General features: G+C 44.1%; 1 long non-coding RNA gene across 1 annotated transcript; it reads right to left on the bottom strand.

Annotated features, from left to right (window-relative positions):
- Positions 1 to 67,201: 67,201 nt before the first annotated feature.
- Positions 67,202 to 120,428, bottom strand: LOC138803834 (uncharacterized). Its single transcript, XR_011365073.1, has 3 exons — positions 120,134 to 120,428; positions 67,625 to 67,709; positions 67,202 to 67,313 (listed from the first exon to the last, which is right to left on the bottom strand). It is a non-coding gene; the product is annotated as an uncharacterized lncRNA (long non-coding RNA).
- Between the last annotated feature and the right edge of the window lie 3,754 nt (positions 120,429 to 124,182).

The raw sequence follows: 124,182 nt of genomic DNA on the forward strand, positions 1-124,182 counted from the left end.
GCCAGGAGGTCTGGGTTCCACCCGGGAGGTGACTGACCCTCCTCAGCCCTAAACAAGTAGAAGAACGCCAACCCAATGAACACCGAGTGAGACTGGAGGAATAGGAACAGTGAGCAAAGATGACCTACTATATGTTGGATTTCAACCATTATAGGCAGGGATGCCAAAGCCGACACTCTGCACCAGTCGAGAGACCTACCCATGAAAATACTGACTGCCTCATCAACCGAGAACAACCCACGGGGAAGATCTCAAGCACCAAAAGTCTTCAAAGGGGTAAACCCAGCATGGAAACAAGAAAGGTGAGATATCAAGGCAATACAACAGTACTGGAACCATGGATAATGATCAGAAAGATAATGATCTAAAGAAACGTCCTGGGCTGAATGACCTACTGATAACAGTGATCAATGAGAAGACAGGAAACCTCTACAAGACATTTCATGAAGGTGGCCAGAATAACCCAAGAAAAACTATCACATACCTCTCAGGTCTAACACTCAATATCATTGGGCTCAGTTCTCTAATCAAATGACATAAAGTGGCTGTTTGGATCAAAAACCAAGACCCATCCATCTGCTACCTATAAGAGATATTACCTATAAAAGACACTGACAAAGAATAACAGAATAATACATGGAGAACACAAATAAAAAGTTAAATGAATCCTAAAAGATGGCAAAGGAGTCACTCAAAAGAGCTGGAAAAAAGGCAGAGATAAAGAAATCGATGAAGAAATCAATACAAGCTCTTAAAGACTTCAATAAAGAGGTAGAAACCCTAAAATGACCCAACAGAAGATAGAGACATACAAAACAATGTAGAAAGCCTCTCCAGCAGAATAGGTGACATAGAAAACTGGAAGAGTCTTGAGGCTTGAAGATGGATATTATAGAGAAAAGGTAATCATACAAAAAATACAAGTAACAGGAAACAGAAACTTCATGACTCAATCAAAAGACCTAATTTGTGGCTGATAGGTATCAAGGAAGAAGCAGAATAGACGACTAAGTATGGGAAATATATTTTTTTAAGAATTATAGCAGAAAACTTTCCCAACATTCAAAACAAAAGTCCATTCAGATCCAAGAGGCCTTCAGAACATCCAACAGAACAGACCAGAAAAGAATCTCCCACTACCACAACATGATCCAAGCTGGTTCAGTAGAGAACAAGAGAAGAAGACAGTCAAAGCTTCAGAAAGACAGACTGATTACCTATAAAAAGAAAAGTGATCAAATAAAGGAGGAGGCTACAATGCTTGATAAGAAATGTACTCATTATCTTGCCCATGTAATTGTAACCTCTCTGTACAGTATTTTCACAATAAAAAAAAGAAAAGTGATCAGAATAACCACAGATTTCTTAGCTGACACCCTAAAAGCAACGAGGGCTTGGCATGATGTATACCAAGCACTGAACTCAAACAACTACCAACTGAGAATACTGTATCCACCTAAACTGTTATTCAAAACTGAATGGCAATAAAAATATTCTATGATGCCGGGCGCTGGTGGCTCACGCCTGTAATCCTAGCTACTCAGGAGGCTGAGATCTGAGGATCGCGGTTCAAAGCCAGCCCGGGCAGGAGAGACCATGAGACTCCTATCTCCAATAAAACCACCAGAAAACCGGAAGTGGCACTGTAGCTCAAGTGGTAGAGTGCTCACCTTGAGCTGAAGAGCTGAGGGACAGCGCCCAAGCCCAGAGTTCAAGCCCCACAACCGACCCCCCCCCAAAAAATATTCTATGATAAAAACTAACACAATTTATCACACTATTAACACAATTTATCAGCATTACACATGATACTCAAAGATGTCCTACATACAGAAAATCAACAAGAACACTTAATAGGCAGAGAAAACAGGCCCTACCAGATTGAGCAGGTAGATATAGTAAGAATAGAAAAGACATAACCCCTAAAAGAGAGATAACATGACAGGAGCTATCACATACCTCTCAGTTCTAACATTGAACACCAATACGCTCAATTCTCCAATCAAATATTATACATAATATACATTATATATATATATACTTATACTTACATATATATAAGTATATATATATATATATATATATATATATATATATATATACTTACACATAACATAGATGCAAGAAAATAGCATAATGGAACTCACAAAAAAAGAAGGGGGGAAGGGGGAGTTGGGAAAAAGTAATAGACAAAGTGAATTTGATCCAAATACATTATATATATGTAAAAATGACAGTAAAACCACTTTTTACAATTAATTTGTGCTAGTAAAAATGAGGCTGATTAAAAATGAATTTACACTAAAAAAATGAAATGAATCCTGTAATTCCATCTATCCCAAGGAACCCAGAGCTGCTTGCTTGCCGATGGTTGGAACCCCAGTATTATAGAATCTGAGTCCAAATCCCAGGCCTAGTGAAACCTGCATGCCACATGCTGAGAGAGAGTGGGTGGAGCTGATCTAGGTCCAGTGGCTTCTGGGTGCCCAGCACCCCCAGGAGCCCCACTACAGTGATTCCTCATAATTGGGTTACAGAGAGATTGCTATTCTTTTAGGAAACCTGATTTCTCCTGAAAGCAAATTGCTCTCATGTGGGGGTAGGAAAGAAAATTACATTAAAGTCTGATGGAAAACTTTAGTTGAAGCAAGGTGCGCGCACGCATGCGCGCATGCACACACAAAAACACAAAATTGTTTCTTATAGGTGGTATGTTTTTCAGTTGTCACTTTAAAATCACGGTTCTCTTTCTCCTAGTTATAACAAACATGGTGTGGGTATGCTCACTCTTTAATTTAATGTGTCTGTTGTGCTAAATTAGATTTTTTGTTTGTTTCTCAAAAACCTTCACTGGGGTTGTACATGGCTATTGCTGACTCTACAATGGAAGAATTAAGGGCTAAATTGAATCTGTTGAGTGTCTGGCTCTCAGATTATCAAAAGGGCATTGGGATTCATTTTGGAAAATCCTGGAGATTACACACGAGCTTTGTCCAGGGAGACATTAAAGAATTTAAGAGACCCCCAAGCAAGGATCTTAGTACACTAGAAAAAAAGAGTCTTACATGACTTGGCTACTTGAACTTTTTTACCACTTCACATGGTAACAGTGTTGCCCAAAGTGAATTCAAAGCTGACTGGGAAGTGTCTTAGCCCCAGAGTGCTTCTGTCTTCCTAGGATGGCTCCTGTGTGTGTGTGTGTGTGTGTGTGTGTGTGTGTGTGTGTGTGTGTGTGTGTGTGTGCATGTGTGTGCATGTGTGTGCATGCATGCATGTGTGTGTCGGTGTGTGTGTGTGTTCATGTGCACATGCATGTGTGTACATGAGTGTGTGTGTCGGTATGTGTGTTGGTCCTGGGGCTTGAACTTGGGAACTAGGTGCCGTCTCTGAGCTTTTTTGCTCAAGGCTGGAGCCCTATACTTGAGCCACAGCCCCTGGGCTGGCCTTTGAACTGCAGTTCTCAGACTGTGGCCTCCTGAGTAACTGGGATTAAAGCTGTGAGCCCCCAGTACTCAGCCCATCCTGCCTCTTGCTTTCTGGTTCCCTCATGATTACAAAAGAGAGGAGGAAGTAGACATCCCACAGATAAATCTCAGGATCTTGTGGTGAATATCTTTGTTAAACTTACCTAGATGAAGAGGTGCCCAGGATCAGAGGCTCCAGAGCTCACCTCTCATTCCCTCTTCCCTTCCTGAGGACACACAGGGCCTCCTACCTCTGTCCAGAGGAGCCTTGACTTGTGAATAGTCCATTCCAGATCTTGAGAGCCTCCTCACTGAGAGCTAAGGCAGGCAACCCTACCATGGCATGAGTAGCCCATCCATGGCTTTCTAGGCCCTCAAAGGCTGTCCGGTGATGTTTCCTCCTGTCTCCAGAGTCCCCTACCCCCATCCATTCCTTCTCCTCATTTCAAAAGCCAAAGTTATAAGCCAATTGATCGGATTCATTAAGCCACATATCTAAATATGCAGAAGCCAAGCAGTGCTAACATTCCTGAACTGTGACTCGTGGTTGTGTTTATTTATTTTCATTTCCTCCTTGGGGGGGGGGCCATGTCCACATACCCTAAGATGTGAAGACAAGTCATCAGGTAATATATTGTTTCTTGCAGACTCATATGCTGACTGGTGCTGAGGGCCAGGAAACTGCTTTGCTCTGTAGGTGAATATAAAAAAATCACCCTGGACATCACCATACTTTCTTATTAAATGAAGCTGCACAAGAGCCTATCCAAAAGCCATAACTCTTGCATTGTTGATTCAGCGATACAAACAGAGCATGACATTGAGCAAAAGCACACATCCAGATAAACACATCGCTCAGGAGCACACAAAGCAGAGACAGGGCACGGGGAGGGGTGGGGAGTTGAGTGGGACTTTGGGCAGAACATGCTGTTGGAGAATACAAAACACAGCTAGCTAGAGGCTAACCCTAGAGAGTCCAGTTGATAAGATTCATGCACAAGGCAACGGGAAGAAATAAATGTCTATGGCAACATAGAAAAATACTTTTAGAACAGCCTCTTTAAAATGTTCAAGCATTGAAGACTCTGAAGAAATATGGTATGTGTCAGATGCTGGTGGCTCACGCCTGTAAGCCTAGCTACTCAGGAGGCTAAGATCTGAGGATGATGGTTTGAAGCCAGTCTGGGTAGGAAAGTCTGTTAGACTCTTATCTCCAATTAACCACCCCAAACAAAAACCCAGAAGCAGAGCTGTGGTTCAAGTGGTAGAGCACTAGCCTTGAGCAAAACAGCTAAGGGACAGCAGCACTTAGGTCCTGAGTTCAAGCCCCAATACCTGTGTGCGTGCGCACACACACGCACACACACACACACACACACACACACACACACACACACACACACACACAAGAAATGTGATATGTATCTGTGAGAATAATTTTGCAACCCAAGGAAAAGCCATACTGCAGTCTGTGACCTAACTCTTGGTTGGAAACAAGTGGGAAACTCTCACATTGGCCAAACCATATATCTACATACATTTTGCCAGTGACATCTGACATTGAGATGACAGGAAATATTCCTATAGACACTCAGATTGGGCAGTCTTCATTCATTTATTTATTACATAAATAAATTTATTACATAAATAAATGCATTAATTAATTAAATGTCTTTAAATAATTTTCTTAATTATTTAAATAATTAAAGGTACTGGAGTTTGAACTCAGGGCCTGACCCTTGCTAAGCTAACATTCTACCCCTTGTGCCCTACCCCCAGTCATTTTTTGCATTTGTCAGTTTTCACATGGGACCTCGCCCTCTTTCCTGGGACCTGCCTAGGACTACAGTTCTTCTTGCTTATGTCTCTCACTTAGCTGGAATGTACCACTACATCCCAGTTTGTTTGTGGAGAAGCAGGTCTTACTGATTTTCTACCTAGGTTGGCCTCAATCTAAGACAGTCCTTCTGATCTCTGCATCCTGAGTAGCTGGGATTATAGGCATGTGCCATTCCAACTTGCCATCATGCAGTGATTTAGAAGCACAAGCACCATCAGCCCATCCACATACAAGGGAGGCCCGGATGTCGGAATCAAGTCAAGTGTTTGACATTATTCTGTGCAGGTTTCTTTTTTTCTGGCAATTCTAGCTCAGTGTTTTGAAATGCATTCATTCATGAGACTCAGGGGAAGACTGAATTGAAGATTATTAAGTTGACCGTGGACGTGTTGCTCTGAACTTCATCTGTGCTGGGGATTTGTCAACTTGATTTGCAGCTTGAGGTCTTGGACCAGCATTGCATTTCCAGCACTGGGTGTTTTATTTTGGGGGAACAGACCTGTCTTGAAAGCCAATGACTATTTTACTCGATTTAAAAGGGGGGAAAATAGTCTCGAATAGGGAAAAAAAAACCATAGGCGGCACATATGATTTGAATTACAGTCAGATAATCACCCTCATGACCAGTCCAGGCTGGGAAAATGCTTGAATTTCTCCTCAGAGATGTTTCTCGGCTTAACTTTTAACAAGGGCTAAAATTGAGTGTGGCCTTTCAGTGAAAAGTAAAGGGGTCAGCCTTTTTAAGCCCTTTACTGACTTCTCTAGTCTGCTGTGAAATTAGTCCTTTTGGAAGAAGATCATTTATGAGATTCATTGGAAGCAGTAAAAATGGCCCTTCTGAAAACATACTAAAGAAAGATTTTTTTTTTCAAACAAATGTTCAAAAATGAAGCGCTACTCCTCAGCTCCTCTTTCTGTTTAGGGAACTTATACCTAAATGAAAACATTTGTTCTTGGAAGGTTTTCTTACCCATAGATTCCAGGGGGGCAGCAGCTCATTCTGATCTGTGAACATTTGGCAGTGATTTTGACATTAAGAGTTATGAAGTAAGCCAGGTGTCGGTGGCTCATGCCTGTAATCATAGCTACACAAGAGGTGGAGATCTAAGGATCACAGTTTGAAGCCAGCCCAGGCAGGAAAATCCATGAGACTCTTATCTCCAATTAACCACCAAAAAGTCAGAAGCAGAGCTGTGGCTCAAGCGGTAGAGACAAAAGCTAAGGGACAGCATCCCTGAGTTCAAGCCCCAGTACCAGCACACACAGACACACAGACACACAGACACAGACATAGACACATAGACACATAGACACATAGACACATAGACACATAGACACAGACACACACACACACACACAGACACACACACACAGACACACACACAGACACACACACACACAGACACACACACACACAGACACACACACACACACACACACACACACACACACACACACACACACATACACACACACACACACACACACACACACACACACACACACCCTCAATGGCATATGTGCTTCCTTCTACTATGCCTTCTCTTTAGAAGCTCCTTCTGCAATGAGAAAGACAGAACCCATTTCCACCAGACAGCATTGATCAAGATGTGAGCACTCTGTATCATGGCTCAGGTTAGAGCCATGGCCTCCAGGCCTGGTTGAATTGGATGAATGGCTACAATGCTCAGGCTGTATCCAGCCCATCACCACTCAGAATCTCAGGGGATTCCATGCCTCTGGGCTCTGGCTCAGAAAAGTCTGATTCACATCTCATGCTTGCTGTTTGCTGGTTTGGGGACAAGTTACTTTACCACCAGAGCCATGTGCCCTCTTATTAAAAACCAGTACCTAAAGATATTCGCTTTGCAATGTGGTAGAAACAGGGAACAACAGTATCTGTAAACACAGTACTGGGCACACAAGTGATTTATCAATGTGTGATAGCTTCATGTTTTGAACTATATGATGATGTGTTTCCTACACCCTCTCTCCCCATTCTCAAAATTCAAAAGTGTAGCATAGGGGCCTCAAATCTGTAACCTTCGTTACTCAGGAAGCTAAGATCTAGGGGACTGCAGTTCATGGACAGCCCAGACACAAAAGTCTTTGAGACTTCATCTTTAATTATCCAGCAAAAAGCCAGGCTGGAAATATAACTCAAGTGACAGAATACTACCAATGAACAGGAAAGCCAAGTGAGTGCCAGGCTCTAAGTTCAAGCCCTGGTACTAGCCAAAACAAAATGCAGACAATTAGAAAAAGGTTAACGATGCTGGAGGAGTCTATACACATGGCCATCCATTTCCATGGGTTTCACAGTATGATAGATTTAACCAATCATGAGTCAAAAATGCTGGGGGAAAATAACATCTATTTTGAACATTCCATTACCCCCTAAACAACATAGTGCAACAACTATTTTCACTGTTTAAAGTATTCTAAGTAATTTAGAGATGATTTAAATTATGAGCTGCTATGTAAATATTATGTCATTTCATATAGAAATTTGAACCTCCAGATTTTTGTACTTCTAGGGATCCTGAGAACCACTCCCCTGTGGATTCTAAAAGATGACTTTACAACTCCCTCAAGAATAGAAAATTGGAGCCAAGAACCATTGGTTCATGACTATAATTCAAGCTACTTGAGTGTCTAAAAATGAGTGGACTATGGTTCAAAGCCAGCCTAGGTAGAACAGTTCACAAAACCCCTCTGAATCCAATAGTTAGGTAGAGTGGCAGATGCCTCCATCCTAAGCTACACAAGAGGCTGAGATTGAGAGGATCACAGTTCCAGGCCAGCTAGATAGAAAAGTCTAAGAGATTCCATATCAATGGAAAGAAGTTGGACACAGTGACATGTAACTTTTCTCCCAACAATTACAGAAAATATAAAATAGGTAGAACCAGACACATGCCTGGGCAGGAAGTAAGACTCTGTCTTTAAACATAACTAGTGTCAGAGGCTCACACCTGTAATCCTAGCAATCTCAGGAGACTGAGATCTGAGGATCCTTATGTCAGAGGTTCACACCTGTAATCCTAGTAATCTCAGGACACTGAGATCTGAGGATCACAGTTTGAAGCCAACCTGGGAAAGTCCAGGGAAAGGCCATGAGACTCTTATCTCCAATTAATCACAGAAAAATGGAAAGTGGAGCTGTGACTCAAGTGGTAGAGTGCTAGCCTTGAGAAGAAGAGCTCAGGGACAGCACTCAGGCCCAGAGTTCAAGCCCCAGGACCAGCAAGAAAAAAATTAGCAAAAAAATTGGTTGGAAGTATAGAGCATGGTGCCTATCTCCCAAATTTGAAGGTTGGAGGCTTCCAGAAGGCCAATAACATCTGGCAAAAGGGTTAGAAACAGCAGAACTCATCATCAAGAGAAAGACCTTGACTATCACCACAGTCAAGTCCACAGAAGGAACCCATCCCCTCTTCAATGCAAGAACAGAGGACACCTGTGTCCCATTGACTAGAGATGGCCACAGAAGGAAAGAAACACAGCTTAAAATTTCTAGGAAGGTCAGGACTTAGCCTCACCAACATTCTTTCAAAGGCATAGAATGGCTCCCATGCAACAAGAAAGCAACCAAGGCAACCATGGAGCCCAGCAGAGGGAATGAATACTGGTGGTGGAGCAAGGGCTATAGTGGTGACTGAGAAGCAACACAAGCAAGGAAGGACTCAGCAAGACGAATGCAGGTGCTGTCTACATGAAGGACTGGGCATGCCTATTGTATAGGCTCAACTCTGTATCAACACCTCCCACCTTCTGAGACAAAACCCAGAGTTAATGAGATGAACCCAACCTGAAAAAGAAAAATCACAAAGCAGTCTCTCCCCAGATGCTGTGATCTGTGCATCAGACCTGTTGTTGATGTTACTGGGTTGGCTCGTTGTTTACTCAACGAGATTTTGAGGAACACCACCAATCCAGGGAGAGAATCTCATAATCTTTTGTAAGAGCTGAGGAGAACTAAATAGGGAAGACAAAATATTACTGTGGCATGAGGATTGGTGGAGTCTTGATAGCAGCACCTGAACTTCTTGTGGCCTCAAGTGGAACTGAGATCCAACATAATCCATGCTAAACCCAACTCCCGACAAACCAATCCAGCAAGACAAGGAACAGACATCTTGTCAACCAAGAAGGTAGTTCTAATTACATGGCACCAGCAAGCCTCTGTGATTGGCCTGGCTTCCAATACCAGAAAGTTACATACTAAAGTTAACAACTTCTGAAATACATCTATAACAATTATGTGATTCTATGTTATCCTGGATTAACATGTGGCTGTAATGCTTCAATATTACAAAACTCAATTGTGTCGTGAGATCTAACGGGTTTCATTGAATAGAAAAGAGTTATTTGGTAACGTTACATACCAGATCATTGTTCAAAACATTTATTGGGTTTTAACACTATGAAGTAGATAACCAAGTGTTCCCCAGCTGCTAAATCTCACTTCATATATTTGAAACAATCCACTGTGCTGGCAATCTCTGAAATGTGCAAAGACGTCATGTCCAATGCACATTTTCAAATGTTACTTTTTGAAGCTCCATCTGCTTCACATCGCTTCTTCAAAGAGTTTCATTTTCCTCCAGGGTTACTTAATGATCACATTAGAATGGACAGAAGTCAAGGGCTGTATTTATTTTCTAAAATGTAGACCTTAATATTGCACACTTAAATAATTTGAGAAAAGAGAGAGACAGAGAAAGAGAGAGAAGTCCAATCCAGTGGAAAATGCGTTAACCCAGCAATGAAACTGCAAGGATTAACCAAGATGAATTTATAAAGTGCAATCAGGTTCTCACATGAAACAAGGAGGTGCAGAGGAATTTTTAAAGCTATATTATTACTCTTAAGTGACTGGGTCACCCACTGAACTCTGTGCAATTTTTCAAGCTGTTCTGAAATGACTAATAATGGCATGGAGTATATAATACACTGAAATGTGTTGAAACTTTGAGGAACATTCCTGGCTTGATATTTAAAACATTTGGTCCGCTAGAACACATTACAGAGCCATTTCCCCTCTCTGTATATCGTTATGCTTTTGCAGTCTCCCAGCTCTTTTTACTCTGTGCATTTGGAAATCAAGTCTCCCTGCCCTCCTTTTCAAATAGGCCCCAATATATTTTATTTTATTCTTGCCAGCATATATAACAAGCAAGAAAATTAAAGCAAACCATTGATAAGCACATAGTTCTGTAAGACAAAGAAAATGGTGTTGTGTTTGACATCTTTACCGCTTGCCTAGAACTGGTTCTGTGTTTTGGTTAGCTGAATCCACTTGGCGCCCCAGCTATCTGGCAGCATGGCTACTATTATAGGAAAGAAAAAAAAATCTGCTTGTATTTGTGGTTCTTTGTGAGGAAAAGAAGGAGGGGGGATGGATTGTGTAAGCAGATTCTAGAGATAGCTCTTATGCATTTGCAATGTATAACACAGAAGTCCCTCTTTGGGGGTGATACAATGAAGGTCTTGGGTTACTTTGTTGGAAAAGAAAGGGCCATCTGCCAAAATATCTGCTAATTTGAACAATGTAAATAATGTGCTGTATAACTAGCACTCTAAAAATAGCTCAGAATAACTGCAGACTCTGGTCAACCACCCAAATGTTATGGAATGCAAACACCATTTCTGTGAGCCTGAATGTTAAATATTGCAGCTTAAAAAAGGATTTGAGACCCTTCAAGCAACAGTTAGCTTTTCATTTGAGTATGACATGAAACTGTTCTTCTAATGCAATGGGTACTATTAACTAAGAGGCAAAATGTTTTCAATTAAAGAATAGTAAGAGATAGCAACTAAGCAGGAACTTGCCTGCCTAAGAAAGAGGTTTTAATAAGTAGTAATTGGAAAAATAAATTTTTTTCAAAAATGTAAATTCTTCAGACTCAGTTAATGAGGCTCAGGGGAAAATTGGCTCCAAATGTTTCACTTAGAACTTTATCATGCAAGGTTATGGCACCCACATTCACCTAGTTTTGTTCCTAACAATTTCTCTCAGGTCCCCCCAAATCCAGTGCACCATCTGAGAACTGCACTCTACTCCAATATGGATGTTGTTATGCCATAGATTCTAAGGAAAGGAAAAGGGAATGGTTACTCCTTTGCAGTGAGTGAGGCCCTGCTAAAGGTTATGATTTTTGAGGCAGTCAAAACCCTTCGGTGGCTCCTTAGAATCACATCTAGTTGACCAATGAGTATTGGTCTCATGAGATGGGCATTCCTTTATGAGGGGAAATTTTCCCCTTCTTTTTCTTGAACATTGATACTACTGTGAACACAGTACAGAATGTTTTCCCAGAGCAAACACACAGCCCACTTTTTGGCCATCCCAATTACCCATGGTTGTATGCTTCTTCCTGCCATAGTCACTATGCTGTATCATACAAGACAGGAGAACTGGCTAAAATGGCTGGGTATTATAGTGAGCGTCACAATACGTGGGAGTGTATATTCAACTACACATTTAAAAAATTGGTACACATTTATAATAACCATTTAAAAAATGGTATATGTGCTTAAAAAAAACAAGCGATGCAAAAATTTTGGAAGGAAACAGGCAATACCATAAAGAAAATTAGTTACTAGACATTTTGAGAGCAGCATTCGTTTTTAGAATTAAGCCTTTCATGGATCCCTAGTTTCTGACACACTCAGAATTGGAACTGCTCTGCCTAAATTTGGGTTGAGGTAAAGGCAGCCATCCTTCCTTCAAATAATTGTCTTAAACCAGTTTATTACACCCAGGTTTGCTTTAATAGTAAATAAGATCACCACCCCTGATATTGCTTTCTAGTTGATCTGGTGATATCTACTTAGCCTTGGTAATAATACTTGAAAGTATTCCATATGATGAAATACTGAAGCACTTGAATCCTTAAATAGCACTTTTAATTTCCCCTCAGAGAAGATAGACTCACCATGTTAGTTCCCGTACATCAAAAAAAAAAAAAATTACAGTAATCTCCAAGCAGTGAGGATTTTTTTTTAAAAAAAAGACAATTAAAACCCAAGTCAGGACATTCCATCTGGAAATCTAACTTCTAGCTCTGCAGATGATGAAATTTCTATAGTAGAGACAAGCTTTTTATTTGCTCTCAGTCGAACCCGCAGATCTCTGGTGCCATGTAATTTGTTTGGTGTCAATGAAGGCAAGCTTCCAGATTTCCAGAGAAATTGCATTAACCTAACACTTCCTTCAGGAATAGCATTTAGAACTTTTGCTAGGGAAACAGTCAAAGTTCTAACTAGTTGGTTTGGGGGAGTGAGAAGGGTGGAGAAATAATCACTGTGATGATTAAGAAGTGCTACTCATTGAGAAGTGGGGTAGGAATCTTGGGTCTAAAGACCCCTCTAGGGACCCTCAAAACCCAGAATCCCTCTGGCTAACTAACAGATGACTATCGATGCAACTCTGAGATCTCCAAGAAGGAACCAGAAACATTATTCTTGGAAGGTGTTCTAGGCCACATTGGAAGTGATTTCTGTCTTCTAATACTGTAATACCATAAATACCTGTGGCAACTTGGGACAAGAAAGTATGCTGAATCACTCACGTCCACTCCAGCATAACTATGGAAATGTCAACAAATGCTCAAGGAAAGGCAGCCAGGAATCAGGATGGCCTGTGCTTTGTGGCTATGCAGGCCTCCTTTTGCCTATGACCCACCTCCTAGGGAGGCTGTACCTGGCATGCTTCTTTCCTGCCACAGCCAAAGGGAGGAAGCTGGTTGGTATTGCAGCAGGTTTTCACATTGGGCTGCTTTCAAAATGGCAGAAGGAAAATACAAAAAGAACAGTTGCAAACCTGACCGCAAAATTCCATCTAGTTCAGTGCAACCAGGGAATTCATTCTTCCCTTCAGCAACAGTTTCTTTTGCAGATCTAGAGGGGCTTGATGGTGTCTTTCAAAAAAATATAGAACTAATCATGGAGTGATGGTTCCACAGTCAGGCAACATATCTACTAGAGGTAAAACTCCAGCAAATGACCCATTTAGCTTCATCTCCTTTGCCCCGTGAGATATGGGCTGGGTGGGTGCCAAGAGCCCATCCACATCTTCTGACCAAGTCCATTTTACCCAACAACATGGCAAGAAAGGCCACACACATGGTGGCCTCATGAGGAGCCTATTTCAGTCCCATAAGCCATCAGTCATAGGCATGAGCCTGGGACTGCTTCACACATTCATGAAGCCATTGGGCCTTCTACTGTAGTCACAGGCATCCCAAGGGATGGAATAGGAATCTTGGCTGGAGAACATGAAAGGACGAGAGATGCCTGCTTGCAGGGCCCATAGATGGACTGCACAGATCGACTGCAATTGCAGGGTGTCTGTGTTCTTCAATGGCCCGTTTAAGCCTCAGAGAAGAGCAGGCATCTCAGTACTGAGCATCATTGTTGGCACACATGTTGCAATGAGATAAATGTTTATGTAAAAAAAAAAAAAAGGAATGATTTTTGTCTAACTTGAAAGACTGGACAACATAACACATCTAGGATCCTCAGGAGCCATCAAGTTCCATAATGGAAGGCTGAGAAAATGGGGTCAATCTTATTTTTAATTGTGTTTCTCAAAGGCAAAGCCAGATAAATAAAAACAGATTACATTGAGCTCTATCATAGAACTGGGTCACCTAGATTCTACCTGGCTCTCTAGTTGACTGCCTGGCTAAGTCAAGACTTGAAGGAGACCTTCAGACTCCATTGTTTTCCTGTACAGCAGTGGGTTCTTCATCACAGGGTGTTTCAAATCTGAGCCCAGACTTTAGAAGTCATGAGATCACCCAGATCCATACCTCTCCACGCCTGAAACCCCTCCAGGCATACCTTTGTCATTCCTTTGCTAAGGATTCATCTAGACTACAGGGTCTGAACAGGCGGGTATTGACATCACTCCTGCTCTGGGCAGTTTCTGGGGAAGGGTCTCCAGTTCAGCTCCTCCAGGGCTGCAGAAAGGCCTTGTTGTCAATGCCTTGCCTGCCCGAGGCTCTGCCTTCTCTCGGCTTGACCTTGGCTCATGAGGACCAGAGCTCTCATATTCATGCATCTCAGCAGTGATTTGGGGACTGCGAGGGATTGCTTGTTTGGTTGTTGCTTCTTAGCATGTAGAGAAAGACAAGGCTTTGCATTATGCTTTTCACCATTCTGGAAGCTACTAATGCTATCCCACAAAAAATAAACAAAGAAACAAACAAAAAACCATGAGCCTGGAGTTGAGAGATACATATTTGGTCTACAACAACAGGAAAGGGTCCAGCCACAATCTCTACCCAAGCACTTAGCATGGATGCCTGCTTGGACCTACGACTCCGCTACCTGTAAGGGGCCTCAGGGACACCCACGCAGGCCTGCCTACTAAATTGCAGAGGAAGCTGAAGAGGGTTGACTATTGACAGACACAAGACTACCCTGTGGATAAGGCCTGGCCCAGTGTGGCCTTCGGTAAGGGATGATCTTGGAAAGGACTGTTCAAGTCCAAGTCACTGGAAGTGAAGCCCTTAGGAGTAGCAGGCCCAGAGAGGCCTGTGCTCCCTGCATGAACCAAGATCCAGCAGAGTAGCAGAGTGGAGGCCAGCCTCCATGATTCATAGTGCAACAGCTCAGGGCTGGGGCTTCTCATACAAGTAGCAATCAAACAAACTTGTATTTGAAATGCATGGGATCAGCCTCAATAGTATTGTCCCCCCGGGCTTCCTTCAGCCTCCCCAGGATCAATACCTCCGCGAAATCCAGCTGGATCCATTTAAACATATCAACAGTAGCTTCCTGGAGCCAGGCTCCCGGGTCAAAAGTGATTTTCAAGATGTTTAAGGTTGTCACTGGAATATGGTTTTCCAAGTCCAAATTACTAGCTACCAAAGCCTATGGAAAACTGTTCTCCTTTAAATAAACTTCCTTTCTTCCTTTAGGACCTCAGGGAAAAATAACAATTCAAAAGATTTTTTTTCCTCTCCTAAGTTCTTTCTATACTGAAGAGGGTTTTTAAAAAAAATTTTCCCCCCTTTTTTCCATTCACTGCCAAAACCCACTTTCTGTGTGCACAGCCTTTCAAAAGGTGCCCGGGCACCTTATCTCAAGACTATCTGGCAGGCCGGTGGCTTCAGGATGAAAGACGGTTTTCCATTTCACTGGGAGTTTGCCCAGCCTGTGCTGCAGGAGATAAAGCAGAGGTGGGGGCAATGAGACTCTCCCTACTTCAGGGGAGTGAAGATAAGGAAGGAGTGTCTCAGAGCTTACACAGCTTGTCCCGTGAAATGCTCAAAGCCCAGCCATTTGACACCTCATGTCCAAAATTCCTGTTACATATTCTGAAACTACTGTTTGGGTTGAATTTTTCATTACACATTGCTTCCAAGCTGATTTTCACCTGAGGACCTCACCCATTGCCACCCCAAACACACACGCGCGTGCGCGCGCACACACACACACACACACACACACACACACGCACACACACCCCAATACCTCCACCATTTACCTAGAATCTCTCTTGTTTCCTCTACCCACCCAAGCTTCCCCCATCCTTTTGGTTCCCCCAACACTTTTTGAAACCAAGTTCTCTGCCTAGAATCCAGCCCTGGCATTGACTGGAAATGTGTATCTGCATGGCTCACCTATAAAATGGGCCCCTGATGCTTGTCATAATCCTAGCTACTCAGGAGGCTGACATCTGAAGATCACAGCTCAAAGCCAGCCCAGGCAGACAAATCCAAGAGACTCTTAAAATCAATAAACTAGCAAAAAGCCAAAAGTGGAGATGAGGCTCAAGTGGTAGTACCTTAGCCTTAATGAAAATGCTAAGCAAAAAAGTAAAGTCCCAGTACTGACACACACAAAAAACAAAACAGGCCTACCAACTCGGGCTTTGTGGGGGATGAGGAGGTCGGTGTTCAAGAGAATGTCACAAGGCTCTGAAGATTCTGGCATGACACAAATGCAAACAATCTGCTCTTCTCCTCCCAACCCAGAGCACGAACGTCTGAAGCATCATTTAACATTAGCCCAGCCACAGTACTTGTTTACATTCCTGCTGGGGGAAAAACAGTTGGAATTTTCTTTCTGTCAGGAGGATATATGGGTAAGTAACAGTCATCTGAACACCAAAAGATTCACCAGCAAGCTGACCAAAAGGACTATTTGTGTAATCAGGAAAAAAAAAATCACAGCACTATCCTTTATATAAAATGGCATCCTTAGATTAAATTAGAATGGTTCAAACCAGACTAGTGTCACTGCTAAGTAACACTAGGCCCTGTAACAATAAAGGACCTAGTAACAATAAAGAAAAGAGTCTGGTACTGGTGGCTCATGTCTGTAATACTAACTACTTAGGAGGTTGAGATATGAGACAAATCCAAGAGAATCTTATCTCCAATTAACAAGCACAAAGCTGAAAGTGGCAGCCTGGCTCCAATGGGAGAATATCAACCTTGAGTAAAAAAGCCAACAAGAGTCAGAAGTCCTGAGTTTAAGCCTCAGTGGTGTCTCATGGGCACACAAAAAGAACTCTGAACAATGAAGAAAAGAAAATTACTTACAGAGTCACATGCTAGACGTTAATTAGAGATATGGACATAGAGGAGAAGACAAAATAAAAGTAGAAAAAATAAAAATGGTCCCAGGAAGACAGGAAACGAGCTCAGATATTTTATCCAACAATGTCCTAGAAAATACCATGTTTCAAATAGTCCAACACTTGCATTAGAGTAAGCCATCACCTTTGTTCGGCTCATTGAAAAATAAACCTGCTCTTATGGTTTTGAAAATTGGTGCCCAGGATATTATAGTGATATTTTTGGTCTCAGCCCCAAAGATGAGAATCTGCACTACCTGTCTCTTCATTGGCATGGGGTACCCACTAAGAAAGAGGGGGCATCCACTCTGATTTGGCTACCGCAAATCCCTATGATCGTCCCCCATGAGAATTTAACAGTTGAGATTTGCCGATAATTCTTTTAAACCAGGCATGGTGGTACCTAGGTGTAATCTCGGCACTTATAACGTGGACACAGGAGGATCTCGAGTTAATAAAAATAAAATGATGTATCAGCATTTCTTTTCTTTGGTACGGGTTGTTCTTTGTTACAAGCGGAAAACACAGATTCTAGTAGGCAGATAATTATGATGACAGACATTTGGCACAGGTAGAGCGTCTCAGTGGAATGGGTGCCTCATGAGCTTGGTGGTTGACCCTGGAAATTTCCCAGTTGAGTCTGAAAAGTCTCCCCTGAATGTCTGGAGCACACAATGACATGCTTATAGAACAACACCAGCCCCAATCCTCAGGACCCACACAGTGACGAGAAGCTAGTATTGGCAGACACACACATACACACACACACACACACACACACACACACACACACACACACACACATGTAAATCTGAGAAGACTAATTCCCTAAGGCAGGTGCAATGTCCTATGGGACTAGACCTGCCCATGAGACTCCAAACATGTCTGTCTAGGAGAAGCAGTGAAGAGAATGGTGGTGATCTCCACACTGGATGTTTGCAGTAGGTATCAAGCTCCTCCAGTCAATCCTCTACCAGAGCTGCAGGTTGATTGGCATGGGGAAGAACTCTGTGCTGTCAGAGCTGCCCCTGGGTGCTCCTGGCCCCTCCCTCCACCTCCCCGATCTCATCAGGGTGCTGCAATGGCTCATCTATCTTCCTCTGCATGTGTAATAGAGAGCATCCTGACCTATGCAGAAAGTCTGGGCAGGACAGCATTATCCAGCCATGTCTAGCACTCCATACCTCACTGCTGTCTTTGCTTCAACCCCCGCCCCCCCGTGGTATGGGTGGACAGGGAGAGTGGCAATCCATGACAGTTCCCCCCTCCCCCCAACCCATGCCATCAAAGCAGGCTGGCTGCCTGGATTGCCATACATTCCCATTTGTTCCTCCTGCCTGCCCTTTCCTTTCAAGTGAAAACCATATTTGTTTCCAGGTCTCCCAGAACTGATGATTTCAGAGTAAAAGACTGGCAAGAATGGAGTCCGGAAATGCTTTAATTAAGAAACAATTCATTGCCTTGTCACAGTTTTGCCTTTTCTGCCAGCTGTCACTGTGTTTACTCTAAAAAGCATATAAATTTGAGTTTGAGCTAGGGACATAAACGTTTAAAAGAAAAGCAAGCACACCAGGCATTAAAAAAAAAAATCTTGGTCATTGAATCGATTAGATCAACTCCTACACAGTCAATGCTGGAAGGGAGAAAGATGATTGAATTCAATTGATTTCCATGAGGACTCAGACTTTGAGAGATGGGGCATCATCTGCCCAAGCTTATCTACAAATCTGTCTTTCAGACAAAAAAGTGACACACTAGTCATTGATTCTCATTCAACGGATTGCCAACAACATGGCTGACAAAGATGAAAAGGGCAAATGTCAGAGAAAGACACCTGTCAGGCCAGATGGAGTGAGGAGTCATCTTCCCAGAATATTTGGGGGTGATTCTGGGTTGGGGGACACACTGGTACTTAGGGGAAGTGTTGCTGAGCAGGGGTTCCTAGTGAGGGCGCAGCTGCAGGATGACGTAGAGCTGACCCAAGCACGTGGCTCATCTTTGGAGGCAATGGAGTCCTTCAATAGCCTGGCCTAGAGGAAGCTAGTATGAATCTTAGGATCAAAAGCAATATTCTGCCTAAATCCTCATGCTGACTCCTGGCCCCAGCCTGGCAGTCCTGACCTTAATCTCCTGGCACAGATCTTACCTGTCCATGGGTTGCTGTCCCCCCTGCCCCACCGTGTGTCTGAGACAACCCGCTCTCTACAAAGTTCTTTCAACTCTATCTACCTCCCCAGTGTACTCCCGTCCACTCTGAGCCCCCTCGTCTCCATCTTTGTCTCAGGACGTTTCAGTGGCCAAGACAGTGAACTTCAAACTCCTCAGCCTACGTTCAGGGTCCCTCCCCTGTCTGCCATTGTCTCATCTCATCATTCTAGCTCTGGCCTGTTCCCTGGCTTCATAAAGTCTACCCCATCTTCAGGTTCCTATGCCTTCTTCTCTCTGGGTTGGCTTTGTCCTCTATGGGCAGAGTCACCACATGGCACACAAACTCCATGGTGAATCCGACCCCAAACACACACTCCTACAGTTGGGCAGTATACAACATGCACGGCCTTGCACGGTAGCCCTGCTGCCTAGTAATGCATTGCCTTTGTATCTTTTCCCTGCACCGGGAATGTCTTCTGTTTTTCTCCGTCCCTTATCTAAGACCCTCCCCGCATCTCCTCCAGGTAAATTATTTTCTCCCTGTCCCAGATTTCAAATGATCTTTGTACTGGTCTGACCCACCCACTAGTCTGGGAGCAGAGATGTGGGCTATTCATCTGTCTGTTGGCAATCTCATATGCCCAGCACAATAGCTGACATGCAAACATCATTCATGAACTGTCTGTGGAATAAATGAGCCATTTATCTAAGCAGAGTTTAAAACAAGCCTGAGCAAATGCTCCCTCCTCCTCTTATGCAGAGAACAAACACTTCCAATTAAGTATTTTTTAAATAAATGGTCTTAAAGGTAGACTCTATCATATACAAAGTGTGGAAAGTTCTAGAAATTGCTCATATGGATGTATTTCCTGGGCATCTCCCATACCAGAGGCACCATGCTAGGGCTAGAGACAGAGAACTCAGTGAAACTCGGCCTGGCTGAGCTCAGGTTCTAGAAAAGGGGATGGGAGAATGAGCCAACAGGAAATCTTAGGCCAGACAGAGGTACCAGAGAAATGGCAAGATGGCAGTGGGGAGAATGTAGAAGTTTTCCATTTTATATGAGATAGGCAGGGCAGGCTCCAGAGAGCAACACACCCAGGAAGCACCAGAAGATGAAATTCACTCATCAAAAAATGTTTTTAACACTGTACCTGTACCTCCCATGGCCAAGTAATTTCTCTGCTAGCACCAAATAGCTTTGTTTTCCCCCATCTTCTCACATCCTTAAATGTTAGATAGCCATGGTTGGGACTCCGAAGAGCTCTGAGGAGGGCACTTGCAGAAAGCACAACTGCAGCTCTGGTTTCCCATGGGAAGAAAGAGAATGGAACACCAGGGTTTACTGGCCTCATGTTGTTTTATGCTTTAAAACATGTTGCTGGGGCTATGGGAACAGCTGTGGAACAGCACAGGATGCAGCTTGAGGTGTAAAATGGAAAGTTTTAATACTAGTCTTGCCTCTCAAAGGGCCCAGCTATCATTGCGGTTCCTTACACGTCATGTGTGGAAGTTTCTGGTCCCCTCCAGGCCTTCGAACTTCTTAGTCAGGGCCCTTCACATTACACATCAATGACACTGTCTCTTCTACTGCCCCATTTAGTCTGGACCCCACCTGAAGGAGGCAAGCCTATGTGAGAGGTAAGGACACTGAGGCCTAGATAGTTTCATCAGCCAGTCAAGGGCCAAGCACAAGTTCAGTGCTTATTCTTCTTTTCCTCCATAACTGTATTTACAGCTGAAATCACCTTATTCCATGCAAACACAAAAACATGAGGTAACACGGGGCACAGAGTTTGAATCCATAAAGTCAATCTCTTAAACTCCTGCTTTCCTTCACTACTGCTCCTTTCATCAGTGAGCTTGTTTCAGTACTGCAATACTGGGTGGGGTTGGAGGTGAAATCTAGGCTTAATTTAACAGTTTACTTAAAGGTCATTTAAACGCTTAAAGAACTGCCTCATACAAAGCTAAATGTGAGTGAGTTCAAAAAAGAAGAAAGAAAGACAGGAGGAAAAAAAAACCCTAAGAATTATCTCCAGAATTCCAACTTTTGTGAATCTGATAAAACTCTAATTGAAGCAGTAATTTGGGCAGATAGATGGCTGGCTTCTTCCCCTAAGTGGTTCTGGCACTATGCACCAGAGAATGATGCAAATGTAGCGAGTGGCTAATAATTAAAGGATTTAATTAAGCATCTTGTCTGGGAACGTGTCTAGTAGCTCAGTGTGTGTGTTGGCATCTCCTAGCAATCGGGGTAGTTATGGGGGAGAGGCAAGCATTGTTGGAGCAGAGAAACTAGTTATTTGATGAAGACATCCAAGTCCAAGAGTAAAAAGAGACACATGTTAACTATCGATTACACACATTTGGAGGGGAAAGATGGCGGGGAGGTAACTGTTTAACACACAGCTATTTTACATTATAATGCCAGTGTATACCACCTGTGCTGGGAAATAGAAGACTGTCCTCCATTCACATCTACTTCTAGATCTTGTCACACGTGGTAGGTGCTCAGTGAACACTCAGGAAAGGGAAAGTAAATGAATACACACTAGAAAGCATCTCAAAATGCAACACAATTACCATGTCATATTGAACTAAAAAAGAAAAGCAAAAACAAAAACTTGCATGTGATACAAAATCTGAACTTAGTGTGCTCTAACTAGATAAACAATACATGGAGAAAGAACTTGAAGGAAAATGCTAGCAGTGGTTGTTTCCCGCAGGCAAGATCACAAGTATTTATTGTTTTGCTGAGTTTTTTTTAAAGTATTGCTCCAAAATAATCTTAAAAGCCATAAAAATAAATTGATATTATTCAGGCTCCCCAGTGGCTCATGCCTGTAATCATAGCTAGGCAGGAGGCTGAATATCAGAATTTGAATCCAACCTGAAAGACTACATCTCCATTAACCAGCAAAAACACTGGATTGGAGGTGCGACTCAAGTGGTAGAGCACCATCCATCAAGCACAAAAACCAAGCAAGAACACAAAGCCCTGGTACTGACAAAATAGAGATGATAGGTAGAGATGTAGGTAGATACATACATACATATGTACATACATATATACATAGAAAGATAAATACATATTCAAAGAGAACAAAATTCTGCTATTTTGCACTACCTCAGTTAACTCTTGTGACCACCTTTGTGGTAGAAGTACATCACTATCCTAATTTACAAATGACTTCATTCAAGATACATATCCATTAGGTAGAAGCCCAACCAAGGCAAATAATCCCAGAGCTGGAGTTCCTCACTGCTCTGCTTGCTGGGCCTCCAGGACTGGGGCAAGTCTGCCCTCCCTTCCCTTTTGCTCACTGGCTTGGATATCCCTTCAGAACCAGCAGAATGAGGGGGCTGGTTGCCCTCTGTGTGACCACATGTCCTCCTCCAGCTGTCCATGTTACAGGCTAAACACTCCTGGTCCCCCGCTCTCCTTGGGGTTCTCTATAGCTTGATGTCTTACCACACTCCTCCACACTGCTGCAATGGATCTGTGTCCACTGAATCTGGCTCCCAGCAGATATCTGATGGCGTGGGTGACCATGCTCTATGCGCCCTGTGCCGTCTGACCAGCACGGGAGACTTGGTCACTGCTAAGCCAGAAGCTGGGCTTCCATTTCTACATCTCAAAAGCATGCTCATCCTAACATTTTTGTAGGTCTTTTTGTTTTAACATTCGAGTTAAATTCTTTAGCCCATAGTCTACATAGATTGAGTCCCTTGTGATAGCAAAATGCTAATACACAAAAGCAAGGAATTCCCAGATTCCAGATGCCTGCACTCTAAAAATTCAGCTGTTATTTTAAAATGTGAATTTTGGAAAAATTTAGGCCAATTATGTAAAATAAAAAAGTTTTAATGAAGATTATATTTGTAGGTCTGATGACTATACATACCGTAGTGTTATCGTTGAAAGATATTTTGCGTTTAGGTGATATATAGAACATTAGTTATGAGTCACATTTTATGCAAAAGCCATTTAAACACAGAAAATACTCAACTGTTTTTCTGGACATATAGTCATTTCCTTCCATGTTCCTATACTATTGATTATTAGAGCATGGATATTAAATATGTTTTACTTACTTTAAATTTCAAGGTCTGAAATAAAACATGTATTAAAGCAGGCATAAGAGGTTGTTAAAGATTTTAGTTACAGACTCTAGGAAGATTCTAGTGTGAAACTCTGTGATTGATTTTTTTTTCCTTGCAGCTTTCAGGTGTGTTACTCTCAATCTGGCTTTCTCACAGTGTATTGCTTTTTATTCTAGAATCTCTGGTATTTGGGCCTTTAGACTCCATTGGGGAGCCAACAACATTGTCAGCCCTCTTTCTCCATCCTTTGGCCTGCTTTCTCTGTGATAACTTTATTTCAGACAGAATCTCAACTTAGAGACACAGAAGTTGAATATTTCCTAAGGCTCTCTAGATTTATATCATAACCACCTCAATCACCCCAGCCAAAAAGAAGAAAGAGTTCTTCTTTCTTCCAGTGCCCATCCAACTTCCAAGTGACTTCCATTATTCCTACCTGAATCATATGCTCATCTCCCCACGAATCACTAAATCCAGAAGGACAGAGGAAAAGACCAGGAGTGGGTAGAAAGGGAGCAAAACAGGTCATCCCATCCTAACCAATGCTACATGGATATGGGAGGGAGATGGTTCCCATGGTGAACAGAACTGCTCTGACCTAGAGAAATGGGAATGGATAATGGATGGAACAAAATAGCAACTCTCTACCATAGGTAAGAAAGGGCCTACTATATGATTTATAAAGGGCCTACTATATGATTTATAAAGGGCTCTCCAAAGCATTGATCATCCTCCCAGAAGAAAACAATGATCCTGATACTGGGTAACCACTTAACATGTCAGCCCACAGCAAAGAGAGAAAACAAAGGCCAACTGACCTGGTCCTCAGGGTGGCAAGATTGAGAAGGAAGAGAGGAATGAGAGTTCTCAGGAGAAGCCATAGCAGAGGAGAGAGCAAAACAGAATGTGAAATGGCTGCTTCTGGACTTGCTGTCTGCATGCCAGATTTGCCTGCATTCGCTACACGAAATACAGCAATAGATTCAAAACAACAACTTGAGGCCTGCCTGGAGGCATTTGGGTGACCACTGCTCAGCAGTCTTTTGTCAAGATCCTATTGGCCTCTTTTATGGTTTTGGGAAACTACAATTCCCAGAATCCCTTGCCCTGTGTAGTTCCACTTCCATAGTTTGCCAGTGAGACCTGCAGGGCAGGCTAAGAGCAGAGGCCCTTTAGAGACTTGAGTATATGTGTGGCTCATGGACACTTCTTAGCTAGAACCTGTAAAACATCCATTTTACAACTGCAGACTAAGCTGGAGGAAGTTGTTCCAAAAGTGTTTGAGAACGACAGGTTCTCCTAGACAACTTTTTAGAGCATGAAGTCTTCCATGTCTGCTTCCCCAACTTTGGAGCCAAAGCTTTCTTGGTTTTCTAAAGGGACTGCCCAACTCTTGACACATTGGGCCTGTACACTGTCCCTCCCTTAGCTTTTTTTGCTCAAGGATGGAGCTCTACCACTTGAATCACAGCTCTACTTCTAGCTTTTTGGTGGTTAATTGGAGACAAATGTCACAGATTTCTCTGCTTGGGCTGGCTTTGAACCACAATCCTCAGGTCTCAGCCTTCTGAGTAACTAATATTACAGGTGTGAGCCACTCCAGTTCTTGAAGACCTAATATAAGTCCCTAATCTTTTTTTTTGGAGGGGGGGTCTGGTCATGGGGCCTGAACTCTGGGCCTGGGCGCTGTCCCTCAGCTCTTCAGCTCAAAGCTAGCGCTCTACCACTTGAGCCACAGCGCCACTTCTGGCTTTTTTCTTTTTGCTTATGTGGTGCTGAGGAATCGAACCCAGGGCCTCAGGCATGCAAGGCAAGCGCTCTACCACTGAGCCACTTTCCCAGCCCAAGTCCCTAATCTTATATGAAAGCTCTTCATTCTCAGAACATTCAGATTGGTTCCATTTTCTTAACTAGACTCAGAATGACACAGAACCTCTGTATGGGAGAAGGACCTGAGATCAGGGCCTGAAGTCGGTAGGTGGATACCTGGCTGAGGTGTATAACTAGTTCTGGCTAAACTTTAAGCTCTACAACTGACCTTCTATCCCCTCACACATCCTTTTCTACGCCATGCCCATGAACTTGAGGAATGACGCATAAATGCCTACTTTTACAAAGTTGGCTTTTAAACCAGGCACCAGCAGCTCACGCCTGTAATCCTCACTACTCAAGAGGCTGAGATCTGAGGATCGTGGTTCAAAGCTGGGCCAGGCACGAAAGTTTGTGAGACTCTTATCTCCAAATAAATTACAGAAAAAGCTAGAAGCGGAGCTGTAGCGCAAGTGGTAGTGTGCTAACCTTAAGCAAAAGGAGCTCAGGGACAGTGCCCAAGACCAGAGTTCAAGCACTAGGATTGGCAAAAAAAATTTTTTTTAATGATGTCACCTACTGATTCAGTAAGACCGGGCCCACCCCAAGCAATGACAGTAATTAGAGCCAGGCACACACATGGGAAATGAGAAGTCAGTCACCCACAAAGTTTTGATCTTTTGAATTGTATATATTTAACATTGTATATATTTAATATTGTATATGTTTAATATTTAATATTGTATATATATATAGAGAGAGAGAGAGTTCTTCTTCCAAGAACTATGATAATCTGTTAGACCCTAAGTGTGGGCAAAAATGATTAACAATACTTAGGGACATGATATTTAGCTATGCTTGTTTGTTGTTATGTTGAAACCATTACCCAGACTTAAATGCCAAGAGAATCAAGATAAATAAAGGAAAATGAAGTAGGGCTCTCCGGGTAGGCCTCTCTCATTTAACTCTTCTGTCAACAAAAGTCTGGACTACAGTGTCCCAGGCCTCTTAGTTAAGATAGTGCAGCCAGAACATACTTCTGTACTGGAAGAAAATCTAAATAACCTAATTAAGTTGCAGTCTTTAAATTCCATGAATGCCATTAGAATCTGCAGAATATGATGCGAGGGACATGATTTTGTAAGCCAACAAGCCTAGGTTAATATCCTGGCTTTGACCCTTCCTAGATATCCTGTCCCATTTAAACTTTTAAGCCTCCAGTTTTCTTCATCTGTAAAATGGGGACAGTAGTAGACAACTAATTAAGTAAGTACAACTATTTTGACCCACAAGGACAGCTGAGATGTCATATATGAAGCCTACTATACCCTCACCTCTCCACAGGCTGGCTGTCTATAAAATCAGCTCACCTGAGTTTTATGGGCCTTCTGGCTTCCCGTCCAACCTCCCTCATGAGAACACCCTTGCTATTCCTTAAGTGTCTTCAAGAAAAACCATACATTTATGGTTCTGGGGTTGAACTCAGGGCCTCACACTCGACAAGCAAGCATTCAACCACTTGAGCTACACCTCCAGCTCTTTTGCTTTTAGTTTGGATTTTAGATAGGGTCTCTTGCTTTTACCTAAGCCAAATCTTCTACCTCTTCCTCCTGAGTAGCTGAGATAACAAGTATGTACTACCACACCCAACCTGTAGCATGTATATCAAATCCGTTCCTGCGATTCGGGGTTTTGAGGAGATTCTGAGACCATGTTGGGGCGGGGTCTGGGCTAGAATCCTCTCTGCAGTCAGCTCTCAGACAACTTTGAATCTCATGGACATGTGACGAATTGGGGCTATCCTCTATCATTAGCTGCATTATGAGTGTAGGAGCTGCACTCCAGAAACACAGCCACACACAAACACTCAATGTGTTCTCCTGCTCTTGGGTTTGCTCATTTCTCTTCTCCTCTGGAACACTGTCCATTCTGACAAGCCTGCTGGTAGCCCCTTTCTCTCAAGTCTCTTGTCACCCTCTCCTGGATATCTTCCTGGGACCAGGCTAGGTTCCCTAACTGCTGGGCGCGACTCTGTCCTTGTCCTTGACATCTTGTTCTATAATGTGTCACCTTTAGAGCATCACTTCCTTGAAGAGAGAGTCTGCAGGCTCACCCCTTTGTGAAGCTGGTATGCTCACTGTGGTGGGCCTGGCCCTTCTGCATTCTGGATAGTAGTTTCTAGAATAAAGGAAGCACCATAACATGTCATGCTGCTTTGCTGACATGCTTGGACGACTGCATGAGATCACATTACTTGAAGAGACTTGAGGTGAGGCTTCCCAATCCCTGAGCTACAAGAGAGACTTAAGAAGCTAAATACATGGTATGAGCTTTACCTTATGAGGTGGGAAGGTAGAACCGGAGGCAGCACTTCTGGGCTTCAGTCAGCAGTGACTCAGTTCCCACTGCCTCTCTGGCTACCACTGGTGAAATCGCTTCCCCAGGCCAGAAGATCTGTGCATCTCCCCCTAAAATTCTGGAGGTTTTTCTTTTAAGTCCTTGGTTCTAAGAAAAGAAATTAAAACCAGTTGTGTGCTGGCTCATAAAATGCTGTGCCAGTCCTGGGGCTTGAACTCAGGGCCTGGGTGCTGCTCCTGAGCCTCTTTGTGCTCAAGGCTAGCTCTTTACCACTTGAGCAACCGTGCCACTTCCAGCTTTTTCTGCATAGTTTATTGGAGATAAAAGTCTCATGGTCTTTTCTGCCTGGTCTGGCCTTGATCCGTGATCCTCAGCTCTCAGCCTCCTGAGTAGCTAGGATTACAGGCTTGAGCCCCCAGTGCCCAACTGAGAGAGAGAGGACATTTTTTAAAATGGTTTCCAGTTTAAGATTCACTTTACCAATATGGTTCAGTTGGGGGAGTAGCCTATTGATAAAACTGGAAATCTACTTTTAAAATTCACCCGCCTGCTGTATGGATCTTCGTTGCTACACAGATAAAAGTGCCCAGGATCATTCTAGCAACACCACCCATCAGGACCATGCCACCAGAATATGCCATGACATCCAAGATCTTCTAACATAGATGAGGAGGCTGGGAGAGCTGTGAAGGCCCATGGAAGCCAGTGGTAGTTGGTGCTGGGGACAGACTTGGGAGTCCAGCTCTGAAGTGAATTGTGTTCTTTAAAAGACCTGTTCCAGTCCTGACTGGAGGCACCTGCAAAAGTGACCTATCTTGAATATTAATTAATATGACAAAAGATGGGGCAGGGTGGGACTAACCCAGCAGCTGGCGCCATTACAAAGGGAGGGACATTTGGATCCAGAAACATGTGAAGACAGGGCAGAGATCGGAGCCACAAGAGCACTACAGAGTCCCGGCAACCAGCAGAAGCAAGGGAAGTGGCACCAAGGATGGCGTGGAGCCCAGCTGCTTCTGAAAGCTCAAGCAAGAACCAGTGCGGCCGCCATCTTGACCTCAGGCTCCTGGTCTCAACCGTGGGACAGTTGATTTCTGTTGTTTCAAGCTAACCAGCTGTGGCACTTGGTTACAGCTGCCCTGGGAAAGTAATACAAACCCCAAGTCTAGATGTCTGCCTTCATGAAGCTCCAGAATCCAGACTTAGAACTAGGAAGTGTACTTCTGACTCAGGCTCTTTTCTACCACATCAGGAAGATGGAGACAAGTGTGGCCACTGCTGACCATAGTTTGGATGACTGCACTGAGCTAAAAGGAGGAAATCTTCCTCTGTGGAAGGGAGCATAAGGGACTCATTAAATTGTGTCAGCACTCAAGACCCGGGTGTTCCCACCGAGGGACCCTAGCGCAGTACCACACACTCTGGAAGCCAAGACTCAGTGGTTGTCCTCACAAAGCAAAACTCAGGAAGACAAATGCGGTCCAGTTTCCCAACCCCAGTGACGAGTGGTCCCAGTGGGCGATCTAATTCTATGAATTGTGAGTGTGTCTTTGAGATCACTACACACACACACACACACACACACTTGGAATGGGTGAAATATACATCCTGTTCCAAGAATCTTAGCATCCAGCCTGCCAAGATGCTTCTAAATGGAGCTTGCAATCACCGAGGTTTGAAATAATTGTCTTCTCCCTAATCAGATAATCACTGCCACCCAAGCAGCTCCAGCACCCGGGCAGAGGAGAGGCCAGGGGGCAAACGAAGCTGATCCTTTCTAGCCACATGTGTGAGGAGTCAGAAATCTTCAGTGGTTTCACAGTTCCCAAAGTTTTGGTTCGAGTTCATTTTTCATCATCACACAACTGTTTCAGATGATCCGACATGTGTGTGGGTTTGTTCAGGCTGTTTAGGGTTCTTTTGTAGAAACTATCAAAACAATGACCTCATTTGGAGCCATCTGCTGGCAGGCCGCATTGGCACGGGCTTTGCTGCTGACTTGGGTCCCTCCGGCAATCAATTCAAGATGGCCACTCCGGGCACACGGTTCACTAAGCGATACCAAAGCAGATAACTGATTGCTCCATCTCTTCCTCAAGTTACCAAACATGTCCGTGTTCCTGTGGCCTCCACCAAGGGCAGCCTGCCAAGCATGGCAAAGGAAAGGTAGCACCGCTGACCCTGAAACCCCAACCCCTACATTTCCTGGGGGAAGGATATTGTCTCCACCACACCCTCACCATGAACACTCATTTGCAAAGCAAAAGGGAGCACAGTTTAATCAGAGCAAAGTGTGGGTACTACTAGCACGTGGACAGCAAGGGATGAGCTTTATCTGTGTCCTGCGGTGGTGCTGAGCTCTCCTGGCAGTGATAGTATCTATAAGGAACAATCACTGAGGAACTTACAGACTTGGTTTGTGATCCCTGGAAGAAAAATGCTCAAAGACATTCCATCAAAGCATCCCAATTGTGACCGAAGGGATGCTGCTGATCCCAGAGTTTCTGTGGCCCATGCAATTCGGGACAGATGTGCTTTTATTTTTATATATTTATTTATTTTTATATATTTTTTGTCAATTGTGGGGCTTGAACTCAAGGCCTGAGCGCTGTCCCTGAGCTCTTTTGCTCAAGGCTAGTACTCTTCCACTCTGAGCCACAGCTCCACTTCCACTTTTTGAGTGGTTAATTGGAGATAAGAATCTTATGGGGACTTTTCTGCCCATAAAGGCCCACTTTGAACTGTGATTCTCAGATCTCAGCCTCTTGAGTAGCTAAGACTACAGGAGTGAGTCACCAGTGACTGGCTGAAGAGTTCTTGTTTTTGTTACTGCAACTTGTCTCTTCTTTCTCTGGGAAATGAAAGAAAGCCACCTAAGAAATATGCAGGAAAATTATTTTTGACCTGCTTTGTTATTGTTGCCAGCTTGCTTGATGACATGGCTAACTGGGCCAGCTCAGCAGAGGTGTCTTCCCAGGAGCTGAGGCCAAAGCACTTGCATGAGATCCCTCTGTCCAGGAAGGAGCCAGTGACATCTTTTCAGAGTTCTTATTGCTTATGGTATCCAGGCCATGGGTTGGTCTGGGAGTGGGAAAGCCAGCAAATAGGCATTTTTCACAAAGCTGAGCAGTTGCAGGCCTTCTATGGAAGTGTGAAGTCTGGTGTAAGCCTGTGATTGTATCCAAAAGGAGTCCAATGACTGGAATCTCACTTCAACTGGGAGGTGGGAATTTACAAGCAGATGGCTAGGGCATTATCAACACAGAGCATAGTAAGAGTAGGGTCACAGGTCAATGCATAAGCCATAATAAATAAAAAGTTGTAAGGACTAGAGAAGAGTCGCATGAGATAGAAAGGGAAATAACAAAATTGCCCTTAGCCTGTAGACATCATCCTTAGATTGTCACATTGGGGCCCATGATACTTTCTACCGAGCTGCAAGTTTTCTATCAGCTTCTTTTTTGTCTTGACCAGACAAGCACACACAAAGCCAACCTTGTCAGAACAGCAGTATACATGTCGAGGAGATTATAAAGGAAATCGTGCTAGTAAAATTACTGCCTGACATACCACCCCTCACCTCAGGAGAAATATCAATATGGGGAAGCCCACCTCTCATTCATTCTTAAGAGAGCCAATGGTTCAACTCCAAAGGAAAATAATCAAACTGGGAATTTAACTAGACACAAATAACTGTCTGTCTTTAGAAGAATCCAAACTGAACCACATCTGCAGACACATTTGGTGTTTTGTAAAGGACATTTTAATTAATAATCCCCTCAATACCAAAGAACACAACTGTTTCCCAGTAGGCACAATCTCATGCATGTAGCTTCCAGGGCTTCTTTACTTTTGCTATGTGCAAACTCACAAGTTCTCGGGGCTATTGTCACTTTTTGAGCATTGTGATTTAAGATACCAAATATGAGGACTTAGCTGAAATGATCAAAACTAGCTCTTTTATATGCAGAAACTCACTCTAGCTTTACACTATGTAGGTTTTTACAGCTTACCTTAAAACACATTAAAAAAATCAAGATTCGGGGCTGGGAAGGTGGCTCAGTGGTAGAGCACTTGCTTTGCATGCTCGAGGCCCTGGGTTCGATTCCTCAGCACCACATAAGAAAAAAGCCGGAAGTGGTGCTGTAGCTCAAGTGGTAGAGTGCTAGCCTTGAGCTGAAGAGCTGAGGGACAGCGCCCAGGCCCAGAGTTCAGGCCCCACGACCGGACCCAAAAAAAAAAAAAAAAAAAATCAAGATTCACCTAATAAATTTTCTGGCCAAAAGCAATAAAGCAGTGATCTGACCCAATAGTTAACTATAATGTACTGGAATTCTTTTTTCTTTTATATATATATATTTATTTATTTATTTATTTTTTTTTTTTATCTGTCGTGGGGCCTGAACGCTGGGCCTGGGCACTGTCCCTCAGCTCTTCAGCTCAAGGCTAGCGCCCTACTACTTGAGCCACAGTGCCGCTTCCAGCTTTTTTCTGCTTATGTGGTGCTGAGGAATCGAACTCAGGGCCTCGTGCATGCAAGGCAAGCACTCTACCACTGAGCCAACTTTCAGCCCCTCTACTGGAATTCTTGGTGTGGGACACACACAAATGTACCTTTTAGTGCATTCAGCTGCATCATAAGGACATGGGAAGAGCTAAATCATCTTGTTCTCTTGTATAGTTATTGTTAATACTCACCACTTCAGAGAGTTTATGCATAAGTACTCATGATAATATTAATTATTACTGGTTTTCAAATCTAGCCAATGTGATTTCATACACAGCACTGAATACAAAGGTTTCTTCCTTCTACAAGACCTGGAGCAAAGCAGACTTGGGTGGTTGGTGATACATAGACAGCAGTGCTCCTCTCAGCCGCCTAGCTCAGCTTCCTACTCCCCCGGCAACTTGGTGAAGGCTTTCCGAGCACATGGCCCAAATCTGACCTGACTCTCATACTGAGAGCAATGAGCATCTCATCGCATGCCTGTAGCTTCAGCTGATAATGGCCACCCTGATGAAGACCCAAGGTCCTTATCTCCCGGGGCCCGAAACTCCCAAATGCAAAGGAAGGAACAACCGACCTCAAGTGAGGTGCACGATGTTCCACCTCACTCATGGCGCTTCCTGCTTGCCCTCTACCAAGTCGAACTCCAGCTTCCTGCTAGGATTCATAGATCTCTGGGGAGATAAACTGTGCTGGGGACAAAAGAAATTTAAGGGCAAAGAAAGAGAGTAGAAGTCTGGAAAATGTGAGGCAAATTTGCAATAAATATTTATGTGGTCAGAGATGTCTCAATTCGGATTCGTGTGTCTATACCCACCCCCATCCCATTCCCACCCCCAAGGCTGTCACCATCTCCAACAAATTTCTTCATCATCTGATTGTTCTATGGAGGCCAGAATGGAGTCATCAATTGCATAGCCCTGGAAACCGAATTCGATTCTCTAAGAATTGCCACCGACACCCTGGCAAATCCCTCTTCCTCCCCATGTCTCAGTTTCCTCATCGGCAGAATGCAGATCACACGCTGCCTGCTTTGAGCATGGATGGGAGAATCAATACCACATGTGAAATTATTTGCAGCCCCAAGGACTTGGGCATGTGCCTCACTTCTGCCTGAAGAATCTTTAAAACCCATCTCCCTACCATTGAAGTCTCCAGGCCTCTGCTTCAGTTCTTCACTCACTGGAGCAGGAATTCTCTACTCACCACACCCAGATGGAATGGCGAATGTCAAACAACTGACGTACTTCTTTCATTGTAATTATCATGCACTTCATTAGCCAATTCCCTTTATTCTCCTACACACACACACACACACACACACACACACACACACACACACACACACACACACATACACACACACACACACACACACACACACACACACACACCCTTCTGAATACTGAGATTCTGCTGAACTTATCCCTTACCTTTATTTTGGCTAGTTCTGAGACTTGAATTCAGGGCCTGAGCTTCTTTTACTTAAGGTTAGTGCTCTACCACTTGAGCCACAGCACTGCTTCTGGCTTTTTTGAATAGCTTATTGGAAATGAGAGTCTCACAGGGACTTTCCTGCCTGAGCTGGGCTTCAAATTGTAATCCTCCGATCTCAGCCTCCTGAGTAGCTACAATTATAGGTGTGAGCCACCAACTCCCGGTCCTTGCCAAATTTTTACAGCCTGAAACAGGGCTTGAAGAGAACAGGAGTTCAACAAGTACCTGTTTTCAAATGAATAAATGCATGTAAATGACTGTAAATATGTCAACCGACTTTCAGGGCTTTTAGTTGAGTCGCGTTTCTGGTGTCTGGTGTTTGATGCAGAGTTGGCAGTGAAGTTTTGGCCTAGAAATGCCTGAGCCCCACTCCAGGCTCCACACAGTGACCTTATGTCAGTCATTGACCCAAGTCCTTCTGGGAAAATGGGGTCTGCTACAATATACTTGGGTTGCTATCAGGATTTAATAGAGAAAACACATACGAATTGCTTAGCAGCTCCAATCAGAGAATTTGCAAAGCCTCAGGAAAACTAAAAGTATGGAACCCTTGTTTCAAGACAATTAAGAATTTTCAAGTGATGACTGGAAAGAAAGTATCAGACCCAGCTCAGGGCCTGCCTAAGCCCGGGCCGTGCCCACAGAGCCAGTCTTGCTGCCCAACCCAGTGTGTGGCACACTGCAAAGCTCCAGCAAATGAGTGGGATTTTTCCTTCCTTCCCTTCTCATTAAAAAGCTGATGTAATGAAGTGAGACAGATTGTAGCCTTGGCTGAACAAAGGGATACTGAGCAATGAAATTCCTGGTACTGCTAACCGTTCAGGCTAATTATCCAGTGTGTGAATTATTCAGATACCTTGCCTGTCTCTCTTTTATTCTTTTGAGTTATGTCTCTACCCACTGATAACTCAAAAATAGACCCTTCCATTCTCCCATTTGTCTCCTGTACCTTGATAAATGAGCATTGAAGCAAAAAGTTGAAACTACAGACTCACATACTTTGGGGGGAAAAAAAGAAACTTATATTGTATTTATCCTCGATGTACTTTCTCAGTCCATATGCATTTTGTTTGTGATGGTACTGGGGCTTGAATTGGGAGCCTACATACTGTCCCCTTAGCTTTTATGCTCAAGGCTGGTGCTCTACCACTTGAGCCACACTCTTGTTTCTGGCTCTTTTTTGTGGTTAATTGGAGACAAAAGTCCCAAGAAGTTTCTTGCTCAGGCTGGCTTCCGACTATAGTCTTCAGATCTCAGCTTCCTGAGTAGTTAGGATTGCAGGCATGGGCCACCAAGTACCCAGTGGCTATGTGCATTGATTGGTTTCCTACAATGGGCCAGACCAGCACTGCACATTTAAGGCAGGTGAGATGCACAGAACCTGCGACAAGGAGCTGGTATTGGTCAGGATTGCAGAGGAGAAACTCAACTCAAACTCATGACAGAGAGGAGGAATTTACTGACTCACTTGAGTCAAAAAGTACAAGCATTGTGACCCATCTTGTACATTACTACTAACAGGAATGAGACACCACGGTTAGCAAGGCCTGTCACTGGGCAGGCTGGATAGCTCTACAAGGGTGGAGAAACTATCGTAAAAAAGAGTTCAGAACACCAGTCTCTAGCAAGTGTCCACCACTGGTCTCAACAGGCAAATCCTAAGAATTAATACTCTTTTTTGGGGGGGGGGATCCAGTTGTGGGGCGTGAACTCTGGGCCTGGGCGCTGTCCCTCAGCTCTTCAGCTCAAGGCTAGCGCTCTACCACTTGAGCCACAGCGCCACTTCCGGCTTTTTTCTTTTTGCTTATGTGGTGCTGAGGAATCGAACCCAGGGCCTCAGGCATGCAAGGCAAGCGCTCTACCATTGAGCCACCTTCCCAGCCCAGAATTAAGACTCTTAAAAACAACATGCATCTCTGAAATTCCCTGTCGCTTCCAACAATGACTTCAAGGTTAGGGAAGGAAAAAGGCACCCTTAGTATTAGGAGAATGCCAAAGATTTACAAATAAAACCTTTCTAAAAGGGATATGATAAATTATATAAGATTCAAGATACACACAGTGAGACCAAAAGAGGATATTCTTAGGAAAGAAACATCAAGACACAATACCTACATGCCTTTTCATATTTATATAAAATTTATACAAAATATATGTATATATACATATATAGTTATATATTGCACATATAATATACAATTATATTGCATATATAATATATACATATATAATTTATAAATATATATATATATATATATATATATACATGAACCTTTCTTCCATGATCATTCTGGACATAGAGACTGTCTCCATGATTTCAAACATGTGGAAGAAAACCAGGGAACATGGACATCAATTACCTCCATGTTCCCTACTCCACCGACGCCTAGCATCACTTGGTCGTTGCCAGCATGTGGGGGGGGGCGGTCTTAGGCAGGGGCAGACAGTCACCTTTCTGAACCAGGTTCACAGAGCAATTTTCTGGGAACAGATCCACTTTATCACGGGCTGTTGCTTGCTGAAAGGAATCAGCCCTTCCCTAATTAGAGAGCCAATTATGAGGGTAAAAATGAGCACACAAAAAAATTTAAGTTACAACAGTTTTGAAAGGAAAGTTTGACATTCCATCTCTCTAGTCTACCTGAATCCTATTTGAGAATTCCATTATCACATGTGTGTGCACATGTGTGTATGTGCATACACACACACACATGTGTCATGGTAGCTGCACTCAGGCTTAATGATGAAAACACAGCTTAAACAATGGGAAGAACACCCCAGTGGAAGGCAGGAGATTTGGGTCTCAGTCAGATCTACCACCCTAGAGCTAGGGGCAAATTATGCAATGTGTCTGCAGCATGTCTGCTTCGCTTCCTGTAAAACCCAGGTGTTAAATGGGATGAGCGCTCGGGTTCCCTCTACCCTCCGCGTGATTATGATGAGTAGTGTTTATAGAAGCCAGAACTCTAACATGTCACATTTTTATGACATCGTACAGTTGGGAAAGCATTTCCTGGCAGGGCTTCTTTGATCTCACTGTAAGTCTATGACTTGCGTCTGTGTCAAACTGGCTCCCTGGGTAGACTTGCAGCAGGTCCCCAGTGAGGACGGGGATGGGTGAGGACACACAGGGAATAGGCAGTGGAGACGTCCGCAGGTCACATCTCTACCCACACACCCCTCTCCCCAGCCCGTAGGCCTCATTCACCTGTGCCTAAAATGCATCTCCAGCCTTCATAATTGGGTTCAAACTCTCACATGCCTTATGAGTAGCAGCTTTTGATATATTCCATGATAGGGCTCAGGGACTATAGGATAGGTCATCTGATTTCCTGTGGGTTCATTAGTTTCTAAATACACTCAGTCTGAGACTTGAGACTAAAACGATGCTTTGTGCTCTATAGTTATTCCCATTTTTAGAAAGAACTAACAGCTGGTGACTCATTTGTAATCTAACTACTCAGCAGGTTAAGATCTAACCATGATTGTTCAAAGCCAGCTCTGGCAGAAAAGTCCATGAGACTTTTATCTCCAATGAGCCAACAAGGTCAGAGGTAGAGGTATGGCTTAAGTATACAGCACTAGCATTGAGTAAAAAAGACAAGTGAGCATGTAAGGGTCTGAGTTCAAGCCCCAGTACCAGCAAATGCATGTGCACACAACAAGCACACACACAGATATGCATACATATGCTCTCTCTCATACACACAGAGGAAGAAGAAGAAGAAGAAGAGGAGGAGGAGGAGGAGGAGGAGGAGGAGGGAGGAGGAGGAGGAGGGAGGAAGAAGATGAGGAGGAGGGAGGAAGAAGATGAGGAGGAGGGAGGAAGAAGATGAGGAGGAAGAAGGAGGGAGGAGGAGGGAGGAGGAGGGAGGAGGAGGGAGGAGGAGGGAGGAGGAGGAGGAAGTAAAATTTACTTAGTATTAAAGTGTCTTCCAAGATCCTAACTACAGAACACAGTAGTGACTTTTCAGTGGATAAAACTCTCAGACTCCCTGGTGGGCACAGTGGCTCACGCCTATCATCCTAGCTACTCAGAAGGCTGAGATCTGAGGATAGTGGTTCAAAGCTAGTCAGGGCAGGAAAGTACATGAGACTCTTATGTCCAGTACACTTCTAAAACAAAAAATCAGAAGTGGAGCTGTGGCTCAGTGGTAGAATGTTAGCCTTGAGCTAAAAAGCTCAGATATAGTGGCCAAGCCCCTGAGTTCAAGCCCCAGGACTGGTATCAAAAGAAAAAAAAGCTAAACAAAAACAATGAGGAGACACCATCTTCTCCTTATAGTCAAGGTCAGCATCACCCATAACAAAGGCCGCCAACATCAGGAACCCTGTGTCGTATGGTGACTTATGACGGAGAAGTGCAGCGTCTCCTGTCTGTGGCGCTCCTGCCAAATGTGATAACCTCACTGCAACCCTGAGAGAACATCAGACACACCCAACCTGAGGGATAAGCTACAGAACAGCTGAACCGAAATCTACCGCAATGTCGAGGTCGCTGGACACGGCAGTACACACCTGCAACCCATGCTCTCAGGAGGCTAAGGTAGGAGGATCTGGAGGTTACGTCCAACCTCGGCTACATAGCAAGATGCTGTCTCAAAACAGTGCAGGGCTGGGCGCTGGTGGCTCACGCCTGTCATCCTAGCTACTCAGGAGGCTGAGATCTGAGGATCGAGGTTCAAAGCCAGCCTAGGCAGGAAAGGCCAAGAGACTCTTATCTCCAATAAACCACTCAGAAAATGGGAAGCGGTGCTGTGGCTCAAGCGGTAGAGCACTCGCCTTGAGCTGAAGAGCTGAGGGACAGCACCCAGGCCCAGAGTTCAAGCCCCATGACCAAAAAAACCCAAAAGTACCAGGGTCATGGAGACTGAAGAAGTAGTACATGATTGAAAGAGACTGGTGAGGAAAAAAAATGGCACACAGCACGCAGTACTGGGCAAATTGGGGAAAACTGGTAAAATGTACATTGTTTTAGTTTCACTGGTAATATAGAACTGGCATCAATTTCCTTGTTCCTATCATTGTATGATAGTTATATAATATGTTAACTTTAGGAGACAGTGGATGAGGGATGATATCTTGAAACTCCATTATATTTGAAACTTTTCTGAAAGCCTAAAATTAGTTCAAAAAAATTTTTTTAATATCTAAGAAGCCACTTTTGACAGTTTTCTGAGCTCCTCAAAATGCAAGTTAACTTGCCTGAAAGACAGCGAGAGACATTCTCCTTCCTGGCTCCTATTCCAAGGGGGCATCTCTCTAGAGAGTGATATCCTTGAGACCCCCAAACCCCCTTGCCACTCTCCTGACAATCCAGCTATTGCAAACCATCCTACATTCTGGAAACTCCATTAGTAGCAAATAGTGTATGAACTTAATATTTCCTTGGAAACAATATAAGCCTTGTCTCACCCTTAATGCACTAAAGGTGAGCCAAACAGAGCCCCCTTGCCACCCCCCCCCACCCATGAGTCAAAAACAAAAGCATCTTCTTCATTTTCATCCCATGTACCCTGGTTCACTTCAGGCAACCTCAAGAGCAAAGCAGCCAGGACCCTCCGACCGCCAGTCATTGCCTCCATCCAGAGGCAGAGAGCACATGTTATGATTTAACATTATCTGGGTCATTTTTGGTGGTTGGGTTTGCCTACAAACACGCAAATCTAAGGCCGTGGTGCATTTCCCAAGGGTGTGAAATAGCAGCAAATTTCAGCTCCAAGCCACACGTACAACTGACAATTTTAGGACACTTTTCTATAATCGCACACAAAGCCACATAAGAACAGAGTACTGGAGCCTAGAAATGAAGCCGCCTCCTGCAGCTGCTGAGTGTTCTTCTGGAAATGAGACTCCGATTTTCCCTCGTGAGACACAGACCTCCGCTGGCACTGGGAGCTCCAGGGTAGAGGAAGCGCCCTTCCTGCGTCTCTACCTGCCTTATGTCTGCAGCCGCCAGAAGCCAACGGATTCCTCACAGGCAAGTTTGGAAGGCTGGCTTTCAAAAGAAGTGTAAACTTTGAGTCCTGACAACAGACATCTTCTAGTCTGGTATGAATGTAAATAGCCAATTGAATCCTAAACAAGACTTAATTATGCAATATTCATGGCAACTGAAACCCAGGGGAAAATAATAAGAGGAACTTAATTAAAGAAGAGCCAGGCATTTTATCTATGCAGACAATAGACAGGTATGCTAAGTTTCTTCTCTGTGGTGGACACTGCCCAGAATATCTCAGTAGGAAGAAGAAAGTAAAAACCAAAAACAAATCTTGCTTGTATCAGACAGTAGGAAATAAATTGAGAAAAAAAAAACCCATTAAATTGAAAAGAATGAGGGCTGATGGAATACACTCAGCCAGTGTACAAAATTAAGTGTAGACTATCCAGCCTAGGAAATCCAATGTCACTGAAATCAGTGCTCACTCATGTAGGACTCTCTTTTAGGACCTCAAATCTCAAACTAGTTTTAAGTTTCCACAGCTCAATACAAGCTGTGTTTCAGTCTTATACAGGAACAGAATGTGCAAAAAGCCAGAAGTAGAGATGTGGCTTAAATGCTATCCTTGAATGGAAATGCTGAGGGACAGTGCCGAGGTCCTGAGTTCAACTTTTAGTACTAGCACAAAAGAAAAGAGAGGGGAGAGGAAGAGTGGGGAAGGAGAGGAGAGGGGAGAAAAAATGGCACTCAACAAGATCCAATCAGGTTTCACCTCTTGATTTCCTTATAAAAATCTCAGGACTCAAGGGCCAGTGTCATTTTCCCCCATTTTTCTAGAAAGAGTTAATGGTGCCAAAGCCATTTGCCGTGGTTCATAGGCCACCCTTGTCTCTCCCTTGATAAATAAGGCAAAACCTGTACCTTCAGCCCCCAAGAGTATTGAATGAGCACGTGTGACCATAACTCAGCACTTTGGACAGCGCCCAGCACACAGTAGGGATTTGATCAGACTCGCTTATTACATAGAGTTTCAGTTCTGATCACATTTAAAATAAAACAAGGTATGAAAATATGATGACAACAATTCTTTATGTAGCTTTTATACATTTATGGATCCATCCATTAATGTGGCAAAGGACTTTTAAAATGGAAAACATAACCTAGAGGCAAATTCTCGTGTCATCATTATTCATGGAAGTTGTAAGGCAATGCATCTGGCCGCCAAGAGACTTAATGAAAGTGTCCACCCCAGAGAAAATGATCCAGCGACACCACTGAAATCCATGCTACGATTTACAGTACCAATTAATGTCTTTAACCATGACCATTAAAATAAGCCTTACTCAGAAGAAAACGCTCAGCCTTGGAGGCTTATCAGAAAAGTCTGTCTCACCAAAGACAAGGAAAGCACTGGGCCTGCACCAGACCTAATCCAAGAGAAAACCAGTAACTCAGAAAGGTAAGCCTGGGTCAGATCATCCAACACCCAAGCCACCTTTAAATTCAGCTATGGGGTGATCTGAAAACTAAAGTGGGTATGGTGACTCAAACCTGTAATCCTAGCTACCTGAGAAGCAGAGATTGGAAGATGGTGGTTTGAAGCCAGCCTAGGCATAAGTTCCCAAGATTCCCTCTCAGCAAATGGCTGGTGTGGTGGTGTATGACACAGTGGCTGGGTACAAAGGCACACGTGTGTCACCCCCACTGACACAGGGAAACACAAGGAGGAGGACTTCAGCTCAGGTGGACCTAGGCATAAAGCTAGATGCAATCTTGAAAATAGCCAGTGTAAAAATGTGGCTGGAGGCATGGCTCAAGGGGTAAAGTGCCTGCTTAGCAAACACAAGGCCCTGAGTTCAATCCCCAGTATCACCCAAAGAAGAATGCAGCCTGTACTTGGTGATTAGGATGTGGCTGAAGGTAGATGATGCTGGAAAGGGAAAGGCACTGCCCCCCCTCTCTTTCACTAGAACCCTCCATCTGTCAGGAGCCAGCCATACCAGCCACTTGCTCCCTCCAGTCTCTAACTCATAGTATTCCCTCGGTGCAAAATGCCCTCATCAGTTCCTTGCTGTCTGCACACTTCTCAATCTCTAGACCTGGGTTCAGATGTCACCTCCTTAGAGATCCTGTGCACACCACCCTGTCTAAGTCAGGCTGTTATTCTATTTCACCACTTCCTATGCTTTTCCTTATCTGACTTGCCACTGTTGGCATTGTTGAAGTTACTTGTTGCTTTACTTTGGAAAGCTGTACAGGAAGAAATGATGGGTTTGTGCACTCTAGTATCCCCAGAGACCAGAATAGAATTTAACACTCAGACAGGTTCCTGACAAATCCTGCTGAATGATGGAATCAGTGCAGATTGCATCCTGGGGCACACAGGGCAGGCCAGTGGCATGATGGACATACAAAAGCCATGATGTGGCGCTTCCGGGAAGGACTTCCTGCATCTACCGAGAGGGGTGTAGACTGGCGGTGGGACAGCATGGGAAGTGAGCGCTCATCCTGCAGCCATGCATTGCTGCTGAGAGGTGGAAAAGCAGATCTCACCACCCGGGTGCTGTGAGTGACCCAGACAGAGAAACATGGAACCACTGTGGGGGACGTAGTTTGATCACAACATGCCAGGGCTTTGGCCTGCTCCACCCTTCCCTCTCCAGTCCTCTGTCTCTGCCCCCCCCCACGGGAGACCACAACTCCAAGCCACATAGCAAGGTGATGGTGGAAAAACACAAGCAGTGGCACTCCGCCACAGGACCATGAGGTCACAGGTCAAAGGGCAGGGTCAGGGGTTGCCTTTCATGAGGTGATTTTGGCATGAGAGAATCTACTGATTTCTTCAAATGATCAAGGGCTCCATTCTCTTGCCCAGTGTCTGAGGAGTTGAGATTTCTCCTGGTTCCCACAGCACTGAGCTACAAGAGTGTCTGGAGAGGCAGAGTTGGGTGGGGAGCCGTGCAGATGGACTCAGCCTTCCTGGCTTCAGGAGATCAGCCGAGGAGTCACAGAAGTCACCGTGTGGTTCACACTTCCAGATCATACCCGGAGACTTGAGATCCAGAGGCACCGCATCTCCCATCTCCCCACCCAACCACCCACCAAACACAGGGCCATGACTGACTCATGGCTGGACCACGTGCTGAGCCTGCTGGGAAAAGCTAATGGCTCACAATCGGGAGAGCAGGACAGTGGCAAGGACAGGAAAGAAGTGGGAATGCTCCAGCGATGAGTCCTTAATTCCTCAGGTCCCCTTTCTGTTAGGACACTTCTCGGCTCAAAGCCACTCACTGTCACCACTTCCGAGGACCAGCTCTGAGCTCCGGAGCATGGATGGTGGCATGGGGCCTAGTCACTCTCCCTGGTCATCCCTACTAGGTAGGGTAGACAAGAACAAAGCCCCATGCCAACTTGGGCACAGGATGAGGCACTGGGAACAGGGATCTCTTGATAGAAGGATAATTCAAATTAGGACCAATCTGGAAATCAGGATTTTCTCAAGGTGAGAGGGTTTGCAGAGTCTGAACCTTAATGGCAGAAGGGAAACATCTTCAAAGTGGGGTCAAGGGGTGTACGGAAGACCAAATCATATGACTTAGGAAAGGGAGGGTTTCACTCCAGGAGAGCTGCATAAGAAGGATCCCAGAGAGATGAGAGCATCAGGATGAAGTTTGTACACTAGGTGGCTGGCCTGGGCAGCCGGGGAGCAAGGCAGAGGGAGTGGAAGCCATTGGGGGAGGGGGGGGAGCGTGGGGGCGGGGCGATTCTCTCTGGATACTATGCAGCATTAGGAAGAGCAAACCAGACTCTTAACATAGGACAGACATCAAAGAGCCTCAGCATGGTGGAAATGTGAGCTTTCCTGAAGTGATTGGGTAACATTACAACCAATTATCACCCAATTATCTAAAATGCATTTGTCAGCTTCTTCACTAACTTAGGAAGACATTTTAGAGAAACAGATCTATGACTGTCACATTTTATTGTCAACATTGTTAAAAATCAGAAAGAATATGGGGTTGGAGGTGTGGTTCCGTTGGTAGAGAGCTAGCCAATGAGTGAAAGCACCCGGTAGTAAGGTTAAATCCTGTTCTCATACCAAAATAATAATAATAATAATAATAATAATAATAATAATAATAATAATAATAATAATAATAATAAACAGTTGCTAACTCCTGTTAGTTATGCAGAGTATAATGCAGCACATTTGGGGTATCAGGAGCTTAAACTCCAGGCAGAAATCTACTTCTGAGAAATAGACATGAAACCAAGTTTGGTGGCTCATCCCTATAATCTTAGCCACTCAGGAGGCTGAGATCAGAAGGATCATGGTTTGAGGCCATCCTGGGCAAAATGTTTATGAGACTTCATCTCAACAACAGAAACAAGAGGAATGTACCTTTTATCCAAGCTACAGTGGGACTTGTAAATAGGCAGAATGTAATCCAGGCTGGTCTTGAGCAGAATAGTGAGACCCTATCTCAAAAATAACCAGTGCAAAAGGGATGAAGGTGTGGGTCAACTGGTAGAGCAACTATCTAGTAATCATGAGACCCTAAATTCAACCCCTAGTACCATCAAAAAAGAAAAGAAAAAGGAGAAATGGATTCAAATTGTATTAGGATCTATTTGCTTTTTTTGTACCTAAAAAAAAGAAATAAATGGCTGTGAATAGGAGTTTTCTTATCCATAACCATGCTTGAAATGTGTGCACTTTCTCTAAATTTGTGTGTGATGCTGCTGCTTCCCATCCATTTCAGTTTGTGAAACTTGAATCTACAAAGAACACATTTCCACTGGGTTCTTTGCCTGCAATTATAGGGCCATTCCACCAGGTGTCAGTGTGGTGTGGGGGCCCAAACAGGCTGTGTGATGGGGTTATAGACCTCTAGAGGCCTTCTTAGAGACTGAAATACTTTAGGACATCACGCTTTATGCAAAGCCAACATAACAGTGAAGGCTTTGGCAGAATTCAATGCTGCCAAAAATCAGAGTCCTGGAAAGAACCAGATTCCCAGAAGCCCCTTCCCTAGGGACCTCTTTCTCCCCTTCCATTAAACCCTCCAGTCTTTCCCCTCACCACCTTCCAGTCCTGACTGCTCCCTCAAAGCCCTCTACTGCCCTATTGCCCCTCCAGGCAGATTTCTGTTCATCAGCCCTTCCCCTGGGTGGCCCCATCTTCCCACGCTGCCTTCCTGTCTACCATGGTCTCTCCTCCCACTCTGGGCCTATCTCACCAGCCACTTCCTTCCTCATCAGTCCCTTTCCCCATCCCCCACCATCATCTTCAGCCCTCCTTCCCCGTCTCTCATGTGTTTCTTTCCTCTCATCCTCCTCCCTCTGCAAAGGAACAACGCAAGGGCCTACAACTCCCCTGGCAGAGTCAAGATGAGAAACATCTCAAACAGCCAAGGATGAAGCCCCGATTTGGCTCCCGCTTCCTTCGTTCTTCATTCCTCCCATTCCTCATCTCCAGAAGCTTCTCTTCTGGCCAAGCACATAATAAAGTGGGAAGGACGGCCTAGCAGTCAGATATCATACTGTTGCTGTACCAGGCTGCCCACAGGAAGGGAGCTAAGGAAAGCAATCAGTGGAAGCCCTTAGCCACCCAGGGAGCAGAGGGAGGACTGAGCTGAGAGACAGGACTGAAGAGGGTCTATCCCTGGTGATAATCCAAGAGTGAAGCATACCAACAGTGAAGAAAGTTGTTTTTCAAGAATATGCTCACAAAAGCACTCAAACATTCCCAAGGGCGCCAATTGCAGGATGCTCCCTGGGAGATCCATTCCCTAGAATCTAGGGTTTAAAATATGTCCACATTGGATTAGAATTCATCTAGATTAGCTGATCTCTCAGATTGTGCTCTCTGAAGAAAGGACAGCAATTAGAGACGGTTTTGATGATAATAAGTCACGCTGAGGTCCTGTGTAGCTTCTTTTCAACATTCTGTAGTGCTCAAGTGAACAAGTGATTGGGCCTGACCTAGTTTGAATCTGGTTGATTCCCTAAGGATTCATGTGCTAAAAGCCTGGTCCCCTGCTCTCAGGTTCTGAAAGATTTTGGAATCCTTAAGACAGGGGTAAGTGCTAATCTCACAGAGTAGATTGGTAGGTTTTGGAAGAGCATGTTAATTCTCTTAAGAATGAGTTTAGAAGCTGGGTGCTGGTGGCTGACACTTGTACTCCTAGCTACTCAGGAGGCTGAGATCTGAGGATCACAGTTAAAAACCAGCCTGAATAGGAAACTCCATGAGACTCTTATCTCCAATAAACTACCAGAAAACCAGAAGTTAGCACTATGGCTCAAGTGGTAGAGCACTTGCCTTGAGCTGAAAAGCTGAGGGACAGCACCCAGGCCGAGAATTCAAGCCCCATGACCAACAAAAAAAGAAAAAGAATGAGTTTAGGAAGAGCATCCTGACCCTTCCCTGGTCTCTTGCTTCTCCTCCACCATGTTGTAATGTAGCCAGGAAGTTCTCACCAGACTCTCAGCCCATGAGGCTGGCTGAGAGTGACTTGCAGCCTCCAAAAAGGTGAGGTAAATAAACCTTTCTTCTTTATACAGGATATATAGCCTCTGGAGTTTTGTTATAGCAATGAGAAATGGCCTAAAGCAGTCCAGACTGGTACAACAATGCCGTTCCTCTTCTTGGTCTGCACATGCTCAGTGGGAGCAGCTCCTTCCCAACAGAGCCTTTGATTCCCTTTTCCACCAGGGTTGTGCAATGGAGAAAACAATGGGCCCACCAATCAGAACCAGTGTGGGAATCTCTCACATCCTGGGGTACATGGGGAGGAGGCCCCACCTTCTCTGAGCCTTGGCCTCTAGGTCCATAAAATGGACAGAATTACTTGGCTCTTCTTTTCTCTGTGTGTGTCTCTCCCCTGCCGAGCCGAGGTTGTTTCCAGTTATTTTGAAGATGAACTTTCAGGCCCAAATTTGACAGTAAGTTCTGTCCCCAGCAGGGACATTCCAAGGCAATTCAAATCGCAAGTGGCCTGTGGTTTTGGAGGAGGTTTGGGAAAGAAGGAAGCAGAAAGGCCACATGAACACAAGAGCTATGTCTGAAGACTGGAAATCACCTTACCGAGTCCTTACCAAATAAACACACAGGAAGAACACTCTCATACACTTCCTGTTTGAAGGAGTTTGGGGCCTGTTGAAGTACCATGAGACTCCATGTCCTAAATCATCCAAATCACATAAGAAAATATTAACTAAACCATTAAATAATTTTTAAAAAATGTTCCCCTAGGAGAGCAGCTCTTCATCGGAGCCACAGCCACTGGCTATCTGGCAAACTACACAAGTCCAGGAGTGCTGGGATGTGGGGTGCTGGTCCCAGCCTGTGACTCTGCCCAGTGACCCTTGCCCCTTGGCCAACTGGCCCATAAAAGAGTCACAAATCCTGCAGAGGTTAGAGGCTGTAGCCAGGCTTCTTGGTGGTAGCCTTTTCTTGGGGCTCCACCCCTCCATCTCCTGACTCACCCCAGTTCCCCAGAGCTAAGACTCTACTCCGTAAGTCATAACTCCATAACTGCAAGTACCCTCTTGCTCCCTCCCATTTGGCAGCTCAATTATCCCCCCCACAATGGATTGGATCCCATCTTCCCACAGGACAGTGCCTCACCCCCCCCACCCCCCGCCGATTGTCAGGACTTCCTCTTGTAGGTGAGCTTGACCTTTACCTTCTTCAGCCTCCACTGCCAAGTCGGGAGGGAGGAAAGGCTGAACACACAGCATTTCCCTCTCTGAGGTCAAGTTCAGACAGTTCCTTATTGCCGCCAACCCCCCTTACCTTAATCCCGTGGCCCCTTCACCTCATCCCTGGACCCTGCCCTTTTTCTATCTGCCACCTGTCAGAGGAGAGTATTTGTTTCTCTTCTGTTTGTCTTTTCACCCTGATTTGGTGGATGCTCTTTGTCTGGTTATTAAATAACCAGGACATGTGTTTGGTTTTGCTCTAGCTGAAGAGTGTTAACACACGTAACAAAACAATAAAAGCACCAAAGAGCACCTGTTGCCTGGTCTGTCCAACTGTGCTTAACTATATGGCAGTGTGTGGCTCTGCACGCCTCTCCCCACCCCCAGCTCCTCTCTGGAGAACAAACTTCCTTAGCCACTGCCATGAAGCATCTGCCTGGAGCTCCTTTCCTTCCCCCTTCCCCTGCACACAGTGTAAGCTCAGAGCCTGAGAGGTCTCAGGGAATAAACCTCAGGGTAGCATTGAAAACGATCTCCATTTTGTGAAGGAGACGAGCATAACTCACTCCACATCCTGGAGGTCAGGAGATGGGTCTCAGGAAGAAGCGGTGGTTTGTCTGAGGACAGTGAAGTTCCGGCTAGCACCATGCTGTCCTGGTGGTGGGGATCATGGCACAGAGTGGCGGGGGGCAGGGGGAAGAGCATGGAGGCTTGGATTGAAGGCTAGAGACAGAGGACTTGAATTCTACTCTAGGAAGACTCTAAAGGAACGGTCACATCGGAAGCTTCTAGAGAGGGGAGCGGCAGAAGGCCCCATGAGAGCTGCATGGAGTCGGCTATGCCAGGGCCATGTAGACTTTGACCTTCAGACGTCACAGCCCCACAAGGCCCCAAGAAGTGTGTCTAGGTCAATATAGTTACTCCAAAACCACCACAGATCCAGAGACACACAGATGAGGTAGACCAGATCTCCGACTCTCACAGAACGCAATGGTTCAGGTCTACCAGTCTCTTCCCCCCCCACCTCCCCTCCTGCCAATAAGAGGGTGCAGCAAGGAGCACCCCAAGGACACAGAAGCCTTCCAATGTGTTTTCCATACACTGACAGAGACACACCTGTGATCTTAAAGAAAAAAAGCAGACTCCCACATTGTGGGATTAGGTAGGCATAGCACAATGGTTACTCTTTCAATATCTACCCCAAAACACCACCTTGAAGGTTCTGTGTCCTATTCCAGCAAGCACTGAGGTGCCAACACCCTGTGGGACTGCCACTGTGGCTCATCCTGTCATAATGAGTGGCTTTGCTCCATGAGATGGGACCAAGGAAGACATGAGGAGTCATGCTTCCAACGGTGAGCAGTCCTCCCTCCCACCGCACCAGGAGTGGCATCGACAGCACTGAGCACCCCAGGGGCTTCCCTAGGAGGAGCCACTAAAGATGCTGCACACAGGGTCTCTGCACACAGAGCTTCTTGTCTTGGGTTATCTAGGAAGGCTTGTGGGCATGGTCCATTCTGCTCTCTAATGGCAGAGCAGCAGGAGCGGCAGTAGTAGTATGCATGTGCCTGTGTGTGTGCCTGTGTGTGTGTGTGTGTGTGTGTGTGTGTGTGTGTGTGTGTGTGCTCTAGTACACCCGAGTGCAACTCGAGAAGCTTCAGAAAGAGGCAGACACGTGGAGTGCTCTGTCTCTGTCCTCTGTCACATTGAGCATCTCTGCATGATGTCCCCCTAGCTAGCATTGATGAACTTTTTCTATAAAGGACCAAAAAGCAAATTCCTCCAACCTTAAGAGTCATACAATCTCTATGTCAACAACCCAGCTCACAATGCTTGATAAGAAATGTACTCATTATCTTGCCCATGTAATTGTAATCCCTCTGTACAGTATTTTCACAATAAAAAATAAATAAAAATTAAAAAAAGCAACCCAGCTCTGTCATTGTGGCACAAAAACAGCCATAGCTAACAGATAAACAACAGACATGGCTATGTGACAATAAAACTTTATTGACATAACTTGGCAGTGGGCCAGATAGACTACGGGCTATTGATTTGCCAACCCCTGCTGTCTGTTATTCCCTCCCTCCCTAGCCAGCTTACCTGTCCTATGTCCCAGATTGCTGTGATCTGTTTTCTCAGGCCAGTGACACCAAGGTACCTTCCTAGAGGTGAGCCCCTTGCTTCCCAGCTCTGTGCATTAAGTCCTTCTGAGTCTCAAGGGAAATCTAGGTCAATAGGAAACTCAGAGGGAACTGAGACTCAAACTGTCAGTCACAGCTGAACATCTTTTCCTGCCTGTGGGACGTGGCCATGGGAACCTATTCCACCCTTCCTTCACCTGGGCTCCTCGTTAGTAAACAAAAACTTCATGCTTTCTTAATGTTCTTTGAAAGTCATCCAACAGGGAAAGGTGTTGTTTTCAAGTGGCACACACCCCAATCCGTCACCACTGCCCCAACCAACCTCAACCTCAATATGGTCTTCCAGAGGCACACACAGCACCCCGCCCCTCACTGAATCATGGGGTAAGAATCAAGGCTGTCATCAGCACATTCCCAGCACCTAAACCATCTGAACTTAGAGTGGAAGGAATCTAGAACATACAAAAGTGGAACACTGCCCTCCCACCTACCCACTTATGACAGTCAAAGATTTGCTTCTTTAAGAACTAAGTCAAAAGGTAGAAAAGGAAGGACAGCCAGGGTCTTGCGAGGGGTTCCTGCTTGTGTTTACAGCAGCTTCTCAGCCTTAAGACGATGTCTCCATACAACCTAACGGAAAACAGTAGTCTGTGTTCCAGATAATTCTGACAACAGCTATCTCTGTGGTTAGGGAGCTACGGTTGGCTTCTTCATCAAGGGGCATTGGGCCTGTAGGACAGGGAACCTATCCATCCCAGGAAGTTTCCAAAAGTCAACAAAAGGATTCTAGGCGAGAGGCAGCCAGAAAGAGGGAAATCTGATCTTCATCTATTTTATTGAGTTAACATTATTCTACCAGCATTTGTCTCCCTCCCCTTCGCCCCCATGCCCGCGCCACACCTCCCACTGACCGTGAGGATAAAAAAGCAGATCTATTCCAGGCAAACTCTGGAGTGGTTGGGTCATGATTCAGCCTCTTGCTCAACGCTCAGCTTCAAGACAAAATATCTTAACTCGCAAATTAAGCTCCTCCTCACGGGCAATAAACTAAATAAGATGAGGTTCACAGCCAGAGAACTTGAGACAACCTGATAAAGGCTTTTAAAAAAAAATCAGAACTCTGGTTACAACCAGAAAGCCCAGCCTGACGCATTTTTATGGTTGGCTGCCCGACCTCATGTGGTCAGCAAAGACTGGCAGTGTAGAGGGGAGATTTAGGCTACATTGTCACCCAAAGCTTTTTTCTAGCCTTGGGAGCAAGCAGGGTGATTGGGGATTTCAGTGCCAACTATTTGTAGTTTTACACCCGGAAAATACAAGGACCACTACTCCCGAACTTCCTTTTGACTGTCCCTACCAAGGAGAGGACCCGGCCACAAGTGCGAACACACATTTTCAACATGGCTTAGAAACACACAAAGATCCTCTCTCCCTTTGAGGTACATGACCTGCCAGCTACCATGGGGCTAGAAATGATTGCCCTTCCCCTCCCCCCCAAAATTCAGAGGCTCAGAAACTCCTGTAGTCACACCTTGCTTCACTGTAGACTTTCCAAGGAACTTTGGTTCAAGGCTAGACCCCCACCATGCTGCTCTGTGGACAGAAAGCCTCTACTTTCTTCCTTGGCTTGGCTTTTTTTGTGGCCCCTGCTGGTTGAAGGCTAAGTCTGGTGAGTCTGGCAAAGGAAGGCACAAACCCAGGTGAGGTCCTTTACAGCCATTCTTTGTACACAGAGCTGACATGTGGGTAAATAGCATGACAGACAGTTGCTCAAAGTCAGGTGACAGCTTCCCTGGGCTTTATAGCCTGGAGGTGGTCTGTCTGCCTGCCAGGCCAGGAGAGTGACAGGCAAAGAGCCAGTGTTTGTCCTGGGCTGGCTATGAACTGCTCCCAGGGAGCCTTTTGTGGGCCGAGGAATTGTGAAGGACTGTACGGGGTCGAGGGTGGGGGAGGAGGGATAAAGCAATCAACTCCTAAGTCACTTCCCACCTACTTCCAAAATGCATCCTGAAGCCTGTTTGCATAAAATCATAAAATTAACCTGGGAATTAGCCAGCCACTGCCTAATCCTCCTTCAGTCAATGAAGCCTCATTGAGATTCAACTTTATCCATGCATTTTTCTGCTATCAATGGCTGTTTGGGGTCTGTAAGACACGTGTTGAGTCATTACAAATAACCCCTGGCCTGGAAAGCTTGAAATATTTACCATCTACATCTTTACAAAAACTTTATACTTGCTACTACCCTAGGGGAACATGTCAATAAAATACTGACAACAACTTAGTCCTCAAAGTACTTATTCTCCTTTCATTTAGACTCCCCTACCCTAAAGAGACAACGGTACTGGAACTTGGAAGAAATGTGGCCAGCAGATGACGGAAGAGTGTGCAGTCACCAAAAGTTACACTTATGATTTTAATAGCATGTGAAATGATAATATAGTGAAAAGCACAGAACCCCAAATGTATTGCCAATTAATTCCAATGATGCAAAGCAAATTTCCAAAGAAAAAAGTCTATCAAAACTGCAGCATTTTAGTGAGAATGTAAGTGATGTTTATTTATTCCATTGTTCTTAACCATCTCTCTACCAAATATTATTTATGAGAAGAAAATTAATCTTTTATGAGTAAGAATTAATGAGTTTATAATGAAACTATATAGTATGGTGAGAGAAATTGTCCTTGGGAGGGAATGATTTATCGCTAGACTCTTTTGCATAAAAGAAAGGAAGGAAGGGAAGAAAGGAGGGAAGGAGGGAAGGAAGGAATGAGGGAGGGAAGGAACAATTGTGCAGAGTTGCCTAACTGCACTTGAGAGACAGAAGACCTGACAGGCTGGTGCTAGATACAGATATTCCTACTTTTTCAGACCAGACATTGAGGGCTACAGAATTCAATGTTAAGCAGATCTTTTGATGGATCTATGCTATTTCCTCCCTATTTATGCCTACATAATGCTGTCCACCAAAGACGCAGAAAAGAAAAATGAGTGGTTATTAAATTATACAAAATAATTTTCAAATAGAAAGGACCAAAGCGAGGAGGACAAAGAAAACACTGCCTGTCTGCTTTGCTTTATTCCTTCCATTGTGAAGCTAAGAAACCCAGGGTCCTGTCTCTTGGACATCACAAGAAATCCCATAAAGTTAGGGTCCAAGTCCTTTTAGCCAAACTAAATTGAGGAATGAGGTTTGATTGCTGTTAAAGGCAGAAAGAAGGACAAACTTGGGGATGGTCGTACGTCATCGTGGTTCCACAGCCCTGGAGGAGACTGACTTTGAACTTGCCTTTCCTTCTAGCCAGGATGAAAACTAGGATGATGTGCAGCAAGCAGAAAGCGTCTGAACCACCATCCCAGCAAGTGCTGCTGACTTGTGGACATCTCCAGAAGAACGGGGTCTGCCCAACTGCAGGCCAGGGGCACAGGTGTCCACCTGGCACCTTCGGGTCCTGCTCCCATCCCTGAGAATTCCTCTCCACGGGCCCTGAGTTAGCAATTGACCAAAACACAATATAACCTTGATCTAAAAATACACTCGTGTCAGACCTATTTTATGCTTTGCAAAGAAGTGCATGGCAAAGGAAAAGAGACTGAGAGGCAAAATGCAAAGGAAAATTGCTTCTGAGTTAGAAGGGTACAATTCTCATCCTGCCAGACAAGGCCTGGGTCCGCCCTCAGCTGAACAGAGACAGAAACTCCACTCAGAGTTGCATGCCCAGCACACGTATCCAACTGCTCTTTTTTTCCTACTTGGTTTTCATTAGGAAAAAGTAAAAATAAAAATATTCTTATTTGTGTTTTTCTGACCAAAGACTGAGACAATGGTTTTCATGGTAAGGAATATCATTATGGCTGCTGGCAGTAGCTTTGGAAAAGAGCTTACAGAACCCATCTTCCCATCTTGTCACTGTAAGAGCAGAATAGTTTATTTTAAAATGTGGTTCTGGGATTTCATCATTGTATAAACATCCCAGAGGATTCTTACACAAAACTACACGCACGACCTCCTCCATGCATGGCTTCCCACCCACACGGCCCCCTCCACCCATAGCCCCTCCACCCATGGCCCCTCCTCCCATGGCCTCCTCCTCCCAAGGTTCTCCTGCACACATGGGCTGCAGGGTGCACACTGTACCCGTAGGCCTGGTGTTCTTAAGTAACCACGAGACTAGATCACACTCAGGAGTGATGATGAAGTTCAGAGACCTGGGCTACAGTTTTATGGTACACTTTCTAAGATCCCTGTAGCTAATCTGTATGAATTGTACAAAAGAATGGGTTTTATCGTGTTCCATTTCTCCTCTACCTCCCACCTGCCTACCTTCTCTCCCCACTTCCACTTTCCTACTATCTTTTTCAACTTAGATTCTGCATATCAGGAAAATCAGACCACCATTTTTGCCTCTAACTCATTGGTTTCATAGTAAACCTTTTCAGAAGTAGGAGTATATGCTAAGATAATGATAAAATAAATACATAGTACCACTGGGTGCTGGTGGCTTACACCTGTAATCCTACCTACTCAGGAGACTGGGAGTTGAGAATCATGGTTCAAAGTTAGCCCAGGCAGGATAGTCCATGAGACTCTTATCTCCAATTAAGCACCAAAACATAAACCTAGACATGGAACTGTGGCTCAAGTGGTAGAGCTCCAACCTTAAGGAAAAAAACCCAGTGCCCAGTCCCTGAGTTTAAACCCCAGAGCTGGTATATGTGAGTACATACACATGTGTGTGCACACACACATACACACAAACACACACACACATAAAGTAGCCACAGTAAACATAATAACCAAGAACATGTTCACTGACATGTTAACTACACATTAGCTATACGCACTACGCTTCCGTACAGCCAGTAGCTTTGTTGCTGTTTTTATGCATACACACACATACAACACACACACACACACACACACACACACACACACACAGACACACACACACACACATAATCTAAGTATTGGGCTGTCACATCAAGACAATTACAGTGTCACTAGGCAACAGGATTTCCTTCAACTCCATTATGAGCTTATTAGACAACTGTTGAATACATGGTCCATTGACAAGCAAAACATTGATATGGGATGCATGGCTATCAATTATCAACAAATGTAAAAAAAATCTTTGAGGATGTATTTTCATGTGGTAAGAAAGAAGAAAGAGTGGAAGGGAGGGAAAGAGGAAGAGAAGAAGGAAGGAAGGAAGGAAGGAAGGAAGGAAGGAAGGAAGGAAGGAAAAAGACAAAAGAAAAGAAAAATTGTCCAAATCAGTAGACTCAGGACCCAGCCCGCATGTTGGCCTCTTGCCAGTAATGGCCCTGCAACGCCCGTACTGGGAGCATTCGGCAGAGCCCTGAATCACTGCTTCCACTGAGCCATGGGTAGATGCTCATAGGAGGCTTTTTCCAATCACGTTCTCTCTCAAACTCCTGCAAGTTCACTTCTTCTCCTGCTTGTTCCTTCACATCAAGAATACAAGGAGGATCGTTTGACAACATAACAACTTGCTCAGTTCTGTGTCTAGCACAAAGTAAACCTTCACTCCATACATGGGTGTTCTGTGAGGAACAACATAATAATTTCTAGAGCAATATTCAAGAGAACCTGCGAGCCCGGAGGGCAAGTTGAAGGGCATGTCCTTGGCTATAAATTTCCACTAATTCAGCTTCAGAACATGTAACCCTGAACTTCGCTACAACACATTCGGAGTCTCAACAGATCCCCAAGGACACATGGCCCCCGGACCGTATTTGTGGGTCTGGTCCTCTGAACCTAAGAGTGGAATCTTAAGGAACCGGACGGAGCTGTGATGGCCAATAGGAAGCAGTATAAACTCCAGAGGGCAGGATCTCACCTGGGCAGAGTTGTGTAGATGAAACAGAGCCACAAGGCCTGCAAAGCGTGAACTGCTTGCAACATGGCTCTTGACCCAGTAGTTACACACCCCTCATCTGCAGACACCATTAAAGTCCTCTAAACCATTTGTTCAAGTATTGAGCTCAAGATGGCAAGGACCATGTACACTCTAAATACTCCCCTCCACCATGGCTCAAGCCCTACCTCCAGTCCATTAGCTTCGATCCTTAGTTCCCTTTCAGTCCCTTGAACACTACTCCAGTCCTGCTCTCTCCCTGAGAGGCTGCAGGAATCCAGCAATAGAGGAGGGGTGGGGGGAGGATCTCCCGAGGGTCTCATCTCCCATCGTAGCAGCTCTCCAAGGTAGAAATACAGCAACAAGACATTCACTCGTGGGTGAGGTGGAGAAGAACAGATCATCACATGCAAGAATGCCACTCGGTCTCAACAGCCAACTCAGCTGAGAAGCGTGATTTCCTGTGCTGCGCTGCCCTGTGGTGTGTTAGAGCTCGGGGAATGTCTACCAGGAACCCCACTGTGTTCTGTCTCCCACATGGGATCACGCTCTTGCCACCCCATGCCCTGCTTGCCAACTTGCCCCATCCAGCATGCCTCCTTGCTGGGACCTTTAAACCTATTGTAAGTATAAGTTCTGAAGCTAAATGACTTGACAAATTAACATCAGTCTTAAATAAAGCTCCCTTTGGAATCCAAGGACAAACAGAGGGGTGGGGGGGAGCGAGAGCCCTGTTGTACCAAACTAAAGACAGGAAAGGAATTAGTATTCTGAATCAATTGCCTTTCATTTCTCTCATGTAATGGATCATTTGGTTTCCATAAAGTTCTGGCCATTGCCTTGTGGAAAAATTCATGGAGCCAACAAGAACAAGGGAGGAAATGATTAGAAAGAAATGTCTCCGAATGCCACTAGTGGATGAAATCCCTTCAAAGTTCTGAGCAGTGGTTTCTCCAATACTCTGCCAGCTTGCCTTGCTTTCCACTCATCCTCTAGAAGCTACGGAGCCCCAAGAAGAAGCAGAGGTGAGGTACAGACACCCTTGTAAGATGAGTATCCCATCTGCAGGACAAAGATCTGTGATCCAAGAGTAGAAAACCTGGGAAGTCATTCCGTAACACCGCTGGCACTGAAGATAGAACTTGTTCAGGAATCAACCACAGAATGCTAAAGTGGCAATTGCTGTCAAATATTGTTCAGACCACAAAATCATAGCCTCAAGAAAGAGTCGGTGGAAACTGGGAGGCAAAATTGCATCCCTGGAAGCAGTGGCCATTGAGTATTTGTGTCAACAGGAGACCACTTCCTCCAGGAAGCCCTCCCAGATCCCTCCCTCCCAGGTCCCTCCACACCTCATCCATGACCACCCTCCCATGACCACCCTTCCTGGCAGATGGTTTTGACTAATAAGTGACCTCTCAGCTGATCCCCAAAGTATTAAGTTGCTACAGTAGCTGTGGATCACGTTGTAGATTCTTTACAGATTCTCAGAGAACCTGGACCCACATTAGTAAATAGTGTTTATTCAAAGAAGGAAAAGTAGAAAAATGGCCACTCTCTTCCTCTGATAAATCAGAAGTAGGCCTTTTTCTAAAAGTGAATTCCCTCTGAACAAGACAGACATAGCTCCTGTTCTTTTCACAGCCTTTGAAATGCTGTCCACTTCAAATGGAGCTTGGTTGCAGGGATGATTGACAGCTGTCGATCTCCTAGGCCACTGAGATGGCCATGAGGCTGGGAGGAGGAGGAGGAGGAGGCCGACTCACCTTGGCCTGTCAGTGACCTCAGGGCTGTATCACAACACACTTACATACAGCAGAGCTGAGAGGGAGACAAGTTCTCCAGCCACAGGCCCACCCCTTCCTGTACCCATGAACTCACCATAGTAATCCTGCATACCCACACACTTGGGAGCGTTCACCAGACAGGCAGGTAGAGAGCATTGGGAGCTCCATTTTCTGTGTTAATATAAGCAATAACAATATAAAAACCTTCAGTGCAGGTATTTCTGCAGGTGTTTCCAGAAGACATTATATAGCACAACAGAGGAAAAAGTAGGTGACTATTTTTTCTTTCTTTTTCTTTGTTGATGGTACTGGGCTTTGAACTCAAGGCCAACTGCAGGAGGAGCAGTTTCAAGCACTGATACAGTGCTTGAAAAGATAGGACATAGCATCAAGGAAATTCATCCACAGTATCTTCTAAAGTTAAAGTCATAGACGCCAATGACCCAGCAGTTCGTTGCCAGGCATGTCCACACAGGAAACGTACTATGTACCCCAAAGACATAAACAAGAGTGTTAGCAGAAGCGCTATTTACAAAAGCCTAAAACCACGAATGCCCAAATGACCATCAGTACTAGAAGGATGGATTAGGATATGTCATACCATGATCTACTATAAAGCCATAAAACAATAAACTACTCCTCTCCATAACAACAGACACGAGGCTCACAGACACCATGTTTATGAAGGAAGAAACTAAAGAACACCTAATGTAGGAGTCCTTTCGTATTAAAATTTCTAAATAGGTTACACTAATCTGTCCTTATGAACCTAGAGGTCAGTTTGCCTATTTACCTCTGAGGAAGCAACTACTAACATGGAGCATTCCAGCCAACTGGAATGCCAGAATGTTCTACATCTTAATCTGGGTGCTGATTTAAATAGGTGTGTCTATTGAAGCTATCCATTTTAGATTTGCGTGTTTTATTGTATACCATAAAACTGGTATAAAAAGTTATAAAATCTGAAAACAAACTTGAAGACAAAACAAAGACACTTCTGGAATATCAAAATTAAGAAAATTGTCACTCAGAAAAGACCCACATTAAAGGAAAACTCTAAGCGAATGGGGTTTGATTCGGATGAGTCCTCAGGCAGAAGATCAATGGTCCCAGATGGAAATTCAGTAATGTGAAGGCAAGGAAAGGGTCACCAGGCCGATAAGCCTAAGTAACCATGGCAATAATAATATTTCTTGGGAATCAGCATACGTGCAGAACCAAATGCACAGCAATGATTGAAAATGAGGGGGATAATAACACTTAAAAAGTTCAAAGATCCCAGAGTCGTTTTGACGACAGAAAGTGCTGGTTTGAATTGGATTCCAAACAGTCAAAGATGCATGTTGTACTATCTGCATTAGCCACTGAAAGGAGAGTAAAGAGTGGTTAAATCATACGTTAACCAAAAAGGAACTGCTATAAGATTTTTTTAACTAAAAAAACCACTTAGAATAGGTGAACAAAGTATAAAGCACATGATAGAAACATAGAGGGATAGAAACCCAAACATGTCAGTAATTATATTAAATATAAATGGTCTAGATAATGTCATTAAAAGACATATGTATTATAATTATATTCATACATATAAATATGTGCATATATGTATATATATGTGTGTGTATATATGTATGTTATGGCTTATGACAAGGTAAACACACATGAGACACATATTAATGTAAGGACACAGAAAATACTGCAATATATTTTAGAAAAACACATACTAAATATACTACTCAAAAGTCATTATTTGGTTGACCTTTGACAAAGAATAAACTTAAGTCAAGAATTATTATGAGACAGATAGTCCATAATGATAAAAGATATAAATTCAAGAGGTACAGGCGTGGTGACTCAAGTCTATAATCTTACTTGGGAGCATAGCTAAGGAAGATCATGGACCACCCCAGAAAACTCCACAAATAGGCTGGACACGCCAAGCCTACTGTGATCTCAGATACAGGAAAGGCAAAAGTAGACTCATGGTCCTATGCTGGCCCTGAGCAAAAACATGTGACCTTCATCCTCAAAATGATTAAGACAAAAGAGTCTGGGGATGTGGCTCAATTGGTAGAGGTGCTAGGCCTTGAGTTCAAACCCCAATACAATGAAAAAAGTATCAGTTCAAAATTAAGATAATTTGAAATCTGAATGTACTTAGTAACAGATTTGGGGCCTCAAGCTCTTTCTTAATTTGCTCTCCCAGCTGGCACTGTATCACTTAAACCAAGCCTTCTAACCCAGCTTTTGGTTGATGATTTTGGAGATAGTCTCACAGATTTCTACCAAGTCTGGCTTTACAGCTTGATCCTCCAGATCTTAGCCTCCTAAATTACAGGCAAGAGCCACCAGTGCCTAGTATTAGGTGATAGTTCCAACTGTACTGGTTATAAAGATGTCTTCAATTTATAAAAGTGTATCAAACTATATAAACATATGATTTGTCCTCCTTTTCTATAGGAATATAACATTTAGTTAAAACTACTTGAAGAAAAGCAAAGATGGTCACTATCATTCTATGAAATAACAATACTTGTAATCTGTAATAGCGATCTTTATGGTTCATCATTTTCTAAGCTTTTGCAAACCAACTTTCAAGTAAGAATGAACTACTTGGATTGCTTTCTATTACAGTATATATCTTATAGCCCATATCAAGAGTTAGATCACTCATACCTGCTTGAATTTTCAAGTTTAAATTTAAAAATGTTACAGTGAGATGTGGTTTAATGAATTCAGAAGTGTTTGCTTGCAGCTGATGAAGACCAAATGGGTTTAGAGGATTGTAGGGATGGAAGAAATTCCATCCATAAAGCAATTATCTTTTTTTCTTTCTTTTTATTTGTCAGTCATGGGGCTTGAACTCTGGGCCTGAGAGCTGTCCCTCAGCTCTCCAGCTCAAGGCTAGCGCTCTACCACTTGAGCTACTGTGCCACTTCTGGTTTTCTGGTGGTTTGTTGAAGATAAGAGTTTCACAGAGTTTCTCCATCTATCTACATATTCCCAACATGGTTACTTTCATTATAATAAAGTTTATTAAGAATTTGGAAACCACACACCAGAGGCTCATGCCTATAATCCTAGCTACTCAGGAGGCTGAGATCTTAGTATTGCAGTTCAAAGCCAGCCCAGGCAGGAAAGTCTGTGAGACTCATCTCCAATTAACTACTAGAAAACCGGAAGTGGTGCCCTGGTTCAAGTGGTAGAGTGCTTGTCTTAAGCTGAAGAGGTCAGGGACAGCACCTAGGTCGAGAGTTCAAGCCCCATGACCACTACCACCACCACCACCACCACCACCACCACCACCACCAATAATAATAATAATAATTTGGGAGCCCAGACTACCTAAGCCTGAACCCTGCATCTCCACAAGGGCATCATTGTACAAGGTACATCACCATGCTGGGCCTCAGTTCCTTCATGTATAAAGTTTGACCCACTGGTCCTTACTTCACTAAGTGCTAACTATCTTATCTGCATTCAATCTAAGTCTGACCTCAGAACAGGTTTGTTCAATATACCAGAGGACAAGTTCCCTCCATCCATTCTATGTTGTTGAATGACCGCCGGAGTCCAGAATGATGAATACAAGAAGTTAAAAAGCACTTAAAATAATTTCTAAGTTCTGTTGAGCAGAACTTTAATGTCCGGTGAATTTTGAGTGCTCGGTTTGGACAAGATACATATGGCAACTCCATAGACACTAACTCACCTGGCCACAGTCCTGGCCACTCAAGGGTTAAGAACAGTCGGAAGATGCTAGAGACCCCACATTATATGAAACTGTACTGACAAGCACCTCACCGGAGAGGTGGGACATAGATTATTTAGGATTCATGCATTAAAGAACAAAGGAAGTTCTAGACTCCTGAGAAAGTACTAGAAACCCACTATGTCAATCACAGGACCACGTTCAACACAAACCCCATGCTAACCACAGCAATTAATACTCAGCACACTCAGTTCTTCACTAAAGGACCTCTTTTCACCACAAATTGACCTTTCAGAAATACTCCAAATGTATGTCTTCTCTTAGTTCTAATAGTTTTTGACACATCATAATTGTACATATTTGTGGGGTATGGTCTGACCTTTCAATGCATGTATACATTGTAGAATAATCAAATCGAGGTACTTAGCCTTTCTATCACCTCATTAATTTGTCATTTCTTTGGGGTCTGAATAATTTTTTAAATCTCTTCCAGCTTTTTTTGGAATATTTAATGCAATCTTGTCAATCACAGATACCCACCAGAATGTATTGCTCCTAAGCTTTGTGTCCATTGACCAGTCTCTCCCTTGCCTTCTCTTCTCAAGCCTTAGGTAATCATTATTTTACTCTTCTCTTCTGAAAGCACCTTTGTGAAGTACCACATTTGTGTGAGATCTACGTAAGACAATTATCACCACCAACTAATTTCACTCCCTTTGCAATGCCGCCCTTTTAAAAGTGATTGGGTCTATTTTAGGTTCCCCAGTATGGTCTTTCGTGATAAGAATGAGGTAAGTATGGTTGCTCAGTGTTAACACCTGCTGTGTTTTAGAACTCTCACTATACTGTCTCCTTATTATCTTGAAATCATAAATTATTGAATTCCAGAAATGGCCAGTTTTCCAGGGATTAAATAAAATCATTTGAATTCCAATGTTTTAACCTCAAGGCAAGTTGGGTAAACATGGATGATAATGTGTTTTCCTAACTCCTGGACTATATTTATACACGTTATGGCCAAGAAAAAAATCTCTTTTGATTTTCTAGCTATAAATTATTTCACTCGATTAAGACATAGAGCTGTGGGGTCAGGAAGGTGGCTCAGTGGAAGAGCGCTTGCTTTGCATGCCTGAGGCCCTGGGTTCGATTCCTCAGCACCACATGAGCAAAAAGAAAAAAAGCTGGAAGTGGCGCTGTGGCTCAAGTGGTAGAGCGCTAGCTTTGAGCTGAAGAGCTGAGGGACAGTTCCTGTAAGTCAATAGATTCTGTCTCTATGTATTAGTAGGTTTTTATTTTGTGAAACAGACGATCCAAACTAAAAGAGAGAAACAAATGCATTTAATCACACTGACTGATGAGAAAAGGAAGCTACGGCTGTCAACCCCACTTTAGAGTTTCAGAAACTGAGGTACTGAGGTTAAGACAGATAGATAAGGATTAACAAAGATCAGGTTTTGATCCTGGATGATTTGACCGCAGAGCTCACACCCTTAACCACCATGTTGTACTGGATAAACAAACATAAAGTCAGTACAAATTGTGAGGAGGGGTATAAAGAAAGAAATTGGATGACTGGGCTTAGGATGTCATCATCATGATTATTGTGTCCCTTGAACCACAGAGATGGCATTTGCATCTGGGAAGTTGGGACACTGTCTACAGAAAGAGGAGGACAAAGGACATGCCAAGCTGTGGGGGAGCAAGAGCAAAGGCACTGTGTCCAGTGTGATTACAACACAAAATGCATGGAATGATCCAAGATCTAGTTGGAAAGTCAGGTCAAGGCCAGATCTTGCACATGGCCTTAAAAACCTTGCCAAGGTGACTATCTCATGAATTTCCCCAGTGTCTGGCATGGTGTGTGTCACAGGACAGGCACTGAGTAGAAGATGAAGGGATCTTTAAATCTGTTTGGGGGCTGGTGGTGGGAGCGTGAGGCCAGAGGACCCGGTCTATTTAGGACTAGACAAGCCAGTTGGCTTTGATTAGCCCACACATCCACAAGGAGCCATCCTCCTGTGGACAGGATCAACACTGACAGCCAGTTGCCTACAACATCTGGTTTAGTTTCTAGCTCAAAACGAGAACTTTTCCATTGCCTCTGGTTACTAGAATCTTGCTGTTCCCAAAGGACCTTAGCAAACCAGCCATGCAAATTGGATCAAGTCAGAAATCAAGGTTTCGATTAAACCAGGCCACTCCTCTTCATGACAGCCCCAAACAGGCACACATATATATATATATATGAGGTAGGCTCTTCCTTAGCCCATTCACCATGGGTGGAAATGTCTTTATTTCACCAAAGCCACTCCAGGGTTCAGGGTTCAGGTGGAGTTTTGCTCCCAAACCTGCCTGGACACAAATGACACTGGACACTCCCTGGCCTGATGGATGAAATTCATGGTATGCGCCCCTCCTAGACGGCCACAAAACAATGTGGAATGTATTGGGAGGCTCTTCAGAAAGTTCTCTCTCTTCTGACAGTGAACAGAAGTCAGCCTTTGACCAAGACACACTATCCACCTTTGACCTTGAACACACGTGGCCGTCTTGCTCTGGAAGCCTTCAATCAGGGTTTCGCAACTCTCTTTAGATACACCCCTGCACCACCACCACACTGGCCAGCCTTCCTCATGCGGGAAGCTGCCAGTGTTAGATATAAGGAGACCCCAACCCAGAGCACAACAGTCCCCGATTCCTTCTGCTCATCACCCCCCGCTTGTCTGTCACCTCCCATTAACATCTCACAGTCATTATTGGGTCCCCAAAAGAGATCCATGAGAGCCACTCAGCACCTTCTTCTGCACCCCATTCTCTCCTTGTTAGGAAATAGAGGGGGTAGAGAGTTTAAAGGCCATGGTCTTGATTTATGGGACCTGTGTCTGAGTCAGATTGCTAACTGTTGAAGCACTTAAAAGAGTTAAACCAAACTTACATAAACTGATCTCTGGGCACAGGGAAGGTCTCCATGCATGCCTTTCCCTGGTGCCCCCCGAGGGGTGACTGTAAAACGGCAGGACAGCGCAGGCACACTGAAGGATGGTCCGGGAGCATCCTCAGACCAGGGCTGAAAGGGCAGAAAGTATTCTCATCAGGGAGTGGAGGTGGGGGACCATAACAGCCCTTAAAAGAGGCATCAGGAAAGCAAGACACTCCAGAACCTTCTGGTACATTCTATGTGTTTCCATGCATCCTGATTCTATTATAATTTTTAGGTTTTTCCACAACTTGGTTACTCATAGACTCTTTCATCCCTAGCCTTCCTCCATTTGCTTCATATTTTACTCACTGGACTGAGCTGTTGAAAGATTTGTGGAGCAATATCTCTGTTATTTTAAACCAGTAAGGCAGTAAAATCCTCTGGTGAGACTTTATTGTTCTCAGGAAGGAGGGAAATGGAGTTTAGAGACAAACCAGCAACCAAAAAAAAAAAAAAAAAAAGGGTGTGTGTGTGTGTTTTAGAACATCTTTTAAAATTTGATTCTGACTGCAGAGGATTTACTGCTTCAATTAGGCAGTGTGGCTTTGTCAACTCAACCACAGTCTTCACCTCTCTGGAAACTATGCAAAAGGGCCAGACCCTAGTGGCTCACACCTGTAATCCTAGCTTCTCAGAGGGCTGAGATCTGAGGATCATAGTTTGAAGCCAGGCACGCAGGAAAGTCCATGAGCCTCTTAACGCCAAATAGCCAGCAAAAAGCCAGAAGTAGAGCTATAGCTCAAAAGTGGTTGAGCCACCAGCCTTGAGTGAAAAAAAAAACAACCCTAAGAAACAGCACCCAGGTCCTCAATTCAATCCCAATATGGGCATCAAATACACAATACATTCATACATACATACATATATACATAAAATAAGAAATTGGGCAATGGGAACACTGTGTTCCCACTGTGTTTATGGCAGTCAGCACCCTTTATTGATTTCTGTAATTGATGTCAGAATTGATGTAATTGAATTTCATTGCTGGGGATGTAAATTTTTTTTAAGCAGTTAGTTCCTTGGTGCCTTTGTTTCAAGAGAATGACCCTCCTCTTTACTGCCAGCAAAGAATATTTCTGGTCCCTTAAAAACCCTTAATGACTTAATAGCATCGAAAACACGCCCTACTGAGTCTTCAAATTATCTCAAGCTACTGTAGTAGTGAAATTAACTAAATTGCAACTCGAGCAAGAATGGCCCGGACCGCAAGGCAGTGGGTTCCAAGCATCTGGCCAGCTTCCCCAGCAATTGAAGGTGGATGGAGGCTTATTAACACAAAACAGCTGGAGGGGAGAGGGGCTACTTTTTATAGTTATTTTGTGTCCTAGCTATATAACAGCACCTGATTCCTCTCCAGCATGATTACATCAGGATTTATATTCTTCTTGGTAAACCTCAGATTTACACATGAAATTTATTTGACCTTGCTTACCAATTTACCTACATACTGCTTGAACTTGCTAATCAGCCCCATGCTGGAGCAATTAGCAACTGGGTCTAAGGCTCCTTTCTTTAAAAAGAAAAAAAAAAGGTGAGAAGATAAATGTTGAACGCAGGCTTCCCTCCTGGTGTGTTTCTACAAATAACAGAAGCACAAGAATAGAAACACCATTAAGCCATTACAAATATATTTAAAAGGGGGGAAATGTTGAGCATTTGAATACAAAATAGCATAACTAGGGATGGAGTTTTCATCTAAATAAGATCATGAATCTGGCATAAACCACCTGAAACAATATACATTTAACAAACATGGAGTCAAAGAAATTATAAAGCACGAAACTCTCAAGGTTTTAAAAGACTCAAAGATCAGCCCCGCACTGGTGGCTCATGCCTGTAAATCTAGCTACTCAGGAGGCTGAGATCTGAGGATCAAACTTCGAAACCAGCCTGGGTAGGAAAGGTCCAGGAGATTCTTCTACAAACTACCCAGAAAAAAGCCAGAAGTAGCACTGCAGTTCAAGAGGTAGAACAGTATCCTTAAGCAAAAGAAGCTCAGGGACAGTGCCCAGGCCCTGAGTTCAAGCCCCAAAGATCTGAAAAGATTCAAAGATCAGAAGTAGAGTGGTATGTGGGGGGCCTTATTTTTTTCCCTCCAAAATGTGTCAGAGAGAAAGCAGTCCTCGTTTGCTGAAGTACTCCATAGCTAAGCTGGGTGCCTGTGGCTCACCCCTATAATACTAGCTACTCAGGAGGCTAAGATTTGGAGGATCAAAGTTCAAAGTCAGCCCAGGCAGAAAAAGCCCTCAAATCCATTCAAATTACCAAGAAAAGGTTGGTGGCTCTATGGCTTAAGTGGTAGAGCACCAGCCAAGCAAGCAAGCCAAGCAAGTGGGAAACCCAGAGTTCAAACCCTGGCACTGCCCCCACCGAAAAAATACTTGTTCATTTTTTTTTCCAATTGGAATTGTAAACATCATGTAGAGAGGGGTTACCTTTTTATTAGTCAGGTAATGAGTACATTTCTTTTTGGAGAATGTCACCCCTTTCCTTCGTTTTCTCCCCATTTTCCCCCTTCTGCCCCGCCTACAAGTTGTATTGTTCATTTTTAACATAGTGTCCCGTAAGTACCACTGTCTGAGCTGCATCTTTAATACCATTCCATTTCATTTAAAATACATCTTAACCATTTATATAAACATGTCTGCCACTCTCACAGCAAATGAAGACAGGATAGTTGACCTCTGTCACAGGGGAAAAAAATAAAAACACTTGGGTGATCCACACAGAGACATTGCCATTCCCTTAGGACACGTGGGAACACCTTAGTGGCTGAGCTGAACTTCAACCAATCAGAAGAAACTAATTCAAACTGGTTGAGTTCATTGCTGTCCACGTGAGGCCTGGTCTAAATGCATCCACACTTGCTGGGGGCTTTGTGACATGGAAGGCCACCGGTGTCATTAATTATACAAATAATCCAAGTTCCCCAAAAAATCTCCCTGGTTCAATTATTTTGGCTCTCTCCCTCCACCCTCAAGAAAAAATATAAGCAGAAGTATGGGAATATCACATCAATGTTTCATTCCCTGCAAATCATGAAGAGCAAGGGCACACGAGCCTGGGCAATGCCTGGGCCTCTCTTATCTTGAATTTATTTTCTTAAGTACTCTAACAAGAGCGGCAAGTGTAGACATCTGTCTCAACACGCAATCACAGACTTTATTTTTACTAGGAAACATTTGCCTTCCAAACGCTAATGGGCTGAACTGGTTTTTATTTATTTTGTGCCGGTCCATCAGATCACACTCTAAGGAGACAGAACGTTCTCTGAGCCTCAGACAAGAACCTGCTAGCTTCTTTGGACTACGTGGTTGTTAATGTAGTCTTGGACAAAGAGCCTGAGGAAAAGCAATGGATAGAGGCTAAGGCCTCTCCACAGTCACTCCCTGCCTTGGAAGGCAACCCCTCACCTCCTCCCTCAAGAAGAGTAAGACATGTTTGCGGGATTGCAGTTCCAAACCAGCCTGGGCAAAGGATGATCTGGAAACCCAGCAGCACTGTGCCTGGAACTGAGTAAACTTTTTGGAAAGTCAGTTTATGAAATCATGACTTCCTGTGACACCAGCATCTTTGAACTATGGAAGCAGTTGAGATTCAATCAAAGAATGGTCCCTCTCTGCTCCTTCATTCATTCAAACATCTGTCAGAGCTGACCATATGCCTGTTGGGCAGCAGGTTCTGAAGTCAGCGGTGCTTAGAGCTTGAATAAGACTCACCTTGAAGGCTGATGAGAGAGGTCAGATTCTCAAGGTTCACAAATCACCATCAACTGGGAAAGGTTCCAGCTGGTTCCCATCCTGGCCGCTGCCAGACCACACATGGGTGTAAAAGAGGCTTCAGAGATGAAAGATGAATGGGCTTTTATTTGTTTGTGTCTGTCTTCCTTTTCTAGCCTATAAGATCCTCATATCAGGGGTCAGTGAGTTTTTTCTCTAAATAACCAGATAGTAAATATATGAGACAACTATGCAAACAGATGATCAGTACAAAACAGGCAGGAATGTGGATCTACTCCCAAGTCACTGTTTGCTCAGCCCTGGCCTGAGCAGGGGACCTGTTTTCTCTGCCCGGTACCCCACCCCTAGCCCAGGGCTCTGGTAGATGGTGCAGAATTGGACGTGGTGAGTGAATGGCCGAGTTCTCACCTTGGGGATGTTCTGCTCTGGTTCTCTGGGTGGTGAAACAGCCAATCACGTTGTAAGAGCTTTGTGTGCCACAAGTTGGGGGGACCTGGAGGCAGAAGGGATGTCTGAGGTAGGGAAGTCAGATGGAGCAGGTACCCAGTTACCTGTGAATTTCAGACAGACAACAAGGAAGTTCCTTGGCACAGAAGCTGAAGACATATTTGTTATTTATCTGAAATTCACATGCACACCCTACATTCCTTCCCAGCAAGGGAGGGTGACGGGGACTGAACCAGGAGCAGGTGCGCACTGGCAGGGACAGAGGGGCAGACGTAGCAAGGGCACGCTGTGCCCTGTGCACAGCCCGAAGCCCAGCGGCCATTTCCCATCTAGAGTCCACCTGCAGCTGGGGTGCATGCAGGGGTGTGCTGTCTGTCTGGAGAAGGGACTGTGGCTTTGAGCCCAGAACAAAGGTCAGATTCAGTCCTGTGGACAATGGAGAGGGGATGGAAGAACTTAAATCTCAACCAGAGGAGTGACCACATCTCAGAGTCTCAGAGAGCAGCTCGCGTGCTCTCTCTCGGGTCTCAGCAGCACGTGAAATCCTGCTCTTATTTTAACAGAATCTTTCCTAGGCCATGTGAGCAGATTTTCCTCATTATGAACATGCTGCTTCAAACATATGCTCTCCCACTCACATCCTGCACACACACACACACACACACACACACACACACACACACACACAAACATGCTCACACCCACTACGCACACACTCCCATAGGTATGCATTCACTACAAGTAATAGAACCATAGATGGACATTCGCACACATATTCATAGCCTTGCATACATCCACACACTATGCACCCATACATGTATACACTCACACATACCTGCACATGCTCACATTCATACGCGCCCTCCTCCTGTCCCATACACACAGATTGATTTCTTTTCCATGGCTTTCCAACCAGAAGGAGCTCACCAATGAGAAGTTGAAAAGGGGTTTCCAAAGCTGGGTGCCGGTGGCTCGAGTCTGTCATCCTAGCTACTCGGGAGGCTGAGATCTGAAGATTGTCATTCAGAACCAGCCCAGGCAAGAAAGTCCATGAGACTTTTATCTCCAATTAACCACCAGAAAACCAGAAGTGGTGCTATGGCTCAAGTGGTAGAGCGCTAGCCTTGAGCTGAAGAGCTGAAGGACAACGCCTAGGCCAAGAGTTCAAGCCCCACAACCCCCCCCCCAAAAAAAAGACCACAAGACAACTGAACAGGGTCCTGCTTGTGGCCAATGGGGCCTGTCCCTCAGCTAGTGTCGGGGTCATGATGAAAACAAAGTATGTCGAGCTGTGTGTTCTCAGCTATGTCTTGTCCAACACGTGTGTGTGTGTGTGTGTGCGTGCGCACACGCATACGCCTGTCTTAGGGCTTAAACTCAAGGCCAGGGTGCTGTCCCTAAGCTTTTTAGCTTGAGACTAGTGCTATACCACTTGAGCCATAACTCCACTTCCAGCTTTTTTGTTGGTAAGTGGAGATAAGAGTCTCACAGTCTTTCCTGCTCTGGGTAGCTTCAAATCATGATCCTCAGATCTCAGCCTCCTTAGTAGCTAGGATTACAGGTGTGAGCCACTGGCACTATCCTGTCCTACACTTTTGATGAATGCTACAAATAAGGAGTTGGCATCATCTATTCCATAAAGACTCATGCTCTGCCAAGCATGCCCTTGATCAGCCCTAGAGGAGATAAAGCTGAGAGGGGCTGCGATTAACTCTGAAGAACTGCTAACACCATCACAATTCTTAATAAATAGAGCCAGGATGAAGCTCACTGAGGGGCAAGCCATACCAATGGCTTTGTAGTCCTGAGAACTAGCACTGGTGCTTCTGTGCTTATTCTCAGTACTTCCAGGAAACTGTCCGTCTGCAGTGGAAGGAGCTGGAAGAAGTCATTATTCTCAATGGTGAGTAGTTTAATAACTCTCAAGTACCAGAATAATTCATACTTTGCTAACATAGCTGCCATGCAGAGCTCCTCCAGGAAATGCTTTATGGAGAATGTAATCTGATTTGTAACTAATAGATCAAATTGGCTGGCAATAAATTTTTTTGTGTGCTGCTGAAGTATTTGCTTTCTTTGTAGATTAAGTATTCTCTTGGCAACATTATTTACAATATTCATTTGCATCTCAGTCAAGGACCCAGAAAACGGACACAGGTTTCAGATCCTAGTTTGGCTGATCACCAAGAGATATGATTTATTGAGAACTGCTTGACTTGGTGACTCTGTTTCTTACATGGTGAAAATGGACATAATAGTATGTCTTGGGGATTATTAAAAATTAGACTAAATAATTATAGCCATTGGTACATCACCCCTCTTGTTGCTCACTGGCTTCAGTCTAGCCTGAGTGGGAGGTGAGCTTTTCCTGAAGTTCTGAAAACAGGGTTCAGCACAGGGGGGGATCTGGGTTAATGAGAGGAAAATGAGATGGATGAATACCTGACTCCTGGTCTATCACCACAAAACACAACAGGGATAACAGATGGAGACACCTGCCTCTCTCCCTTATACCTGGGATCCACCTTCCGCCATGCACAGACAGATGGGGGCAAGCACAGTGGTAGGATGGCTTGCTGGGGTCATGGTCAAGGTCACAGGCTGGCCTCTCTACAACAGTATGCTAAGCCCTTCCTGAGAAGGCCAGGTCAACCCTGCCTTCTGCTCCTGCTGCAGCTCTTCTCCCAAGGGGACCTGAAGACCACACCAGCCCCTCCACAGAGGAGGCCGAAGAGGGGACCTGAAGAGGCTTCCAGCATCCAGGTCCCTGTGAGCAACACAATAGCCTTGGCTCCCAAATTCAAACTATAAGATGCTTATGAGCTTCACAGGGCCAAGCTACTTTAAAGACACAGTGCATACTTTCCTAGCCAGGGCAGTGGGAAGATTACAGAAAAATACATATACCATGCTCTTGGCTGGTTTTCAAGAGAGAAGGCCAAAGTCCTACTGGGCAGGGTCTTGAGGCACCAATTTTTTTTCATTCTTTATTCTCTTAGTCATTTTAAACATATTAGGTATCTACAAGAGATGGTCCTAGGCTCTGGGGGGGGGGGTGGAGAGGAGGAATAGGAACAGGAAGAAGAGAAAGAAGGAGGAAGGAAGAAGAAGGAAGAAGGAAGAAGGAGGAGGAGGAGGAAGAGGAGGAAGAGGAGGAGAAGGAGGAGGGGAAGAAGGAGGAGGGTGAGCAGCAGCAGCATTAACATGCATCTACAGGGATTTCTCACTTAGCTACAAGATGGAACAAAGTCATGAACTGAATTTAACATGACAAGAGTGTAGCAAAGACTTAAGATCAAGGGCAGACACAAGGCAAGAACTGAGTAGGGAAAGTAGGCTAGAAACCACAGTGGTCTTCAGTCGACCACCGTTTAGTGTCTGCCCTGAACTGGGTTCAGGCATAGCCCTTGGCCATAACAGTTCTCCATTCAAACAGTTGGTTTTGAAATTTAACTCAGTTAATTGTAACAAAGCTCCTCAGTGTGCAAAAAACACATTGAATTCACTTCCCTGTTCTTCACAATGACCGGTGGGGGATAGAGAAAATAAATATTTGTGACTAAAGAGAGTGCTAGGCAGGGCTGCCCTAGCTGATTATGTGAGAGAACAAGTGTCCTTCCCCCCATCCCTGCCCCACCCACAACTCCTGAGATGACAGAGGGGCCCGATCACCCTTGTCACAGCATCACTCTCAACCTATGCTCACCAGTAGAAAAGGGATGTCCCCTCGAGTGACAAACATGCCACATGGAAGCAGATCCTGAACTTTCCTTCTGTCATGAGTGACCTAGGAATCAGCAGCACAGGGAAGGAAGGGGGTGTCACACCTGGGAAGGGGCTGCCCGGCTACTTGGCTGTGTCCTTGTTCACAGACAACATGAATGTGGGGCTGGGCACATGTCAGCTTGGAAAACACATGAGATCGGTTCCATGGCCCTGTAGACACAGGTAAGAGAGCTGAAGAAGGGAGCAAGGGAAGGAAGAAGGAGAAAAGAGAAGAAGAGAGGAAGAGAGAGAGGGAAGGAAAAAGGGAAGGAGAGAGAAGGAAGGAAGGAAGGAAGGAAGGAAGGAAGGAAGGAAGGAGAAAAGAAAAGGAAAGAAAAGAACCACTCCCATATCATCAGGTTTCTAGACAAGAGTGCAGGTTATAGTGACTTTGGACAATGTCCTAATCTGTTTGTCATACCAGTTTCCTTCCAAGAAAGGTAAGGCTTAAGGAGTAATGCCTCACCTCAAACACACGTTTCTAACCACCAACAAAAACCTTAACCCAGGGCAAAAGCACTTTATGAAACATTTAACAAAAGAAAGAAAGAAAAGAAGCACAAGCCTGCTGCATCTTGCCTGCCCAGGGACGCGCTGGCCCGGCAGGCAGGGAGTTGGAGTTAGGCGTCGCCGTGTTGGTTTTCAGGGCTCCGTCTACACCTGCCCTGCAGGTAAGGAGCTGACCTGGTGTTTCTCAGAACTCCATGTGTGCCGTAAGAGCAGCGCCCGCAAGGGAGGTGCCACACAGGAGGGTACTGCGCTGGCCAGAGCTGCCAGACAGCGGGCCAGAAACTTTGCACCTGTTTAGAAGTCCAGGTGTTGTGCACACCAGGGCTTCTTGTGGGCCAGGCAGGTGCCCTGTACAATGATTCCCAGCATGCCACTAATGCGTCCTCCAGTGTGCTGGACGAAACACGTCCCCAGACATTGCCAAGCGGCCTTGAGGACAAAGCGGTTTCCGGTTGAGAGGGCCTTGATCTAGGCACAGAGGGCCATGTGGCCCTACTGCTGGCTGGATAGCCAAGGAGAACTCCCTATCTCAACCTGAAGGGAAAAAGATCATCATCTAAAACCTGCCTCTCCTCTAGCTCTTCTTTCTCAGTTCTAGGAAGAGAGACAGAAGTGGGGTGGGGGGAAGGACAGTTGGTTTATGTAAAACAACAGAAAATATAAAGCATGGAATTTCTAAGCCTGAATTGGCCTTCCAGCTTCAAAGATCACAAAAGTACTCATTTATATGCTCCAAGCAGCAATTTCTCACAACGATATGTTCCTCTCTTTGAAAAGTCAAGTACATGCCTGGCAACCACAGAGGACAGAAAATACAAGGTTTCTGCAAAGGGGGAAAAAAAACAATTATTCGAAATCCAAAGACTAAAAACAAACAACAAAACAAAACAAAAAAATAGAGCATGTCTAATCCTGTCCATTACAACACATAAGACAACTGGATTTCTTCACTTCAGAGCAATGGAACAGTCTGGGTTTGTTTTTTCTTGCTGAGTTGGATTATTTCTTACAGATATAACCCAAGCTGTCTAAAACCGTTGACACCAGTGACTGACCTTTTCCATTGAAAAACAAGAAGGTCCAGGTTGAGTAGGTCGGCTTTTGCTTTTATAAATGTTCACCAATCATTCTGTCCATAATTAGACCTTGTGCTGGAATGTACGAAAATCTGCCTCCCACATCACTTACAGCGGCTGGGGAAGCCACAGAAAACTGAACACTTCAGCAAGGGTAAGATCTTTCTGGGCTGGCACGGGAAGACTCAGCTCATGGAATAGAAATCAGCAACCCTACACTCTAGTTTCCACATGTCGCATGATTATACAATGGAGCTGTGCAAGCAGCAAGTCAAACCCCAAGGTTTGTTGCCAGAAGGAAGCCAAACCTTCAATTCTGTGGTTAATGCCACCGAGGGATATCATTACACCAGTGAATATCATCTTTCTACCAGAGGAAGGTGGGGGGAAGAGGAAAATGGATCCTCATGGCCAACATTCATATAAACTTAACCATTTTAGGTTTAACACCAAGTTGAAGATCAAATTCCTAAGATATTCATATTGAGAAGCTTTAAGTAAAAAATTGGCATCAGATATTAACATGCATATAGATCTCCCATTGATTACATACTTAGTTCAGAAATGCTCTCAAAACATTTTCTTCCATGGAATTGAGAGGATTGAGCTTGAGCCAAGCATTCATGGCTCACACCTGTAATCCTAGCTCCTCAGGAGGCTGAGATCTGAGAATAAAGGTTCAAAGCCAGGCCAGGCAGGAAAGTCCATGAGTCTCATTTCCAATTAAGCAGCAAAAAACTGGAAGTGAAGCTGTGGCTCAAGTGGTAGAGTGCCAGCCTTGAACAAAAAAAAGCTAAGCAAGAGAGCAAAGCTCTGAGTACAAGCTGCAGTACCAGTGCGCGTGTGCATGTGCGCACGTGTGCGCGCGCACACACACACACACACACACACACACAAGGATTTGGCTTGAAATAAACCATTGTGTTATAATGAGCATGTACACAGCAGACTCAGCGTTCAAACATTTGGTGAGCTCTTGGTTCTACATCAGGGAGTCTACATCAGTGTGCTGAACCAAAGGTAATGCAGAGATTGTTTTTGTTAGAATATTTATTGAGAAAGCTTTAGGGGTGTGGTATTTGCTTTCCAATATTCAAAGTAATTCCTAAAAAGTTAATGAGCTATTTAGAAGTATAGGAAGATTCACATGTGAATCACAGCAGAACAGTTATACTAACACGTCCTCCCCGCAAACTCGAGATTACATAAAGATGTTGAAACACAATTTACGACAAGACATCATCCACGTGAAACCTGCTTGGGCCTGAGGAACTCCTCTTCCGGCTTCCTTTCCTAACCCAACTTGGTAAGAAACTTCCCTTCACCCAAGCTGGCACTGACAGGCATACGCATGACCTCATCCATCTCTCTGAGGGAGCCACAGATGCATATGGGCAGTTTGGTACAAGCTACACACAGAGTTGCCATGTGACTCAGAAACCCCACCATTATGCAGGTAGCCAAGGGAAATCAAAACATATATCCACCCAGGATGATTCATAAATATCATAGCAGCCCAAAATAAGTGCTACCCAAATGCCCATCAAATAGGGAAGGAATCAGTAACATATAGCATGTATGCAGTATTATATTATTTAGCTACAAAAAAGGATAAAGATCATCAGATCTCTGATATGCCACAGTGTAGCATACACAGCTAGTCACAAAAGGCTATGAATTATATGATCCTATTTAGAGGCGATGTCCAAAATATGAGAAGGGGAAGGAAATGAGTAATGGAAAGGTGGGGGAGAGGGGGTAAGAAGGATGGGTAGAAAGGTCGGAATTGATCAAAGCATGACATATGTGTATATTTAAATGTCACCATGAAAACCACTAGTATGTAGAATTAGTGAGTTAATTTTTGTAATTTGAAAAATACACATAGTTCAAAATACATTAATGATTTTCCCAAAATATAATTCACTCCTCCACCTCCTTGTATTTAAGCTTAGTACTGTGAGTCACACCAAATTTTAAATTTACCTTTTAGGGCTTCAACTCAGGGATTAGGTGCTGTTCCTGAGCTTTTGCACTCAAGACCAGCACTCAACCACTCGCATCTCAGCTCCACTTCTGGCTTTTCTGGTACTTAATTGCAGGTAAGAGACTCATGGTCTTCCAACTGAGATCCTCACATCTCAGCCTCCTGAGTAGCTATGACTACAGGTATAAGCCATCAGTGCCCAGCTTAAATTTACTTCTTAAAACACAAAATGTGAACTTCAAATGTATTTCCCAGAATCCAGCCAAGAATTCAGAATATACTATGCCATACTAATGTCCAAGAGAACACTCCAAACATTAGGACAAATAGAAGACTTGTTTATCATGAGATAATAGTATCATTAACTTAACTTGTGTCTTCTAAAATGTTTGCTCCAGATTCTAACTACTATTAGAATCACCTTGTGGTGCCTCTGTTGAGAAGCCATCACACATGAAACATTTCAGAGTCTCCCAGAATTATCAGGGAACCAAAAATAAATCCTGAAATTGCCTTTTAAGTGTGAAACATGGGTTGTTGGGTTTTTTTTTCCACTAACAGTTGAAAAATGGCTTCAGAGACTGTACTCAGATTTTCCACGCTATAAATCTCTCTTGAGCAAGGACTAGGCAAGGACATTTTTTAGTCTCAAGATTTTTATTTTTTTGGTCAGGAAGATATGACTGCAGGAACTGAAGAGCTCCGATGACCACCGATGTGCCGCACCGGCTACAAAGATCATTGTGGAAGCCAGCGGATGAGAGGCAAGGTCATGAGTGAAGAATCAGAAGCTGAAAGAACCACAACAAATAAAATCCTAGAAAAATGCACACGTTCCAATGAAATCCAACCAAAACAGCATGCATCTAGAGCCAGAAAACAAAATCAGTGTCCATGCCCTTTTGCTCAATGGTCCTGAATTTTCAGGAAAAAAAAAATTAAGAAATCTTTCCTAAAGAAAAGTAAAGCACAGCACTGTAGACGCTTGATTTATAAGAGGACCAGACTGAAGACAACCTCGATTGCAACAATAGGAGCTGGTTAATTAAATCAAGGAGCATCCTTTTAATGGAATGGTATGTCTCCATAAATACTAACTATAAAAGACATGGAATTTACTTTTGGTATCATGTATAACATATGATGTACTGAGGAGAGGGTGAAATGGATAGGCCCTCCAATAATTATGCAAGCAAATGCAGCCATATGGAAAAAGACCAGAAGGAACTTCCTAGAAGTATAACTCATTGTGCTTACATGGTGGGCCTACTCTGTTTTATTTTTTTTTCTTCTCTCTCCTCTCTCTCCTCTCTCTCTCTCTCTCTCTCTCTCTCTCTCTCTCTCCATGTTTCCAAACTTCTCAAATTTTATCAGCAGTCTTGAGGGGGGGAGGGGAATCAAGTCAACTATACAAATTTTATGAGAAACAATTCCATTTATCAAGGTGTATTGTCATGACCAACATTTTCTTGCACAATTTATGTCAACATAAATGGCCATGAGAGACTCCTGGTCAGGAAGCAGAAAAAGGAAACCCCAGGCTTTAGCTGAGAGTCTAACAACTGTGATCCACTATAAACTTTGAGATGAGAAGAATTTCTTGACAAGAGTGACAGTAAAGAATCCTTCAGCTTCCAGAAGCCTGTACATGCACCACTAGTTTTTCCCATTCTATTTCCATCTCATCTCTTGGAGGATTATCAAAAATCTCTTCCCAGGTCTACTGAGCCACTCCTGACAACGCAGCCATCCACCAGCCAATATGCAGGGCATCACTAATTCCTGAAAATGACAGTGTGCGGGGCCCGAGCCTGGCCTGGCATGAGAACCACAGAGCCCTGCACACAGAGGCACAGAGTCTGAGATTGTTCATGTCCATTGTCAACCTGGTCAGGTCATGCTAGTCAGGCATTTGGTGCAACATTATTCCAGATGTCTCTGAAAAAGTATATTTTTCAGATGAGATTAATTCTATGCATACACCTCAAGTAAAAGAGATTACCTTCCACAGTGTCAGAGAATGGCTTCCAAAGAATGGATGGCCTTAATGGAAAAAAGGTGATACGCACCTTAATTTCAGAATTTGGGAGATAGAGGCAGGACCATAGAGTTCAAGGCCAGTCTAAGCTACATAACAAAGTCTTATCTCAAACAAACAGCCAAATAAACAAACACAAAACAATTGCTTTTATAAGGTTTTTATTTCAATGATAATCACAAAAGGTCTGCTTTTTTACGACTTTTGCATAATTGGTTTAAATTAGTGAGATGTACTCAAAGCCCCCTGATTCACTGTTTTAATTTTTTTCATTGGAATGGATAATCCATTGCTTACATGGTTAAACTGCCTGATTGTTTTACATCCCAAAGCCCGCTTACCTGCTAGTGAGAGCACTTGGACCCCAGGAGCGCAGCTATACCAGGAACAGCGCCCTCAAGGTCCGTCTGAGCCTCAGAACTGGAGAGCTTGCATAGACAGACACTCGAAACATTTGTCATTCTTTTCATTCTCCCTCCAGAGAAAACCATTCTGAGGGTCCAACTTAAGAAAATGGGTGATGAAAATCTGTTTCCTTTAGGACCCTGGCTCTGTCGTGGAGGTCATTTGACACAAATGACTACCGATGTCAGTGTGTGGGTGGATGAGTGACAGGACAACCACCAGCCCATCAGCTCCGTGGAAACATGGACCCTGCCATAAAGACCCCATTCCCAGATGCCGAGCTTCCACCTCCATCCCACAGTTGGTCTAGCCTCACTTCCATCTTAGACAGCGTAAAGTAGGTCTATGGACACTGGTCAACAACTCACCTTCTGTGAGCTTGGTTTTGCTTTTTATTACATTGGGGATTGAACCCAGGGCCTCCCATAACACTAGGCAAGCACTTTACTATTGAACTATATCACCTGCCCTTTCTGAATCTTATTTTGAGACCTGGATAACCCAGGCTGGCCTCAAAATTATAATCCTGCTGTCTCAGCTGCCTGAGTTGCTGGGATTACAGTCACGATCCACCATGCCCAGCTCTTAATCCTAACTATAGACATCAAATGGAGGGAGGGGGAAGCGAGTGGCTTCACCTTGTGATCCCTGAGCCTAACTCAGACCTCAGTTTAATGAATCAGGTACAGCGAATGCTAGGCCCCACAAAGCAGACTTTCTTTTCTCCCTTTTCTTTCTTCCGCTAGTACTGCATAATTGGTTTAAATTAGTGAAATGTACTCAAAGTCTTTAGTGTTTAGTATTTAGCGTTTTCCCCTCAAGGCTCTATGACTTGAGCCACAGCTCTACATCTGGCTTTTTGGTGGTTAATTGGAGATAAGAGTCTCATAGACCCTTCTGCACAGGCTGTCTTTGAACCAGACAGCCTCCGATCTTAGCTTCCTGAGTAGCCAGGATTACAACACCTGGGGGCTCCGAAAGAAGACTGTGACTCCACTGAAGTAAACTTGCACTGAAGGGTCTCATCAAAATAGCCCAAGCCACATGCTTCCCTGCCCAGATAATCGGTCCATCTCCTTAAACCCCACTTTCCTAAAATAGCAAGCTTCCTGAGGAATCTTGAGATTCACGTGTCTAACAGTTGAATCTATGTTGTACTGTTTGGTTTGTGGGGGGCCCGGGTGGGGGGAGTCTTTCCCCTGAAAACACATGTGTCCTTTTGTTTCACGGTCTCACTTGGCACCAAATACCAAGTCGTGTGCCCATCAGATTGGCTGGAATTACATGCTTCCGCCGCTCCTGCAAGCTAATGTAAGAGACCTGCAATTACCTGTGGGCTGGCTTGAGCCCTAAATGGAATTAATGTCTGCTCCAACCAAATGCCTCAGGACCCACTGTTTTTCTTTTCTTTTTTTTTTTTTTTGTTCTCCCATAATTTGCTATTTTTGTAGGCTGCCTTCCAAACATTGAGCCCCCAAAACAAGTTGGAACTGTAAGCCCAGTAGACATCTACTCACAATTAATTGCTGAATCTTTGCTACTGGCCCTGTGTCACAACACTAATAAGCAAACTATGTAACACCGTCCTTACAATGAAGAGAGAATGGCTGCTCTCAGTGTAATCTGCCTGATGTTCATAGAAGAGCAGAAAGAAGGGAAAACTGCCAACACGCATGCATGCTTTCCGTGGGGAAGGTCCACGTGTCAAGGCCCAGGAAGGAATCCTATGGCCCATTTGTATCTGTGCACTCAGAAGCTAAATCATTTGCAAGGAAAGAAAGAAATCTATGTGGCACCCGAGTTGAAAAAAAAAATCAGGCACGTTAGAAAAATTCCATTGCCAGTTCACAGATGACGGCGGGGCACACAAATTTGTTCTGGCTGGTTAAATTTTGCAAACTTTTGAGAAAAGAAAAGTAAATAAATAAGAGATGAATGGATAATAAGGCCGATTTTCATTTACGGGCCCCCATGGAAAAGTAGGATAATATCGGTATTAGATTACTTTCCATTTCCATCAGCAATGAGTTGCACTATGTCAGCTCTTGAGAGGGACAATCAGATAAAACCCTACCATGGGCCTGTGGAATTTTGCTGCTCCTGGCACCAGGCTGAAAACACAGGCGGGAACTGAGCAGAGCCTTTGGTACTCGGAGCTTGGTGGGGTGGGGGGAGTGCGCCTCTCGGACCTGGGTTCCAGGCAGGCTACATCCCTCCCTGAACATCAATCAGGGAAACCAGTGGAGATCTAACTCGACTGCCACTGCCTCCATCTGAACTCTGTTCTCCGACCATTCATTCTGATCTGTGATGGAAAATTGGGTGATACAGAAAGGCAAGAGGTCTGTGTGATGCTAAGGAGATGAACATTCTTCATGCTCCCTAAAAGTGTCCATTCCTCTCTTTCAGGACTCACATATACCTGACAGAGGGGCTACCTCCTGCTCAGAAAACATGGTCTATGTTATAAGTCATTATCATGTGTCTGCCATGTCTGACTGCTTTTAATTAGGGGTCAACACTAACAAGCAAACTCTCTTCAAAGCATTTCTTAATTGAAAGCAACTTGGGAATGACTGTAATCCTAGCACTTTGGAGGCTGAGGCAGAAGGTGGACGAGTTCAAGGCCAACCTGGGCTACATTGTTCAAGCCCTGCCAAAACCAAAACAAAATAAAGCGAAGTCAAGTGAGGCAAAATGAAGTAAAATAAACGAATAGTTTTCGGCATTATACATACCATCAATATGCATAATATTGATGGTATGTATGATGTATATTTGATACTAAATAGACAGCTTCAGTTGGTGAGCACCTGAAAAACCTTTCTGACCTTCTGAGTAGATCTGCCACGGTTGGAATCACTGAGCTGCAGGCCATCAAGTTTCAGAATCACTTCCAGGTCTCCATAAATAACCTCTGAAAGTCTGAGAAGCAAAATTCAAGATGTTGCAACTTTATTATTCCCCTTCCCTACATTGAGAGTGACACACCATAATGACAAGTGATGGTGGCCAAGGAATCGCATGCAGAGACCAGTCCGGAGGTGTGGAAGTTTGCAGGGTCCCTGCTGCTCTCCCATTCCCCTCTGCATATGCACACACACGTGTGCACGTGCACACGCACACACATACACACGGTCTCCTTTTCATCCATTGCTCAAGCTCACCTTTGCTAAGAAGACAAGTTTGGAGTCGGGCTGTGCCCCTTTATTTATTACTTACTTAGCACCAATTAGTGTATAAAGGTGGTTCATTTCAACATGTCTATGTGTGTATAAAATGCATCTTGACCAGGGTCACATCTCTCTCCTCCTTCCTTACCCCTCCCCCATTCCAACACAGTCCTGTCGAATGTTCTCGTTCCATTCTTATATATGTACATAAAGTATCGGTGCGTATTCACCCTCTCTCCTCCTCTCCATTCACCAGACACCCCCCTCCCCCACGACGCTTATACCCAAACTCCAGATAAGACGTTTCAAACCCCAGCTCTGTCCTCTCCCTGGCGTACATAACAGAGCCAGACTTGAGCCTACCTTTTTCTGAAATCTTCCCTATTTCTTGTTTATTTCTTTGTATCTTTTGAACTTTCTAGCTTAGTTACAGATTCCTTTACAATATCATATTTCAGGATCCCTTCTCACTTTGGAATTTGCCCAAGTGTGGAATATGCATATATATATATATATATATATATATATATATATATATATATATATATGAAAAGACACAGTTTACCAGAATCTGCAGGTACATGTGCATAAACACACACACACACACACACACACACACACACACACACACACACACACACACACACACACACACATATCCAGGTACCTATGAGAGACCTGTCAGCAGGTAATTATCTTTCATGCTGATGGCTCTGAATTGCTGGGTATCTTCCAGCTACCTTCGTTCTTCAAACTTCCCTTCCTGTCCTTCCATGCAGCTGTTTCTGACTCCAGGAGCCCTGGGGCAAGGGACCAGCTCAGCTTTTCAGTCCTGCCTCTTCTTGCCCCAATAAAGATGCGCTACCCTGAGCTACACAATTTCCAGAACAAACATGCATGACACTCTACAACCCAGCCCAGCCCAGGAGCTGAAAGCTATCTTCTGAAAAGTCAGTCCAACTGCTGACTTATTAATTAGTATTTTATCAGCCAAGCAGGGTCTGCCCGGACATATCAGGGGCTATTTTTACCTAGGCTGTCACTCCACAGGTGTGGCTGGCAGTGGTGTTATCCAATACAGGATGGAAAGAAATCACAGGTATGGGCCGGGTGAGCTTAGACACCTGTGGGGCCTTCCCTGCCTCTCTTCTGTCCATGCTGAACTCTGCCAGCTGCACCAGGTGGACTCCTGGTTACTTAGTGATAGAGCAAAGCAGAATTGAATGCAGTCAGAAGGCCTAGGAAGTGAGGGCTATCTCAGTGTGTGCTTCCTGAAGGAAGATGGGATGAAAGACAATCTGGAGGAAGCTAAGAGGTGTTGTGGAGCCAATCAAACTCCCAGAAAGGGACCCCCTCTGGGATCAACTGGTCCCTGGCCTCACTGCTAGTCTAGCTGGTAATTGTCAAATTGTGTAACGGTTTTTTTTTCTTTATTCTAGAGTCCTCCAAAATTAAGCCACCATAGGATTACCCATCCATTACAGACTCACACTTATAATCCTAGCTACTCAGGAGGCTGAGATCTGAGGATCATGGTATGAAAGCCAGGCTGGGCAGCAAAATTCATGAAATGCTTATCCCCAATTAACCACAATAAAGCTGGAAGTGGCAATGTGGCTCAATTGGTACACCAGCCTTGAGGGAAAAAAATAGAGCAAAAAAGCTAAGGGGAAGTTCCCAGCTTTGAGTACAAGCCTCAGTACTAGCCCACAAATACACACACACACACACACACACACACACAATATATATATATATGTATATATATATGCGCTATACTTTTATATAAATTATGCACATTATACACACATTATATATACACATATGTATATTTATTGCTACAAATAATTTAAAAATGGGGGGAACTATGTCCTTTTCCCTCTCTCCTCTTGCCCACTTCACAAGTAACCAATCAAATGAGTATTGTTGTAGGGAATTTTTTTTTATTATGCTTTCAGAGATCTTTGCTAAAAAGCTCAATGTGTCCTCAAGACAAATATCCCCCCGTGGCTACTTGCAAGAGAAACAAACCACAGCAAGAAATACCTAGGGTTTTCTTTTTTCTTATGTAAATAAATCTCCAGATGGCTCATTTGTGGGACTGTGTTTACTAATTCTTGTTTTCTTTCTAGACAATCTGTTCCCAGTAACCATTTTATCATGGCAGTTCTGAAGGTAAAGCATCCAACTCCACTCAGGAAACATTCAACAAGAAGACAGAGTCCACCTGTGTGGGTCAAAACTGGCTCCAGCCTCATGCACACACACACACACACACACACACACACACACACATACACACACACACACCCTGAGGAGATGCTAACACATTTTATATAGTTACTTTTATTGTTGGACAAGAGATAGTTTTAATCAGAGCTAGAAGAGAATAATTAATTTCAGCCTTACAGAAATAGCAGGGCCATGGACTCATCCAGTTCAGGGATAGAAGCTGTGTCTTGTTCATCTTGCCTCTCCCATCCACTGCTATTGGCAGACATCACCAATCGTTCATGGCATCCTTTTACCATGGGCACAGGGGTGATGATGGAAATGTTTTCAGTGGGCCTCACCAAGTCACTACCAATCAATCACAGCTGACATGGAGGATGATACATATTTGCCTTCCCTGAGTCCCTCATTTTATAGATGGGGTGTTTGGGACTGTGGGAGTGGAAATATCAGATTCAATGTCTCCCAGCTATCCAGAAGCACTAATTCTGGGAAGGCAAACAAAAGTCTATGGTGCTGAGTAAAAAGCTGGACCTTCATTTCATTCCCCCTCACTGTGTATTAGAGCATTGTCATTATTAATGAAGGCAGGGGACATATCACAGAAATGTTAGTGTTCTGTCTTAGTCAACAATAGAAATCACAAGTATTTTTATGGAACACCTAATTGTTACAGATTTCCCAAAATGTCACTTCTGCTCATTGCTAATTCAAAATTATTGTGGTCATTAAACCCACAGTTAAATCTTGTCTTTAAATTCAATAAGAGCCACATGTTTTACTTCTTCACAATTTTTCAAACATTTTGATAAGTATAATCCAATAAATTTGGCTTCATTTGTAATTCTATGCTTTTGTGGGTGTGTTTAAAGCATTGTTCTAGGAAGGAATCTAAAGAATTCCTCAGACTATCAATAGGGCCCATGGCACAGAAAAGATAAGAACCCCCAGTTTAAGAGGAAGGAGAGCCTCTTAAACTTACCCAACAAACAGCTTCCTCATGAAACCCTGCCATCTTGGACTGACCCAACATTTACCTGCATATTAAAAAGAGATTGTTTTAATAAAAATTTTAATTAGGTTGCCAGGCACCAGTGGCTCTCACCTGTAATCTAGCTACTCTGGAGGCTGAAATCTGAAGATTGAGATTCAAGTCTAGCCCAAGTAGACAAAGCAGAGAGACTCTTATCTCCAATTAATCAGCAAAAAGCTGGAAATGGAGGTGTGGCTCCAGTGGTGAAGTACACCCAGTACTGGTACATGTGCGTGCGCGCACACACACACACACACACACACACACACACCATGCACAGTCATGTTGATCAGAGGCAGAGAGAGCACAGAGACATAAAAGTAGATGCTCCCAAGCTCTTCTGAGAATATAACAACTATGAATACCTTGATCTATGATTTTCCAGACGTGATGTTCATTAGGTAATCAACATGGTATAAAACAATCCAGACTCTCCCACAGCTAACTTGTCTCACTTAACAAAACAAGACACAATGATATCAAGACATCTTTGCTTCCTATATACATTCTCTTCAGTGATTAGAATGTTATACTGTGTGGGTGTACCCCAGTTGATTTATAATTCACCTTCTGATCAAGAAATAATGAAGATAAGTTATCATTTGTGCCTGGGATGTTTGGAATCTGATCTAAGCACCATGAACTAATCCACCAAGATGAGGTCAATGGCTGAAGAGACCACTTGCACAACAAACCACAGCTTACACCCCTCCAGGTAAAGGAAGGGTCCTTTGTCCTTGACTACTACAGGGGTCACTGAGCAGCGGAGGACCAGCAGAGGAGTGAGGCTCAGTGCCCTGTCTGGTGGTCCCCCCGGGAAAGAATAACCCAGCCAAAGAGCAAACTCCTGTTCTGGGCCCCACGTGACCCGAGAAGCATGCAGCAGGTGTCTTCATCCATACTCCACAAGGTGGCCATGACTTTTGGAAGTCCTAGGTGACTCCAGGGACTATCTGGGAAGGAAGTCCACTCTCAGCTGTGGAAGGTTTACCATGTCAGCACTCCAGCACCAGACTCTCTTCTACAACAGGGTACAATCCTCGTAGAACCCAAAGACAACCCTCCTACAACATAGTCACAACCACCCCCACCCACCCAATACTCTCCTACAACCCAGTCACAGCTCTCCTACAACCTAGTCACAACTCTCCTACAACATGATCACAGTCCCTCTACCGCCCAGGCACCACTCTCCTACAACCTGGCACAACCCTCCTAACAACACAGTCACAATTCCCTACCACTAGCACCGGCCTTTCTCATTGGGACTCACAGAGACCGGAGGCCTGTGCCTCAGGACTGTGATCAGTGGTCTCAAGGTCACAGGGAATGATCCTTGAGTCGAAAGCAATACCAACATAACCTGCTTGGTAATCCTGTGTCAAGCATGATTACAATTATAATAAAAAAAAATAAGCCCCTCAAGTTGCTCCCAAGCCATGCCAATACCAGAAGTCCAAACAAAAGAAGACTTCCTTTTGAAGGGAAAGTAAGGAGACAGCCAGGCCCTGTGCAGGGGAAGAGCCTGGGAGAAGCAGGCGAGGAATCCAAGAGCTGAGACCCAGCCAGGAGCCTATGAGGTCCTCAGAGCCCCAGATGCCGGGAGGTGGCTACCAGGCTCCCCTCGCTGCCCTCACCCTGGGAGTCAGGACTGGACATGAGCAGCTCCTCCTCGGGACCCCACACCGCTGTCTTTGGCCTTTTAGCCACCCCACCCCTTCAGCCTGGCTTCCTCCCTGAACCTCCTTTTTACCCCTCTCCAACCCTCGGGCCTCCACCTCGTCCTCATTCCTAGCACCGGTCAAAGGTCCCTCCCCTCCCATCGCATCTTGCCGTCTCGTTTCTGCTTTGGGTTTCAGCAATTCTGAATTCCCTGGCGCAGAGTCAGCTCTTCTATCAGAAGCAACGTGGCTCCAGACTGTTCTACCCCCGTGCAGGGCAGGAGCGAAAACAAAGCCGGCCTTGTTTCCCGAGTGACAGCCTGCACGTTTAGGGGACGGGGGCTTCAAATCTTGTCACGATTTTGTTTTGGCACCAGGGCGTCTGTGTTTAATTCTGCATCTCCTGCCAGACTTGGAAGCCAAAGTGATAACATCAACATACAGAGAGCGAGAGAATGACCCCCACCATCGTCCAGGGACAAAGATTGGGGTCACTCAAGTGCATACATAGAGACACACTCCCTCAAACACACACATGAACACATCCACACACAGACATGGATGCATCATCATAAGCAAACACTCAGGTACACAGACTACAGGTCCAGTGACACAATCTCCCATAAGCATATAGTCATACACAGAGACACGGGCACACAGTGACACACCTTCACCCCAGACACACATACGTGCACATACTAGTACATTCCTCCCATAAATAGGTAGCCATATGCACATAGCCACACATTCAAACATGCATCCACCCACACATAGGCACATACACACACGTATGAAACACATCCACAGACACAATCCATCTCAATCGCACACATGTGCAGACACACACACACACACACACATACACACGGACACATGATCACACTGACACATGTGCCAAGGAAAAGGGCGGTGGGTGAAACAGCCAGACAGAGAGATAGGGGTGTCATGGGGGGACCGTCCCAGCACCCTGTCCCTTGGACCAGCAGTTTCTGATACCAAAGGTCTCTCCAGGAGACCCCATAGTAAAGTTCAACCAGTTCCACATCCCATTTCCATGGAGATGGTTACTTTCTCAGAGCTGAAGTACAGCAGCCCCTATGTCCCGGCTGACAGCACGCGGTGCACATCATGGTCAAGGCACTCTCTTTGGGTGCTGCTTTGCAGATAAATGAGGTCTCTGCTTTCATTATGTTGTAAACAAGACACGGGAATGAGATGATCTTGGCTGACCTGAGCCCCGGCTGCCCAGAAGGGCCAGCAAGCACCCAGGCAAGGTACCTCATCCACTCTGCAAACAATTACCGAGGGCCAGCTGGGACCAGACACACCCAGGGCTCTGGAGGCTTCTCTGGGAAAGAGGCAGACATGACACATTAACTTTCATTATCTTTTCTTTTCTTTTCTTTTGTCAGTTGTGGGGCTTGAATTCCGGGCTTGGACACTAACACTCTACCACTGTGAGCCACAGCTCTACTTCCAGCTTTTTCTGTTGGTTCATTGGAAGTGAGAGTCTCATGGACGTTCCTGCCTAGGCTGGTTTTGAACTGTGATCCTCAGATCTCAGTCCCAATCATGTTGTAGAGTGAGATGGAGTGGCAAGACCCTGTCTCACACAGCAATAGCCCGGCTGGGGCCCCGGCAGGGGGAACAAGGGTTTCAGTGACATCAGCTGGGCTGTTCCTGCCGTTTAGCACTCTAGTGCTGAGGAGCCAGGAGAGAAGGCTCAGCCAACCTAAACTCAGAGATGTCCACCCGCTGACACGCGTGCGTACACATGTGCACACCTGTGCCCGCCTGCATGCACGTGTGTGCATGTACACGTGCCGGGCACCTAGAAGCTGCCATCGTCTTCATATTATTTAGTGGCCTCATGATGGCTGACTCCGGGTCTCTAGCAAAAAATGTTTGCAGGCCTTGGAGAAAGAACCTTCTGGTCCTGAAGGTAAGCAGGGCCAGGGAGCAGGCAGGAGCCAAGCAGGCTGGCTTCAAACTCCTCACCGTAGGATCCAAGACAGGATAAGCTCCTCTTCTCCAAGGTGCTGAGTAAAAACATGAGGAGGGACCTGGCGCTGGTGGCTCATGCCTGTAATCCCAGCGATGCAGGAGGCTGAGATCGGAGGATCACTGTTTGAAGATAGCCTGGGCAGAAAAGGTCCAGGAGTCTCTTGTCTCTGATTAACCACAAGAAGCCAGAAGTAGAGCTGTGGCTCAAGTGGTTGAGCACTAGCCTTGAGCAGAAGAGCTCAGGGATAGCATCCAGGCCCTGAGTTCAAGCCCCAGGACTGGCACCAAGAGAAAGAAAGAGAGACAGACAGACAGACAGACAGACAGAGACAGACAGACAGACAGAGACAGAGACAGAGACAGAGAGAATGTTATGGTGTATGTGTGGAAGAATGTTTGTGTAATACTGCTGTCTTTTCTGAACAGGCAGCGTTTCCCTCAATGATCACCCAGTCAGCCTGGGGTCAGCATGGGGTCAGCCCTGGGCCTCCATGGGGCAGGCATTCCCTCCGCTGAGCTCACCTAATCCCTTATCTGGGCCATCTGCTCTGCCCTGGATGTATCCCAGTTCCTCATGGAGGTGGAGAATCACGCTGGATTCCACAGACTGTGATTCTGACAAGCCTGCCCCAGTACCTCAGCAGTTTCTCGCTCTGTTTGTCTGTCTCTCTGTCTCTCTGTCTGTCTCCCTCCTTCTCTTTACAATCCAGAGAACAATGAGAACTTTGATGCACTCACTTTGAGAATTAGAAGAGATAAAGCCTAGAAATAGCCTACTACCCAATGCATAAGCTCTCAGCAAATGTTAGTTTTTATTTGTTTGTTTATACTCCATCCTTTCCCAGAATAAGAAGGTATATGCGCATGCTTGTCTGTGTGCGCGCCTGTTGGAGTGTGTGTATGTGAGAGCCTGCCTATGTTTGTTCTGCGTGTGTGCACAGAACAGGGTGAGTGGCCAGCAGTGGATAAAGCCATCCATGATGGCAGAGTGCAGAGCACCGACGCTTGTACCACCCACCCACCCCGCCCCATACCCCAAGGTAAGTTCAAAACAGCACAGTGGCTCAGCACAAAAGTTACCCTTTCTTAGTAGTGAGGTCAGACAGAAATTTCTAACAACGTCACACACTTTCATTGAATGATAAATATATTCTAGTCAATGCCTTATGATGGAAATGGAATTCAAACTGTCTCTTGTGATGGTGATTTAAAGCTTATTCATCACTGTAAATTATTTTGACACCCCAGTGAAAAGCCCTCTGTAACTCTTTCAGAATCCCATTTTTACTTCACATTAATTAAAGGTCACTAACCGTAAAATAGTAATGAAATCAAATTTCCTAAAAGAGCTCCCAGATGACTGGCTCGGCCCTGGGTTGGTTATCAGACCCGGAAGGCAGCTAAAAATAAAAACACAACACAGGCTAGACGGAAATTTTAACCACGGAAATTCAGCCAGCATGGTCACAACTAAGCAAGGCCATCTCTTGGGAAGATAATAGATACATTCAGTAATAACTTTTATGATCACCATTACCCTGTCTCTAGCAGTTTATTGCTATTATGGCTATTTAGCAAAAGACTTCCAAATCAAACAACCTTACAGATATGCTTTACTGTTGTTTACCGACACTCATTAATTATCTTATAAATATCAGACCCAGGGTCTATACTTGGGGATAAAGAAGCTGTATCGCCAGAGGAGAAGAATGTGTGGCTAAGACCAATGACAGTCCTCGGAAGATGGTCGGGAAACAAGGTGAAAGGCTGAGTCTTTTAGAGATTAGATCCTAAAAAAATAATAAAAATAAGGATGCCTCACCATCTCCCTTCTCTAAGAAAGAGAGAGTGTGGGGCTGGGATGTAGCTCAGTGGCAAAGTACTTGCCTAGCAAGTACAATGTCCTGGGTTTGATCCCCAGTACCAAACAACAAAAGACAAAAAAAATACAGTTTTTTAAAAAAGTGAGAGAATGTGAACATCACCTTATACCAATTTTCCATGTCTTATGAACATCAACCGGATGTTGATAGCATTCATTGGAGCAGCTCAGCCACTGATCAACAGACAGAAGACGGAGTTCATCTTTGGCAACTATGCTTCTTAGACTGTGTCAGGCAACCACCATGGCCAAATTCATTGAGCAGAAAGCAGCTGTGGGAAATGGGTGTGGATGTGTTCACATATATCAGCTGAAATCTGCTGTGTTCTTCTGGAAAGGCTTTGCTGTGGTTCAAATGTGGTTCATGTCCTCCCCTCCCCATGCTCAGGGAACATGTGCAGGAAGTTCTGTCCCCCCGTGTGGCAGTAGAACCAACCTTTAAGAGGTAGATCCTAGTAAGAGGAGATTCAGTCATCGGGACAAGTCTTTGGAAGGTACAAAAGCAGTTCTTATGAGACTCCCTTAGGAAGGTACGAAAGCAGTTCTGTGAGACTCGGAGCTAGTGCTCTTGAGAACCAGTCTGGCAGTCCTCATTGCCGTTGGCATCTTCTCCAGGTATGCAGATGTCTGCCCCTCTCTTACATCTTCCTCCTGTTGTGGGTCCACCATGCGATCCCCACTACAGACAAGTTGATGCTGGCGCTGTGCCCTTTCAGGATTATAAGCTAACTAGACCACTTGTCCTTCTAAAATTACCCAGTCTCAAGTATCTTATAATACTACCTGAAAATGGATGAATACAGGCTTGGTAAGCATTCTTCATTTTACTTTTTCCCTCTTTCTCTCAAACAATGGAGTGAAACTCATATTTTGATCTATGATTTCATGATACAGTTTCATGACATATATTTCATGATATAGTTTTACATCTTAAATATTTCTTGCTTTAGCCCATAAAGAGGGGGAGGTTGTTCTGGAATCCTAGTTTTAATTACACAAAGCTTGTGATTAATAAAGCTATCAACACAGACCCCGCCCTCAGCATTAGGCATTGCATATTTATGGGATAGGCTAATCGCTAGACAGGACTTTGCAGGTAGGGGAAATGTTCCCTTTGTTTTAAGAGCATTAAGTTCTCATACAGATCTGTCTCAAAATTATATTTTCTTTGTTTTAGCTTTTAGCAAGTGTTCAAAGGGAGTTCAATTCAACATGGCAGGTGGAAATTTGTTTTGACTCTCGACCTCAAGTATGTACACACTCTGCACTAATAGTGCTTATTATCCAAAAACTAATTTTCCATTCTGACTGGTCCCTACTGGTCTCTACTCCAATCCAGTGCAGCCCACAAAAGTTCATGTGCCAGTGGCTCACACCTGTAATCCTCGCTACTAGGAAGACTGAGATCTGAGGATCATGGATGCCAGCCAAGACAGGAAAGCCCATTAGATTCATCTCCAATTAACCACCAAAAAAAGCCAGAAGTGGAGCTGTGGCTCAAGTAGTAGAGCACTAGCCTTAAGCAAGAAAACTCAGGGATAGTGCCTAGGCCCTGTTTCAAGCCCTAGGTACACACACATACACACACACACACACACACACACACACACACACACACACACACACACACACACACACACACACAGTGCAACTTGTGGGCAGGGACAAGAGGAGGAAAATGAAAGAAGTAGTCACATTTTCTAAAAGAGAAATTTACGTATTGCCTCACTTGTGAAATGGTAATCCTTCTGTGCAATACCTTAAGAATATCAAATTGTATATTTTTTAAAGGTCCTGGGAAATTTATCTTTAGGGCATCTCTAGAGCTGTAGAGAGGAAAGGAAGGAATCAGATATCCACCCCCCAACTACACGCCTTCATGTGAGATAAATCTGAAGAAAACGAATGTGGAGCTCAGGTTAAATAGAGAAAAAACAGACCCAGTTAATACCTCAGGGAGCAGGAAGGATACCTTAAAGATGCTAATTTTGGCTATGACAGAGCTTGCCTCCATTATTATCACCTTTCCCAGTCATCAGTGTTCCTCTTGAGTCAGTCTCCCCGCCCCATCCCCAGAGCATAGCTCTCTGAAAACCTCAAGAGAACAGGGATCTTCCACATCAGACAGACTCCGTCCCATCCATCTAGGTGGGCAAAGGGATCCCCCCAACGGTCTTCCTGCAAACTTGCCAGCAAAGCAGGCAGCAATGGAAATGCGGAACAGATGGGCGCCTCCATCTGCTAGCAGAGGTGATGACAGGCCAGCGCAGGGGCCCCCACCCAGTCACTCGAGATGGGACTCTGCGGTCATGTGACTGGTGTTTTCACAAACCCGTCAGAACTTATCCATCGAGATGAAGGCTGCTCTCAAAGACAGCCCAAGGAAGTATAATTACTCTTTTCCTCAGAATCACTCAGAAATCCACCCTTCATAGTTTCCAAGTCACTTGGTAACAGGGGATCTTGGAGATGAAAGGAAAAGATTAAGTAAGTCTGGTCTGAAGCACACCTCCCATGATGCTCAGTGCCTAGTAGGTTATGTCAGCCATGTTGACTTTTCTCATCATTTTTTTCCCTCCCTAGCTCTTAAGATGTGGTTGGAGATTCTCTTGACAAGGAAATAGAAACCTCAGTGAGTAGAGTGATCCATCACTCAAATTATTTCCCATCTTATTCCCATGAGCCACTGGAAGCAGATGATACAAAGCCAGGACTACTGTACGTGCAGTCCTGGATAAAACCCTGCTACTATGGTGAAGGATGATGACAAGGCAGGCTGGGATGGAAGTCTGTGGGAGTGCGATGGAAATGACCAATTCTGTTCTGAAATTTACCCAGCTAAACCAGGAGGAGGATGCATAATCATCCAGCAGAGGCAGAGATCATACAAGGTACTCACCCAACCTGTCCCCTGTTCCCAGCCACACAGGGAAGACTGCACTATCACGTCCCAGGCCGTGTGGCTGACATCACATCTTTTCTGGAACTATCTTTTTTTGTTCTGTCTCTGGCCTTCTTTCTCCCAGGTCCCAAGCAGAGACTGTGAGGTAAAAAAATCAAAGAGCAGATAGAAGCTATTCACCACTCAGATAAGACCCACTAACTCCAAATAGCACTGCTAAACCAGAGCATCTCCATGTGACTGTCTGAGCACTTCAGGGGCTGTTACTAAATCATCAAGATGAAACACTCACCTTCTTATTAGAGTTTAAGGAAACTTCTTGTGGGAGAGACAAAATTATAGCTAGTACGGACTCACCTGGGAAAAGGTGATTATCTAAGACCTGAGAAAAGATACCCAAGATTTTTTTAATTTTTTGTGTGGGTCTTGGGGCTTGAACTCAGGACCTGGGTGCTGTCCCTGAGCTTTTTGCTCAAAGCTAGAACACTATCCCTTGAGCCACAACTCCACTTTCTACTTTTTTGCTGGTTAGTTGAAGATGTGTCCCATGGACTTTCCTTCCCCTGGCTGGTTTTGAACCATAAGCCTTAGATCACAGGTTCCTGAGTAGCTAGGATTATAAGCATGAGCCACAAGTACTTGGCTTCAAGAGTCCCACCTCAAAACAACTTGGAAATCAAAGCTGTAATCTTAAAATGTTGCCAGGGAAGGACTGAATACTTGGACAATGGTGAATGATTGCCTATGGACTATCTTGTAAACAGTTGAAATAAAAATACCTAGCTGTGTACCAGTGGCTCATGGCTGTAATCCTAGCTACTCAGGAGACTGAGATCTGAGGATTGTACTTCAAAACTAGCCTGGGCAGGAAAGTCTGTGAGACTCTTACTTCTACTTAATCATACACACACAAGAAAACTAGAAATGGAGCTGTGGCTTAAATGGTAGAGCACTAGCCTTGAGAATAAAGAAGCGCAGGGACTATGTCCAGAGCCTGAGTTTAAGCCCCAGGACCAGCACATGCACGCACATGGGTGCGTGCACACACATACACACACACACATACACACACAATCAGAGAAAGAGATGAGCTTTGGAGTCACAGGAAGCATTAGCTTTTTCAGACCTAGAAGACAGTTGACAGTTTTAGATTCATGTGAGATGGAACACCAAAGCCTGGAGTGCGTTAAAGTGACAGATTCGAGGCTGCTAAGCATTTACCGCCAGGGCTCTCACCTTTCTTGTCTAGTCAATCCTGTCTTCCCCCTTTGTCATCTACAGAACTAATGCCTGGATTCTTCGGTCCTGTGACAAGGCATACTCAGGTCTATTTATTTTTTTGGACAGGTCCCAGGTGGCTCAGAGGAATCTTGATGAACTGTTCCTTGGAAAAACCCATTTAATGGTTGATTCGCTGTTGTTCGGACTTGACTTAAGCCAAACCAAGGGGGAAAAAAAATCACTAAATAAAGTACTGATACAAATTTACAAAAGTTAATAGCTTCTCTGAATAGATCATCCACCTTGCATCCAAGATATACTTAGAATCTCACTGCTACCCAGCCTTAGATTTGACATGGAACAAATAAAAACTATCTTTGGAAGAGAAAAACGATACTAGTCTTTCATCGGTGCTAAGGCCTGTTCAAATATTGGCTGAAGTAGAACAGACATTTTTCCACACTATCTTTACATTAATAATTAACATTAACATGTTATTATGTAATGGGTTGGTTAAGGAAGGAGACAGTATTTCAGTTGCATGTTTGCAAAATAATTAGCAACTAAAGGGGATGCTTGGACCCCGGTTCTTGTGGGAGAGCTTCACACTGGAATCAATGGTTCCTCAGAGTACAGCGGAGTCAGAGGGCGAGTCAGAGTGTCCATCCTGCCTCACACATGGAGAAAGCAGAAAGACTGGAGGGAAAGGGCATGAGTTGGGCCTGCTGCCTGGTGGCCCACTCGGCAGAATCCAGATCTAATCCAACTAAAGGCGTGGTCTCCCAGATGAGACTGTGACTCTCCAACATTCATTCAGAAGACATGGGGGGGGTTGAATAGTTACCCCCCCATACCCTAGATCCTATAAATGTGGCCCTGCTGAAAAAGAGGTCTTGGCAGATGTAACTTGGTTAAGGATCTCAGGATGACAGCATCCTGGCTGGCTTATATGAGTGGTCCTTGAGTCCAACCTCACATGTCCTTACAAGAGCCAGGAGGGAAGAGGGAAGAGAAGAGTCAGCCATGTGAAGACAGAGGCAGCAGCTGGAGCAATGGGGTGCAGAGGAGGCAAGAAGGTCTCTCCTTGGAGCCTTCTAAAGGAGGCTGACCCTGTAACACAGTCATTTTGGACTTCCAGCCTCCAGAACTATGAGAGACTACATGTCTGTTGCTTTAACCCACCAGTTTGTGGCCATTTGTTATAGCAGCCCCAAGAGATTGCTATAGGGACAACTGTGAAAGAAAACTTGAGAATGTCTGCGATGCTCTTCATATCGACCCTCCCCGGCTAAGCTCTCTCCCTTCACTGGGGTCACGAGGAGATAGTTAACAATGACTTGTTTATTTATTCGCTCAACAAACATTATTTACTCAATAAACAATTGCTGATGGAGATGTATCTGTATCCTCATCTAGTTTCTGGCTCAGCAGAAAGAGGGAGGATTGGGAAAACCTAATCAAAAGCACTGAGAAGTACCAAAGTGCTACAAAATGGACTGGAATGGGAGGCCCCATCTTCAAAGGCACCTGCCAAAGAGAAGGGAGCATATGTATTACTTCAGGCCTCTGGAGGATACCCTCTCTAACCCAAGAGAGTCAGAGTTGTGCGCTACATGCCACCCATGCATTTCTCCTCCTTTCCCTCCCTTTTACAACTGGGCAGGAAAAGAAGGGCACAGGCAGCGGGGAAGACTACGAATTGGTCTCAGTGGAGGACAAAGGTTCAGCTTCTATCCCAAGTCTTGGGTTGGAGCCACCCTTGCCAGTGGCCTGGTGGCTGATGGGAAGAGCTGGTATTTCCCACGAGGGAAGTTCATTCTGTTGGAGCCGAGTGTCTACAAAGCAAGACCCCACTAAAATGCCTCCCCTCTTAGCTGGGTCTAGCATAATCCTCACTTAATATGAGGGCAAACGGGAATGAAAGAAGAAAATCCAGAAAACCCACACTTTGCCCTTTGTTTTCCTCAGATTGGGAAATGAAAGACTAGTCATAATCCACTGAAGATAAACTGTTCGGAGAATTTACAAATTCAGGGCCCAGAAGACGTAATGAGGTGGGGAATGAGGATGTTTCATTGAAGCAGAAGAAATTAAAATCCACATGGCAGAACAGTCAGAATCCACCGAGTCTGGGCTTTTTTGTGACAGGAAACCACCAAGTTGAACATTAGAAATGTTCATTCAGAAATCTAAAGCCTTGGTTTTTTATGGCTCCGATCCTTAAATAATAACAGCAGGGACCCAGGCAGCGGGAGTGGAAGGCGCAGAGCCGAGAGCAGAGGATGCGCGCACTTGGTGGTCAGATGCCCATGTGACCTCCAGGCGAGTTCAAGGGCTGCCCAGGGTCAGGGTCAGTGACCCCCACGTGAAATCACACTATTGGTCAGCAGCCTCAGGCTGAAAGCGGTTCTGGGAAAAGCGCAGTCTCCCTGGAAATGTTTATAACACATCCTGGCTCCATCTTTTTTGCTCTCCAAGGAGGACTGAAGCTATTCTGCTCAGCACAGCATTTTTAGACAATGTGGGTTTTATGGGGCTGTGTGTGTGTGTGTGTGTGTGTGTGTGTGTGTGTGTGTGTAAAACAGAGGGAGGAATGAATTGCAAAACCAAATATAACTAGAAATGTCTTTGTAATTTTCAAATAAAATAACTGAAAACAGTTCAGACCAAAGATCACCCTCCAAGAGTGGAAACCCAAACACCATCGCTTTCTGCTGAAACACCAGAGAACGAGCAGAAACAAATCCAAAGGATCTGAAAGCCAAAGCTGAAACCCAATAAACTCAATGGCAGAAATTAAATACAAATTATGAATATCTTACCAACCCTAAAGGCTAGGGGAACACACATACACTCATACGCAAATACATACATGCACACACACACACACACACACACACACACACGTGCGCACGTGCACACACACACACACAAAGAAATCTATTGTTCTTTCAAATTTTCATAGGCAAGCACCAAATTTGGATTTTAAAGGCTTTCTACTGTTCCAAGAATATAGATATTTATGTTGTGATAAGCATTTCTAAGTAATCCCGTCTTTTGTAGCAAAAGAACTGAATGAATTGCAACATGCTCTGTCAATTCCTCATCCAGGCAAATCCATGAACTGTCTGAATTATTTTTCTGTAATTGTGGATATAAAATTGCCTCAACCTGTCTAAATGTCCAGAGAATGGCTGAATAAATATTACATTTACACTTAGGTTAATACAGAGGCCTTTAGGCTATGAGGCTCAGATTGGCAAACAGAGACTATGTAGTGTTAAGTGTAGAACAAAATTAAAAATACGTATGCACTCTTATTAGTAAAAACCACATTAAAAGAAAAGGAGAAAAGGAGCCACACCAACCAGGAACATGCTCGAGATTGTTAGGATTAGCTAGGAATTTTTCCCAACTACTCTTCAAATTTAATAATGCAATTTTAATAAAGTGATAGATGATAGGAGCTTTTAAGAACTTCTAGAAGAAGTATAAGCCTAAATTATCTATCCTGGGACATCATTCTAGTAAAGGCACCAGGTGAAGAGCAGCAGCAAAAAGAACCCTGAGACTAGGTTCCTAGGCTGAACTGTCTTCTGTTGGAGACCTTGAGGAGCAAGTCTGGGGAAACTGAGTCTTGTTTGGGAAACTCTGGGTCTGAGGTACCTGTGAGGTATACAAATGGTAAGGTAAATAGTTTGTAAGGCATACAAATGGTAAAGCCTATGAAGGGGTTGGACCCATAGGTCCTCAATGAAGATTATTTGTCTGCACTTCAAATATCATGATCAGGGAACTATCCAGGGGAAAATATTTTCAATACCCAGTAAATGGTTCTTTTAACCACTCCGTGAAATTATAAAACAATAAAAGAACTTGGTCAGAGTGAGGGAAAGGGTGACATTGTCCAAAAAGAAATGTATACTCTCTACTTGACTTACATAACTGTAACCCTTCTGCACATCACCTTTATAATAACAATTTGTTGTTGTTGTTGTTGTTGGTCATGGGGCCTGAACTCTGGGCCTGGCCGCTGTCCCTCAGCTCTTCAGCTCAAAGTGTGTATTCTACCACTTGAGCCACAGTGCCACTTCCAGCTTTTTTCTGCTTATGTAGTGCTGAGGAAGTGAATCTATGGCCTCATGCATGCGAGGCAAGCACTCTACCACTCAGCCACCTTCCCAGCCCTATAATAATAATTTTTTTTTAATTTAAAGAACTTGGTCAATCTTTTATATCTCAGTTTGAATGCCTTTTGAGTCTACCTTTAAGTTTCAATACAACTGAAAATTATGAAAGTTTTACTGCAAGTACAAATAAAACACTGGACCCAAGTTCTTTCTTGCCAGTAATAGAAACCAACAAAAATCAATATAGGCAAAAACAGAGCTTACTGGGAAGAAAATGAGTGCATATAAAATGGAGTAAGTCAGTGTGATAAAGACATGGGGTGGAGCATGAGAGAATTATCATGAGTGGGTATGGCAGGAGATACTGACATCTTTATGAGACAACTGTCCCAAAGAATCAACTCAAACAGCTCCATCCTCAAGGTCAATGTATGGATTCTCAGCAGGGACAATTCAGACTGGCTTTGCACCCATGGCTGGCCAAGAGAGGGCAAGATATACTGATTGACAGTCCTAGAGTCCACACCTAGGTCAGGTCACCTGACCTATCAATGGATGCCAAGCAGAAAGAATATAACATCCCCTTGGCCTATCAGGCCCAGGAACACATGTTCTATGCAAATGCAGTGCAATAAAGCAAGGCCAGAAGCCACCTCTGGATCAATGGACAGTCCTCCACCTCTTAGTCAATGTAGGACCACTATGCATCAGCTCTTGACAGACTGAGCTCACACACTACCCACAAAACCCAGGGCTCCATGCTTTAGAAAACAAACCAAGGCATTAATAACAAAGACTTTGCAGTTGATGGTTTTAAGTTGAAAACTAAGTGAGCCAAATAGTGGGGGGTAAGAGGTAATTCTTCTGCATGAAATGCTTTGAAGAGTAAAATTAACAACAGAAGTCCCATTGTACCATGAGGCTCTTTTATTGACTTGTTTTCTAACTCCACTTTTGAACACAATGAGAGTTGTGTGTTTTGAAAATAAAACAAATATTTTTTTTTCCTTTCCTCATACTACACAGAAACCTCCAGGGCAAAGGAAAATAAAACCTCATTATTCAGATTCCACTCATTCCAGAATTATAATAATTTGGTTTGGACTGCACTGAAGCCTCCTTTTGTACTCTTGTTGAGTAGTGGTTTTACTAAACGAATCAATAATCCAAACAAGATTGCCGGGAGCCGTGGTTGAGTGGCTCAGAAGGGGCTCACAGTATACCAGCAATGGCAGTTCCTCAAGAGGCATCTTAATCAACATTGAGGAAGAACTAGAAGAGCCTGGAAGGTTCCACATCCCTCTATAATTCTTTTATTTTTCTTATGGTACTGGGGATTAAACCAGAGCCTTGTATATACTACATAAACTAGAGCCTTGTATATCCTACACCAGAGCTCTGCCATTTGTGCTATATCTCCTAATTCTTTTAAGATTCCTCTATAATCAAATATTGTATGACCACACTCTTCAGGACAAGAAGGTATGAATGCAAATTCTGTTTGTCCATCAGCCTTTTAAAGAACTTATAGCTAGGCACTGGTGGGTCATGGTTGTAATCCTAGCTACTCAGTAGGCTGAGATCTGAGGATCACAGTTCAGAGCCAGCCTAGGAAAGGAAGTCCATGAGACTCTTGTCTCTAATTAACCACCAGAAAACCAGGAGTAGTACTGTGGCTCAAAGTAATAGAGCCCTAGCCTTGAGAAAAGAGCTCAGGGACAGTGACCAGGCCCTGAGTTCAAGTACCATGACCACCAAAAAAAAAAAAAAAAAGAAGAAAGAAAGAAGGTACAGCTGAAGCATTTTTGCTTTGCTTCTGCTGATTTTTTGTTTTGTTTTGAAGACAGTGACTTGTTCTATAGCTCAAACTAGCCTAAGCCTGCGATCCTGCAGCCTCAGCCTCCTGAGTGCTGGAATGTCAGCAAACTGTTGTTCTTACTTCAAAGTGGGGTCATGATAAACATGGCAGATATCACCAGATACTAGTGGCTCACGCCTGTAATCCTAGCTATTGAGGAGGCTGAGATCTGAGGATTGCAGTTCCAAGCCAGCCCAAGCAGGAAAGTCTGTGAGACTATATATCTCTGACTAACCACTCAAAGGTCAGAGGTAGAGCTGTTGCTCAAGTGGTAGAGTGCTAGCCTTGAGCATAAAAGCTCAGGACATCATCCAAACTATGAGTTCAAGCCCCAGGACCAGGAAAGAAAAAAGAAAAGAAAAGAAAAGAAAAGAAAAGAAAAGAAGACGGGCTGGGAAGGTGACTCAGTGGTAGAGCGCTTGCCTTGCATGCATGAGGCCCTGGGTTCAATTCCTCAGCACCACATAAGCAGAAAAAGCCGGAAGTGGCGCTGTGGCTCAAGTGGTAGAGGGCTAACCTTGAGCTGAAGAGCTGAGGGACAGTGCCCAGGCCCAGAGTTCAGTCCCACAACTGACAAAAAATATAAAAGAAGAGAAGAAGAAAAAAAGAAAAAGAGGGAGGGAAGGAGGGGGGAGGGAGGGAGGAAAGGAAGGAAGGAAAAGAAAGAAAGAAAGAAAGAAAGAGAGAGAGAAGGAAGGAAGAAAGGAAGGAAGGAAGGAAGAGAGAGAGAAAGAAAGAAAGAAAGAAAGAAAGAAAGAAACAAACAAACAAACAAACAAACAAACAAACAAAGAAAAAGAAAATTATAAGTGTGAGGATCTCTTTTCCAAGTCAGCACAGAAAAACAAATCTTAGAGATTCTTATCTCCGGTTAACCACCAAAGAGCCAGAAGTGAAACTGTGGCTCAACTGGTAGAAAGACATCTTGAATGAAAAAAAAAAAAAGGCATCTTGAGTGAGAAATAAATTAAGGACAGCATCGAAGCTCTTGAATGTAAGCCCCAATAGTGGAAAAAAAAGTGGGTGAGTGTAAAGACAGCAAACAAATCTAATCAAGCACATGTCTTAGACTATTTGATACATACATACATGTGATATACATATATGAATATAGGTACATACATGTATAATACAGTACTACTGTAAATATCATAAATCACCATGCACTCTAAACTGTGACCTCATTTGAACATCACAGAACACACCTCACCACAAAGCAGACAAGAAGAGATCACCAAGCAGCCTGTGTGCTTCCAGACAGTTCCCAGGAAGGGACATGCCTACATTTCCCCATGGGACTGAGCACTTTGAGGGCAATACTGAGCCACACTTCCAGACAAGGTAGATAGCAAGAAGTATGGCTCTCTGCCTCCTCCTTTGCCCTACTGGGGGGACTGCAAGGTCTTCAGTGAGGTTCCAGGAATAAGGTGAAAAGAGCTTGGATCCCAGAAGAGAACCCCTGGGGAAACGCCAGCCTGAGATGCTTAAGACTTAAATACATGAATTGTACTCAAGGGGATCCTAGGCATTGTGACGAAGCCATGAAGATCTGGAGCTGGACTGACTGTGGCAGTATAGCTCAGCCTGTTCTAATGACATACGACGATTTCTATCTTACAGACAAGTCAACTGAGACCAAAATAAAACACATACAAGGCTGAATATTATATTGATCATAAGTGGCAAGGCTCAAAATACAACTCAAACCTTCTGACAGCAGTGGCCTTTCTCCTAACACGCTTATGCTGAGATGCCACCTGGATGCATAAGTCCATGCACAGCTCACGTCTGATGACAATCTGTACAAGTGGAGTGCAATGCTACAAACGTGGGTGACCCATCCAGAACCTCCTCACCTCCATCACTTGCAAGCACTGGAGACTAGCGAGGAACTATGCACTAGAGGGGCCCCGAACCTGTCCTGAGCCTCTTCTATACTTCATTTTTCCTGTCCTGGCTTTTTCATAAAATCAAAGGAGTATTGTTAAGGGAGGTGAGGGGGGAAGGGAGAGTGTGGGGAGACTTAGTGAGAACAGACTCGGGAATCAGAAAAATGTAAATATAAGTCCGATTTTTCATCCTGCCAAATTCAAACAAACATGATTTTAATGAGCTGGCAGCCAAGTCAGCAGCCACCAGTGAAATCAAAAAGTCCATTCATTTAGGAAGCGAAGTGTCAACACAGGCACTGAACATAAGTCAGGTTCCCAAGCAGAGTGACCCTGAGTCTGGTGGCCAGCACATGTTAGGCTGCGTTTCACCAAATGGCATCACCAAGGAAATGCAAGAAGCATGCAGAGGTCGCCTCCTTCCTGACCCAGACCCAACCACAGGCCACCGAGGGGCAGATCTTGATGTAAACAGGGCAACTGGGAGGTGAGCTTTGGAAGGTCCCCATCATTCATCCTGGGAGGTAATACCCCGTCGGTGTTCACAGGCAATCAAAGCACCAACAGCCAACTTTCCTTAGTATAGAAATAAAAATTGGCACTAGCTATCCAGAACAATCCAGCACATGCCTCGTAAAAATACAAAGCTCGTGGAGGAAAACGTAGAACTACATTTTATGACCTTGGAGGAGGCAGAGGATTATTTAGACAGGCCACCGAAAGCCATGCTCCTCAAAGAAAACAGCAATGATTAGACAAAGTGAAAATGGAACCTTTTTTTGCTTAGCCATAAACAACTGTGAAGAAAAGATAAAGAGGGGGGCCACAGGCTTGGAGAGACCATGTGTGCTAGGCGGGTGTAAGGAAGGCCTTTTGACTCTCAAGTACAGAAAGCATCCACCCATCTTGGAAGACCCGGGGTTTTCCCAGTGGGAAGGCAGGAGGAGGTGGTCTCTGCCACGGTGCCCTGGCCAGAGCGACAACTATCCAGGCCCTGGGGCTGGACAGCAGGCACAAAAACAGCCCAGGGTGGCAGACGGAGGCCGCACAGGTGGAGCAGAGGAAGAAGGGAAGCAGGGAGGCAGCTGGCCAGAGGGGGCTCTAGGGGTTGTGGGGCTGCTGGTCTTCTCTTCAGTGTCTCCTTGGACCCCTGGCCCACCCCAGGGGACATGCGCAGTACAGCAGACCCCAGGCAGCCGCGGGTCCGCGGGGGGGGGGGGCGGGGGGGGGCGGAGGGGGGCCCCCCGAGCGATCATCCGCACATGCTCAGGACGCACAGCGGTCAGTCTGCTGCTATGGATGCGGATGCGGATGCGGGATGGATTTCCCGGAACTGAACTTCCGCCTTCCCACTCATCACATTTTCACTTTATTATTTCAACTATGCACACTTTCTTTACCTTCTTTGGGAGAGGTGTAGCTTCACCAAAGTGAGGGCAGGCAAACAGCAGATTGCTCCACTATGTAAATACAGTTAGCAACCACTGCTCGGTTGCAGCCTCTGGAAATGGACCATTTCTAGTTCTGAAACTGTTTAATGACTTTTGTTACTAATACTATTCTGATCACACGTGATGAAAACTGACTGTACTCCTGGTGCTTCCTTGCTGGCTGCACTTTGTTTTTTGCAGGAAAGTACTTCTGTGAATCCCACTAAGTGCTTTGGTGTTTGCTCCCAATGATGAAGCAGATCATATTGCATGGATTGGGATTGCCAATTTGATTGTTTGATTTGAAATGTACCGATGGTGCATAGGTCCTGAGGTGCTTGCATTCCTTTGGTTTGGTGGTTACACTGAATCTGTAGAAAGTAATACACTGTCACTAATTTTATTCTTGTTTTATAGGTGTAGGATGCTGGTTGGGCTTATACTGAGGTTAGCATTGGCTGTGCTGTTTGTAATAGAATACTAAAGTCTTTAGGAACGGATCGTGAATGTCTTGTTATAGAAGAGTAATGTGCTTTTAATGTCCATGAAATCAACAGTTACAAGCTTAACATGCCTGTTACCTTGGAAGGCTCTTGTCAATATGCTAGACTTAATATTTTCCACAGTTAACTTTGGGGGGGGCGGGGGGAGGGTCCGGTCGTGGTGCCTGAACTCTGGGCCTGGGCACTGTCCCTCAGCTCTTCAGCTCAAGGTTAGCGCTCTACCACTTGAGCCACAGTGCCACTTCTGGCTTTTTTCTTTTTGCTTATGTGGTGCTGAGGAATCGAACCCAGGGCCTCATGCATGCAAGGCAGTGCTCTACCACTGAACCACCTTCCCAGCCCTACAGTTAACTTTAGAGAGAGCTTGGGAGTCATTTTTATTGATGCAGAAGGTTAAGTTAGGTTGTGATTTGATCAAAACTCCTTTCAGCATTCTACCTCAAAGGAACTCTATGGGTGTGCCAAATGTCTTAACTTAGATTTCCTTTTTGATTTGAAAAAAACTGACATGTAATTTTTACTTTCATTGATATATATATATATATATATATATATAGAAAGAGAGAGAGAGAGAGACAGAGAGAGAGAGAGAGAGAGAGAGAGAGAGAGAGAGAGAGAGAGAGAGAGAGAGAACTCAGGGCCCAGTGCTCTCATTTAGCATTTTTGCTTAAAGATGGTGCGCTACTATTTCAGCCACTTCAGGCTTTTTGCTGGTTAATTGGTGATAAGAGTTTCAGATTTGTCTGTCCTGGCTGGCTTTAAACCTTGATCCTCAGCCTCTACAATCCAAGTAACTTGGATTGTAGGCATGAGCCACTAGCATCTAGCTTCTTTTTCAGATTTTTGAAGTATTATCTTAATGCACAAAATAGTCTAAACTTAGCATCCCTGCAGTGACCCACTACTAACCTGATATTGCAAGAGGACAGGGCCAAGTGAGTAGAGAAATTGATTCAAACTTCAAGTTTCTAGAGTAGTACTTTACATGGAAAATACTTAAAATATGATAAAACTTGACATAATGTTCCTTATTAAAAGTTTGAAAATGAAGACTGCTTTTTTAAAATCTAGAACATAAGTATAAAAAAATACTCTGCTACAACAGCAAATTATCTAATAGATTGTTCTCAGAATTTATATCCTGATTCTAGAGCACCAAGTGAGGGGTATATATACCAAATTAAATCCTCTTAAAGAATTCATATAACTCAGTGGGGAAAAAAAGACAATCCAATAGAAATGTAATAAGCCTAAGATTCAAACAGACATTTTACCTAAGAAAACAGTCCAGTAGCAATAAGCACAGGAAGAATATGCAACACCATTAATCATCAGGGCAAGGGCAATGTGAATTAAAACAACTAGGGAAAACTGAAATGAGAAAACTGGTTGACAGCAGACATTGGCAAGAATTTGGGCACTGGGAACTCTCATACATTGCTGTTGAGAGAATGACATATTTTATTATATAGATTAAGCTTCCCTAAATGCAAGTTTTAGATTTCAGATCATTTCCAGCTGAGATCTTTTTGGGTTCAAGGTACTGGACTAGTAAAGTCTACGCAAATGTTGAATAAATTAATATGCACATAGGTACATGAATGTATGCATGCATGCATACATATCACTAAATCTGGTCCCAAGCATTTCAAAAAGGGCATGCTTGGCCTGTTTCCCTAAACAGCCATTTGTTCCCTGAGCCAACAGTCCCTTGGGTTTTAGGATATGGAAATGTCCAATCACCCAATGTCAATTAATCCTAAAATGAATCAATAAGTTATAATAAGTTGATACACTTGGATTCTAAAGTACTCTGCTATATACTACACTATTACACAGTAAACAAAAAGGTTTAAACTCCAGACACACAAAATTACATGGCTGTATTCCCAAGATAATCATATTAAATATGGAGAGAAATATCATGTTGAATTGTAGCCAAACAAAAGAATACACTCCAGGTGTCTGTGGCTAGTGGAGGTTTTCACATGGGAACATTAATACATGGCAATGTCTTTCTGGAGTGTAGGGTATACAGGTATATACATTTGTCAAAATACCTCTGTTTCTTAAATGCATTGGAATAAAAATATTTTTTTCTCTATATCCTTCCCAGACTAAGGACAAAGCTCTTAGAAAATATTAGAAATATCAGATGACAAAATCTCACTGCAAGACCAAGGCCTCATCCAGACCAGAGCAGGTGGGAAGGTAGCAGGACGTTTATTTTCAACTAATTTATAGCCATGGGTCAAGACCAGCTATGATGTATGTGTGTGTGTGTGTCTGTCTGTGTGTGTCTGTGTGTGTCTGTGTCTGTGTCTATGTATATACACATGAGCTTGAACTCAGGGCTTGAGCACTTACTTAGCTTTTTGGCTCAAAGCTGCTGCTCTACCACTTGAGCCACACCTCAATTTCCAGCTTTGTGCTGATAATGGGAGATAAGAATCTCTTAGAGGGGCTGGAAAGGTGGCTTAGTGGTAGAGCGCTTGCCTTGCATGCATGAGGCCCTGGGTTTGATTCCTCAGCATCACATAAACAAAAAGAAAAAAGCTGGAAGTGGCGCTGTGGCTCAAGTGGTAGAGCGCTAGCCTTGAGCTGAAGAGCTGAGAGACAGCGCCCAGGCCCAGAGTTCAGGCACCAGGACCAGACCCCCCCCCCAAAAAAAAAAGAATCTCTTAGATTGAAGAGACTGTTTGAATTAAAGCTTTAATTGTGGGCTGGGTTGTAGCTCAATGACAAAGTGCTGCCTAGCAGGGGCAGTGTCCTGGAGTTGATCCCAGTACCAAAAAAGAAAACAATGCAGTTTAAAAAAACAAACAAACATAATGATTTAGTTAGGTTTCTGGGTGCCTAGGGCTCATTTCTGTAATCCTAGCTACTCTGGGGGTGAGATCTGAGGATCATGATTCCAAGCCAGCCTGAGCAGACAAACCCCAGTCTCCTATTTCTACTTAGCCAGTATAAGCCAGAACTAGAGACATGGCTCAAGTGGCAGAGCGTCAACCTTGAACAAAAAAGTCAAGTAAAAGCATGAAATTTTGAGTTCAAACTACAGTATTGGCACACACACAAAATAAATCAATTAAACCTATTTGCTCCAAATTGCATAGTACAGAAGGCCCTTAACATCCACGATCCATGGTCCCACAAAACCATGTTGAGAGAGAACATTACACGCTCAGGATGCTGAAGTGACAGGCACGTATCACTTCACCTGGCTTACTGGTTGAGATGGGATCTTGCTAAGTTTTTGCCTGGAATGGCCTTGAACCATGATCCTCTCAGTCAGTGCCTACTTCTCAAGAAACTGGGATAACAGACATGAGCTACCACACTGGGCCCTGTTGCAATTCTTTTTGAGATCCATAATCTGCCTGATCCTCAGCCACCCAGCCACTCTTGACAGACACAGGAGAGTCTGGGGTTCTAGGCTTCCATTTTCTCTTCACAGTGTAGGCCATGTGTTTCCAGCAAGGAATTTCACTCTTTGTATTTCTAGGGTTTTTTTCCTTGGGTAGTAACTCATCTTTTTTTTTTCTTTATCTTGCTTTCTTCTTGTTCTTTATTTTGGGGGGAGGAGGGGGAAGAGGTTTAAAAAGAAACTAGCTAGTGAAAAGCAGTGTAAATATGACAAAACTTAAGACTCAGAAGGGATAATTCATTCAAATCCAACAGCTTGTAACAACAGGTCTGCAGCGGCACTGCTCAGCATGTTCTAGAAGTGTTTGCAAAGGCAAGGCATCTGCCCATATCTGCCAGAGAGAGAGGGCCAGGCTGGCTTAGTTCTGCAGTTCAGACCACCTGATGAACAAAGAAGACAAACCATCCAGACACCAAGCAGTGAACTCTCCAAAGTCTGACTTTAAATCTAGCTTAGAAAAATACTCCTGGAAGAATCTTTGAGAGAGATGTAGCTTTGATCCTTGGCATGAACTCTCCTATAAGCTGCTTTGGTACTGGAAGCCACAGAGATGCCAACATGCCACAGTGCACAGACCGAGCCACCACGCTCCCTACCCCTCCTGTCTTAACCAGATAACGACTCCACAAGTTCATCAGAGACCTAGAGGCAGATCTAGAGGAAAAGCAGGGAAGGAGCCAGCAGACAGAAAATACCTCCTAGCAGTACTTTTCCTCCCGTGAGGGGAAGGACTCAAGTCACCCCATGAAAAACAATGAGTCCAGCCAGGCTCATAGCTGTAATTCTAGCTACTCAGGAGACAGAGATATAAGGATCCTGGTTCAAAGCCAGCCTGGGCAGAAAAGTCCAGGACCCTCTTATCTCCACTTAACAGTAAAAATCCCAGAAGTGGATATGTGGCTCCAGTGGTAGAGCACTAGCCTTGATTAATTTATTTTTAAAAGTGAGACCTTGAGGCCCTGAGCTTAATCTCAAATACTAGCATCAAAAAAAAAAAAAAAAAAAAAAAAGATTTCTCAGAACTCATTACCTCTCCCTGTCTACCAGGGCCTGACAAAGTGCTCAAACACCAGGGCCATTTCAGAGCAGGCCAAGGGACGCTGTCCGCTCCACAGGGGACAGAGGGTGAAATCAGCCGGAAAAAGGCGAAGTGGCACACTTGGGTGAGCACGGGGCAGACAGGCGTGGATGATCGCAGCCGGGCCGACCAGCGTGCTGTCACCCCACATCAAGCCGGTAACTGAGAAGCCACAATTATCCTTTGGAGCACGTTTACGAGGAAACCTGGGGAGCCCAGGGCACTGTGGGTGAGACCATTTAGAACAGGTGGAAGGGGCCTGAGGGGGGATCATACCGTGTGGTTCCCTGCAGAGAGAGGAAGGAAGGCTGGAAGGCCATCCCTGACTAGAAAAGGGGCAGAGCAGAGAGGGCAGGGCTGCAAGGGAGGTGGAGGGAGGGGACAATCCCGCTAATTCCAACACTGACAAATCCTGTGTCTCTGAATGATGGCTCCTTTCCTTCTTTTTTTACACAGGAAAAACTGCTCCCCCATAAGCCTGATTCTCCCTTTTCTTTCTACTTTCTAACCCTTGGTTCCGACATGTAACCAACAACCGAAGAATATGACACTTGCTGACCTATTTGGGGCGGTCGGTAACATAAACGAAGCATTTACATTCTTCAAATTCCTTTAAAACTTCTCCAGAGAAATAATTCAAGAATGTACATCACAGTTTGGAGAACACAGAGAGCTCCTGTTTTAAATTGTCCCCTGTTAACCCCCCCTCCCATTTAGAGAGATAACCAAGTACTTAAATTCTCTGTTGCATTCACCATGATATGATACCCCTACTTCTTCTCCAAGACCCTGGTGAGAGAAAATGCTCACGGGGTTCACCTGGTCCTGAATACATTTGAAAGGCAATTTTGAATAGGTGGGGGGATCAATGTTGAAGGGCATTGATTTATTTCATATAACCTGAAGGCCTAGTTTAAGAGCATCCTTGATCCAAGGGCTCATTTCTATAAATGGGCTGGGAAGTTTACAATGTCGGTGGGGGGGGGTAGGGGGGAAGGATTGGGTGGGGGGGGGAGGGGGGAGGCTGGGAAGGGAGGTGAAGGGTAAACAAAGGAGGAGGTTGCAATGCTTGGTAAGAAATGTATGCATTATCCTGCCCATGTAATTGTAACCCCTCTGTACAGTATGTTCACAAATAAAATAAAATTAAATTAAAAAAATAAAAATAAAAAAATAAATGGGCTGGGAAGGTGGCTCAGTGGTAGAGTGCTTGCCTTGCATGCATGAGGCCCTGGGTTCAATTCCTCAGCACCACATAAGCAGAAAAAGCTGGAAGTAGCACTGTGGCTCAAGTGGTAAAGTGAGAGCCTTGAGCTGAAGAGCTGACGGACAGCACCCAGGCCCAGAGTTCAGGCCCCACGACCAACAACAACAAAAAAAAGTCTACCAATATCAGACATTTAGAAGCCCAAATGGCAAGAGTAGAGTTGAATTCTAAGAAAGAATCCTCAAGAATCAGTCAGTCCACAGTAACAGGAGAGAGATCACTGTTGGTGAGAGAAGTACTATGTGTTGAAGTGGAATAATAAGTTAGAACAGGCTGGAAGGAAAGATCACAGAATCAAGAAAATGAGGAGACTGGGCATGATGGCTCTTGCCTATAATCTCAACTACTCAGGAGATAGAGATTAGAAGGATTACATTTTGAGACTAGAATGAGGAGATGGGGGGGGGTAGGGGGGAGGAAGGGAAACTTATCAAAACCCAAACCCCATCTTATCCAATAAGATGGATATAGTGGCACATGCCTTCAAGCCCAAGTACAGGAGGCTATAGACAGGAGGACTGGAGTGTGAGGTCCACATGGAGCAAAAATGCAAGACCCCACCTGAAAAATAACTAAAGCAAAAGAAAGACTGAAAATGGATGAAAGGAAGAAGGAAGGAAGGCAGGGAGGGAGGGAAAGGAAAGACAGTATGGTTCAAGTGGTAGAGAGTCCCTCAGTACTACAATACATACATACATACATACATACATACATACATACATACATACATACATACATACATACATACATAAATGAAAATGAGGTCACACCAAGTCCAGGCTTTGCCCCAGCATGCCTCAAGGGAGACTTTGGACCTTTCCTCTCCCAAGGTCTCCTACTTAACTCTCCCAGAGACTTGTACTCTTAGCAAACACTTCTCTCACATTACAGTAGATTGACCAATGTTAGGGTTTATTTGTATGATTGCTCTCATGACTCTGTCTGTCCTCCTCCTTGTCTATGGGGGAAATCATCTAAGACCCACAGCTGGACCCCTTAAACCACAGACAGTGCAGAACCCTATTTAGACTATGTGTTTTTACTCTATATTCATCCCATACAGAATTAAAAATTGGGTAAGAGATTAACAACAATAATAAAAAACAATAATAGACCATAATAAATGTTATGTGAATGTGGTAGCAACCTCCTTATACAATTTCTTTTCTTCCTTAAGTCAAGAATTCTTACATTTTCTTTCTTTCCTTTTTTTTTTTTTTTTTTTTTGTGCTTGTCCTAGGGCTTGAACTCAGAGCCTGGGCGCTGTCCCTGAGCTTCTTTTGCTGAAGGCTAGCACTTGAGCCACAGCTCCATTTCAAGCTTTTTGGGGGGGTAGTTTATGGAAGATAAGAGTCTCAGTGACTTCAGTGTGATCCTTAGATCTCAGCCTCCCAAGCAGCATTAGTGGAAAAGTGTGAGGACCACTACTCTTCCTGAAGGCCTATCAGTGGAATTCCACCCTCCCATCCCCAGTTCTTAGGCCTACCCTTGCTTCCAGAAGGCAAAGGCAGAGATGGCTCCACCCTACGTCCTTAGGTACAAGCCAGCGATCACTACCTCTCTGCACTATTGGCAGGGCTGCTCTAGTCTTCCTATGTATTCGATGGACAAGTGTTTAACTTAGAATAATATTTCTCCAAAAACAGCATGAACATCTTGAGCGAAGTTGTTGGGTTTTTTTTTTGTTTGTTTAAATTCTCATAGCCATTTCAAGCAACAGTCCCCAACGTGGCCTCAAACCCCCGGACTCTGGTAATGGAACTGTTTTGCAGACAGGAAGTGACTGTGGCACTAACACTATCCAGAAGTGAGTGGTGATAAACTCTGTCACTGTTACAGAAAGGAAAAACCAGGCTCAGAGATGCAGGAACTTCAAGGATACACTCTGCAGTGGGAAAGAGAAAGGAAGGAAGAAAGGAAGGAAGGAAGGAAGGAAGGAAGGAAGGAAGGAAGGAAGGAAGGAAGGAAGGAAGGAAGGAAGGAAGGAAGGACATGCAAACTCAAAACAAAACCAGTTCAAATAATCCTTGTTCCCCACCATCTATAAACAGAGTGAGTTCAAGGGAGAATCTTTTGGCCTTAACAAGAACTGTGGAATAAGATAAGATGCTTTCTTCTTTATTTTAATATGGGGATTGCATGGGCTCCCCATTATGATGGCATTTCAAATATTCATTAATGATTTAATTGACTGTGTCTCATTCTCCCCGTATTGGGTTTATCTGGGCAGAACTTCCTGCTATTATCTAAGTCTCTGGCAGCTTAATGAAGGCTGTATGTCAGCAAACACTGGGTTTTTTTTTTTTTAAGGAAAAAAACCTGGAGGGTAAACTTACAAGGAGCAAACATTCCATTACATGTTGTGAAGTCACCAGTGCCCTGACTTGACTTGGATGGCTGACACAGCTGCTTCTAGAAGTCCTCATGGCTGCAGGCAATGGAGCTGTTAAGTCATGTTCAACGAAGGATTGAAATACAATCCTGTTAATGAATTTACCTTCTTTGTGCCCCAGGTACCGGTCAGCATACCCAACAGGAAAATCTTTTGTGCTCAATCTTTTTAAATCTATATCATATCAAAGCTCTCCAGAAAAGTCAGGGCTATGTTTTTGTCTCTCCCTAAAAAGGAACCATGGCTTTTCAGTGTATCCTGACATATCTGAACTGTTATACCTGGCTAGGTTTTCCAGGAGCAATAATTGGAATTCTCTCGAACCTAACCAATCCCCTTTTAACGAGTTCAGGGGAATCAGGGTGTTTGTGTTGGCTAGCCAGGCCCTGGAGGCTCAGAGACCTGGCCAGCTCAGGCCAGATCGGCAGCCGGAGAAGGCATTAGTCTCTCCCACATCGCTACCCAGCAAGTTCATGGCCAAGCACCATGCCAGGGAGTTCAAGCGATTACTAGCTTTAAGGAAACAAAAGCCAACAGCCCAAGAATCAACGTCCCCAGGAAAAAGTCAATACGCCTCTGTGCTTCGATGGATGTAACAAATATTTAAGTAAGGAGAATATAAAAATGTGTTCAGTCGTTCTGATTTATTTCCAATGGCTTGGCTTTCACCCCATGAGCAGTTCACAAACTCAAACTCTCTTTCTGCTGACTCCCAGACTTGAAACCTTCCTTCTACGCGCCTTTCATCCGATTTCACAGTCCCTTCCAAGAAGACCACAGAGCCGAGCACCAGAAACAGACTCCATCTTTCAATGACTACACATTATGTGGTTTCTGAAAGAGAAGACACTGAGCCAAGCTTCTATACGATGCCAAGACAAAGCCAAGATCTAGACAGCCGCATGCAAAGCCACAGTGACCAGCCCGGCCTAGTTCAACCCCCCACCTTCAAAACACCCCATTCTCTTCCTGGGGCATAAGTTTTAACTATGGAAGACAAGAGCCACCTTGAATAAAACTGTAATGCATCTCAGCCAAAAGGGCCCCAAGAGAGTTCCTACGTTACCCCAAGAAGCACAGGCTGCATCAGAGAAAGTCGACTGCCCTTGACTGTTAGCAAAGCAAGGTAGAGTCAAAACATAGAAGGAAGAGGAAGATTTCTGGCTTGAGGATTCTGCCCAGAACTCCTTCCTGTCCACCCGGCTGCCTGCCTGCCTGTGTTCACTGAATCCTGACCAAGCGTAGATGACAACCAGGCACTGCTCTGATCCTCACTCGACAATATCCCAGTGCTTTGTCTGTGCGGGGAGGTTGGGGATAGCAGGTGGAAAAGGGGACACGTCAGGATGACAGTGATCTCTATGGACTGTGTGCTCCTCTCCACCTCAGTTCCCAATGCTCTTTCTCAGGAAGCCATGGGTGTGTGGCCTCCTCTCCTGATGTTTCACTGGGAAACAATTGCCACTGGCTAGTCTGCCTTGCTTTAAGATCACTGGCTGTGGGCCCCAAGGCAATCAAGTGACAAGCCTTGAACCACGGTCCTCCTTTCAACTCAAGTGGTTGCAGTATGTGCATTGAGCACATACTAAACACACTCCAGGAAAGCCTTTCTCACCTGCTGCTGGTGAGTTATCAGCCAAGTCTTACAACTGCCATTTAAGGGAAGAGTTATTCTGTTTGCATGGTTACTGTTCTCTTTTGTTGCTGTAGTTACTTGAAAGTAAATTTCAAGCACAGTCTGAGTTTCACAGGAGACGCGACCCTGCCTCTCTTGTTGATCATTCTATTCCAGCACCTGGCACGCACAACACACCTTAGTAAGAACCCAAGAAGTAAATGAGAATCCTCCCATTGTGGGTGAAAAAAAACCTCAGAAGCTGGGTGCCAGTGGCTCACGCCTGTAATCCTAGCTACTCAGGAGGCTGAGATATGAGGATCACAGTTCAAAGCCAGCCTGGGCAGGAAACTGCAAGAGTCTCATATCCAATAAACCACTAGAAAACTGGAAGTGGCGCTGTGACTCAAGCGGTAGAGTACTCACCTTGAGCTGAAGAGCACAGGGACAGCACCCAGGCCCAGAGTTCAAGCCCCATGATCGACCCAAAAAAAAAAAAATCTCAGTCTCAGGGAAGTGAATTCATTGGTTCAGGTTATCCAACTATCTATTTTATCAGTATAATTAGATGCAAACATGGGCTTGCGATAATAGGAACTGGAAATTACCAAACTTCCCCTGAGTCTCCTCAAGTCCCACACAGCCCAGGTGCAGTCCTAAGGCCCTGAGCATCTTCCTTCTGGCTCCTGAACCTCTTCTTAGATAAATAACCAATTTTGATGGACATTCCACCTTAATGACCAATTTCAATACTTCAGAGACGGATAACTTGTCACAGAATAGCATCTACCACCTCTGTTCTTTCTTGGATGATGGCCGAGGAGCCCACAATAAGCCCATGGTTGGAACCCAGGGCTCTTCAGATGAGCTATGCTGAATGGCAAACTCCATGTGTACCCACAGTCACAAAACAACTTATTAGGAGATCTGCTAACTACCTAGTTTACAACCTCGCACGGTAGTATTATGGTTAGACATCTTGATATAATAGAAATTGATTAGGGAGAGAAATAAAGACTGCTTGGGGAGCTGTTCATAAGCTTTGGCTTCATGAACATTTATTGAACAAAGGATATTTTCCAGATGCTCTGCGCCTTCACAGAGCTAAATAACAACTGAAGCTGAGACCTGCAGCGAGGAGAGTGTGGGATGGCTATAAAACAGAAACTCCCTCATGAGGGGCCACGTGGTAGTGGTGGTGAGGGGTGGGGGTGACCAAGAGTTTTCTGAAAACAGGATCAATTTGCCAGGATGCTGTGACTTAAGCTTCAGGCAGGAGTTAAATAAACAGGCCTATCACAGGTCCCAGAAGTATCCCTGTTTTACTTCGGCAGAGGATAAAAGCCACCTGAGAAGAGAAAGTCACTGGCATTGACGTAATCAACTGTGTACCATGTTACAAATAAAACTCAAGGAATCAAACAGACACTTAATGAAAAAAAATAAATCTTCAGTAGTTATTAGCTGGGAACCCTGGACATTGTCTGAGGACTGGGGTTGCCTGCGACAACCTGGTTGCTTAGGACAACCTAGGTTGGCCTCATGGGATTGCTCAGGGGTCAGATATCAGGCCTATAAAGTTGTTACTATAATTGATTCGACTCCATGAGAAGGAAAGCATCCATCAGTTGGAAATCTGCAGGCAAAGTGGAGGGCAGGGGGAGGGGGAGGGAGCCTGCTCAGCAGCCTTGATTCTGGAAACAGAAGGTCTCCCTGGAATTTTTCTCTAGGCTACAACAGGAGGCCAAGTAAACTCAAGTGTTAGAAGCAGGTGATGAGCTCTACATTCCGGATGCCTGCTTCTACTCACTTCCTCTGAATTACAGCGACCAGAATTTCAGTTCTTTGTTTCCACAGTGACTTCAAAGTGAAAAAACCTTTCCTTTTAAATTGGTGGGGCTTGGCAGCAAACAGGAAAACAAAAGTAATCTGTATGGACAGAAATGTATAAGCAGCACAGAGTCATTTTGCTTTCCTTTCTAGATTTCAAAGGCAAATAGTTAAGTTTATCTTATGCCTGGGCTTGTATCTAGTAGCATTAGGCCAGGCAAGTTTGACTTACTTTATTTTATTTATATATTGCCTTCTTTTCTTCTACTCTCCTACTCCCTCTTCTCTCTCCACACAAGCAATAGTACTAATGCATTTAATATGCATCTTCACATTTTCAGGTATATCTATGAAATCTATCCTTGTTTTGTTTGCAGAGCTATATTTTCTATTTACATCCATGGTAGAGGGCTCGTGAAATCCAATGCTATGGTTTAAAGCTCTATGACAGCCATCAACTTTGTGACTTCTGTCTTCTGGGTAGTATTTCATGATGCCTACCCATTACATTTCATTAAACCATTTCCCTTCTGATGGCAGCAGAGGTGGACTCCATTTCTCTGTGACACAGAGAGCAGCAAACATTTGTACCTCCTCTATCTTCCTGAGGATCCATGCAAAGACTTTCTTTTTCTCTGAGATTCCAGGTGAAATGCTGAGCAAGCTCTGCCCCAATTTCCTGGATGAGATTGGGAATCAATTCTGCTAAGATCTCCTGTTTGCTACCCAGGTTCTACCAAAAGAACACATACTCTGTCAACCCTTGGATATAAATCAGATATAATTTTTTGCCAATTTTAATGAACAGAGAAAGTTAACCTGATCATACTACAATTTGAATCTCTCTGAATAATAATGAGTTTGAGCATCTCTTTATAGATTTGTTATCTTTCATGTTTCCCAAATGTGTACTACCAATTCTATCCTTGGTCCATAATTTTCTAGAATTCTTTCTTATTTATTGGCAGAATTCCTGGTATAGTAGTTGTTGGTCTTTCATTGGTCTGGGACATTGTAAAAATGCTTCCTAATCTGTCATCTGTCTGTTAACTTTGCCTGTGTTGTCTTTGTAACTTATCTATTTGGACAGTACTGGGACTGGAACTCAAGTACATTTACCACTTGAGCTACAGCCCAGCCCTTTTTTGCCTTAGTTATTTATCTGATAGGATCTCATATCTTGGCCTGAGGCTATTCTCAGAGCACAATTCTACCTTCACTCTCCATCAAAGCTAGGATGACAGGTATGTACCCCTCCCTGGCTTATTGGTCAAGATGGGTCTAGCTAGCTCTTTTTTGCTTGGACTAACATCAAACTATGGTCCTCTCAAGTGGCTAGGATTACAAATGTACACTACACCTAGCCCTGACTTGTCTTTTAAAAAGCATAACTATGTTATGTGTAATCACCTAAAGCAGCAATAGTACCAACAGGAAGTGGTCCTCTTCTTACAGGGATGAGTCTGACATCTAATGACAACTGCCTGCTTCAGGTCAGAGACATAAGTCTTCACTCCTTCAATAAGTTCCTTTCTAGAGATGGAGTACTAGGAGGTTGTATCATAAACCAACATTAAACTTTATAAAAATGATTTTTCAAATATATTTTGAGATGTTCGGGTGACTAGACCTGGGGTGATGGTTTGGAGGTTGAACCATCTTTGCTTTTCTAGGCTAACACCTACAGGATTCTTTTATCCTTTCATATCTGTTTAGCTAAACGTTTCATTTTGTAATTTTATATCAATGTTTAAAAAACAAAAAAGCCTTTCATGCTTTTCTTGGAATAAAAACAAAATCTTTGATAAATTGATAAATTTGATTAACTGTTTCTCTATTTCCCAGAGTAGTCTATTTCTTAAAACTGTAATAGACCTTACCTATAAAATGACTGGCTCTGAGACTTTGATGGAAGAAAATACCTTGATTAACATTTTAATCTTATTATTGTTCATTGGTCTATTTTTCTAATTTTATCAATTCTTGGATTTTATATTTATCAAGAACTGTAGTTTTATGGGAAATTGTTTGTAAAAGTTTACATTTCCTGTAATTCTAAAGTTCTCTTGATGGATCATTTCTCATATTATTCTTTTATAGTATTTTCCTCCAAAGTGTCTATTTTCCTTTTTTGTTCTGTATTTTTTTCTTTTTTTCTGTCCTCATCAATCCTGCCACAAAGAACATGCTCCCTTATCAGTACTTTCAAAGTACTAGAACTAGCTGTTGTTAATGTCTATCATTTTAATATCCCCTTCAAGTTCCTACCATAAACACATCCTTCTTGTTTCTTGAGGTCTATTTCTTTGTAGCTTTTTCCATTTGAACCTTTGTTTTCAGACAAGTGTATCTAAGCATACAAGATACCATTCCACTCTATTTTAGCTGTATTACAAATTTTGATAGGTAACTAATTTTTTTATTTTGCTCTGAGTATTTCATAATTTCCCTTAGACTCTTATTTTATTATTATTTAAATTAGGTTCCAGATACTTTGGGCTATTTTTTCATCTTCATTTGCTTGCATTTTTATTAGTGAACAGACTATGCAAGAAATACAACCCTTTGGAATATAGAAGACTCTTGGAGGGAGATCTAATAGAGGGTGATTTGGGAAAAACAATCAGTCTCCAAAAAAAAACACCTTTCCTGTTTGTTGGATATAAAATTCCATCCATATCTATTAGCTTTACAGCATATTGTATTACTTAGACTTTTGTGTCTTTGTTCACTTTTGAACTTCTTAGCCTATAACTTTGGGGAACTGTTTTGAGATTTTTTTCCTTTTCTTTTCTTTTTCGTGTGTGTGTGTGTGTGTGTGTGTGTGTGTGTGTGTGTGTGTGTGTGTGTGTGTGTCAGTACTAGGGCTTGAACTCAGGGCTGGGGCATTTACCTTAGCTTTTTCCATCAGGACTCTACCACTTGATCCATAGCTCTACTTCAGACCATTTTTTGTTAATTGGAGATAAGAGTCTCATGGACTTTCTTACTCAGTCTGGCTTTTGAACAGAACTCTGCCTCCTGAGAAGTTAGGATTACAGGTACAAGCCACTGGCACTTGGATATTTTTTCTGTCCACAATTGTTAATTTTTTCCCAGAATTCTGTGGGTCATCACTTTCTGTATTTCAAGGCAATATTATCATATGCCTTTTTGTCTGTTACAATTATTCCTCCATTGTGACATTTCTCTTTGCCCTTAATGCTTGCCTCTAACTCCAGCTTTCTTTTGATTCACATTTGCTTAATAAATATTGTTGCATCATTCTGTAATTAGCCTAACTGAATTCTTTTCTATCCTAACTCTTATTGATGCAATACTGATGGGTATTAGGGTCTGTATTCTACATGAGCCTCAGGTTGGTGGGTTTGTATGTATTGCAATAACATCTATCTTAGGATTTACTTCTGCCTTCTTATTTTACTTCTCTCCATTGACTATACTTTTTGTGTGGCTTTTCTTCCTTTTTCTTTCCCTTCATTGGACTGATCAAAGTCAACCTGTTTAAAACATAGATGTACTATCTCCTTTGTAACAAACCCCAAAACCACGTTTCACTAATCTAGCCATTTCTTAAACACATGAATACTTACATCTCACACTGAACCAAACCCAAGACTTGCATACCTGCTTCTGCCTCCATTTCCCCAGTCCTCCATAGCCCATCCTCACTGGGTTCATTATGTCTTAGATTTTAGTTCTAGATTGTTACATATCACCATGATGGGGAGAACACATCAGGTTCTCTTCTGGAGGTGGCTGATTTCAAAGACACTTCTCTAGGTGGTTCCTTCTATAAACAAATAAACGAACGTGTACACACTAGAGAAGAGTCTGCTTGCTCCTTTTACAGTGCTGTAAAGTTGTTGACTCACAGGCAATTAACAAAAATAAACTACCACATGAATGAGCATCAAATCATCACAAACAAACCTTGCTTTGGAAAGCTCATAGGTGAGAAGAGAATGTTTCACCATTCCCAGGAGACAAGCCATCCCACTCTGGTGGCTGGCAAGCAGCCTGGAGTGTTGATGCTCTCTAGTCTGTAGCCATGCCCTCACCAAGTCCATTTGCTCATCGAACAAGTGTATACTGCCCTGCCCATCATGTGTGATCTCACACATGTATGCCACAGGGCAGATAGGCCTGGGTGGCTGTTGTGTGTTCCTAAACATGCACACATATGTGCACATGCACTTGTACACACACATCCTGAGAAATACTTAAATACAAGATTTATTCATTAAGTCACACCAACCTATATTCACCTTTTTTAAATTAAGTGCCTGTACTGGGACTTGAACTCAAGTCCTTGAACTCTGGGTGCTGTTCCTGAGCTCTTCAGCTCAAGGCTAGCACTCTACCACTTGAGCCACAGTGCCACTTCTGATTTTCTGGTGGTTAATTAGAGATAAGAGTCTCACAGACTTTCCTGCCCAGGCTGGCTTTGAATCACAATCCTCAGATCTCAGCCTCCTGAATAGCTAGGGTTACAGATGTGAGCCACTGGCACCTGGCTGGCTTTTTTGTTTTGTTTTTTTGTTTTTTTGTTTTTTCTCAAGATTGGTACCTACCACTTGATCCATTCTACCACTTGATCCACATGTCTATTTCCAGCTTTTGGTGATTAATTGGAAATAAGAGACTCAGGGACTTTTCTGCCCCAACTAGTTTCCAACCATGATCCTCAGATCTCTGCTGTCTTAGTATCTAGGATTACAGTGCTCAGCAACTTGTTATAAAGATTATTATTAGTAAAACTATAGTCCTCCAAGTAGGTATGAAGGGGTTTTTGTGCTAAAGATGGTGTGTGTGTGTGTGTGTGTGTGTGTGTGTGTGTGTGTGTGTGTGTGTGTGTGTGTGTGTGTTGGCTTTTGCATATCTTCTTTGGGAAACAATCTGTATTGGTTCTCTTTTTTTATTTTTTATTGCCAAGGTGATGTATAGATGGGTTACAGTTACATAAATAAGGTAATAAGTACATTTCTTGTCAAAGTTGTTACCCTTCCCTCATTTTTCTCCTGCTCTCCCTTCCCTCTAACCTCTCCTCCTCCCAAGTTGTACAGATCATTTCCAACATATTGTCTTGTGTATGTCGCTGTTGCATTGGTTCCCCCCTTGTCCTTTGTCTCACCGCTGAATTGGTTTTCTATCAACCTTACCCCCTGGATGTCAGCTTGAGGATAATGGAGGTCCTTCTTCCTCCTTTGGGTCTTCAGTATAAGAGCATCCCAGGTACACAGTTGTAACCCCTTCTGTTTCATCAACAGCGCAATGAAAGGGGGAGCCTGATGCTTGAGTCAGGAAAGGCCTGAGGGTCCTGCTCTGACAGAGTTGTAAGGACGGTGGGGTAGGAAAGACCCCAATATGTGCAAAGAATGTTCCAGGAGAAGGGCTTCATTGGGTGCCTGAAAATAAGCAGGACTTGAATCTGAGTCGCCACCTCTCTGTCACACTTCTGCCAGTCCATTGGTTCATTTAAGCAATAATCATCATGGGTGTATTACATTAGGAGCCTGGGTGAGGGCGGCTGAGATGGGGTGGGGGGAGGAGTCATCCACAGTGACCTCACAATTGTCTCAGGTTCCAGCTTGCTCAGGCACCTCCCTGTGCCCCGCCTGAACCTGCTCCCAGCCAAATGCATCTCCGTTGATCAGCCGGGTAGATGGGCCCTAACACATGGATATGGGAACCACATGGGCATCTCCAAGGATGCACTGAGCTTCTGAGAGTCAGAACAGCGTCCAGTGGGAACCTGCTGTGCATCTGTCCTCATTCTCTTTCCTTGTCATTGGTTCCAGTCTGTCTCCTACCATCTTCCAAATCCAGGCTTCAAGAGTTGGAGCTGAAACTCTGGTGCTGGCTTTTTGATTTATTAATTAAATAGCCACAGAGATTTAAGAGAGAGACAGAGAGAGAGAATTGGAATTCTTTCCTAACTCTGTAAATACAGGGCTCCATGGTAAGCTTGGGACCATCAGTTAAATATATATATATATATATATATATATATATATATATATATTTGCACACGTGTGTAATATAAAAAGGCCTCTCGTTAGGTGCTGATGGCTCACACCTGTAATCCTAGCTACTCAAGAGGGTGAGATCTGAGGACCAAAGTTCAAAGCCAGCCCAGGCAGGAAAGCCCAGGAGACTTATCTCCAATGAACTAGCAAGGAGCTGAACATGGAGGTGTGGCTTAAGCAGTGGAGTGTTAGCCTTAAGCAAAAAAAAAAAAAAAAAAATCAAGACAGATACTCCCTGCCACCACCATCACACATGTTCACACACAGATATCTCATGAACATCATGTTATTTATTCCCAAAAATAAAATCTGGAGCTGGGCACTGGTGGCTCACACCTGTAATCCTAGCTACTCAGGAAGCTGAGATCTGAAGATCGTGGTTCAAAGCCAACCCAGGCAGGAAAGTCCACGCAACTCTTACCTCCAATAAACTACTCAGAAAAAGACAGAACTGATGCTGTGGTTCAAGTGGTAAGAGTGCTATCCTTGAGCACAGAGAGGCCTGGACAGCATCCAGGCCTGAGTTCAAGCCCCAGGATTGGCAAATAAAATAATAGAATAAAATAAAAACTGGGGGGAGGAGTATACAAGATCACACCTCAGTTTACAGACAAATAAACTAAGATACAAAGAAATAGGACAATTTGCCCAAGTTTACACCATTCTCTAAGTGACAAGGCCAAGATTTCATCCTAGCCTTTTGACTTTTAAGGCTTCCAATATCATGTACTTATGAAAGCATAGCAACAAATCATCCATTAGTAAATAGGAGTTGCTCACCATTTCCATGTTCTAACAGCTTAGTAAGAGTTAAATTCTGACAAGCAAAGTTCCCTGCCTTAGTTTCCAATTCTCTCAATATTTTTCCTATTTAATTTTTGGACGCCAATTTCTTGGCAAGTGATCCAAACAAATTTTTCAAACCCAAGCTGCACCCTTGATGAAATGACTGCTTTTTCCCAAAATAGTCCATGGGCAAACAGTTCCACGTTACACTCAATGACCAGGGACACAGCTGGCGAAAAGCAACATGGAAAGCTAGCTTTTCTATTTGCTGAGATAGTTTCCTGCTTTATCCTCATGGTTTGCTCTTAATAATTTAGTCACGCACTCCTCTGAAGCATTTTGCCTCCACAATGCTAATTTAAACCATGTCAGTATGCTCGCAATATGACTGACAAGAGCCATTTAAAAAAAATTCATTCTTCAAATTAAATGTGTACTGTTCATCTGTGAACCGCGTGCTTGAGTGGCTGGTTCCATTTTTCTTGCTTCCTCTCCCTCCCTTTTTCTTCTCCCTTCCTTTCCTCCATCTCTCATTCTTGCTAATCTTCCTTTTTCCTTATCTGTCTTTTCCCCTTACCTCCCTCCCTCTCTTCTGTTTTTCTCTCTCCATTTTTCTGTGTCAAACACACACACACACACACACACACACACACACACACACACACACACACACACACACACACACACACAGCTTATTGGATAGCTTCCAAGCATCTAACATCCCCTTTACTGAAACAGGCTGCCTTGGACCACACACACAATAGCAAATGGCATAATAAGTCGTATGCATAAGCAACGGCCACTCAAGTGCAGAGAATGTTTAAACTTCAGAGAGAGAAAAAAATACAATAAATTAAAGCCCAGCCTTTCTTCTCAAGTGATTCCTTATTGAGACTTCTGCTCTGAATTAGAAGGCGGTTGTGGACATATCAGGAGCCCACCCTGAATTTTCCCTTTCTCTCTCCAGAACAAGTCTCGTCTGCCATGAGGGAAGGAGGGAGAGGGGAGGGGGGGCGGCGGGACGGGGGGGGGGGGGGGAGTGACAGCCCTGGGACACTGGCTCCCTGTACTCTTCACAAATTGAAGGACCAGAGCTTGGCCTGCATCGTCCTCCAGTTTTCCCCAGTAGCTCTGAAATCCTTTGTACTACCTCTGAAATCCTTTGTACTACCTCTGAAATCTAGGTCCATTCTTGGAGGTTTGTCAAAGGTGATCTGCTCTGCCACCCTACTCTGCTAGCAAAAGATAACGCACGTGGCGAAGAGTCTTATTTGTCAAGAAGAGTTTGTTGTTATTGTTGTTGTTGCTGTTTTTTTGGTTTTTCGCTTTCATGTGGAGGTGGAGATGGAAGCTAGACCTTTGCTCTTGCTGGCCAAGTTCTTGACCACTGAGGGACATTCCCAGCTAGAGTTCTCACCTCTCGCTCCCATTCTTACCCCTACAAGCCCCCAAATTATCCATCCCTCTGTGCCCCACATGGCCCACGTGGCAAAGGGACTATCTACCACCCCTCTGAGTCTCCTTCCTGGGCGCAGAACTCCAGTCTCTTTGGAGTCTGTTTCCGCCATTCCCCCAGGCCTGTTCCCACGGTGGGACATTCTCTTATCTGGGCCTTCTGCCTGCAGCTCTTCCTCAACACCAGTTCCTTCTCTTTGTGTAGGTATCAGCTTAAATGTCACTTACCTACCCTGAAGGTTTCCCAAGCTGTCTGTGGAGGACTAGATTGTATGTCTTGGCTCTCATTCCCTGATATTAGAATTACCTGTCCACACTGTAGCCAAGTACCTTTGTGGTACTGCTAGGACATGGATCATGTGATTGGCCTGACATTTGGGTGTGAGTGGCAGGAGAGCAGATCTAAGAGGAGTCCCCAGGGCTAATAGCTGCCACCTGCCGATCCTGTGCGCCCCGTTCAGATCCACGCTGACAAATAAGTGCCCAGATAATCTCCCACCACCACCCATCCAAGGTGGATGACAAACCCTCAAACAAGGAATCAACCTTTGCTATCCAAAGCTGCTGAGATTTTGAGGTCATACTACCAACCTGCTACTATGTTAGGCAACCTAAAATTGCCCCTTCTCACTCACCTCTGTCACCTCGCCATGGTTTTGTGAGAGTACTTATATTCTTAACATCTGCTTTCTGACTTCTTTATTCACTGACCACCCCATCCCCTTATAGTACCCATTCAATGAGGGCCCCAGGTCCCAGCCCCTAAAACAGTGCCTGGCTCAGAGAAGGCCCTCACATATTTACCAAAGGAATGAATAACAACCCAGTTCCTTTTGTGTGATTTTCCATCCACAGAAACACAGCCGTGTCCTGAAGCAAAGCACTATGAAGTGCCAGCCATTGGTGTCTCACTCCTGTAAAATCCTAGCTACTCAGGAGGC

Source organism: Dipodomys merriami, unplaced genomic scaffold (genome assembly GCF_024711535.1).
Source record: "Dipodomys merriami isolate MVZ:Mamm:240054 unplaced genomic scaffold, mDipMer1.0.p SCAF_35, whole genome shotgun sequence".
NCBI lineage: Eukaryota > Metazoa > Chordata > Mammalia > Rodentia > Heteromyidae > Dipodomys > Dipodomys merriami.